Genomic DNA, 144,179 nt, shown 5'->3' on the forward strand with positions numbered 1-144,179 from the left:
ATTTAGTCAAATTCGCGCCGCTTAGAAATATTTCTATGTATCTATATTTAAGATTACGGTAGGGTAAATAGAGTTTAGCGCCACTCATAAAAGTGTCAGACATTTTAACATTTATGCAAGACAATGAAACAGGTATTGAAAGCCACCTAAACACTCCTCTTAGATTTTAAATTCATTTTATTGTATATATTTTTTCAAATGCAAGAGTACAGATTTCTTAGTTTGATTATTATGGCTACAGGCAACTACACAACTTCTTTCAATTTTTTTAAAACAGATATAGCACAAAAAAGTTACATTCCACAAACGCGCCCGACTATGATCCACCATCAGATTGTTCAAGATCGCTTCGCCTTGATTTACATAAACGAAACTAAAAGACGGTTCGGTACGACTTTTCCGGATTTTTAAGGTGTCCATATAGGCATTTAAAAATAGCCAATTGTTTCAAATCCATGCTGATTTGGGTGATGATTATCGTGCTTTTTAATTAGAAATATACACTAGTATATAACTATTTCCAAAAGAGAACGATTTGGTTATATATTCTAAAGTAAAATGGTACATAAAAAGGGCCCATTAAGCATTGCTTAAGTGCACTTGTCCTTTCTGTGAAATGCTTTCAAAATGCTAATTCTCCTACAGTTTTGATCCAATTTCAATATAACTTGGCACACAAGTAGACTACACTAAGATACATGATTCTATGCATTTGTTTTTGATTTCGATGAACGGTGTTGCCTTGGTTACTAAAAATAGAAATTTCTGTAAAATTCGTTCAAAATGCTACTCCTCCTACAGTTTTGGTCCAATTTCAATATAACTTGGCACACAAGTAGACTATAATACTAAGATACATAATTCTATGCATCTGTTTTTATTTTGATTAGCGGCAAGGATCATTTTTATACCCCCTGCTTGAAAAGCGGGAGGGTATATAGTGATCGGGATTTCCGTCCGTCCGTCTGTTACGCTTTTCTATCCGCAATATACTACTGAGTGAAATTTAATGAAACTTTCACAGAATCTTTATTACATATTGCCATCGTGCACCTCCTATTTTACTTTTTTATTCGACACGTATTTTAGGTTTCCCAGAGCAAAACATGGACATTGCCATTTTTTGTTTACCTATGACGTCACATAATAGAAGCTTCTGGATAACATTTCATAGGACGAGTTATTTTTTACACATTACCGTAAAACAATATAAAGCAACACATCGACATTATGGGAGGCCATTTAGTGAGCTCATTGCTCACAGTACCTATAGTTATTGCTGTTTTAAACAGTCCCAACTGCTACTTTTCTCTTCCTTTGTTTTATATAAACCAGTAGAGCTACAGTCTGCAATGCCCATACTTGCGAAGCAAATTAATTGCTAAATTCACATCTTACCATTGGTACAATGCCTTTATTTTGCCAACAATTTCTACGGGTGCTCTTTCACTTATAGTAAACTTTCACTTAAAGTTAAAAGTGAGAATTATGGCCAACATTGTTTTTATTCTTAATTTATAAAATATACAGTCTGGTGAAAATATCTTATACTGTCAAGTTTTGTTGTCTTTTAATGTATTTAAAAATCTTGCAAGATCTGTATTGAAATGTGGAGTGTCTTCTTTTCATCGATATTAGTGAGTACCAGAGGCATTGTGCTTTTGATAAATTGTGAGGTTGGCATTTAAATTCCAAGTATCAAAAATATGCTCCGATTTGAGACGCTGAAATTTCCAGTTTTCATGATGGCGCTGGTTCTGACGTGTTCCTGGCACATGAAATATCATGAATGAGCCTATTTTTGGGACTATTCAGTGAGCCACACAGAGCATAACAAAACCTTGTATTAAAATGGGGATAACTTTCTTCTCAATGTGTTTGTTTGTTTGTTTTTTTTTTGGTTACCATTTATGCTGATTTAACAGTGACAAACATCCATTTTACTAGCTGCACAGATAAAGCAGAGAGCTACAGATCCAAGTATTGTAAAAACCTTCTATATGTGTTGCCACTTTTTTGTTGCTCACTTCGGGTATCATTTTTTGTATATACAAGTTTCCCCCCTGCTTTTATAATGGTATTCTATAATCAAACATGTATTTTACAACTATTCTTGATACTTTATTTTAAAATTCAAGGGTCTCAAACAACCGTTCATGTTTTTGGAATGTTGATATACAAAATTACCATTTTGACGTCCGTGTTGGAGACCATGCATAAGATATCTTCTAAAGAACAAACACTTGTCCAAAAATAAGAGTAAAATATATGGTATATTATCAGAAACCATTTCTAAGGAGGGGAAAATAATACCCGAATTGAGGTACGAAAAACAGCAGCATAAATCAAAGAGTTTTTCAAAATTTGGATCTGTAGCTATCTGCTTTATCTGTCTGAATCTGCTTTATCTGTCTGAATTTTCTCAAGTAGAGACCTACAGTTCTGCAGCTTCCAATTTACTATCTCAGCTTTCAAATTATTTTCTTTTTACAGTTGACAAAGCTACAAAGCAAAATGAAATGAAAGCAAAACTGAAGAAATGGAGAGAGGAAAAAGCATTGAAAAAGAAAATGGAAGCACATGAAAAAGCAAAGAAAAGACCATTTATCATAAAGCATATGGAGTATAGCGATAATCTAGAAGTTTCTAAAGTTAAGAAGGGTGTTGCAGAGACCAGCAAGGTAATGGCTATTTTACAAATTTTCAGCTTCTGTAGACTTACTTTTCATCATGTGGGATTAATTTTTGCATGTACATTCACAAATTTTCCACAGAATATGTCTCACATCATGCTTAGAGCATGAAAGAAATACATGTGCAGTGACAGTCTAAGGTGTCTTGATATTTATCTAATCATGCATTGAATAGAAATCCTGTTCCCATGGAATTACGACCCTTGGGGAAAAAGTACAATTACAGTATTTTAATGTTTGTTGTGATTTTTTATGCAAACCTTCATGTTTCAATTTTATCAGTTGTTTAGAAAGACTCATTTATGTTTATATTTTAGACTAAATCAAGTACAATGCCTCTCCAGGCTAAATCATTTAATAAAGAAACTAAGGTGAACAAATTTGAAACAGTGCAAAAGAGACATGGCAATTCATCTGTAACTAAACAAGATTCAACCAGAAAGAAGGTGAGTTTTATTACACTTATGTCTTTTATTAGGTGGCAGTTGGAGGAAGAGTTGTATTTAAAAAAAAGCAATCTTTTTTGATTTTGGGGATGTAAAATATTACATGCATATATTTTTTTTTTTTGGTTAAACACCCAATTTTATGTTAACGCCCCCTAAATCTACCTGATTTAAGATCAATAATTTACCGCCTGTCAATCATTAAAAAACAATAGCTTCTGACCTGACTGACAGGTCAGCTACCTGTGCTTCTTGATAATCTGAGTTTGCATGTTTTGAAAACAATTACCTGGTAATAGGCAGAAATACATAACGCTTTCAAGTCTTCTAGCAGAGTATACACGCAGCATAAGAAAACGGGCAATGTTTGAATATTTCAAAAATTAATTGAAAGTAGATTATTAAAACATTAACATAATAAAATATTTCTTTTCTATTTTCACTGCTGTTTGTTACTATGAATTGGCAAAGAGAGATATCGTCCATTCAGTTATCTGTATGTCATAAATTAGCTTTCCTCCTGAAGAAAATCCGCGTCCACATTGAGATTAATTAACCCTGTCTGCAAATATATTTGAAGTTAAATAATTGGAATGTGAACACTCTGAAATGTGGATTTAAATATATTTTTTTAAGAAATGGGATATAATCCTAAAAAATATTCAGCACTAATAAACGGCATAACATAGTTATTAAAAGATGTTTTATTTTGTACTATGTATAAAAACAATTCCGCACGAAGTTGTACAGAAATTGATGAGAGAATTAATCCCTTGAAGTTCCTCTAGCGTCAGAAAATTTGTATATATACGTAATGAAAATGTGAAGATAATTTAATAGTGATCGATTTTGAAAAGAAATCTTTCTAACGATAAAATTTTGTTAACACGCAAAGAATAAAAAATTTTAGGTTTTTGAATCATAATTTTGAATACACAACATTTTTCATTCTGTAAGCTGCACCCTTTTAATTCTACCCCATGGCGGGGTAAATGCATGTTCAGTTTTCAAAATTATGCACGACGAATATAATTAATATAATGGCAAAAATTTTTTTTAGCACACATGTTCAATGAGAAAAAAATCAAGTACTTTTCCACAGGCAAGTGATTTCTTAATAGCCCCTAGTAAAAAGTTATTAAAAAATATAAATGGAGAAGAAATTAATCTGAAAAAGTCAGGGTACTGGGGTCTTTCTTTTTAAAATTAAAGTTAAAAGTTCTCACTATCAATATTAATCATGCATAAATTGTTATGAAAAAAAAAATAAATTAATTTAAATGAATTATCTTCCCTTTTTCTTGATCATTGCACTAGCTCATTTAAAATAAAATCAAAATCATTTTGTTTTCATCTTAAATCATTAAATACACTGGAAATATATTTTATGTGAGTCATAAAACACTTATCTTTCAGTTCATTGGATAATCGTAAATAATTTAATGAGATAGCATGTATTTACCATAAATGGAAATTTCATATTAAAATAATTATTTTAAGTAATTAAGTCAGATAGAACTACAAAACAGATAAGATTATCAAGATTTATTGACAATAGGAGCACGTTGTCTGGAAAATTTTCACTGGTTGGGAATTTTATAATAAATACAAGTGAAAATACCAATTGTTCTTGTCATTGTTGCATTGCGTGTGTAGTTATGTTTTTTACTAGCCCGACGTGCTACCTCCTTGCAGAAAACACCTAGCCTGATCCCCAAAAATGGTAGCCCCGGTTGTTTGGATGTGCTAATTGCTCACCCCTAGTACATACAAACAGTTACACGAGCGTCTTGCAAAACTTCACAGTCTGCTAAAAAGTGCAAACAAACACTAAATCCCGCGCTTCTGTTATACAAATTTCCAAGTCTTCTATGCGTTTTGTGTAAAAAGTCGAGAAAAAAATTAAATCGGATATTTTTGGACGCGCGCGCGAAATTTATTTTTTTAATATTATAATTTGGATTTGTTAGAAATAGAAGCGGCGAATCCGACGAACTATATTAGAAATTGGTATGGCCTTAAGTTTAAATGCATCACTAGGATAATACATGTATATTCAAATCACAAATTAAAATATGTGTAATGCTAATATCGTTACTAAATAATTTTTGCTTTTTCCATTTCTATGTAGGGACCAAATAAACCAGTGACAGAAAGAGTAACAAGGACAACCAATCAGAGAGCAGGTATAAAAGCATTTGTTTGAACTACAAATTCTGAAATCAACTTAAAATTTATTAATTATCTATTCAGTTGCTGAATCTTTTTTTTAAGTACACTTAATTGGAAATCCTCCGTATTTCCAATTGTTAAGATAAAAGCATTTTCAGTTTAATATTTCAAAACTCACCGACAGTTATTACTAGGTGAAAAAGAGTTTTCTCTCTAACACTTATCTTTCCTAAACCAATATGGGCATAAAATTTAACATTTAATTGAATTAGGTTAACTAAAAGTAAAAGAAGTCACATTTGAAAGGTTTTCTAGGTACAAAAAGTTTATGTAGCGCTATGCAATTGTTTTCCTTTTTGCCAAAGGGAAAATCAAACAATCATGAAATCGACCTTCCAATCATAGAACAGAGAAGTAGCCTTTGTAAAATTGTAAACATTAAAATGAGGCAATTATTTTTATGTGTGTTATTTGATTACAGGTAAAACAACCCAGCCTGCACAGACCAGTGTTAAGAAAAGTAAAGATAAGAAAGCCCCTGTCAAGAAGAGTGCTCAAGGAGGTGTAGACAAGGCAACAGTTGATCTGACCAAGGTGTCTACAGCCAGAGGAATGTCATTTGCCCCTGAGGAGTTTACTTTCACGGCTCCAAACAACTTGGTCTCTTTTGTCTTCAAACCTCTCAGCCCCACAAGTTCAGAAAACTTTCTGTACTCCAACAATCCAGATGAGACAGCTGTATTTTCTTCTACTGATCCAGGAAGGTTTGTTCTATTAATGTTCATCTCAGAATAAATATATAATTTTGTTTATTTTAGTGCTGTATTTAAGAATTTCAATTAAATGAGAGACCAAGTCCATTTCTAAGGGGAGGTCAACAAAAAAATCAAAAAATGTTGGGGTCATTAAAATCCTATTCTCAATTGAAATAATGTCAAATGTTCATGTTAACTGAGAAACTTGTCGTACTCTGATTCAGGTGACCACTATATTTTATTGACATCTTGTTACATGAAATCTTACATTAGTTTTGCTTTTTCAGATGTTCAACACCAAAGAAAACACGAACTGCAAGTGTGGCACTTTCTGATGAGGAGAAGACAGGTATTTTAGAACTGTAGCACAATCACAGGGTTTGATTTGATTTAATTATATCATGCTTTACTCACTTCTGTTTTATAATTAAACAATAGTTAACTGTAAGGCCATAATAAAAATATTCCTAGATTCTCATCCCCGCCCGCCCCAATTTTATACCCCCGCCTCGATATTTTTTATTTCTGTTTTTCTTCGTCTTAATTCTGATCGGGATCGGTATATTCATGTACCATTCTACTTTCGTTTTAAATTTGATTTTGACAGCTGAAAAGATGGTAATTGCTGTAATACATGCCTGTATATTTTAAACAAGGGTCATTGGTTGAAAAAGGTTGGTGATGCTGTGAAGTAAGAGATAATTGAACCTTTACTATGACTTTTATTCGGGTATTGTAGATAAAATTACACCGATTGACCAGGTCAATAAAAAATCTGCAAAAATGAAAAAATATAAAATAAAAGCCGCCCGCCCGCCTCGATTTTTAAAAAAATTCGGATGAAAATCTAGCAATTTATTTATTATGGCCTAATGGTAAAGTGAAATTTTTTTCCCTCACTTATCATGCTTATAGTTCACAAGTTTTCATATGAAATTTGTGTACTTTGTACATGTCCATTTTAATGTTTTGACAATGTTCATCTGACATGGATAATCCATTTTGGGGGGGAAAATTGTATTTTGTATGAACTTTTTTTTACAGGAAACAAAAGCTCGAAGGATGATAATGTTGCGAATGTCCCCACTGACTCAACTAGAAACAGAAGACAAACACGCTCTCAAACAAAATCTGTGTCACAGAAAAATGAATCTCTGAATTCTGTAGAAAAGTCGTCTGCAATTGAAACAAAACCTACTTCAAGAAAGTCAACTGCCAAAGAGGTAGAAACTCCATCTAAGTCCAGGAAATCAATGGAAAAAACTCCTCGCTCAAGAAAGTCTGTAAGTAATGCGCTGAGTGCTGGTCCTAAGCCAGAATCAAGGAAGAGGTCTTCAAGCAGAGAGCTCCCCTCCCGGTCTCGGTCCAGAAAAAGATCCCACAGTCGGGATGAAGAAAGTACGACAAAAAGGAGAAAGTCACGAAGGTCTGTCAGTGTTAAACCTGGTGGAAACGTTAAAGTGGACGTGATTAATTCACCAGAGCAGCAGCAGAAAGAAACAAGTGATAGCACAGATCAGGTTATGGAAGATACTGAAATGACCAAAGACAATGAGGTGGAATCAGCAGAAACTTGTGATCAACAGGATAATGATGAATTGGGTTCCACTAGGTCTGTAAAACTCACGAATCATAGTCTGACAGTTGAAGTTACAGAGGATATCAATGATAGTTTAAATGAGCCCAAATCATCACCCTCAGTGCCAAAAAGAAAATCAAGACGGTCTATTAAAACACCATGTACACTTTCTGAAGATGTCAAAGAGATTTCAAGTAAGAATACTGAGAAGGAGATAGTTGAGGAAAAACCATCAGTAAAAGCAAGAAGAAAATCTAGAGTTTCAGTTAACTTGGAAAATGGAATTTCTGATAATACAAAAGAACTGGCATCTGAATTGGAAGAGAGCAATGAGGTGTTTGCAGAGGAAAATTCATCTCCAGCGCCAAAGAGAAAATCCAGACGATCCATCAGAATGAGACCAGATTTTGCTGAAATCCCAGAAGATTTGACAGCAGGGAACAAAGAAAACTCTAAACCAAAGCAAGTCACTCGGCGCTCTGTGGCTGTGGTGGACGGCTTCAAGCTCCCGTCAGAGTCCATGTCTGCTAAACGTACCAAGCCAAAGCAGAGAAGGCATACCCTCCATGTGCATAGGAGTCCTGAGGAATGGTCAGTACTTGCAGTATACTGCAGATTATTTCATGATTAAGACAAGTGGGAGATCTTGATTTAATGCTGGTTACAAAGAAAGGAATTTTAAAAGAAATTTTGTTTATTACCTTATATAGGGTGGAGATTCTGAAGAGCAGTCCAATGATTGAAATGACTAGAAAGACTCCCAAACAAAAGTCTCCAGTGTGTAAGTAAACAATTTTAAAATAATAAGAATTACATGATTTTAAAAATACCACTATGATTTAAGAAATTGTAAAGAGCACATGTAAATTGATAGTGTAAATTGTCTTGCAGCAAAAATTCCATCTTTAGACTTGGAGCTTGATCTTGATGACCTTGACCTGCCACCAAAAGAGGACATCAAAAGTGACCTAGATATTTCCAAGGTCATCATGGCAAACCTGAACTCCTCTGTATTGACTGATGAAGATGTTGCAGCAGTTGAAGAGACCTTAGAATCAAGTGCCAAAGAAATGAATACCGAGGAATCAACACTGGAGAAGAAGGGGGTAGAATCTATGGACACAGATGAAATGGCTGCCGATACAGTGGTACCATTACAAGAGTCTACGTCTGGAATTAATAGTACAGGTAAAATTTCTCTTCAATTCTTAATTTTCAAATGAATGATATAACAGTACTGTTTAATAATGGGTATGTTTGTGACTATTCCAAAATTTTATTTGGACTGTTGCACTGTGATGCCTTTTGACAGCAGGACCTTACTTTTCACTTTTTCCAAAATTCAAAAATCCTTTTATTTTGCTTTTCAGAAGGAAAACAAGAACCAGAACATGATGTAAAGTACTTCAGAAATCTTTTGTCATCAGAGACTAACAGGCTTAATGCCTTGAGTGAGAAGTGGGAAGGAATCAACACCCCAGATCTCTCAGAAGAGGGTATTAACTTAATCAGAACAGTTCACTTGTAGAACATAATACTGATGGATAATAATATGTTTCTTTTGATTTTGTTCTTATAATGCTATACTCTTATTTCAGTGCAAGGACAGATCCGCACAGTGATAGGACAAGCCCAGCTGTTGATAGCTCAAAGATTCAAACAGTTCACAGGCTTAGTTGACAACTGTGAATTTAAGACCGGTGAGAAGGAGACAACTTGTACCGACCTACAGGGGTTCTGGGATATGATTTACTTTCAGGTACTTAATCCGCTCATAATTTTTGGCCTGACAAGAATTAATAGATGTTTTCCTTTAGTAAAAACTGCTCTGTTTTCAATGTTTTTGAGCTAAGACTACAAGTTAATATTACAAAACTGATAGAATTTTTTATTATTGGAGATACATGTATAATAATTTATTTGAGTCAATGTTTTTTGTTACTTTTGATCACAGGTAGAAGATGTAGATAAGAAATTTGAAGATTTACAAGAGCGAAAGGAATCAGGATGGGTGAAGAAATCCCCAGAACTAGTCAAAAAAGTTGTCAAAGTATGTCATTTACATTTTAAACTAAATATCATATGCATGTGAAGCTAAAAAGGATACTGTAAGTTGTTTTAATTCCACGGTGTTAAAATTTCACGATTTCTTGAAAACTACTAATCGCGATGGTTTTAATTTCACGCTCCTAGAAATTTATTGTAATTGCGTATACGCATTTAAACGTTTACCAATTACCAATGATAGCATTCACGATGGGTTTAATTTCGCGGAAAAATTACAAATCGCGAACATAGTGAAATTAAAACCATCGTGATTATTTGCCAATCTACAGTATATATACAGGACTCTCACACCACTTTTTGGGACTGGGTCGGGGCCTCTCAAATTGGGAAAATTATCTCATCATTTTGGGAAAATTTGGATGACCTATATTCATTCAAAAAAATCCTCAAATTTTACTTTTCTAGCATTTTGTCATAAATTTAACTCTTGTTTTTAATTAAAACAGTTAAACAAAACAAACATGGGTACATAGGTTATTTATGAAAGTACATTATTTAGCTTTGTCATAACTATCTTTGAGTGTTGATATTGCTATTATTTGTCTTTCTGAGTGATAGTCATGAACTTTTATTTTTAATTATATTTTGTTATAAAATTGGGAAATTTATACCTTTCTTTTGGGAAAAAAGATACCTTTTTTCATTGGGAACGGGGCCGAATATCGGCCCCAGTTTGAGAGAATCGAGAGCCCTGATATATTTGTAATCTATAAATACAGGTAGAATGGTCAATACATTAAACATGTATGTATACATTTACAATCAAAAGTCTTATTTTCGATCTGACAGAAAAAAGTTGTCAACAAGCCAGTGATTAAGAAACCTGTCAAGTCTAAGTTTGCTGCCTTTAAAGCTAGCCTGAAAGCCTCTACCGCTCCTGCTCAAACCATTGAACATGACTGGGGTCTCTTCAAAGTGACCAGTCCTATTAGGAAACCCACCTATCACTGTGAAGGTATGGACACATGTATATACAGCATCCTAGCATCTGCGTCAAGCCTATTTCCTTCATTTATCTATATTTCATAAAAAAACTGATGAAAAGTACTTGTATTACTAGATTGTGTCATCTGCATTATTCCAATAAATCAGGGAAGTGGGGGGGGATTTTCAGCAAGACACAAATTTTATGAATTGTCCATAAAAACTGATTTTACTCAGAAGGATAGCTGTTAGGCAGTGAGCTCTCAGTTGATCAAATATTCAAAAAGGGACCACAAGAATTTCAAGAAAAGAGCCAAAATTGAATCCTGAAGAAAAATTTTATTCATACATAACTTATTTTTACAGCTGGTTCACCCAAGCCAAAGTCAGTTGAGTCACCCAAACCAAAGGAGGAGTTGCCCATGCCCCTTCAGCCAAAATCAGGAGAGGAAATTGAACCAATGGAGGACAGTACATCTCAGCCAGCAGTGGTTCAGGATAAGCCCCCTGCTATCCTGGTGGAGGATGTAGCTATGATTAGAACCCCCAAAAGACAGAGCTATGTCCCTGTTATACCCAGTCCTCTTCTGCAGGATTCTACCCCTCAGCCTCGCTTCACACGGAGCCTTCTGAAGGCCACTCCCTCCGGAAACCAAACAGAGGAAAAAACCGAGACACCAAGACCAAGAAGACAATCACTCAGGTTCTTGTCTTTAATAGTGTTTTATGCTGTTTTTAGAAAGGACTTGATAATTCAGTAAAGTAATTTTTTGAGTCAATTGACAATTATCCGTAAATTTTTAGGAGATCCATCAATATGAAGAGGAAATCAGTGTCCTTTGTTGAAGAGCCAGTGAAGCCTGAGTCTCCCGCTGATGAGAGCTTCTCTAAGTACCTACAGCCCTCTCAGCCCATCCCAGAGGAGACCGAGAGCCCGGTCAGTGTGATGGACAGTTACTTCAGTGTGGAGGAAGATGATCATTCTCGTCTCAGCTCGGGTATAGAATGACACCAAGCAACATTCTCAAAACACAGTATTAAGATAAAAAAGTCTTGATATCAAGATTCTTTTAAAAGATTTTGAAAGAATATGGTACTTTTTATGCCCAAAATTATTGGGTCTGCCTTTGAATTACCTTCAGATATGATGTGTAGAATTTTATTTGAAATACTGTATACAGGGTTAAAATTTTTCAGGGGGCTTTTTAATGTTAAAATATTTTCGCCCTTTTGAACTTGTGAACAATTTTGCTTATTTTCCTTTCCTTTAAATTCGCCCAGTCATAGTTCTGTATTAAGAAATTATGAGGTGTTCTTTTAAAAGATTTTTAATATCTTTTAAAAGATTTTCAAGGAGAGGTACTTTTTATGCCCAAAATTATTGGGTCTGCCTTTGAATTACCTTCAGATTTGATGTGTAGAATTTTATTTGTAAACTAATATCATTAAAATAATGTGAATGTAGCTCCATGCAAGTTTGTGCTCTATGAGTACTGTAGTCAAAACCGAAAATTTTGTGCATTATTGACCTCTTTTACAAAATACATGTATATTGGAAAATCCCAATAGCTTGTGGTGTCACTGAGAGAAAAAATTGCCCTTTATTTGTTTTCAATCCATAAAATATGTCTATTATTAGCTCTACTGGTCAAAGACTAGAAGAGCTTATGTGATAGCAAGGTGTCTGTTGTCCATCCGCCTGTCTAGCTGTCTGTCCGTCCGTCTGTCTGTAAACAATTTTTCAAAATGCTACTCCTACAGTTTTGCTCTGATGTCAATATAACTTGTTAACAAGTAGACTACACTAAGATACATAATTTAGTGCATTGGTTTTTGATTTCGATGAACAGTGTTGCCATGGTTACTAAAAATAGAAATTTCTGTGAAATTCCTTTAATACACTACTCCTCCTACAGTTTTGGTCTGATTTCAATATAACTTGGCACACAAGTAGACTACATTAAGAAACATATTTCTATTTATTGCTGCCTTTTGCAAAGTTTCAAATCCAAGCGCTACTTTTCCTTTGTTATTTGTACAGACCAGTAGACCTACAGTCTCATCAGAGACTTCTGGTTACCTATTACATTTGACTATCATGAGGGCGGGAATATATCTTTACATTATATATTATTTTATGAATAATATAATCATTGATTGACTAGGGTGACAATAGATAAATATGGCATGTAATTGAGACTACCACTGAAATTGTGACAACAAAATTGTGATCCAACATTTCTTGACATGTCAGAATCAAGGTTTTATTTGAAAATATCCTGACTTATTTTATCGTGTAGGTGGGAAAGCTCTGAAGACTACACTGAAACAGTCCAGGAGAAGATCTGCCAGGAGGAGTGTGTCATTTTGTAGTCCACTGCCAGAGAAAGACAAATCCTGTCTAAGACACCCTCCCACCCCTCACAGATCATTAGGTGTGTACCACCTCTCTACAGAGTGTACAAAGGACCGGATTCTTACAACAGTGCTAGTAAACAGTGTTATTTATTTCTGACTTATGTTTTAATGTTTGTTGTAGTTGATGACCCAGATTCAGACTCAGACAGTCAGAGTGACACAGGCTCCAAGTTCTCCAGTCTTAATGTGGCCTTCACTCCAGTAACAAGGTCTACACGATCAGTGAGTGTCTCTTCATTTAACTACGACTTTGTAATTACTACAACCTTTTGGGGTGTCTTACATGTTTGTATAAGAAAGTTCTTGTTTTAAAATGAAGGCAAAAGTAAATGCTATGTATGATGCAAGTAATGAATTATAGGAACAAAAACCAGAAGGGATCAGTTTTGTTGTCTAAGATGAGGCTTAATGAGCTCCCAAATATGATTTAAAAAAAAAATGAATATTTCTATCCTAAATGGATCTCATACAGAATGAATGCTTCTTTTCCTCCTTTAGATTTTTATAGCATTTGTTATGGAAAGATAAAATTTTTAGTCTTTAAATTATGATATAGATATTATACTGTAAAATATTATACTGTAAAAGATAAACTTTGGACCATGTACATTTTTATGTGTATTTTTTTTTTGTCTCTGCATGAATGCTGTATTATATGCTATGATGTAGATAAATCAATGTAAATAAATATTTCTCACTTAATCTCACATGATAGGAAATTCTACATTGGTAATTCATGCAGCATTCGTCTTGTCCAACTGCTAGTAATGGGAGAATATCCTCTAAATGATTATTACTTTTTGTATTTCAGAGACCAAGCTTACTCTACACCCCACCAGATCTGCAGGAGACTCCATCTAAAGGAATGTCATCTGAAGTGGCTACAGGTACCCTGATCTCCTTCACACCCTAATGACATTGATGGACACAACGAATTGAATGGATGATGACATGTAGATGGCAGTAGTGCTGGCAGACATTTTCTGATTTTTTTTCTCCTCTACTTTCATTATCTTCATAACCTTTTTTATAGGACTGTGTGAATGATCAAGTATGATTTTTTTTTGTAATATGTGTGCATGATGAAAGGTGGATTCTGATGTAAGATGTGAGGGTACTATTGTATTTTTGATTTTTAGTTATTTAACCCCTTTTTATGTTAAAATATGTACAAGAAAACATTTTTATTTCATTGTTTGTATCTTTAAATCATTTGTTTATGTAATATAGGATATGAAGAATATTAAAAACCAATCACATGTATGTAATTCAATGCAGATTTTTTTTTTAATTGTAAAATCCTTGGACATTTAATATTGGTTGTCTCCCCATTTTTTTTAGTCCACTGAGTTTGAGATAGAGATGTTTGACTTTAATTTTTATCTAATTTAAATTTGGACTAAATCAAAATTACAAAAAAAAAATCAACTAAGTGTTATTTTTGGTTAATGGTGTTACCATAGTTACCAATTTTTGAACTATCCATTTGAGCTAAAATTCTACTCCCCCTTTTTGTCTGATTGAAAAGAAAATTTGTACAAAAATATGCTTCTTGGAAAGTTGTAATTCTGTTTTTTGATTTTTAATCAAGTAATTTTTTTTTATAAAAAAACATGTAATTGTAGAGTTGAACATACTTGAGAAAAAAAATCACATTCTTGATACAGAAGGAAATTATTAGTATATAGTTACCTTCTTGTCCCATTGTATTAAAGACTTCAAAATATTATACATGTATTAGATAATTGATTAAAAACAGCATTTTTGTGTAATTTCACTAAAATTGAAATGCAGGAAGCATACATTTGATTTTTTGAAGTTTTTTTTTAACATACCTGTATATAAAAGGTTATTTGGGGAGAGCAAATAACATGAATCGAATCTACAATTAAAAAACAAAGTAGATTTTTCCCATGAAAGTGCATAGTATGTTTGGTCTATAATTGTTTCTTTAATATTATCAGTATATTTTGTAATTGAAATCTGATTCCTTTGTTATATGTATACCTGATTATGTCATCTATAAAGTATGCTGTTGTATGTAAGAACCACTTATGACAGGCAATAAAAATAATTTTGACATCTGAATGTAACTTTTGTTGCTTTCAAGGTACGTGTAATAGTTTTCTGTTTATTAGCCACTTGATGTCTTAAGAAATAAAGCTGAACACGACTCGTAAATATGCCATTTTCAATAATACTATCTAAGATATCAGCACCGGTATATGTTCGCATTTGTTGCACCTGACCAGTTCAATGTCATGGGTATCTGTGTGGAATGGCAACATGTGTTCATGCTAGTTATCTGACATTTCCCTTGTTTATAATTACATTTGAATGATTACCATTATTTGTATACTGCACTGACCTATGCAAATGTTGCAAGTTTCTTTATTCTTACTATCCTGCATTAGAAGTACACAGTTATTTTTTTCTCACTACCAAATGCTGTGTAGCATACGTCAGTCCACACCGGTAACTACTGAAAATACTGTTCAAACAGTGACAAAGTGAGCAACTTTACATAGGGGAAATCAGATGTAGTGAGTGAACAATTAAATATGGCAGACAAATTCCTTTCACGAATGGTTCAGCTGTAAAAACACACTGCTACAGCACTGAACCCTGTTTAATCCAACATGCACTGGGAGACGAATTTTGTGTGGAAGCAGACAGTGTGCCGTTTTAAATACTGAAAAAAAACCCATGGTAAATAGTAACATGGGAAAGAAATTTAATGTTGGAATAATTAACATTGTGTCAGGTTGCACAGGTGTTAGAATTGACAGTTTTCACTGTACCACTACTTTTATGAATAATGGCATCACACAAGCACTTGACATCTAATATATATTTTTTTTTAATGAAAGAAAATGAACCCTCTACCTTTGTTGATTATACAGGTTGGAGATATTTAAAAATAATATTAATAAAATAATGTTGGTTGCTTGTGTGTCATCTTTTTCAAACGCTTTTGATTTAGCATACATGTATATGGTTATCTTGATATTGCATATTTCTTGGAGACAGGGAAATTTTCGCCCCGTTTTACTTTCAAAACGGGGCAAAATTGTTTGCAAGTGTGAAAGGGCGAAAATAATACGGGGCGAAAATAACACTGTAAACAGTATTCTGTCAAACGTTTTCAGTTTAAAAACACTGTAGGCCTAGACTTGATTACTTCAGTTGTTATATATAATTCATAATGTTAAAAGCTTCTGTTATAACTGAAAGACATCACAGATCACTTCTAACTTTAAATCATGCTAATAAGCTCCTTTATTTATCTAAAACAAGAAAAGGAATTTTGTTTTTTTATTTTTTGTACTTGTACGGGTAACAAACATTACCTTAAAAAAAGTATTTAATTCTCAGTTATCCTGTAGAGGGCTTCTTCAATATTATCCTCTTTCTATTGTCCTTACTGGTATTTACTAAACACCAATAGGTAATTTTGTCTCCTACCTGTCTCGTTTGCTATATTTACATTAGGATTTCAGAGACTTCAAAGAATCCTAGATCATAATAAGATGCACATCATGAAGATTTTGCACGAAAAAGCCTCAAACTCTATTTTGAGACCTAGTTAGTAGAGCAATAATATAAGGAATTATCCTATTTGATCTTGATTTTTATGTGATTGCGTTAAGGTTAATTGACCCTTTCATAGGAAAGACAACTCTCAATGTGATTAATGGCTGTAATTCTATTTGAAATTGTCAATACTTTAATAGCTAAGGGGGGTTCATATATCGACCTCTCTGTAGATCTATCGGAAGAATGATTTAAATCTTGATCCCAAATTATACGCGTTCAAATCAGTGTCTTTGAACTTTTCGATTTAACTTTTACATAAAAAATTTAAGTAGGTAAAATGCGCACGCAGAGATAAATAAAAGAGATCTACCTTAACACCAGAACCCCTGACCTTGGGACCATGAAATTCATAATTTTTGAAGAGGTACTTTAATATGCTCATCATAACTATGTACTTAGTTTGTTTATTACCCAGTAGTAGAGAAGATTTTCAAAGAAATAATGCACTTTCACCTTTGATCGATAGAGCCCCGCCCTAACAACAGAACCCCTGACCCTGGGGCCATGAATTTCAAAATTTTTGATCAAAGAGGCACTCTTGTTTATCATAACTATGTACTTAGTTGGTTTGTTTATTACTCAGGAGTATATAGAAGAAGATTTCCAAAGAAATAATGCACTTTCACTATATGATCTATATATCCCCGCCCTAACACCAGAACCCTTGATCCTGGGGCCATGGATTTCACAATTTTGGTAGAGGGCTCAATGCACCAACAGTTCGACTACTTGATGTCCAGGAGTAAAGATTTTTAAAGATTGTTTTAGTTTTAGTGGTTTTAGCCCCATCCCTCAGGCCCCAGGGGGGCAGGGACCATGAAATTCAACATTTTTGTTCCCCTTTACCCATAGATGCTATATACCAAAATTGGTTGAAATTGGTTAAGCGGTTTCAGAGAAGGATTTTGAAAATGTTTAAATGTTAACGAACGACGACGGGCAAAAACGGATAGCAATAGGTCACCTGAGTGACACGGGTGACCTAAAAATGAAAAAAAGTTAACAAACGCACGCCTGACAAAATGTGATCAATAAAGCTCACATGAGCTTTTAGCTCAGGTAAATAAAAAAAAAATTAAAGAAGAACAAGATGTGTCTTTGAAACACTGATGTCCCTGTATGGCAGCTTATGGCTATGGTCGAAGTTTCTCAAATGCTAGTCAAATGCCAAAGGTCAAATTCTTGGTATCAAACGGAAGGTCTTGTCGCAAGGAATACACCTTTGAAATATGAAAGCCATAGTGCTGTTCAAAAGTTATGGCCAAAGTTAAAGTTTTTAAAAAGTGGATCAAACTCTTAGGTCAAGGCCAAAAGGAAAAACAATATTTATACCCATTAAGGTTGAAAAGTTTTGGGCAAGGTTAAAGTTTTTGCGGAAAAACAGAAATACAGACAGACGGATGGAGAGGTCAAAATATATACCCCGAATTTTCAATTACGGGGGTATAAAAAAGATCTGTAAATCTGAGATAAATGAGTAAAAATTAGATGCCTCTAATATTAACCATTAAAAAGGACCTCAAACATATTTAACATGCTCCCTTTGTTCGTTACTGGTTCAACGGACGATGACCCTCTACAGCACTAGACTAATTCATTCCATAACGTTTCAGTGACATCCGTCAGAAGAATTTAATTTCAAATCAAAACTCAGCCATTTGTTACGAGGTAAAATCAACTTTATTAATCAGACAACAGGCTGATTCAGAAATATAAGCTCATTTATTACATTTAAAAATAACAAATCCGTAATACCCTGTACTCGCTTGAACAAAGTAAATCGACTTTTAAAAGAATCATTGTAATCCAATTTAAAACATTTCTAAAGATCGTTTAAGGCGGTATTTCATTGTCTATGGACTCTTTTGTGGTTTAAGATAACTTTCTCACGCTGTTACACAAACACAGTCGATCCATTTTACCAATTAAACACTACGTATGTATACTTTGTTAATTTATCGAAATGCCATGGTCTTCCTCTTTTTCCAAGTATGCAACTACACCTATTTGTCTATTTTCTGAGTTTGTAGCATGGAAAACGGGTCGATTTCTCCGAATTTCGTTGTAGACTCAACTTTCTTTAATTCCAATTTTTTACGAAGAACAAAATATTTTTTAGATTCCTTGCTCCCTGAGGTAGTCGCCTACTTTACATATCATGTTATAGCACCCTCCAGGATGTACACCATCTTCATACACACCAATCACTAAAGCGTTTCTACATCGATACACGATACACCCCGACCCTGTGGCGCCCTCACGCCCCACCATCACCACACTGTCCATCCGCGTACACGTGTACGGCTTACCACACAGAAATATCCCATCTAGTCGGAGACTGGATGGTTCCACAAATCCACGCGCGATAGCTTGGATCTCCGCAGAAGATAGTTCTAAAGTGGGCGATGTTGCCCATCGACGCCCATCAGCGCCCACAACAGCAGCCCGAGATACGTATCCACTCTCAATCAAGACATTGGTGATATACTCCGACCAAGCGGGGGGCATCACGATGTTCACTTTATCCCGAGTTTGAGAACATACTTTGAATTCTGAAATGATCGAGTTAAATGGCTGTTAGTTAATGAATGCATTCACTCCGAAAGTAAAAGCTGTTTAAAACGCCTCAACGGGAAAATGCATTCTATTGGACGCAGCGCTGAATGATTTTACTTACCTGTTCAATAAAGGATCGATGGGACTATTTTCCACACGTAATTCAGTGTACCAAAAACTATACTTTATCAATTGTTCAATTCATTTAAGTGACAAATCGAATGTATATTCAGATACGTCTCGATTAACTGAATTAAATCAAAGCTTTATAATATGGTAACAAGATATCATCGCTGAATTTTAAAACAACTTAAATCCCAAATTGTGGATCTAAAGCAAACACGACCCGAACCATGTACATTTATCTTGTTATTGGGTTCGATTTAAATCAGAACTTGAACAATGTGACCCAATAAAATCAATACTTGAATTGATAGAAGTTGTACCTGACCAAGTCTTGACAAAATCATCATTTTTATATACTCAGTATTTACCATAATTCTCGTACGATTTATCAGCAATACACACTAGATTGGTTGGTGTTTATAAAGAGAACTTTGATTCTTTGTGGCTTATCTCGCAAAACCTCTGCATGCCATCATGGGATTGGGGGTTAAGAATAAACTCACTAAAGCTACTTACCGGCATCAAAGGTACTTGTGGACAGGACACCCCTCCCCGATATTCAACCCCGGGGCTTTTTGGACATTTTTTTTCACAAATTATATTTATTACACATATTCATCATGTGTACAATATGAAAAAAATCGTCAAAATCCCCAAATAATCGCTCCACTCCAAGGGCAAGGTCAGAAAGAAAGTCAAAACAAGCAAACTCAAAAAATTATGGTTCCCTGCTTTCGGTATCTTTAGAAGTAGTTGATGGGATGCTAATAATCGCAAATATGACATATTGTGTCAAATATGGATGCCCTATCATATGTCATCCTAAAATAATCTCCAAAGTTAAATCATTTGAAAATTAGGTCAAACATGAAGGTCAACGGTAAAAAAAATCAAGCATGCTCGAAAACATCTTATTACATAACATAACAAGTAATGTACATGTTGAATATGAAAGCCCCATCTCTTCTCAATCAAAAGTTGTAAGGGAAAAATAATATTTTTGAAAAGTACGTAAAACTTCAAGGTCAAGGGACCAAAAATCAGTAAGTATTTGGAAAACTCTCTTCACAGGTAATATACATATACAAGTATAATATGAGAGTCCTATCTTTATGGGAAATCCAGTCAAACCGTTCCCAATGAAAACCGCCCCGGTCAAAGCGTTCCCAGATTTTGGTCAAAGCGTACCATGATTTTGGTCAAAATGTCCCCAGATTTTGGTCAAAGCGCCCCCTGACATATTTTATAGAAATATGATACTACAAAAACCGCCCCCTGATTTTGGTCAAAGCGTCCCCTGATTTTGGTCAAACCGCCCCCTGATTTTGGTCAAAGCGCCCCCTAACATATTTTAATAGGAAAACGTAGTTTCTAAACCGCCCCCTGATTTTGGTCAATGCGCCCCTTGATTTTGGTCAAAGCGCCCCCTGACATATTTTGATAGGAAAACGTATGTATAGTTTCTAAACCACCCCCTGTTTTTGGTCAAAGCGCCCCCTGACATATTTTGATAGAAAAACATAGCTTCTAAACCGCCCCCTGATTTTGGTCAAAGAGCCCCCTGACATATTTTGACATATTTTTATAGGAAAACGTAGTTTCTAAACCGCCCCCTGTTTTTGGTCAAAGCGCCCCCAGTCAAAATTTGTGTGAAAAAAAAATGATGTTATTAAATTGGAAAGGGGGGGGGGGTTCATGCAGTACTTCCGAAGTATTTCAAGGTCAATTAAATATACGTACATTTGCTACTTTAAACTTAAATGTTGTCCTCTAGGTGTCAATAATATCTGAGAACTTTTATGCAGTCTAAAATACGCCTGCCAGGGGAAAATACGCCTGCCGAGAAAATCTATATGCCTGCCTTGTTATTTATTGACTAAAGTTAATTTTATTACATATATTAATTTAATGGACTATTTACTTAATGTATTACCAAACAAAAATAATTTAAAAAGCACATGTCCGATGCTTTATTCGTTTTATAATTTGCTTCCGTCTTAGAGCACGCCTGCCGAGAAAATCTACACGCCCGCGGTGTTGTTTCTTTTATTATGTACTATTTTAAAAAAACAATATATGACTTTAATAAATTATTTGGTTGTCATTTAATTAATTATAAACAAATCAAAAAAAGAAAAAAATTTTGATAATTATTTATAAAAATCTACACACGAGATTTGCAGTAATATTAAAGGAGATATCTCCTACTTTACAATATTTTATATTCCTTATATTTTCTGTTCGTCTAAGAAGACGTAAATACTTACTTTTATAAACATTGAAGCTGATGTATGTAAAACAAATTAATTAAAAAAGAAATGTTTTATGAATTTTAAAACTAGATATGTCCAAGACCCAAATCTTAGACAAGAAAGAAATAACCACGGAAACCATGATTCAGATTGTGCAACCATTATAACAATTTCTACAATACTAACCATTTTAACAATTTCTACAATATTTATCTGAGGAGGAAGAACTGAAAAAAAATTATTTGCAGCTCTGGAGCGTAAATAGTTTGTGTGGTATGTTGTATACATGTAAATTGACGATCTTTTCAATAGTTTGATAAACATGCATTTGTATTAAATTCGGAATTTCCTTCATCCATATTTTCTTAAAATTCATTTATTTAATCAGATATGTAAATATTTACTAATTCTGATTTTGTGGTTCTGGTTCATGATATCCCACCTTGGAGTGTGTATAGCGCACGTGCCAATCTTCTCCCTTGTCATGTACCTAATTATGTAATACCACATAATATTACGCACAGGTAGGGTATACAGGAAGTCCGTGTATACACAGTAAACATGAATTCAGACATTCATATCATTGTAAACAAATTTTAACAATAATGAATTTTGATAGAACAATAATATACCGTATATAGCGAGAATATTTGGAACTTTCGATGGATTATTTTCTCTCTAATTGAAATAAATGAATAAAATAGATTACTTTCATCACTTTTCTTAAATCACCGAGTTCTTGCCTAGACTAAGATATTGTGAAACTTTGAAATGTTAATTAAGATAAAAAAAAAAACTAATGTGTTTTATATGTTGAAAATTAGTAACTTTTTAAAAGTTTTGTTTATTTCCATGACAGCCCAGATCGCTTATACATGTTGCATACATGGTATAAACACATCATGCTTTCAGTAAGTTTTACTCTACAGACTATTCTTTGACGTTATATCTGAAAAAATGATAAAATAAAACCCCATACCGAATTATTAGGTATGGGTTCCAAGTTTGTTTGTTTTTGTTTTGTTTTTTTTTTCGAGATGTGTGGAACATCAAGTGCCTGCATGTGCTATTTGTTTTTTCTTTAGAATTTGATTTACCTTATGAACCTTTTCTTTAAATGAATGAAAAGGAATGATTTTGAACATACAGGTTTAAACGATATTTTGTACACATGTCATTTACATGCTGATTTTCTTACTCATTTCGTTTATTTCCTTCTCTGCTTGATGTATACATGGATGTGTAGGAATAATTTTAATTATACAATTTCTCTTACCTGTAAAATTTTGTATTTATTTTTATAACTTTGTTGCATATAATAAGTTAATATAACATGAAAATCAGAAATAATAATTATTTCATTGATGTTTAAAAAGTTTAACATTAAATATTTCAGATTCTGATTCAAAACAACCGTAAATCGCAAAGTTTTTACTGCATATGTGCTCCTGAGTCATTGTAAATTCTATAAATAAATATGAAACCAATAATATTTTTCTTAGAAAAAGAAAGAAAGAAAAAACATGATGTCCATGGTCTTCACACAGCAGTTCCTGAGTAAGATTTATCTCCTTTAATACTATATACTCTTGTATCAAACACTAAATGAATAAAATATATATTTATTTTTTTTTTGATTAATTTTTTGTCAAATATTAACCAAATACTTTTGCAAAGTAACATTTCAAATATTGTAATGAGAAATTAGAGAAACAACGCCGCAGGCGTTAGATTTTTCGTCAGGCATGCTCCACGCCGTATGCAAACTTTAAAACGATTAAAAACCCAATTCTGTGCTTTTAATATTATTGTTGTTTCCTAAAAAATTAACTACAGGGTCTAAAAAGGTAATATATCTAACAAAAACTCAATTAACTCCATTAATAACACGGCAGGCGTAATCTATACATTTTCTCGGCGGGCGTATTTTCCCCTGGCAGGCGTCGGCAGGCGTATTTTAGTGTTACCCACTTTTATGAGCTTGATTAGAAATTTTTCCTTGATCGTATCCATCGTGTTTATAGATTTATCCTTATATTTATACACTTGTAGTGTAGCTTTGACCAAAATTTGGGGACGCATCGACCAATATTTGGGGGCGCGCTTTGACCAAAATCAGGGGGTGCTTTGACCAATATTTGGGGGCGCTTTGGAAACTTTGTTTTTCTATAAAAATATGTCAGGGGGCGCTTTGACCAGTACTTGGGGGCGCTTTGACCAAACCTCAAACGTTGTTTTTCTTTTAAAAAATATGTCAGGGGGCGCTTTGACCAAAATTTGGGGACGCATTGACCAATATTTGGGGGCAATTTGGAAACTTCGTTTTCTATAAAAATATGTCAGGGGGCGCTTTGACCAAAATTAGGGGGCGCTTTGACCAATATTTGGGGGCGCTTTGGAAACTTCGTTTTTTCTGTCAAAATATGTCAGGGGGCGCTTTGACCAACATCAGGGGGCGCTTTGACCAATATTTGGGGGCGCTTTGGAAACTTCGTTTTTCTATAAAAATATGTCAGGGGGCGCTTTGACCAAAATCAGGGGGCGCATTGACCAAAATTAGGGGGCGGTTTTGTAGTATCATATTTCTATAAAATATGTCAGGGGGCGCTTTGACCAAAATTTGGGGACATTTTGACCAAAATCATGGTACGTTTTGACCAAAATCAGGGCGCGCATTGACCAAAATTAGCGGGCGGTTTTGTACTATCATATTTCTATAAAATATGTCAGGGGGCGCTTTGACCAAAATTTGGGGACATTTTGACCAAAATCATGGTACGCTTTGACCAAAATCAGGGAACGCTTTGACCGGGACGGTTTTAATTGGGAACGCTTTGACTGGCTCCCCTTTATGGCACGCCGATTGGTTCAAAATTATTTTCTGCACAACGATCAAGATTTTATACACGAGCTAGATGAAAAATACACACGAGTAAAATAAAAATGCACGTATAGGTAAAAATTGCACATAGTTTGAAAGATTTTAACACAAACACAACGAAAAATACACGAATCCGAAATTTTTTACACGATTTAGGGGTATAATATGCACAAACAAAAAATCTGAAATGGAAACTAAAAATTACACAAACAATTTTACTGCGCATACAGCTGCGCATATCATTATTATGCACATAGAATATTCATCGTGTTCTTGGTTTTCTGTACTCTTTATCTCTTCAATCATGTATACTTAGCTGGATGTAATCGAGAATGGAAATTAAATGGCGTTGACGATGGCATGTGCTTTACTTTGCTTTTTTATTTCTTTGCTAAACCTCGATCCGATTTCTAGCTAATGTCAACCGAACAAATGAAGTGTTTTCATGTGATCTATATATGTGAGAATACTTCAAAGTTTTTCAAAATATTACGTTTTTCTTGTATTGACCGAGATCCGAACTAATACATATGGAAGTATTATTTGATGACAAAAATTGTGACAAGAAGGAATCGTATAATGCGAGGTAAAAAACAACAACATTGCATATGATGCTCTCGACTCCGAACTAAAAGTACCAAACGATAAACAGTGCGGCTGAATAGGATCTTGATTTTCTAAAAAAAAAAAAAAAATTGTTAGAATTATTATTTTTTTGTTTTTTATTTAAATAAACTCTCTATAGCTTTTGAAAATTTCTAATTTATAGATACAATTTTAACGGAAATTACTTGTATAAATATAAAATTAACACTTGCATAATCAAACGATTAATAAAGTTGATTATTCATGAAATTGGCAGAATTATTGCTGATTATAATCATTAAGCTGTAGAATTAATTTTGGTACTCTTCATTTGTACCTATTTTATTTCCTTTACCACTCGGAATAGGAAATTATATATACCTTTATTCATTTTATTGGATATATATTTTTTAACTTAAAAAAACTTGGTATTACCTTAGATGTACACAGCATGTATTTAGATCTAACGTCAAACATAAAAAAATATTTTATTCTAATAACACATGTATCCATACTTATAAAATATCAGGTCTGAGGATATCAGTTTTGGTTGGAAATCTTCAGCATACTTTGTTATGAATTCCTTCCATGAAATCTCATATTTTCAGTTATAAGCTACTCAATAAAAACAAGACATTTCTTGTAAGCGTTATCCTCATTCGTAATGGCGATTGCATGATAAATGTTTTCATTTTAATAAAAAGGACCAGATGAAAGGAGAATATATATACTCTATGTGCTTTATGTACATGCGCTTTTGTGTTTTGTTACTTTTAAAACATTGTGATTTACTAAGTACATCTATGCTTACAATGTTACAAATAGAAAGCAATAAAAAAATTTAGAATGGATACAGCAGTGTAATAGAACGTGTTTTATCACTCTTGAAAAATGCAAATAATTTATGTTCTTTATGGAGCTCGATGTGTGGCAACTATTTTCCAAGACAACAAATTCTGTTTACATTTCAAATTCGACTTCATGATTTTTAAAATTATTTTCCAAACACTAAGTTTCTTGTAAGATTACTTTTTTTTACCCAAATACATGTAAATGGCCATTATGAAAAAAAGAACATGATTATACACATGTACTTGTATTATTATGAAACGAAATTAATCGTCAATCAGGCCTGTAGACCCCCCCCCCCATCCCCCCTCATTTTCGAGTATAGATTTTGCTATAGTAAATTTTCCTTTACATGCTGGTTGACCCCAACCCCCAATTTTTAACTGTTGTTAGGTCGAGCGCAGGCAAATCCCAGGATATCGTACATGTACCCTTAAATTCTTAAAAATATATTTCAGGTACGTAGCATCAGAAGGGACCTACCCCCCCCCCCACCCCCTTCGTTTTTTTTTTTTTGTTGTTGTTATTTTTGTGCAAACAGAATCTACTTCCATTGTAAAATTTCAACTGAAAAGCCCCCTTTTTGTTGCTGGATTGGAATTGAAGGTGCCTCGATCACTACCTCAACGAAATAGGATTTTCGAGATTGGACGCTTTACCTTTTTTCTGCTTGTTAATTAGAATGTTTAGGAATAATTTGCCCCCCCCCCCCTCCACACTTTAAAAGGCGATACTAAATGTGTATCAGCATAATATAATTTTAAATTGTTTAACTCCTTTATATGCATCTTACCTATTCAAAATAATCTACAGTAGAAAAACAGAAATTCACATAAGTAAAACACTATAATTTTATACTACGAGTTATTTTTTAAAAAAATGATGTATTCGTTTAATATTAAAATTAAAGTTGCGCAATTATTTGCTCGTTTTTTTTTTTTGTTTTTTTTTTACTGTTTACTTCTAAAAATGTATCGGGCAAATTCCACAACCCAGATGGCAGCAACATTGCTAAAAAATCTCTGAATGAATTGCTAGTAACCTTCAATCAAAAGTATTATTGATGCGTCAAATAACTATAAATCGATTAGCGTACAGGTGTCTTTCATTCCAGCACCAGCAGGAATCTCTCGATATGAAAAGGTCACACATCCACAACCTTAATTATTACCAGAGTACACACAGTGGGTGATGGAGGAAAAGAGTTTCATTTGTTGTTAACTCTCCTGTATTACCTCACGCTGTTTTTATTTATTTACCTTTACTATGATATTATCATCGTTTTGAACTTTCAAAAGATATTGCTGTTTAGAGGAATGACATAAAAAATCTAACAATTAAACACGCAACTGATAATATATATGCACCCCCCCTTTTAAGTTTTCTATACCTGACTGTGTAGAATGTTTTTAATAGAGGGGTGTTAATTTATATGCATATTGTGTACCTGTCAATTTTTAAATGTATAAAACACAATGTGCGTATTCTTGAGAGTCTAGCGTAATTCTGAAAGACAATCTTTTTTTACTCATCATCTTTTTATAACGTTTCAAGCATCCAAGCCACACTGAGCTGTTCTCTAATGAATATTAATGAAATGTGCGCAATGAGGATGCGCCGTATATTATGTCGATGTTGTATTCTCACTTGTGCAGTTTTCGTTTTTACGTTTGTGTAATTTTCTCATTATATCGTGTAAATATTTTCTTGATTGTGTAGTTTTTGTATAGTTTGTGTAAATTTCAATAACTTTGTAGGTATTTTCCGCACTTTGTGTAAGTTTTGACTTGCTCGTGTAATTTTTGTTTAAGGTCGTGCAGAAAATGTTTTTGAACCAATCGGCGTGCCATATATCTTTTCTCTTTGAAAAGTTATGACGAATTTAAATTAATGTTAAATTTTTTTGAAAAGTATGTCAAAATTCAAGGTCAAGGTCACAGGATCAAAAACAACAATAGTATATTTGGACAGACCATTTAACAGAAAATGAAATTTGAAAGTTTTATCTCTCATCATTCAAAAGTTATAGCCAAGGGTAAAATTCTTGTGACAGGTGGACAGACATATATTGGAGCTTATACTGATTTGTGATGATCAGGGATGATTCTAGATGGTGATTGAAAACTATGTAGTGCAGAGAAGAATACATTTTGCCTATAGCTAAAGAGAATCAGATATTTTAAAATCGCTGTCTCTTCATTGAAGTTGAGTGGGAAAAGGAGGCAAAAGAAAAAAAAATTAGTGCAGGCCTTTACTTCCCTTTCGTACTTTAAAGTTAACTTTTTAATTTAAAGCAAAGCTTGGAAATAAATAGATGATCTAGCAATTAAGATTAATTGAGACAACTGAATGGAACTTTAATTTAGTCATTCTGAGAAATTTGAGACGAAAGTGATTGAAAGTCATAAAGGATTGAGACAAATATGAAACAGAAACGAATATAACCATAATGCGTGAAGAGATCGTCGAGATAACAAATACGGATCTGGAGTCAGAAGTACTGAGTACCATGGGCTGAACTTGAAAGCGAAATACCGAGGTGGTAGCAACTGGTCATTCTACGCCAAAACTAAGTGACCAGAAAACCACAGATTCAGGGGTTGAGGTGAAGACTCTCGGAATCAAGATCAAGAACTGGAAAGCATTTAATTTCTTTAAATATTTACGAAGAAAATTACAAATGGACAAAAGAAGAATAGAAAGAATACTTGACACCCGCGATGCTATAGGCTCAAGTCAAACGAGCAAAACCAAAGGATGAGATGATTGATTTGAGAACACATTTAGTGAAATACTGAAAACACCTGATCGGCAAGTACAAGACGAGTATTGATATCAATGGAAATGGGTTTTGGTGAATACAAGTCAAATATAACTTAATGGAAGCGACGGATCAATCACAGGTACCTGACGATACTTATTTTTCTTAAATAAAAAAATATACCCCCTACTTACTTAATTAATAAATTTATTATTAGGTATGTGTATATTTTTTGTATAAAAAGAAAAATAACTAACGTCGAGTGCCTGTGAGATCAGTATCAAGGCGCAAATATATGATACAATAGCTCCGACATTTGGGAACGCAGCAGCCCATTTAGTGGAAGAAGACCAGATACATGTATAGAGCTTGCTGCATGCAATGGAAACTGCTCATACCTGAAATATAAATCTCACTTTAATATGTACACTACACAATGCTTTGGAAAATCGGAACAAACTCTAGAAAGAGACATTCTTAGCTTTTTCATTGAGAGGACACGCAAATATATGCTTGGTAATATGTCCTGTGATGCTCTTATTGATTATGATGAACTATCGGAGGAGTAAGGTGAAAGATTTGCACCTCAGAATAACTTTACCGAGCCCAGTTACAAGAACGTGATAGAAAGCATCAGAATCATACCCATCTTTAAAGTTCCAGTATCAAATGAATATGCAGTGGATGACATGTGTCACAGATACAAAAAGAATACGGAGTGATAGCTAAAGTATCAGTCTCATTATCCAGCGATGGGGTATAATGAGACACCGATGCGTTTTTTGATAAAAATGGCGTGATTGCCGGCTGGACACCTATAGTAATCGGACGGCGACTGAGGCCATTCGGCGAATCGTTGGGGGGTCATCGGTAGAAAATAAGTAGTAAAAATCAGTGATGTCTCCACCGATGCCCCACATCGCTCCTCATCGGCAACCCATCATTAACACATCTTTCAAGGATTGGCCGATGTATGGCTGAGCATCGTCGTGTCCGTTGAATCTGAGGTCATCGGGGTGTTGAGTGGTGGGCAACAGATTTCGGCCGATCAATGGTCGATGTTCGACCAAACATTGGCCCATAGTCGACCGACGTACGAACGATGTTCACCAATGTATGAGCGATGTAATACATATCGGTCGATTACCCTGGAACATCGTTTTATGATTATCAATGCATCGCTGGGCCTTTGTAAGTCCGGTCGGCAACCATGCCATTTTTATCAAAAAACGCATTGGTTGCCCATCGTATACCCCATCGCTGGATAATGTGACTGATACTATAAGGACTACTAAGCCGATGTGAACCGATGTTAGGGCATCGCTCACACCACAGAATCCTTGAAAGATGTGTTAATGATGGGTTGCCGATGAGGAGCGATGTGGGACATCGGTGGAGACATCGCTGATTTTTAACTACAACTCATTTTCTACCGATGACCCCCACCGATTCGCCAAATGGCCTCAGTCACCGTCCGACGAATATATTCTTCCTATGATGTTTACTAGCAACAATTCCTGAACTGATGCGTTTGCCTCATCTTCTTCTTTCTTTCATTTAGGATTAAACTAGTTGCAACGTTCACATGGGCGTCGACTTAGAGAATAGATGGCATCTGTTTGGTTTTTTTTAATGGTAAAAGATGTCCATGAAAGTAGTATCTATAGTTCTAAATGAATATTACGATGAGCTCTTTCGTTGTGACAAAGTAATCACCTTCTGACTTTGTCAGTAATGCCTAGGTCACATTTCCCGGCCGGAAGCCGTAGACCGGTGGTAATCGATGTTAATCCGTGGTGTTAATGATGCCCCAACGTCGGTCCACATCGGCCTAGTAGTCCTTAAACTATCAGTCACATTATCCAGCGATGGGTATACGATGGGCAACCAATGCGTTTTTGGATAGAAATGGTGTGGCTGCCGGCCGGACATACAAAGGCCCTGCAATGCATTGCTAATCATAAAACGATGTTCCAGGATAAAGTATAAGTCACATTATCCAGCGATGGGGTATACGATGAGAAACCGATGAGTTTTTTGATGAAAATGGCATGATTGCCGGCCGGGCACCACTAGAGATCGGACGGTGACTGAGGCCATTTTGCGAATCGGTGGGGTCATCGGTAGGAAATAATTCGTAGTTAAAATTCAGCGATGTCTCCAACGATGCCTCACATCGCTCCTCATCGGTAACCCATCATTAACACATCTTTCAAGGATCGGCCGATGTATGGCCGAGCATCGTCCAATATCCGTTGAATTAGAGGTCATCGGGGGGTTGAGTGGTGTTCAACAGATAACTGCCGATCACCGGTCGATTTTCGACCAAACATTGGCCCGCAGTCGACCGATGTACGAACGATGTTCACCAATGTATGAGCGATGTAATATACATCGGCCGATTATCCTGGAACATCGTTTTATGATTAGCAATGCATCGCTGGGCCTTTGTAAGTCCGACCGGCAACCACGCCATTTTTATCATAAAACACATTGGTTGCCCATCGTATACCCATCGCTGGATAATGTGACTGATACTTTAAGGACTACTAGACCGATGTGTACCGATGTTGGGGCATCGCTAACACCACGGATTACCAACGATTACCACCGGTCTACGGCTACCGGCCGGGAAATGTGACCTAGGCATAATCGGCTGATGCATATTATGTCGCTCATATATTAGTGAACATCTTTCATACATCGGTCGACTACGGGCCAATGTTTGGTCGAACATCGACCGGTGATCGGCAGTTGTCTGTTGAACACCACTCAACCCCCTGATGACCTCAGATTCAACGGATATTGGACGATGCTCGGCCATCCATCGGCCAATCCTTGAAAAATGTTTTAATGATGGGTTGCCGATGAGGAGCGATGTGAGGCATCGTTGGAGACATCGCTGAATTTTAACTACGAATTATTTCCTACCGATGACCCCAACGATTCGCAAAATGGCCTCAGTCACCGTCCGATCACTAGTGGTGCCCGGCCGGCAACCACGCCATTTTCATAAAAAAACGCATCGGTTTTTCATCGTATACCCCATCGCTGGATAATGTGACTGATACTTAAGTAACTTACTTTATGCTTTAAGTATCAGTCACATTATCCAGCGATGGGGTATACGATGAGAAACCGATGCGGTTTTTTTTTTATAAAAATGGCGTGGTTGCCGGCCGGACGCCTATAGTAATCACTCAGTGATTTTCAGAAGAATAATAAAGATATTTCAACATATGAACAGACTAGAGGGTAAGAAGAAATAGAGACCAGGAGACCTAAATTCTGGAAGAAGCATGATAATGAATCAGTTAATTATTCTGGAAAAGTTTTAATTCTAAGACTCTCTTTGCCGAAGTAAAAATCATCCTCCGTAGTGGATGGACAGCCTGATTAAATAAAAACTTTGAATCACTCTGAAAATCTGTATAGCGAATGTCATCAGATCGGTGGTGGGAAATGATTACTTAGTACATGCATTTATATCAAAGCAGTCTGAAAAATACATGTAATATCAAAAGAAATACAATGTCTCTTATCAAATCGAAAAGAAAGACAACTTGGAGAAAAGAAAAGAGGTCTCCCCAATGGACACTCTTAATACCCTGGATTTGAAAGAGCTGAAGAGAAACTGCGTGGAATATGTTGACTAAAAAAGGCTTGAAAAGAGATATCGGTGTGATTTATTTAATTTTTCATCGAACACGAATGTTAATCTGATAAGGCATATAAAGAGACATACTAGTATATGAGAAAATAACATCAAGAAATGCTCAGATGATAGAAATTTTGACACTTGTAGTATTCAGACCTTGTCAGAAGACTTTTGCAGTAGTGAATCTCCTTCAGAAGATTTTTATTGCGAAGAAAAAGAGCATGACACTCCCAAAGAACAAAAATGTACGCACTGTGTTAAGGAATCCCAAGGATACCAAGTTGAGATGTCAGAAGAGAAGAACATTGAAAGGCTTGAGAAAACCAAGGGAACCTACTCTTGTTCATGTACCAAAAACGGAGGATGCAGTCAGCATTTAAGAAACCTTTAAGTCGGTACGGCAGATTGTGCTACCACCAAAGGTTCCCAGAACAAACCAGATGGCAAAAAAATTTAACTTTGAAGTCCGTACATTGAGTCATTGAAACAAGAGAGCCTCCATATATGAAAAAAAACGTTAGTGTAAAGACGTTCTTCTCTAGGAAGAAAACTTGCTTGGATCAAAGCAAAATCTAAAGAGGCAGACTAAGATAGATAGAGACTTAGAATAATACAGTATAGGTTTTCAAAGAATATGTAATTAATACTCCCAGGAACATATTTGAGGTAAAGTACATTGGTCAATAAATATTTTTGAATATATTCGATACATGCGTTAGCTTCATATTACAAACGTATATGTACGAGGAACAGTGAAATTTTGCATTGAATTTGAGAAGAATTCCGGAATTTTCTGTTTATAAATGTTTTTTTTTTAATTCAAGTACCATACAAAATCTCCCAAGTTCTGAAAAAAAAGTGTTTTTACACAATTCCTACTCATTTATGTATCATCGTATTCTATCCAAAAAAAAATAAATTCTGAAATCAGAAAAAATGCACATCTTTTTATCTGTTTTCAATGGGATCCGTGTTTTTGTCCTGTTAAGGAAGGGTATTGTTTTAGTATCTGTGATATTACTTGTTTGTCCTTTAAGTTAACTCCTCTTATTATAAGAATACTTTATTTATAACTAATTAAAAATTTGTATATTTATTGTTGAATCTTTGATAAAGCCATAAAGTATTAAGCTCGGAATTGTTTTGCGTTGAAGGGATTATAGTGAGAAATTTATTGATTCCAATGAACATTGTCAACGTATCATTGTTATGACATGCAATGTTTTCTTTCTGCAGGTACAAATTTAATATTGAGATGGGAGAGCAGTGATCATCATTAATCTCAGGGAGCACAATGCCTAGGTGATCTATTGATTTCTGGGAAAATTCCTCAGCAGCATTTCCCCACTTGCATTATGTAAGAAATCTGCAGTAGCAAATGTGAGTAGTTTTTCTCCCCCCAAGATGAGTGACGTTCCCGAAGCCTCGTCATCTTCACTTGACAAAGATGACAAATTTTCACAAGATGGCTGCCCAATACCAGCAGACGACAATCACTTGTTGACGTCTGCGGACAAAGAGTCCATCAAAATCACCCGAAAGTATGTGCCTGTCCTGACCATGCCGAAGAAGACATGCTTTACAGACAGACTGAGAAATGTGTACCTCGTTTTTGGTTGTCTTCTGTTTTTTGTGTCTCTGATCTTAATGGTGGCGGGAACCATCAGAGTCCACCAGTGTAACAAGGAAGGCGAGGTAAGATTGTCAAATGCTTTAATTAATTAATTAATTAACGATCATCAATGATAAAACAATAAAATTGAAGAAATTCAATTCCATTATAACCAACACATATCTTAAACAAATGGAAACTTTTGAAGTGGTGCATTTTGTGAAGAAGTTTCATAAAAAAAAAGTTCATAACAACAAAAATAGACACCGTAGAATTGCTAGCATTCATTGCACAGACATATTATGATATACATTTACTTTGGCAAAAGAAAAATAATATTTTCACAACATTGAAATTCTTGGCATACGATGACTGTAGCTTTTTTTTTTATATACTTATTGATTTCAGATGGCTTGGAGTGAGCGCTTCATAGAGGAAAATGTTGGTAAGTTATCAGTGAACACCTTCCGCTTCTAATGGCGACTAATTGTCACGTCCCGAAGGTAGATTTTTTTGTCTATCGTTTATGGAACGTTGTTTTAGTTATAATTGCCATTTAGTAATATAACCAAAGCAGAAAGGTGATATCACTTATTCGGTGTTCAATTAATGTCACCATATCACCAGCCGTAAACACACCTTTCTCATCAACCGATTCGCGAAATCGTATAACAGTACTGAGTTAAGTACATGTGGAGCAAAACCTGTATAATTGCAAGTTAAGAGCGATGCACTTCGTCAAACTGGCCGCAAAAAAGAAGCATTAAGTGTATTTTCAGGAAGAAAGCAAGTTGTTTCAAAATACCGGTGTAAAAGTCTTGATATTTTTATTTCAAAACTCTATACAAAGCAAAAACAAAAAAAACCCAGAAATAATACATACAACTTTTTTTAAAATAAGAAATTCATTCATAAATTGAAAATCATTGATATATGATATGTATTATCATTATCATTCGAAAAAGGAGACCGTCACTATAGAACAGTTAGTAGAGCAGTCGTTCTGTGATTGGAAGGTCTTGGGTTCGAATCCCGTCTGCGATTGGTCTAAGTCGATAAAAATAGGTCAGTACCTTTCTCTTCCACTATGAAGTGAAAGTTGTAGGATCCTCGGATGGCCTCATGTCACGGTAGGATTGACACGATAAAGATTCTTAACTGGTCAATGGTCCTGAGTACCCATCACAGGCGTATGGTTAATTCTCTATAGGAGTGAAAAATTCTCTATAGGAGTGAAAAAAAGTGAAAAATGGGACATAAAACAATATACAATTAATCAACAATCAGAAAAAGAAATACTCGTAATCTTCAAGTGACCAAAAAAAAAAAAAAAGGTTAAAATTTCTACTTGCCAAAACCCTGATCTTTGTGCTTATGGTGACACCCATAATATCTGATGTCCATGCTGCACATAATTTAACCATTTTTAATTTTTTTTTTCCTTTCACAGTCTTGTTCTGAGAGTATCTCTTGTTACCCCATTTTATAAACTAATGAATATCGAGTAAGAAATGAAAATAAAATTGAAACATGATAACAATACTGAAAATATTAAAGCAAGTATTAATAAATTCACCCATAAAACTATTATTAGGAAATTATTCTATTGGACCAATAAAAAAAATATGACATATCATTTTCCACTGATAAAAAGGCAGCGCGAAATCTACTCAAATATCATTTCTGCTGAAGCAAGTATTTTTTACAACCACTCTGATTGAATTAATATTTTCTCCCTCGATTAAATTTTTTTAAAAAATCGATTATTATGTGTGTATTTTTTTTTTTTACATTTGGTTATTAAGTAATTGTACAAAGCGTATCGGTAAATTGCACACAGAACTTTATTTCATTTAGGTAATTTAAGGTAATAACTGGTTTCTTTTGTTATAAAAGAATTGCCAAGAAGATCTTTATGCCATGCTCTGCAATATTAAGTGATTTACTTAATAAATATATAAATATACAGGCTTATTAGACTGAATTGTTTCCCACTTCTTGAGCAATAAAGAACTTTAAAAGTATATCAATAAGTTTTTATGATTCCTTTGATTGGGATTTTTTCCTTCATGCCGAGCTTTGACTATCTGTAAAGTTTCATCTACAAGATGCAAGCATTTATAAACAGATTCTTGACATTAAAATGATTAAACATCTTATTAATTTATTGGGGGGAAAGGTCCTTAAATATGATTAATGAGGAAAAGAATAACATTAAACTTACCTGCAAATTAAAGGAAATTTTAGTAAGAGTTTATTGAGTTTATATCTGGACTATACTTAACTTAACTATGCAGCCTATTTTTTCTCTTTGGAATCGTTCACGTACTATCATGTAAAGCAAGATGATTTTCTGAATGCAGATCACTTCGTCGCCACGAATAACTTTGCCCTTGAGAAACCAACAAAACAAAGTTCTGACCACGCGTTCGGAACCAGAGGTTACTCGGAGTTTGCCGTGGATGGCGACATCACAACGTGCTCCCAAACAGGTAACGCTGAGAAAATGGCCATCAAAACTCCAGTAAAACAGGTAAAATAGGTAACTTGTCAAAGGATAACAAAGTTAATTTAAAGTACAATGGCCACTGTTAAACTGGTCTTGCAGAATGAAAAAGTAAATATGTAAGGAGTTTTCTAAACATCTCAACACTTTCAGCCCATCATTTCGGGCGGTATCTCTATTGTCTATATCTATTAATTGGAGTTTGGATGTAAAATAAGATTATTTTTATCCCTAATTTTAATATTCTTTAATTAATTGTAGATGAGGAGATATGGCCATGTTGGTGGGTGGATCTAAAGTCCATTAGGCCGATAGAGGCCGTCATTATTAAAGGAAGCGTAGATCAAGGTATCATTATACAATTTTCTTCCAAAATTAATTGTTTTAGCTTTTCGCAAATAAAATCAAACTTGTAATCAACAAATCACAGAAATGCTAATCGGAATCGCTAGCAACATCCAAAGGGTTAATTTGCATGACTCTGAACATGGTTGGAATCCTTGGTTTATTCTCTCCTGGAAAGAGGAACAAATCGTTTTCGACAAGGAGAGATAAACGAAAGTTAATCCACCGTTTTGACAATGGGCTTGAGATGTCTTATATATTTGCAGGACTTGGTACCTTTTGCTCTTGATGTTTTTCATGTTATATCAACCTAACTATGGACTTTAGAAATTTAATTTTCAGGACTTCGAAATATAAGTATAACAATTCAGAACACTGAACCCAATTTTTCTGATTCTAAAACGATCAAACAAGATCCCTGCTTTACCCAGACTGAAAAGGTTTCCCCTTCCATCGTAACATCGTGTGGACGGAATACGGACGGCAGGTTTATATTTCGCTTATCTTTATTAGAACCTGATTGATATTTATTTACATTTACTTATCATATATATATTTATCAAGTTTCAGTTTCGGAAAATATAATTGCAGGATTTTTTAGATTATGAGTTGGTATCAAGATTTTTCATTTTTGATACAGTGTATTTGATTCAATCACATCCATTAGACATACATTGATAATTTTAAATTCACATAAATATTTCTTGTTGCTGCAAACTATTACAAACTCTTAAGACCCAGTGCAATTTATCTCCATTTCTGTAGATATGTGATAATTCGGAGAGGATCAGATGGCCGAAGTCCCCGGTCCTTAGTCTTGTGTGAAGTACTGGTCATTCAAAGGATATAGCGGCCATAAACTCTCGATGTCCTGTCTTTCACCCCTGATAGGTCAACCACCAGATATATACCAATGATTGAGAGACTGTGATATTTAATATAACAGAGTTGTATTTCGTACATATCTATTTATTATCTTGTTTCTTGGAGTATATATTGGGAAACAGGGAAATGGATCAGATAACGTGTGTGGAATAAAGGCTTGCCAAAGGTTAAGCCGGTTTAGAAGCACCTGTCTACTCAATGATAACTATTATTTTTTGAAAATGTCTGAAGGAGTCTTTCTTGAATATGTCAATGACTGTCATTTGTAAATTGTTTTTAAAGATATTAGTGTGCATGTCATAATCGAAATATGTACATAAATGTTAAATATACATTTTTGTCTCAGTTGTGCTGCTGTATTTTCAAACAATTTTTGTTTTACTAGAATAAAAATAAAATTCAGTTTTTAAAAAATCTATATGGTATTACAATGACTAAAGAAATAAGTGTTTCAGAAAGTTCTTTTCATTATCGATGTACACCACTCTGATCAAAATGGTACAAATAATACTAATGAGAATAATGACATTTTTAGAACAATCTTTTTGGATTTACAATCGGTATTTTTATCCAGTTCAGAATAATAACGTTAAGAAATTAATAAATTCATCCCACGACACTGCAGAGAATTATATGCATATCAAGAAATCATACACAGATAAGGTCAACTGGTTTGAAGGTTTGATAAGAAATCCGTTGCCCAAAGCAGGACGCCTGTTGCAATGTTGTGGGTAGTTGCTTTAGGTCTTTTTGGGACACTTTGGCGGGTTGATGCTAGGGTGCTTAGTAAGGACCAAGCTGAAACCCTTCATACTATCCATAAACGTGAGTACATTTATATCTCAAAAGTTATTGTTTACAGGCCTTAGAAACTGAGCTGTATGATGTGGCAAGAGAAATTCATTTTTATCGTTTGTTGATAATAAAATATAATTAATATTTTAAAAAAAGGGAGACTGAATATATACTGTATAAAGTCACTATATTTTTTTCGAAAATAATTGATATGCGTAAAAATTGATTTTTTAGGTTTTAGTGTTTGCTATGACGATCTTGGATGCTACAGTACCGGAAGTCCTTTCTGGAGTATCCATAGGCCTATAAATTTCCTTCCTCAATCTCCTCAGAAGATCAATACGAGATTCTTTCTTTACACAAGATCTAACAAGATCCATTACAATCAACTCATCGCCAACGACTACAACAGCATCACCAATTCTCACTTTGATAGTAGCAAGGACACTAAAATTATATCTCACGGTTTTCTGGAAAATGGTTTCACAAGCTGGATGAGGGTATGGTAACAATGACAGCAAAAACTAGCACATTTTAAATGCATTTAATGCAATGAACTAAAAATAAAACTTCTAAACTATTCACAGGATATGAAAGATGAGTTTCTGAAGTCGGAAGATTTGAACGTGGTGTTGGTTGACTGGGGCGGTGGATCCGCCTTCCCTTACACACAGGCCACGGCGAACACGCAAGTTGTTGGCGCAGAAATTGCCAAGCTTATCTCTGTCTTAAAGGTACAAAGTTCGAATTTTTAAAAAAAAAAAAAACAACACCAAATTTGTTGATTTTTTTTAAACTGCAGTAACGTTTCGATTTGTGAACATATTTTACTTTATACAAAAAATACTACATTGATAATAAAAATGATGACAACATTATTCAGAAAATTTCCAATGCGGATCCAATGAAGGTTCATATTATTGGACACAGTTTGGGAGCTCACATTGCCGGGTACGCCGGAGAGAGGACACCAAACCTCGGGAGAATCACAGGTCCATTGTCTTTGTGATAAACATCGAAATCTTATTGGAAAAAAAAATATGGAGAATAATGACCTTTTCGATTGCAACGTATTTTCCAGGTCTTGATCCCGCGGGTCCTTACTTCGAGAACACAGACAAGGTGGTTCGCTTGGATCCCACTGACGCCATCTTTGTTGACGCTCTCCATACGGACGCAGAGACTTTGGTTCCAAACGTTGGTAAGTGGACAAAATACTGAATTATAAGTTCGGTGAATTGCGTAATGGACTTTTGAGCTCAAATACTGTTCGTTATCCCCACATATTTTACCTACAATCTTATCTTTTTTAACAGGGTTCGGAATGATGGAACCTGTGGGTCACGTAGACTTTTACCCAAATGGAGGCAAAGATCAACCCGGTTGTAATACTGATCCTTTGACACACATTCAAATACAAGGAGGAATCTATGATGGTAAACCCCATTTCTTCAATTCTTTGAAGATAGCAGTATTCATTTTGAAAGATTCCTACAAATCAAGGAAATCAAGTCTAAGGTGCTCTTCAAATGCATTTGAAGACAAAGGGTTTGTTACATCTCAAAAAATTAATTCAGCAGATATTTACAATACATATAAAAGCTTCACATTTTCACTGATGATCTATAAGGTATGAATCATTAAACAAAAAAACCGTTGATTCAGGTACCAAGCAGTTTATTGCTTGCAATCATCTTAGAGCTTATGAGTATTTTACGGAATCCATCAACAGCGCCTGTCCCTTTGAAGCCTACAGTTGTGATTCTTATGATCATTTTAAGGTATGACTTTGTATACTTACCATCCTGATGGAAATACAATGAAGCGCATTGAAGTGGTAAAATTTTCCGTTTGGATGGAACGTTTTCAGCTATCTTAGAAGTTGATTGTCATATGATGACACAGCTATTTCTTTAGAGAGGGAAAACTCGGACAAATGGTTCATAAAAATACCAGTAGAATAGGTGAATAGGTATTCCATAAATATAATACTAGTAGCCAATCAAATTGACAGTCTACATAAACATCGAGTACGCACGTGTTCGACCAATACATGTGTTATGGTAACTCCAATAAACATGATAAATTTATAATAATGTACACATTCGTTTCAATACATGTACAGAAGCGGGAACTCTCTAACTCTCTCTCTTATAACAACTAAAAATCTCCATTTCTTTGTAACTCGTGCTGCTTGTCAAACATTACAATATTTCTTTTTTCGTTTCTAAAGAAATGGGCGTGTCATTTTGTTATAATTGACGTTCAAAACATGACTCAGAACGTTTCATCCAAACGGAAAATTTAACTATTTCAATGCGCTTCATTGTATCTTGTAGATCTTTTTTTGTGATTCCTTGACGAAAATTATAAAGAGCTGAAGAATTAGTTCATAAAATATATGGACCTGTTGGGGTGTCAATATTTGTTGGCAACCAGGCAACCAACACTTTATTGTTTAGGGGATATTTGATAATAAATGGGCAATTTGTATGTTAAAAGTACTCAATGAATAAATGTCTCTACGAATTCATTTGTTTGGAATGTAAATTCACGGGTAAGGATGCTTAAACTATGAAAATTGGTCTCCAAGTGATAGTTCTATACATGACACTTGACATCCGCACAGGATGGAACATGTCACTTGGATTGTTCCGTTGCTGGTAATTGTGGAAAGATGGGATACCATGCTGGCGAGTTAAAATCGGTGAAAAACGCAATTGGTAAAAAGTACTTCTTGAAGACAACAACCCGTGATCCATATTGTGGTAAGTAATTCAAAACTTAGGACACTAGGAAGTGGTGACCATATACGACTATATTTTTGAAAGTACAAGTTGATATATTTTCAAAAACACATTAGAAACTCAGTCAATACAGCGCTCGCTCCGTGTTCGGAAGGTCTTGGGGTCGCTCCTTGTCTGTGATATACATAGATGGATAAAAAACAATGAGGAGCATCTGTTCTTCGGCATTTTGAAGTAAAAGTTGCTGGTGTTTCGGATGAGACCTTAAAATGTAAGGCCTTTAGTCGCAAGGGGTTTAGTAATGCTAAAAGTTCATCATTGCTCAAGGGATCTGAGTGTCAAATAAAAGCCCAGATATTAAGCACCTTTATTTGCCTATTCATTATCTCATTGGAGTCAAATAATCTTGCAAGAGACGTTAAACTACAATGAATTATTCAAAGTCGGGCCTGCATGTGCAACCTTTTAAAAACGATAGTTTATAATGAATAAAAATGTATTGTGTTCAGTAATCATAAGCGCCTATCTCTTGACAACTTTCTTTTTAAAAGATGTAGTATAGAAATCTTTTGGATGTCAGTGGTTGGCTGATTATATGCTGTTTATCGTCCAATTTGAAATTTTTTCACTCATTCGTATAGACTTTCAATGAAGTGTCACAAATCTTGATCTAGATGCATAGCATTGATCTGTCTTTATTTCACTGACGTCTACTGTGACGCGGTCGCTCGGTTTTAAGGTTTCATCCATAAGACCCGTGATTTTTTACTTCTCATTCCTCAGCAGTTAGCAGAGAAACAGAAGCTGTGTGAAACATCTGGAACCGGGTCCTTTCGACTACTAGATTTGGCAAGGATTAACTAGATTATAGTTGTACATGTACAAAAGTCTCTACGCGTCTTGAACGTTGATTTGAAATTTTCCTGTTCAATTATGGTTGAAATACTGTATGTCACCGTGAAATTCTGATAATCTTCGAATACTTGCATAAATGTTCCAGATAATGTTACCTGAGGAGCGATTTTGGTGCAAGCGTCAATGCAAAATCGTTATCGTGCAAAACAAGTAGACCCAATAAGATAAATTTTCTTGCTAGGGATTATTACATTATTCGTGGTTTATTGAATATTGATATAAATTTTAATATTAGTCTGATCAACTAAACCAATATATAAGTTTTCTCTATAATCTATGCATAGAGTACCATTACGTTATCCGGGTTACCTTGGGCCATCCATCTGGATCCCATGAATGGCGTGGGGAACTTAAGGCAAATATACATGGCACACATGGACAACTTGGTCAAAGAACTGTTACCGAAGAGTATGTATAAACTACATGTCTATTGTCAGTAACAACGTCTATTCGACACAAACTCATTATGTGTTATGTCCCTGTTGGAACATAACAAACTGTCTTTACTTATAGCTCATAATTATATAACCAGCAGTGACCGTCAATAAAATTATGCTTTTTTGCTTGCAGTTATGTTTATTTCCAACCTGGCAAGAGTTACTCTTACGTCATCGCAATACCTCATAGCATCGGTGACATCAGAGACGTCTCGCTTCAGTGGGTTCACCACGGGGCGAGCATTAACCCGTTTCAGTGGAATCTATTCAACCTTCGCCATCCAATGCTTTACTTCCAAAGAGTAGAAGTGGTTTCAGGCGGCACCCATCAAAAGTGAGTCTGGTTTTCCATGATTAATTGCAAATCCAGATTTCCGAATAATTTTTTGCTTTGATTTCTTATGCAGTGCGAATTAATGCGTTTATTATCTCGGTTTTTATTTTATACATCTATATATATTTTTTCTTCATTATCTTTTAATTTTTTTTAAAACATTGAATATGTTAAATAATTCAATTTGACTATTCATTTGTGTTCCTTATAATTTTAAATCGTTAATTTTTACAAAAGTTTATAACTTTTCCCCCGAATTTTTTTTTTTTAGATTTTTTTAATACGACTAAAAAGAAACCACCTATCACTTAAGTTGTTTATTAAGTTTTTTTATGCATAAAGATTTGATTATACTTTTTTCAGAGTGGCATTTTGTAGCACTGTAGGTACAGAAAGCGGAACTCAGAGGACCCTTAACACAATATGCTAACTAAATATATATATACATGTATATTTTTTTACTAATATAAAACCGTAACAAGATTGTTTGTATTTTTTTTTTTGTATCAACCTTTGATTTGTTATAGAATTTATCCAAATTCTTATGAGATGAGAACAATTTCCAAAGAAAATATGCTGTTAAAACACAGCACTGGTTTTAAAAAAAAGAATTTTCAATTTTAGATCTATAAGAATATAGCTGTCACGGTTTTTCAGTCGATAGAGCGCTCGCCCCGTGATTGAAAGGTCGTATGTTTGAATCAGGCCACCAATGACATGAGTCGATTAAAAATAACAGGTAGCAACTGTTCCTTCGCCAAGCGCTTGGTACTTTGAAGTGAAAATTGTGGTCCTACGATTGAGACCTTAAAACCAAGGCCCTGTGTCACGGTATTGGCGTTAGCACGATCAAGAACTCTCACTGCTCAATGACCCTAAGTACGAGTACAGATAAAAATTTTGAAGCCCTTCACTGCTATATAATGATGTTTCCAAAGGGAATCAAAGATTCTCAAAAGAGACGTTAAACAACATACAAACAATCAATGTATAAAAAAGCAACAATGTATCACTAGGTGTATATAAAATAAAAATAGAGCCTATTTCTCGCTCTTTCTCTATAGAGTGCGCATGTATTTTGCTATTGGAACGTGTATAATCTATGTTCTCACAGACACCATTATTTTGGTTGTGTTCTATGTTTATACCGGGTATTTAAATAAAATCTAGAGATTCTGCTTTGCAACATTTATTGGCAACAAAATATAACGACGGTTAACAAAAACATGATGACAAAGTTGTAACTTAACAAACTTTCTCAGTCCGTTTTTGTAATGACTCTTGACGTTATCACTATTTTAGTTTTTATTTGTTTAAAAAAAAATTGTAACTGTTTTTATAAAATTATTCAACGTCAAGTGTAATTACGCTCTAATCTGATTACAAATGTTAAGCTAGTTTGAACTGTCCACTTGGATAAATTTACAGAAAGTGGAGACAGATTATCTACACTGAGTTAATTTTTTTTGGTGCAAATAATTCAACGGACTCAGTGATTGGTCAACTTGATATACAATATAAAAGACGTAACTGACGAACACAAAACAAGAGACATAAGCAGAAGCATTGCTACTTTGTCTATCTGAAAGCTAAAGGCGTACAAGACAAAACACCTTACATTCACACCCCAAAACACTGAAGTGCGCCGATTGTATGATAGCCCCGCTCTGTCTCTTGATCACCTGTATTATAGCAAACAGATACTCGTCGTCAAAAGTGAAATTCAATTGATACAACCTATTTCATAATAGTGTATACTAGTATTGATGATAACTGAAAAGATTAAAGACAGGAAATGCGCGCATGAAGCTGTTATTGCCGCTATTTCCTACGCCACGCCCTGACAACGAACACGCCCTATTGTATGCGCTCCCTGCTCCACAGGTTCATTTCCTACAAAGACAATAAACACAAATAAAAACAACAAGCACAAAACAAAAGAACATTGTCCTCTTCCTTTGGATATCATGCGGCATGCCCCCATTATTACACATTTTCTGCCCTGAAGATACACAACTTTTGAAAATTGTGAGTAATAAAAGAGGCATGTGCGGTGATATCCCAATATGAATTTGTTGTTCCTGTTTCCGGTTGTCGATTTGGCCATTTCTTTAACAAGCAAACGTTATCCCAAGGTTCCATACGCCAGCACTGGTCCAATAGTGACGTAGCCGTCTTCAGAAGCGCTACCTTTAGAAACAAGGTCATGTGATTAAACCCCTATTGTTAGTGTGGTTGTGTTCGATTTTTCCTATTGCAATTTCATACAAATTGACGATTAGTCATTTAGATACATAAAGAGAATTTTACCTCTCTGCTGGAAACAAAATATTGAAAATTTGTTATATGAAAAATAAATTTTATATCTTTTCTTCTTCATATTGGTTGTGTTTGCATAAAGCAATTACATTATTCCTTTATTGATTATGCATATAATTTTATAAGAATACTTTTAATTTACATTTCGTTTATTAGAATTTAAAACATAAGAAATTATAAATTTCTAGTTCGCATGCAAACGTTTTAAAGCCCAGTTGCAGTAAGTCATACATGGCAAACAAATACAAGTTTATCTACGCTAAATAGCAATATGCACATTTTTCATCGATGGCTTAAAATTTAAAAGTAGTCTTACGTATTGTTTCATAAACACACTAGATTTCTTTAGTGAGGCTACTACGCGTTAACATTTTATTAGTGTGTTCTTTAAATGATATAGAAATTAAAATATTAAAGATGACTTCTTAAGATCGTTATGCAATGATTTCATTTGATTAAAGGACATATGTATGACAATATAAATAATTATATAAAAATTTACATAATTTATTTATCATGATGTACTTCAGACATTTTAATAGGATTCATGAAACAATGTACTCTTGTATGCCCCATTTAAAAAGGTGCATGCTATCTCAACAGTGACAACGAGTGGAAAACATTGTTAAGATTTTACATTAAAATGAATAACTTAAACATAGTTAAAGGTATGGAATATTTAGAAGATACAAACTCACCGGTGTCTCCTGCGCGAAAAGCGAGAATGGGTAAGTCATCCTTGTATGTTATGTAACCCTCATCTGACCGCCATTGGAGATCGTTACTGTCACAATTACATGGTAAAGATGCATTTGCGCATGATTTAGTGTCACCGCATGCGCAATTTCCACTTCCTGGCTTGGCTCCAGCAAAGTAAGAAGACGGGATTTCGTAGTTACTGAACTCACTACTTCGATTTGTCCAAAACGTTGTCCAAGAATCCATTTGATGAGGATTGTGTATAACAGAGCCTTTGCATTCCCATCTTAGATATTGTTTGCAGTATTCTGAAGCATCAATGATTGCAATCACGTGGTCAATGGATATACTATAGTTCAATTTCGCTATGTACTCTCCTGCACCTTCGAATCCAAATACTCTGGTACGTGATTCTCGGTCATGTCCTACAAGAAAGAAATTTTGTTCACACATACCAGCAAAATCATCGCTTTGAGGAAAGGTGTTTGCTTTGTCATTCAAAAGAATCGAATCGTTTTAAGCAATTCATCATTTCTGTATCTTACCTATCACGGTCAAACCGACTCCACCCTCTGATTCCATATCACAATTCAGCCATACTGGTTGTAGTTCAGGTTTCCCAGACCATTTGTCTTTTCGTTCGGGTTTTAATTGAACCATGCCACTTTCTACCATTCCCCACTCACGTAGTTGACTACATGTGGAAGCTGTAATTAACGAAGATAAGTCACTGGTTTTTACTACTTACTAGGGAAAAAAGTTGGAACAAGCTATATATCGAAATAATAGACAGCTTGTACAAGATGCAATTTATAAATATTTGACATATTTACCAAAAGGCCTGCACGGGAAAATGTTGCAGTCCTCCGTGCCATTGCTTGTTCCTTCGCATGGTGCAGTGAGATCACCATATGAAGTCGTATTGCATTCTCGTGTTCGCCATCTTATTCCTGTGCCACAGGTGGCGCTGCATCTGGACCAACCCGACCAGGACATCCAATCCCCAGGGACTGTTAAATGCAAATTTTTAATTATTCCCTACGTTTAATTTTTCTTTGCAATAGAAAATAATGTATTGCAAAAATTCAGCAATAATATAATAATAAATACAAGATCGAGTAAGTAGGAAAAAAGGAGAAATCGGGGTGGTAGGTTTGCGGTGAAAGCGCACAACGTTAAACAGATAACACAGAAGCTTATTGCAGAGTTCAAAAGACCTATATAAAATGAAAATATAAAATGATGTTATGGATGTCCTTTTTAAAAAAAAAAATAATTTATGCGCAAAGATTTATTATAATTAGATAATCGTTTTTGTCATTTTTTTTTTTAAATTGTTACTTTGAATAATTCAATCTTAGTCATACTTGGACAAGTATTTTTTCCACACTCCTGTTGTTCCTGATCCGCCCCTTCACACTCCGCGCCACCGTATCGTGGTCCGTCACACGTCCTATTTCTATATTGTAAACCACCACCACACGTAACGGAACATTCTCCCCAGACAGACCACGTCAACCAAACGCCGTCCTCTGTAAAAATTAAGAACCAACATTTACCAGGATTTTGTCATACATCCTATAAGCTCTACCATATTGCAAACTCAGTACATGTGGTTACATCGATAACAAACGTAATGGCACACAATGCCTGTAATATTATACATTTATCAACAATTGATAAAGTCTTGCTTTCAATCCACTTATTTATTTTGTTTATTTGTTAAACTTTTCACTTATTATATCTCTTACCACCTACCACCTTTCTAAAACAAATAATAAAGCCACCAACTACCGGCATTCATATTGAAACTGGAAAGTGCATAGAAATTTGATATGATTTTTTTCGACCTCTCATTCCCATCTCGTTTGCATGAATATGTGGGTCTGTCGTATATATATAATATGTGAGCAAGATAAGACAAAATATACAGGAGACCATCACCGAGAATATTATCACAACAAATTTCCTTCACCAGAATCACGTGATACCTGGACGACCAATCAGACGCTTTATATAAGAGCTTGCAGACTGACAGGGATGGGTATTGCAATATTGAATTGAATATTGACTACCAACGCAAGTACCACCAAGACAAGCCCTACTACGCAGTCGCATTCCTCCGCCACAAGGAACACTACATGCGTACCAAGGAAACCATGAACTCCAACCCGTAGCTACATCTGAAGAAAGAATCTGGCATCATATACCATTTATTCGCAAAGTTTTGCAAATGAGGAAGTCCATCTCCAATATCCAAATCCTATTTGTCTATGAGATTCAGTAAGTCATTCTTCATTTTTGTAAACATGGCTTTAATTTTAATATTATTTCCATTATCGAGAAACTTGCGGAGAAAGGATGCATTTAGTGTCTAAGTAAAATAATTGAAAATGATTTGGCTTACCTGGACAACTTTGTGTATTACAATCCTGGGTCTCTGACCATGCCCCAGAGCAATTCTTACCCCCATGAAGGGGACCGTCACATGTACGACTCCGCTGCTGAGACCCACCTCCACAAGTAACATCACAATTCCCCCAAACCGACCACTCCTTAAACACGCCGTCCACTGTAACATTGTCAGCGTTAATATAATGAAGTGAAAAAATATCATTTAAGGTTATTTGTGTTATGTAATGTAATTGCTACAAACAAGATTGAAGAAATATTATCTCAAACTATTTAACAATGTAACATATAATTATTATTCACTTTGAAACATTAAATTTTATCAGCGAATGAATATTTTCTTGTTTAGCAATTTATATGATTTTTCTACTGTAGAATTTTAACAAAATTATCAGATTGTAAGCCACAATCTCAATATATTCTATGTTATTTTCCTTGGAGTGCTGAAAGCAGGAAACACACAGTGAATTGCGGTCAATTCCTGTAAACTCGCGTCGTTTGACACGAATTCAAAGGAATTGGACAAGATGTGAGAAACTATATCTATAACACCAAAACACTGAAACGGTTATAGACACATCATAGATCTCGTCATCTGTAAATGAAAATTATTCTCCTTGGCTTCTGACCAGGACACGGTTGTTGATTGCATTCTTGAGACTCTTCGCCCGGTCCTGTGCAGTTTGAGCCTCCATAAAACGGACCAAGACACTCCCTGGAGCGGAACTGTATCCCAGTACCACAAGACAAACTGCACATTTCCCAGTCATTCCAGTTTTTCCAAACGCCATCCACTGTGAATGATAAAAATATTACCTTTACAACGATATAAATTTGCAAAAATGTATATCTACAAACCCCTTGGAAGCCTGAAGGTTCCCTAAAAACCTTATTCATGTACATACCTGGGCACGGATGTGTATTACATTCCTGGTAGTCATCTATGGAACCTGTACAGTTTGCTCCGCCATGATACGGTCCATCACAGGTCCTGTTCCTCTTCTGAGTTCCTCCTCCACATGTGACATTGCATGAATCCCAGTCGCCCCAGGACATCCACTCTCCATCAACTGAATAATGAGAAAATAATAAGAACTAGTTGACGGAATTCAAATTATGACACCACAATTGCTAGATTTGGATGTAAAAGCAACATACTCGGACATGGGTGTTCATTACAACTGTTTGATTCTTCAAAAGCTCCTGAGCAGTTGTCTCCCCCGTAGAAAGGCCCGATGCAGCTTCTGTTTCTCCACTGAACTCCACCACCACACGTCAGACTACATTCATACCACTCCGACCAGTTGCCAAACAATCCATTTACTAGAAGACAAAGTATTTGCTTAAAATTCTCCAACATTTGTTGGGCATGTAAAAGAAAAAGTATACAGTTCAATATTTAAAAATAAAATGCTTCTTAGAGCTTAACCTTAGACACATACATAAAAAGCACGTAATATTTTCCCTAAAATACGGATAAAAATCGTTTCACCTGGGCAGTGGTGTGTATTGCAGTCCCTGGTGTCCGTACCATTTCCGGAACAATTCCAGCCGCCGTGGTAGGGGCCATCACATGTGCGATATCGAGACTGATTCCCTCCACCACAAATTTCGCTACAGTTATCCCATACGGACCACGGATTCCAAACGCCATCAACTTGAATAATTATTTTCAATTAGCAAATCGATATTATAACAGAATTGTTCAATGATAATTCTACCCGGTATATTATACAAAAAAGATTATCATACTTGGACAGGGAAATGTGTTGCAGCTGCTTGAGTCCTCCTCCTCACCCTCGCATGGTTTACCGCTAAAGAAAGGTCCATCACATGTTCTATTACGTACACGTGTTCCACCTCCACAAGTGACATTACATGAACCCCAATCACCCCAAGAAAGCCAACGGCCATCCACTGCAACAATCACGTAGCAATTTATCATTCCAAACAAAATTATACAGTTTTACAAAACTATTGCGCTCTCTATATACACCAATACTAGTTAAGGTGCCTGCAAAACGATCTTTTATTTTACACATAAAGCAACTACTGCAGACAACGACACGGACAGAACAACAGTCATATGTAGTGTAGTATTTTTCTACAGCATGGCAGCATATTGACTAAGCGACGCTTACGAACGATACTGACTTGTCGGAATCGCAGAATTTCAACCATGTCACAAGCGATCTGAAACAAACCGTGCGATGATGTTACGAAATGAATATGACATGAGAAGAGTGCGATTCATAGCAATTTGTAATTGTTTATTTACCTGGACATGGGAACGTATTACACTCCTGATAATCGATCAAAGAACCGTTACAAGAAGCACCACCATAGAAAGGTCCTAAACACGTGCGCTCACGTGATTGATTCCCTCCTCCACAGGTGACGTCACAATCTTCCCAAGTTCCCCAAGGATTCCAAACTCCATCAACTAGATTGAAGCATAGAAAAATTCAGTTTTTGATAGATGTTCCATTTTACATAGGGTTGAAGTTTGACAAGTGTCACTCTACCTGGACAATTATGATCATTGCAAGTTCTGTTTTCTTGAAAATTCCCCATGCAAGCATTTCCTCCATAGAAAGGTCCAATACAAGAACGTGACCGACTCTGTTCCCCTGATCCACAGGACAGAGAACAATCCGTCCACGCTGACCACTCCATAAATACTCCGTCAACTAAAAAAACAAAAGAAAGAATAGATTCATTATTGTGGACATCCAAAGATTTGGTTTAAAAATATGAAAATTCAAATTGATAATCAAACAAATCTAGAACCTGGGCAGTTATGTGTGTTACATTCTTGAGTCTCACTGAAATTCCCCATACAGTCCTGGCCATTGTGATATGGACCATCACACGTTCGGTTTCTAGATTGTGTCCCCGTGCCACATGTCAAGCTACATTCTGTCCAGTTGGACCATGGATTGAAAACACCGTCAACTAAAAATAACGACATAAAATATTCAGATACTTCATTAAAAACTGTAGCATGATCAAGAAATACATAAAAATCTTCTACTTTCTTACCAGGGCATGGGAAATCGTTACAATCTTTGAGTTGTATGGACTCTCCTGTACAATTTTGTCCACCAAATTTATTCTCTGTACAGTAACGGTATCTTTGAGTTTGCCCTTTTCCACAAGATAATGAACAGATGCCCCAGGATGACCATAGACTCCACTCTCCATCAACTACAGAAATGGTTTGTTTTAGTGAGAGTTTAAAATACATTTTACAATGCCTTATGGTAATATTTAATATTGTTGGAGTTCACCTGGACAAGGAAAGTCTCCACAAGTTTCGCTACTATTCCTCGGTCCAATACAATCCTTGCCACCAAAGAATGGACCTATGCAGATTCGACTCCTGTTTCGCACTGACCCACCACATGAAACGGGACAGTTCGTCCAGGTTGTCCATTCGGTGAAGAGCCCATCCACTAAAAAATTATATTTTAAAATTGTGTTAAAATGGTGTTAAAATGGTGTTAAAACTTATAGTTTAAGTTATGTTGAACGTAATTCTTCAGGTATTCAAAACGGCAAGGTACCTGGGCATTCCTTTGGAAAGCATTCTTGACTTTCTTCATCTGCTCCTGTGCAGTTCTGGCCACCATAGTAAGGTCCGTCACAAGTACGGTTCCTAGACTGTGTACCCAAACCGCAAGATACGTCACATTGTGACCATTCTTGCCAAGTATTCCATATTCCATCCACTATAGAAAACACTTAACTACAACTACTTAGCGAAAAATTGTTCACTCCACAGTAGCACTGACGGAGATCCTTCTTTCTTCTATAAGAAGGAAGGGTAAAGCGTCTGTGCCACAGAAGGAGGAAATACAGCAACAAAAGCAAGTGGCTACATCAGTACAACAGTGACATAATACATATGAAGTTTATACAATATTAAAGGATATGTGTGTATTAATCAGGAATGTACAGAAGGAAGTATACAAAATTTATGATAAAAATTTAGTTTATTTGAGAAAATATTCACCAAGCAGATAACCACTGAAAGCTTAGATCATAGCGTACAAAAGCAGACGATAAGCACGCTGAGTAGTAATATCATACCAGGACAGCTTGATGGATAACACACGGCTGTTTCATTGGATGGACCAATGCACTCTGCACCACCGTGTTGAGGCTCTTCACAAATTCGCGTACGAACCATGAAACCTCGACCACAAGATTGAGAACAATCCGACCAATTTGACCAGTTTTGCCAAAACCCATCAACTAAAATGGGGTAAATGCGAAATACATATATAATAAGGCAGCATTTTTTATTGCGATATTTATATTTGTATTAATAAGTTAGAATGAGTCTTTACCTGGACAAGGAAATGTATTACAATCTTTCACTTGGGCCCATTCACCGGTACAGTTTTGCCCTCCAAAATAAGGACCCTCACACGACCTATTTCTAAACTGTGTGCCATTCCCACATGTCAAGGTACATTCGGACCAATTTGACCAAGTCTTAAAAACACCATCAACTGAAAGACGAAGCCATGGACATTTCACAAACTGTCAAAAAAAAATGATAAAAGATCATGCAAAGAAATACTGGACAACTTATTACCTGGACATGGGAAGGTGTTGCAATTCTGCATTTCTAAAGAAGGCCCAGAACAGTTTTTGCCTCCAAACACAGGTTGCTCGCAACGGCGTCTGCGCCAAATAGATCCACCTCCGCAAGAGACATTACAGGAGGTCCAGTTGGACCACTCGTGCCAGAAACCATCGACTGTTAAACAGCACACAGCAAATACACGACACAGCACAGCACACAAAGCACACAGGAAAACAAATACAGTTATTGAACACTTCAGAGATCAACTTGGTTTAGCTTTTCTTTAGACTGCGTATTTTCAAAAAATACATTTTTTCTTGTTTTGGTCGAATCAATATTTTAGACGGACTAATATATTATTTCTTTGATATATATATATTTTCGTGATTATCTGAAATTGTTCATAACTTTTAAGTTGAAAACGTTGGATATACGAAAAAAGCCACTTCACTGCACTGCAATTCGAAAAAATGTGCGTAACTTACCGAATGAGTATTTACAAGAGAAATAAAAATTCTGTGCCATTACCTGCACAAGAATGAGTGTTGCATAATTTTGTTTGGTTCCAATCTCCTTGACAGTCGGTGCCATTATAAAAAGGACCCGTACAACTCCGGGATCTTGTCTGTTCTCCGGTACCACAACGACGACTGCAATTCGTCCATGTACTCCAAGCTTCCCAAATTCCATCAACTGGTATACAGGACAACAAAGACGGTGAAATACAATACTTATCACTGAACATTCTTTTGAACCTGAGAACTATGAATTGTAATTCTTACTTGGACACTCAAAGTTGTTGCACGTTTGGCGTTCCTCATCGGGTCCTTCGCATGGATCTCCGCCAAAGAGTGGTTCAATACACGTTCTTCTTCTGGCCTTTTCTCCTCCGCCACATGTTACATTGCAATGATCCCATTCTGTCCATGGTTTCCAAACACCATTAACTGAAAAAAAGATTTTCTTTCTTTTTGAGAGTCGAATATGAAGAACACTTGATGATGCGATTTTTTTTTCTTTTAAAACTCGTGTCGGATATGAAGACCAAAATTAATGCATAATACTTTTTATCAATTTATACCTGGACAGGATGCAGTCACGCAGACTCTTTCTTCAGTACTGTTTCCTGTGCAGTTACTACCTCCGTGCAAAGGACCTATACATGTCCTGTTTCGCCACTGTGTACCGTTGGCACAAGTCACGGAACAATCCGACCAAACTGCCCAATCCGTCCACACACCATCAACTATAAATTAAAACAAATCGGTAATATTTTTTTCAATGCATACACACTAAGATGTTCAAAGTTTGCCTTTGATATTTACCTGGACAAGGATCTTCGTTGCACGTTCTTGATTCCTCAGAATGCCCTATACATCCATCTCCACCGTGTTTTGGCATGTTGCATTCTCGCGTTCGATTCTGTATTCCACCTCCGCAAGATACTGAACAAGTATCCCATTCACTCCACATTTTCCACGAACCATCCACTAGGTAAATACATTAAAATTAGCATATACCATCTAATTATTTGTTATAGTTGAAAGTATTTGTATTGCATGGCCATGTTTACCTGGACAAGAGAATGCATTGCACACTTCAATTTCATCCTCTGGTCCAACGCAATCTTTTCCTTTATAGAATGGTCCTATGCATGAGCGAGAACGATTCCTTGTGCCGTAACCACAAGTAACTGTACAATCAGTCCACTTAGCCCATTCCTCCCAAACTCCATCAACTAAAGAAACATAATAAATTGTTAACATTACGCCATCAAATTTTTCGAAGTTTAACATTAAATCTGCAATTACAGGTTAACTTGCCTGGACACTCTTTTGGAAAGCAAGATGTTGTTTCTTTGTAATCGCCTGTGCATTTTTGACCGTCATGGAATGGTCCAATGCAAGAACGAGTTCGATATTTGGTCCCATTGGCACAGGATACGGAACAGTCAGACCAAGTCGACCAGTTCTCCCAAACGCCATCCACTGTCACATTGAATTTTACATGCAGCTTATGAGTTAATGTTATTGACAGTTAGTAAATATATAGAGGGTTCTGAGCACAGAGGAAACATGCTTATAACATGCAGGGTACCGTGTGTTTGGACACAGCAGTAGCAGGCATTTTGTAAAGAAGTCTGATAGTTGTGGTTGAGAAGTTGCGGGAAATACTGAAGCTGGAAAAGGGCTATACACATTTATTTTACCATAGCACGAGACGTTATTGCAAGTCTCGTTTTGATAAGCTCTGCCTAAGCATGACCCTCGAGAAGTGTCGCATTGTCTTTGGCGGGAAGTTGTCCCGCCATCACATGAAGCAGAACAAGCTGACCAAGCTTCCCATGTTAACCAAACGCCATTTCCTACAGAAATCACGTGTTGTCAATCTCTTACTCTAGAGCAAAGAATGACTGAAGACGTTTTCTTCGAAAATGCAAAAATTATAAAACATATACATATGTAGCAATAAAAATATTTTGTTTCCCTTCGTAAACGCTGCCAAACCTTCTCATAAGCAAAATTTGAAATTATTGTGGTCAAACAAGTATTGCGAATTATAAAGCAAAATTTTGCGATACAGTATTATGCGAAAAAATTTTAACAAAGTGCTGTAGTAATTGAATTTTCTTATTAATGCACAATGCAAGTGTGTAGCATTACTGTCAACAAATATTGTTGTGAGATAAAACGTTTTGCCACACATGGAGACGTAATTGTGAAAATGTGAACCCTAGAGAGCTCAGAACAGTGACGCAATATGTAAATGACAGTGAAAAACACATACAACAAGTTTAATATCTCATTTAATAAACAAAGTACTATAAAACGGTGTACGATTTCGTGAGAGATATAACAGTGAATATAATACAAATTAATATTTGTCTTGTGCTTTCAATTTTTTGTTAAAAAAATTACTGCGGAGAAGTTTGCTTATTAGAGAAAAAAGATTTATTAATAAATAATCAACATACCTGGACACATTTTCATCGTGCATGGTTTGAACTCAATGTCATCTCCAGGACACTTTCGACCGCCGAAATTAGGTGGAGGATGGTTACAAACACGAGTGCGCGTGCGCGTTCCATTTTCACAGGTGACGGAACATCCTCCCCAGGAAGTCCATAAACTCCAGGCTCCACGCACTGCAAAAGAACTTTTCATCTTAATTTTACACTTATTGAAAACGAACCAAGAACCTCACTGAATTTACAAACTATTTTCAATTTTCACTATGTAATATATACTGTTTGGATTAAATGTAATATGTTTAGCTCCATTTTGAGACAAGTCTAGTTTAATTTCCTGACTGAAGAGTGGATTGTTTAATAACACCAACATTTTAGATATCTTTTTCGAAACCCTTTGTGTATCTTTTCAGAAAGTCATCAATTTTAACTGAAAGTGTATGGTCAGCTCCCACTCGGCGACCAGTTTCCTGTATTATTACAACATCCAAACACATTAGAGTGCTTCAAAATGATAAGAAAATCAAGAAGACACCCTGTATTGTATGGACATTATGCATTTAATAAAGAAAGGGCAAATGGGATATGCAACAAGAGGCCCAGGGGCCACAGCGCTCACCTGAGCACATCAGCTAGGAAAAAAACACATATCAGATCAGAACTGAAAGTTAATTTAATTTTAATTTCCAAGGGGATCATAACTTGAGTGAACTAGAATTACATTACCTGAGGATGATTCCATAAAACATTAATCCTGGCTTTAGTACTTGAAAAGCTAATAACTATATATTCCTATGTAAAACCCCATTTTGGCCACACTTTACATGATAGAACAAACTTCATCAACTACCTGAGGATGATACCACATGAATCTTTCCTGGCCCAGTGGTTCTTGAGAAGAAGATTTTTAAAGATTTTTCCTATATATTCCTATGTAAAACTTTGATGGGCCATTTTGGCCCCGCCCTACCCCTGGGGGTCATGCTGAACAAACTTTGAATTTATTCTACCTGAGGATAATTTCACATGAGTTTCATCTTTCCTGTTTCAATGAGAAGAAGATTTTTAAAGATTTTCCTATATATTCCTATGTAAAACTTGATACGGCCACTCCAATGTGAACAAACAACATCCAAATCATCGGCTTTGTCATATCTTTCCTGGCCCAGTGGTTTTTGAGGAGAAGATTTTTTAAAAATGCCAATAATTTTTCTCTAAATCATGAAGATCTCCCCTTGGAAAAGGGGACACTCACCCAAGGATACTTTGTAGTTTGTATGGACAAGTGGTTCTTGAGAAGAAGATGAAAATGTGAAAAGAGACAACGACAACGCCAACGCCAACGCCAACAACGACAAGAATACGCAAATTTTTTATACACACTTGAGCCTTCTATTACTTATAAAAAGTAAAGAGAACACTGCTTACCAATTTGAGCTCCAAGAAAGCCCCGTTGTTTGCATGCTATGTCTGCTGCTTTTTGATTCCACTTCTCTCCACATACTTGTAACCATTTCTTGGTATGGCTGTTGAATATATCTACACTTCCTTCTCCAAACTTCACACCGTTCTTCAGACGCACCATTCCTTGTAGACAGAAACAAAAAGTGTGTTCAAATTAATGCAGTTGTTAACATGAAAGGGAACTTGACGTTGAAAAACTTTCCATCTTTTTACTTGAAACTATTATTTAATAATTTCATTGTTAAATAATTTTGTTAAACTGTTTATATTCAGAAAAGACATTTTAAGTGCTAACTATCAGTACCATTGCAGTGAACTCCATCGCATGCCATTGTTTCGTTGACAGGTCCGAGACAATAACGATCAATGCCGGGTTTTCCACCATTTCCACACGACCGTGAGCGTGAACGGGAGCCTGTCCCACAAGTTTTCAGAGTGGAGCAATCTCCCCAGGTGCCCCATTCGTCCCACACTAAAAGATCGGATCACGTCATTTATAAGACTGTGAATGCTTTGACGTGGATTATAAAGATACATATATATGGAAAAAGACATTTTATGATTTTATACAGCTATTTTTTCAACACCTTACTTGGGCATTTCCTGAATTGACATGCTTTGTATTCGATATCACGGCCATAGCACTGAGATGAAGAAAGATCCACGCCACTACCCAGGTTTTTACATTTCCTCTCACGGACATGGTACCCGTTGCCACAAGAAGTAGAGCATTGAGACCACTCAGCCCATGTTGCCCAGCCCAAACTGTCCTCTGAAATAGAGGTAATGAAACTCGCTATCACTTTACTTAATGAGTTCTCAAATTTAGCAAATTTCAAAAAGATATTTTTAGTATTCGAGATCGAAATATTCATTGCTTATAATTTAAGAAAAATAAGTGTTCTTAAAAAATAGTGTTTGAGAAAATACTTGAAAAAATCTGTTTTTAGGTAACAAACTTTGGGGGAACAAATCAAGAGCAGATTTCTAAAGGTTTTTGTCACCTTTCTTAGTATCATGCCAGTAAAATCGGAACTGTGGGGTTAATTAATTACCTTCAATATCACAGACATCTCCTTTCCACCCATTCTGACACAGGCAGAAGTAGGTTCTGTTTCCCGTAACAGCGGATACCGTATCTAAGCAACGTCCGTCGTTCTTACAGGGGTGGTTTCCACAAGGTCCAACAGCATCCTACAATTTTAAACAGAGGTTCATGTTTGTACATTTTATATTAATAAAGAACTGTGTTCTAAATTACTATAAATAACGAATGTTGCGTTCCAGATGATAGAATTTCACTTATTATTAATTTTCTGAACATCTATATTTTTTTCTTCTTCAAAACCAAAAACTTTTACAAGAAAGGCCATTGTTTTATATAAATAAAAGAAAATGGTAGTAGAAATGTATTTGAAACTATTTTAACAGAAATTTCTATATTTCCCTAAGTTTGTATATAGTTTCAAACGCTTAGAGGATTCAAACCTGACTCAGCAGATTTAGGGAAGTATTTAAAGCGGTTCTATTCAAGACACTAGTTTCCGACAGGATTCTTTGATGAAAAGATGACGAGGTAAGATGAGTTTTTTGAATGTCACTCTGATCAAAAGTATAAAAATTTAGCTGCAAAAGATAAATTGGATTTTAAAATTGAAATTGAAATTCTTTGGACAATAGGGGTTTCTTCTAAGCTATAAGGAGTAATATAGCAAAACCACAAATGTTTTGAGATATTGTCGGGCATAAATACAAAAGACAGACAGATGAATGGGCAGGTCCAAATTTTAGAGAAAGTAGGGGATTAAAAAACCCAATCATTCAAGGGGACTGAACAACAAAACCAAAAATTGATCCACGCAGCTTCGTACTAATCGTAATTAACAAAAATTTACAACTATATACATGTCGCTATTTTTGAAAGTTTTACCCGGACACGTCACTATCAATTTTACACGAGAATTTGTCAAATTGATTCAAATAAATACAAACCTAAAATTGAAATATATTAAAATTTGATCGTATCCTTCTTATCAGTAATAGAATATTCCATTTCTTCATATTTGAATAAAAATTATTAATTTCTAAACAAAAGCATCTTAAAAATTGAAATTTGAAAGTTAAAATAATTTTTAGAAATCAAAAGACCTGAATTTATACTATTTTTTTTATTAGGTGCAACCTTACCAATCATTAAAAAGTTCATAAAAGATAAATCTCTTGAAAATGTTTTTGAAAAACAATATTTAATTGAAATTTTAAATTTAAATTTAAAAACACAATATAAGGTGCTTTTTCTCATAAGTGACTTTTTATCCGTCTATGTCATCATTTTTTTTTTCTGTGCGTAATTTTTATAGTCTTCGAACATACATTATTGTAAATAATCAGTAACGTTATATTTTTTATTGTTTCCAGTTTTTCTGTAATTTATGAGAACATTTTGTAAAATGTTGTCTTTAATTTTCATTTTTGTTCAGAAAAAATTACTTTTTGATAAAAAAAAAATTAAAGCCGTACGGTCACTTACCTGACTTATAGTAATTGCGTCTTTCGGGTAATATACAAATCCAGTCGTACTTGAATCATTGGTCAGATCCTGAGGAAACTCGAGATGCGTCGCGTCATTTAGATGACACTGACGAGTCTTTGACGCAAAGTTAAATGATTGACATCGAGGCGTTCTGTGGCATTCCATAGCACACTGGGTGACTTGGAACTTTGTCGAGAAATTAGAAATTCGATGGTTTCGAAATTCATGTCCAATATATGAAAGATTTGAATTCACATTAAATGCAAAAATTTTAGAATGTCTTTGAATTTCTGTGATTTGACCACAAGCGCGTGTAAAAAATAACAAAAATAATAATATCCCAGGCGCAGTGCCCATCTTCCGATGTTCCTTTAGTTCACTAAAAGACGCCGTTCTAAGTTATATCGGAAGATTTCTCCATCACTGATGACGTATCATCTTTAATTATTTATTTAATTAGCGGTCAAGAAAGAAATAAAGAGTATGTATAGATAATTGTAAAAATCGAATGTTAATTAAATTTGGTTCCATGGATCCCCGTAATGACTTCGACTACCTGCACAGTGTTCTCATACCTGGGCCAAAGTCATGCATATTTGATGGAATACCTGGTTGTTAATAGCAGAGAAAGAAAGAAGTCAGGCCATATACCTTGGGTTCTTTTACCTCCTGATGTTTAATGGAAATTCGATAATATTGTTAGCGGAAGTAAATTGTTTATTTCTTGATTTTCATGGTCACCATAAAAGGGAAATAAAAAATCTTTAAAAAGAAAAAATGGCGGTTTTTAAAATAAACCTTAACATTGATCAACATTGAAAACATTACTAAGTTTTGCAATTGTTGCTTCCAAAATCCCCCTAGCTATGAAATTTGTTATTATCAAAAACTCGTGATCTTAGCTCATGAGAAATCGGAGAAAATCGACATTCTTTGACAAGGGTGAATATGGAAATCATCTTAAATCCTTATTGCGCATCAATATGAATGGATCACTGCAAAAAATGAAGAGAAGGTAAGGAAACCAGAATTTGTAGAAAAACGTCTTTTCCCAACTTCCTATCACTCCACAAGTTGAAAATCAAACTTCAAAAAACATCGCTTGAACTTTTTCTACAATGTCATTAGCATAGTTTGGGAAAGGGGCGATTGCAAGAGTTTTTACACCAAGCCATCTCAAATACTAGTATACCAAAATGGCAGGAACTCAGACAACATGATCGTCGAGAAAATAGGCTCAAGAAGAAGTCTACAGTGTTGGTAATCAGTATCTTAGGTTTTTACAATCCACGTGGGTTTGGTTAAGGTGACTGTTCTGTTGATAAGACACAAATGACAAAATGATGTCACTGGTACTAATTTCGTTGGCGTTTATAGGTAAGAGGTACAATAAACTCCATATTGATAATGTTCATGACGTTAAATAAAATGTGTGGGAATAAATTCGTTTTAAAAGATTTTTATTCAAAGTAAAACACATATTCTTTGTTATTTCAAAATAACAATAGATAATTTTTGCAAAGTGTAGCTGAATATGATATAAGCCTTCAAAAACACGCGTGAATTTCAATGTAATATTGAAACGTTGCTGGTGCTTCTCTTTATAGTCGGTGTCCAGTCAACAACGACTACTACAACAACAACCGTAAACCCACTGGCGAATAAAACAGTCTGTTACGATCATGTTGGCTGTTTCAATAACCTCCCTCCGTTTGATAACGCTGCCTTTGATTTGCCACTATCACCAAACCAGATAGGGACACAGTTTCTACTGTTTACTCGAAGAAATAGAAACAATGCAGATATACTGGACTATGTATCTCATGCCACTGTGCACAATTCTCATTTCTCGAGCACCCAGAAGACAAAGTTCATAGTCCATGGATTTGCCAATTCAGTTAAAACTGCATGGTTATATGCTATGAAAGATGCTTTTCTTACAAAGGTAAGAATCCAACCATTTCAAGTTTGAAAAAAAATTGTGAACATTATTTAATTAATGTCTTTATTCTAGTGACTAAATCCAATACCATTATACATAGAGAATCGTTGGTTTGCATGTTATAAACATTTTGAACTTTGAAAAAAATTAAATCTAATGAAGATATATTGCATTGGTCTACATGTATTTTATTTTCAACTATGGTATCTGCCATTCTGCTCCAGGAAGTTCTTGGGCAAAGAAATTACTATTGTATATCTATATGTTGCAAGTACATACCTATTCAATTGCAACACCATGGACAATCATAATGTTAAGAATACTCGATGATTATTTTGCTATTGCAAGTAATTTTACTTGCAGGGGGATTTCAATGTCATCATTGTAGCATGGGGTAAAGGAGCTGTCCCACCACATTATAACCAGGCTGTTTCCAATACCAGAATGGTGGGAACTCAAACTAGACTCGTCATTGAGAAACTGGTTCAAGCAGGAAGCAATTTAGATGATATCCACATCATAGGCCACAGCTTAGGGGCTCATACTGCGGGCTCAGCCGGAAGGCAACTGCACGGCAAAGTTGGCAGAATTACTGGTAAGGCTTATACGTATTTGAAAAGGGTACTGTTTAATGCAAATATCAACAAGCAAGAGTATTCTGAAATTATACGATTACTTATCATGGCCTTCAGGGCTTGATCCAGCTGAGCCAGATTTTGAAAACCATCCAGCTGGTGTACGGATAGATCCAACTGATGCAAAGTTTGTCGACATCATTCACACAAATGGTGCACCCATAAGAAGAGGCGGAGCTGGGTTAATGCAGGTGTCAGGGCATGTGGATTTCTACGTAAACGGGGGAAAATCCCAACCAGGATGTCCAAACTTGGTAGCAGGGGCCTTTCAACAACTTTTTAATCACAACGTCTCTGGTAGGTTTGCGGAATTCCTTCTCTATTTGTAAATGTCCTTTCAAGAAAGAGACAGATACACTTAGTATTATAAACATCATTGAATACATCTGCATTGGCAAAAAGTAATGCATGATCTATATTCCATTTGATTTTTTGAAAAGTACTATTAATGTGTATTTTATAGGCGCTGTAGTGGCTGCATCTTGCAGTCATGGACGTGCCCACGAATATTTCACGGAATCCATATTAGCAAGCTGTCCCTTTACGGCATATCCATGTGACAGCTACGTAGGTTAAAATATTTTGCTGAAGATATTAACTAAGACTGCATGCATTTAAGAAAGATATATAGCAAACAATAGAAGTAAAAGAACTTGTATAATTTAGGAAAGGTTTATTGCCGGTGGATGTAAAACGTGTGGTTCCAGTGGATGCTCGCAGCTTGGTCTAAACGCAGAGAAAAATTCAGGGCGCGGGAAAATGTATCTCAACACTCAAATCAAAACCACCGCACCATTCTGTGGTATACTTGCATTTACATATGCTCTTTTCAAATTCTAGCATTTCATTTACTAATGAATAAATATAATTCAATACAAAGTATACGCAAATTAAATCCATGAGGCAATTAAATTACTTGTATTCTGTTTTAGGCTACCATTATCTTATTAAAACGGTCTATGGAACAGAGGATTCCATTGGTCAAATAATGGTCACAGTGCATAATGCTGATGGTCATATACAACAAATTGCCATTACAAAGTAAATAGGGGTATATATAGGTAAACAGGGGTTGGGTGGTAACTTTTCTGTCAATCAATAGAATCTCAAATTGATACTATTGTCAAACGAATTAATAACTCTGTAAATCAAATACCGGTAAATTAAATATACTTCATATATGTCAATAACTATTGATGTTGTTACAATATAGTCCTGGAGCACACTTGAGAGCTGGAATGCCTCACACTCAGGTTGTTGTTCTGGCAAGTAGATTCACACACATAACATCCATAGATGTACTCTATCAGAAGAAAGACGGCTTCCTGTTCGGAAGGGGAGGAAAGAACCAAATAACGTTAACGTCAGTGTCTGTCGAGGAAATTCAGACCAGTAATAGGTGCGCCCTATTTCTTCTGCTAGTTAGTGATGTATAGCAAAAATCGAAAATCATGAGACATCTTAAACGTATGGTATCACTCTTGATATTGCGATAACTTGTGAATTTCAAATTATTTATTAATACATGTAGTATTAAGAAACCAATGCATTGAATAGAATCATATTTTCAGTGGAATATGTATATTTTACTGTGTATGTCCTGAATCATGTTTTCTCTTTTCAAGGTACACTTTCTGTATGAGAGGAATCAACCTACCAGACGGAGTAGCTGTCAAAACCATGCACATATCCTCTACCACAACGTGTTAGAGCCAAAGTTGTTGATCAAAATCTCAATAAAATATTGCAATAAAGGAGTACTTCTTTAAAAGTTTTGATATCTTCTCACATACACTAGAGACTGCCCCATCCTACTGTTATCATCACTTCAATTTAAAATAAGTTCGATCTATGAAATGTATATTTATTTCAGTCTCCATGATTTGAGACATGAGCTCGATCGTGAGTTCACGTTGTGTAATAACACAGCATCAAATTCAAGGTATACGGAGCTTGGTTGCCACTTCCGAAAGGATACTACGTCTTGGTGATTTCTAGAAATGTACCCTCGACTTGAAAAATTGTGTCACACTGGTTTTACAAGTTGTATATGTATTTAATCTAAACATGTTTGGAATTCTTAAATCTTGAATTTACTTCAAGACAAGTTTGTCGTTACACAAACTGTACAGCTCGTCATGAAAAACAACTACTTTCCAGTTTTAATAGATTTATTTAATAACTATGCGTTTGGTACAAAAGACATTTAGTACTACAGTGTAATATTAAGAACTTTGGTAGTAGTTGTCAATTGTTAAACACATAGGTTTTCCATTGGAAATGAATTTAACAGTGCTTCAACCAACTAAAAATAATCGTTTTGCAAGAAACAATACTTCTTCTGTTGTTGAAAATGACACGAAAATATCGAACACGTCATAATTTTCCAGACACTGTCTGCACGAAAACATACGTGTTCAATGTTTAATCTGCACAGCTGGTTTGTTCAGTGATCTTCGATGACACAATAGCGTTCTATGAATATTGGATCTAAATATGACTCGACCTTCACTTGATTTTGGTCAAAATGTTTTGGTCTGTCTTCCCGGGGGTAATCCGGTGCGTTCTTTATCTCCGCAAGACAGCCTTTAAGCATGGACACGTGGTGGATAATCCTCACAGGGTTGTGTTTCAAGATTTGCGGTAGGTATCTTAATCACTCTAGATTTAAAACCACATTCATCCGGGGAAAGCCATTAGAAAATTATATAGACAGTTTGGTCTCTGCATTCATATTATTCTTTGCTGTAATTCAAAGATGAATGACCGACACCACCGGTACGTGATAAGAGATGTCCTGTAAGATGATATACGCAATTTAGAGTAAAACCATTTTGGAATTGTTTTGGATTGATTTAACAAATAGTTTTGCTGTAAAGGAATACAAGAAAGTAACAAGTACTTTAGCTTGTCATAAGCGAATATGTGCGTCAGTGTAAGATCTATCTTAGTGTTCATTCCCTTTCTTTCAATTCCTCTTCCCTTATGCTCTTTTGTGATGGAGTTTACCTTTATGCGACCCCGGGAATAAAATCTTGTTGTAACCTGAAAACATGACCCAATCCTCCCTTGCTCCTACTCTTGTTTCTCAGGGACAGGGGCCAGGTGTTATTCTTTTTCATATAATTGAATTCTTCGTTGTAGATGGACTTTGTCCAGAAGATAAGTATGCAATTTCTCCATTGGAAGACACATATGCTGTGATTACTGTATTTGTCAGCTTTCATGATTTTTCAGTATACAGAAAGAGCTCTATAATGGTGTTCTTGAAGCATTTGAGGTTGCAATTGATTCTAAGGTATCCATAAACTCCCAAGTGACGCAACACCTACCCTGGATAATGATATGCGGAACAGAACTTGTTTTCAGTTACTATCTGTGTTTATTTTTGATTCCAAAAAGTTAACTCTTGATCGTTTTCTATACTTTTGTTGATTAGCAGATCTGCTTTTTGTGTTTCATATGAAGCAGAATCTATTCAAAAACTTCTATATGAAAAGAAACCTCTTTCTTGCCTTCAACTGGACATTTCGATACATGTATGGACAACGTTGTCAATCAACGATACCGGGGTATTTAATTTCATTTCTACGTTGAGTTTATATATTTTAATTTAATCAATATTTTATTATGTAAAATTTCATAATTGGATTGGACATCAGGCATGGCCTATATAAGTCCTCTCCAAAAGTTTATATATCTCTTATAACTCAAAGTAAAAGTAGAGGTACTGTGAGGACTGAGTTCACGAAATGATACCCCCGCCTCCCATATGATTTTAAGAGCAATGTCCATGTTTTTATGGGAGACCCGATGTGTACAATGGCACTGTGCAATAAAGAACCCGTGAAAATATTATTAAACTTTATTCAGTTGTAAAGGAGGAGTTGCAGAAAAGAGTTTGATACCCCTCAATATTATAGAAAGAATAGCCATTTCCATGTTTTGCTAATGGAAAGCTGAAATATGTATCCAATCAGAAAGTAAAATATGAGGTGCACAGTGACACTGAATGGGATTTGATGAGATGTTCACAGAATCTTTGTTACATGGTGCAATTGTGCACCTCCTATTTTACCTTTTGGTCGGAGACAAATTTCGGGTTTCCCATAGCAAAACATGGAAATTGCAATTCTTTCTGTAATATTGAGGGGTGTCCATCCTTATCCGCAATTCCTCTTATTTAACTTGTTGATCTGACACTTAATTTGGGTCTCCAATAGCAATTATTGCCATTATAATCATATGGGAGGCGTGGGTATCATTTCGTGCCTCAGTGCTCATAGTGCCTCTAGTTATGTTTCTGCTTTGACCATCAAGAGAGTTCCATGTTGCTCTTGGGATGATCTTGTGTATGAATATGGCACTATCACTGTCAAGGCCGTTTGTCTGGCAAAACATTATGTTAAGTCTTTCATCATTGTTGTAACTTTCTCCCGGCCCTTGTTCAGTGTTTTTACTTTCTTTCCTTTCTTTCTTTTTTTTTGGGTGACCCGACTTCATGTCAGAAAACATGCATTTGTGTTTTATCAATCATCGTTTGAAGGTTTTGATAAACAGTCTTTCTCTTCATCCTGAGTAATCTCTGTTAGACCTTTGCAAACAATGAGTTTAAGGTCAAGATCTAGTAAATGAAAGGTGCCTACACATTTATCAAACTTGAGAAATAAATTCCTTTATTGATGCATTACAACTTTAGCTTGATCGAATAATGTGTTTCGGGACATAATTTGTAGATAAACAAGATGAAAAACTGTATTTTAAACTGTCATTTTCAATGAAAAATTAAGAAAACCAGTCATGAATATGGGAGTTTTTCTCATATTCGACAAAGGAAATGTATCCAGATTGCCTACAGTCTCTCAGAAAACGGTAATTAGTATGTTCATGGCCTCTTCTTTTAATCAATATCAAATTTAATATAGGCATCCGGTTTACTTTTCATATGATTTCAACTTGAATGTCATGAAAATACTCTATTTTCTACATAATTCTGCTAAAGCCCTTAAGTACGGGAAAAAGAAAGTTGAAATTGATTATGACGTCATAATGGATCTAGCACCAAAAAGTAGTCTCAAGTTATTTACTAGATCTTGACCTTAAGTTTGTTGTGTATTGTCTTGGTGAATTATTAATCTTTAGCTGGGTTAACATTCTAGTATGTAAAATGCCATCTCTTTACTATGATGGTCATGTGATCTTCCTGAATTGAGGATGTTGCATCCAAATGAAAAGTACACATTAGTACCATTGATTTTTCAATTGGTCTGACTACAATTTCCATTCAGCTTGATTTAAGGAATTTTAGGGCGGTCCCATTCTCTGGTGGAGGATCGGTAGATTCCTACAGTTCAATCCATCTGTTGATTTAGGATGGAATTTGTCTGTTATTGAGCATTTTTTTTTCTGTTGAGTTTGACTGACAACCTTATCATGTACGTAATGCATATATCCTTCTTTCAGATGTTTGTTCTTTGATTAAGATTTCTTTGGCGTTGCTATATTAACATGACAGGGTTCTAACTGTTCTTGCTCATAACCTTCCAAAGCCGGAATTTTGATAATAATTAATTGACGTGAACCAAATTCTATTACTTTCAGCGGGAGATGCCACCCTCAACAAAAGCACAACCCATGGTCACGTAACAACCACACCAACATCTTTAAATTTAACAACCCACAAGCCAAACCCGTATGCAAATAAGACTGAATGTTTTCCATATGTTGGTTGTTTCGATAATTTCCCTCCATTCGATAACACTGATTTAGATTTGCCTCGGTCTCCTCAACAAATCGGTACTGAATTTTTACTCTTCACAAGAAGAAACTGGAATACCTCCCAACATCTGAATTATACATCACTGTCCTCCGTAACAAACTCATTTTACAAAGGCATCCTCAAAACCAAAATTATAATTCATGGATTCACCAATTCCATCAAGACAAAATGGCTGTACGATATGAAAGATGCTCTTCTCAAGAAGGTAAGTCATTCTTTTTATTTAATGTCTTTTAATGAATAAAAGTGAAATTGAATTCAATCAGAGATGACAAGGCTAAAATCACTGCAAAAGGTATATACAGTAAAACTCGGTTATAACGAAGTATATAAATCACTTCGCTATATCCATGGTATGAATTCATCAAATTCATATAGTGCAAAATAATATATATTTTTTGTACTGATTGTACTACATGGTGTAAGTGCATTATATTTTTTGACTGATTTAACGGGGAAAATGTCACTATTCAAAATTCCCTTGTTCAAAATTAAAAGGTTTCCATTTAAAGGATATTTAATATAGATACAATGATAAAAAATATCGTATCGCAATACGATTTTGTAATATCGATATATTGGCAATATGCTTAGATTAAGGAATTATGTCATTAAATATAAAAATGGACTTATGAAAGTTTGTTATTAAGCCAAATAGTAAGACAGAAGTTGTTTTTTGGGAACATTTCCGAGCATAACTTAAATGAAATCAACAAGATTTTTTTCTGTGTTGGTTACTTATCATAGTTATGTACATTCTGCATGTAAATTAGAGTAAATATAGTAAGAAAATGCCATTTAAATTACATTGAAAATATTGCAATACATATCGCAATACAGTTTAAAATATCGCAATATATCGCAATACGAAATCTCGGGCCAATACCCAGCCCTACATTTAAAGGTTAAATAGTGTTCACAATTTCCTCTGACAGGGGGACTTTAATGTTATTATCGTGGCATGGGGTAGAGGAGCCACTGCACCTAACTATAACCAGGCTGCGTCTAATACCCGAATGGTGGGGACCCAGCTTCGCCTGATCATTGACATGTTGGTAAGAGCAGGTGCCAAGGTGAGCGATATGCATCTGATTGGTCACAGTCTTGGCGCCCATACAGCAGGCTACACAGGACGACTTCTGCATGGCAGATTAGGAAGGATAACGGGTAATCTATAAATTCCGTATACATGTAGATATATATCCTGTAAGTCTCCGTAATCATCGCATGCAATAGGTTAATGTCCATTCTTATTCCGACAACCTACCTTCAACTAAGCTGCAACTATATTTATGGAATTAGAATCGAAACTGAATCATGGATTGCGATGATGATAATATGGTTCGTTAAACAGCTAAAGACATCTCTTGGTTTCATACTAGGTATGGATCCTGCAGAACCCGACTTCGAACATCTCTCTGTTGGCATTCGATTGGATCCTGACGATGCTAATTTTGTTGATGTCATACATACAAATGGTGCACCATTTTCTAAGCTTGGTTACGGTCTTATGCAAGTTTCCGGTCACGTGGATTTCTACGTCAATGGAGGTGAAAAGCAAACTGGGTGTCCAAATCAAATAGGTGGACTATTCAACACCATCTTTACCTTTAATACTTCAGGTATACATTTTATACAGAAACGTTTTTTTTAAAATCCTCTTCGGTCTTTCCGCCACATTTTTATTTTTTAAAAATACATTTTTCTAGCTATGTCAAATACGGCATGTTTTGTCAGTTCAGAAAATTCTCTCCATTGTTTTGTTTAAGATACATCAGGGATTTGTGGATTAAACGTGTATATATAATTTAAATATTTTTAGACTTCTTTTTCCTTTAGACTTTTTCATGCGAAAAACTAATTAAAATCCGCACTTCAGCAGGAATCTTTCTTTTTCAGTCATTGGAGAGGCTATTGCTTGTAGTCATGGTCGTTCTCATGTGTATTTCACTGAGTCCATATTGACGGATTGTCCGTTTACAGCTTACCCTTGTGACAATTACGTAGGTTGCAACCATCTGCTCGCTCATTTCCTCTGAGATTTTTTTCAAATGAGTTACCTGCAAATTAAGATAAGTCTAATGTTTTAGGAAAATTTTACTCATGGTGAGTGCATGACGTGCGGAACCAGAGGCTGCTCGGAGTTGGGATATTATGCGGATCAGTACTCGGCGAGGGGCAAAATGTACCTCATGACTGTAGATAGAAATCAGGGGCCATTCTGTGGTAAGTATTGGATGTGATATATATGGTGGTCTCACTGTTTTCCTATCTTTGACCTTTAATAGCAAATGAAAACGGAAAAAGGAATACTAGTATTCACTGATATATTTTTTTGAATGAATATACAATGATGTCCCCAGTCTTGCCTCCTAAAGTTCGTTTGCATTTAAATTAATCTCTCTACTTTTAATAGGTTTTCACTATGTGATTAAATTTGATCTTGGAAGAACCGACACTTATGGCACTCTTTTTATCACACTTCACGGGGATTTTGGTAACAGCCATTCCATCGCCTTTACTGAGTAGGTTCTTTAATATTACACTATGGTAGAGAATAACATTTAAGAAAATGAGGGAAGGATTCATTCGTGGAAAAATGACCTTTTCCCTTTTTTTCAACTTCTTTTTTTTTTTTTAGGAAAGATAGCCATCTTAAAACAAACGGTGTACTTACAAAAGTCGTCGCCGTGCCCACAGAGGTTGGAGAGGTAACGTCTGTGGACTTACTTTACAAGAAGAAGGGAGGCTGGTTGTTTAGCTTTGGAGGTGGTGCTGCTCAAATCGAAGTTGTGTCCATTTCTGTTATGTCAGGAGAACTGGGCACCAGGTAAAATATTAGTTGTTTAAAATATTTTTTCCAGTGGCCATGGATTCTTTCTATAACAATCCCTGGTTTGAAAAGCGGGGATATATAGTGATGGGATTTCTGTCTGTGACACTGGAGAATTCATATCTCATATCCCAACTCCTCCAATACCACTAAATAAAATGTAATGAGACTTTATTACTTACTGTCAATTTGCGTATTCCGATTGGACAGATATTAGGGGTTTCCCACAGAAAAAAGGACACTTTGGGCGAATTCACCATGCATCGGACACCCTCGTACTAACAAGTTCTAAGGCTATCGCTACCACATGTGGGGGCGGGATTTCATTTAATTTGTGCTTCTAGATTAAAATTCATACTGAATGTAAATCTCTACAATAATTTTTATTTAAAATTCTTGGATGGAACATTTAATTTTCTACATTAAAATTTGAAGAGGAGATGCATGCAACGGCTATTTGGAAAAAGTAAACACTGCCATTCAAATTACTGTTTCTATTACCAATTATAGTACTCATGTTGGTATTTTCCAATGAAAAATTTCTTTAGTAAGTTATGGACATATTGGCAAGATCGGAATATATGTGCATTGGAAAGAATATTTCGTGATCTCAATTGGCTGCTGATTTAGATGAAAATAATGATGATTTTTTTTATGTATCTCGACAAAGATTTTTTCCAACTTTATCAGTTCTTTTTTTTTTTTGCAGTTCTTCCTTTTGCGTGCGTAAATCGATACAAGACGGACACTCTGTCAGAATCCCAAAACAAGTCGTCCCCGTATGCTAAGGTTCAAGTGGTCCTCGCATCTCTCCAGTACCCAGTCTAAGGAATGTACAACGTCACGGAAAATAAAAATAAAGGTTTACGGTGTTGTGTTTCAGCATTTTTTTTAAAAGATACCCTCTTCTTTCCTGAACGACAATCTTGAGTAAACAGCTGTTAATGGGAGCTTGAATTACAACTCTCATGGTCCAAAAGCTTTAATTGTGTCTCCTATTCTCCAAAGCGACACCATATACTAGTACCTCCATGTACTCAAGATTGCAAGTCCTCTGCAGAATGACAACTGAAATTATATTTGACGCAAACTTTAAGCTATAAATATTTTCTTATCAAAATGATTTATGAGGGAACCTTTAACCACTATATCACGATATAATAGTAGATTCTAATTCCTCGATCAAGTACTTATGTATACAGAGTACTATACAACATCAAGCTGCAATATGATTAGGCGGTTGAAGGGCTTGGCACTTTAAAGCAGTGTATGAAATTATCTCCTTCAATTTAAGGTTTTATATACGTTAGGAGAGACACGCACCTGTGATTAAATCAGATAAAAAAGCGAAAGAGGAAGTAAAATCATTGCCGAATTCTGCTAGCTCCTGGGAATCATGTGCCGTATCTTCCAGAACGGGATGATATTATGGTGAATACAAATAAAACTTAGTCTTTCCTGTTGGATTTTTGAATAAAATGGTGAGTATCACGGAAGATATATATGAACAATATTGAGTCTGATCTCGAAATGTTATCTCACATGCATGTCTGTATACAAGATATGTGGTAGCCTTAAAACAGTGCTTCACACGTGTAAATGTCTGACGATTCTTAGATGCAATGTAGAAAAATATTTTGTAGACTGTGTATGATCCTTATTTACATGGTTAAAGTGAAAACCAAACATTAATTGTCAGGTCAGATTGTTATAAATCTCTGGCTTTAAATCTGACATACTTCTGTCTATGACAGAGGAACACCTTTTGAATCTAAAAATTACTTAGTCAAGTGCTTACAAATAGCAAGTTTAAGGCATAAGAAAATATATAATTAGCTAGTTTTACAAATCAAAACAAACATGATCTTAGGACCTGAAATTCCCACCCTGAATGATTTGGTCATGGTAGAACGAAGTATGTTGATGTATGTTTTAAAACTGTCTGCGGTAAGGAGACATATTTTGTTTTAATGAGCTCCATACAGCCTGCAGGAAACCATCACTTAGGAAAACACAGAGGATAATTGCTTGTCGCTGTTGTTATATATATATACAATTTACTGTCAATAAATCACGAACATTAATGGCGATGTAGACGGGGTTTTCAGCTAACGAAATAGAAATACCCGTGTTTTGGGAATGAAATGGTAAAAAGGTCACTGAGAACAAAAATCACGGTAATAAAGACAATTCCATTTACTTTGGTAGTTGAACTTATACAGAAAGTCGCAATGTACGCAGGGTAAATATTTGCAAAAGTATCTTATGTTAAAGGACTGGAGTTAACATACCGTAAATCTATCCAGTTAAAAGTTTGTTGGGAAAAGAAACCTGAATTTTCTGCTATGTGCGGTAAAAGATTGGGTGTATAGAACACGATTGAACTTATTCAATACCTGAATATGCTGAAGTTGAAAAGGATTTTTAAAAATATATTATCTTTTAAATCTTCTGTTTGCTTTGTTGTAAGATAGATTTTTAGAAAATGCAAACATTTTCCTTGTGGTGGAAAATATGTCATGTGAATCTCGCTTTCAAGGTGAAAATGATATGCGAGACATTTGCAAAATAAATGATTGAGGGCTTCATTGAATCTTTCGTTTATCAAACAGTAAGCAGCTTGCAACTTTCAGCTTTCGGTTCGCGTTCATCTACCGTATGCCAATGCCAGACATGAGTATTTTTACAAAATATGTGTCGGATCAAAAAGTAAAATAGGAGGCACACTTTTCAAGCGGGGGGTATAATATTGGCTGAATTAATGTCATTGTATCGACCAAGAACTTGCGAAATGATGACTTTAAACGTGGCTGCTGATATTTTTGTTTCATCAACTTGTTTGTCAATAACTTACCTCGTTTTAGATATTGTTCATACGTGCAGCATTCGGATCGAATAAACTGAGAGATATAAACCGCTTATGCAGGTGATAAGGGCATAAGTAAGGGAAGTTGACGACTAAAAAGTTAAAGCCATCACATTTATCATATCTTTGTTGTAAGATTATCATCAAGTATTATTGTGTCAAAACGGGTAACAATCAGTATATGATGAGATTTTTGAGAGACGGGGAACACAAATGACAGATGAAGGAAGGTGTATATGTAGATCTATCTTAGAACTATTTCGCTCATTCGGTATAGTTTGGTTTCCACGTAGCATGATACGTTTTTCTCATTCTTATGTCTTGTGTAACGATGTCCTGTGCAATATTGAGGTCAGCTTCATATATTAAAATGAAGGACTTTTATTTCAACAGAAATTTACAAATATTGAATGATATATTTATCGAATCCTGCTCTGGTCCCGGGTTTGAATCTTTGTCTGGTCCGTTGCATATTATTTTCGTCGGTTAAACTGGTTCAGCGGTTGACAATGTTCAAAAGTTAACGGGCGGCGGACGACGCACAACGACGGACGAAAACAGATACCAAACAGGTCACTTAAATGACTCATGTGCCCTAATTTTTTTATGACCCCGTAGAAGTTTCGGGGGTATATAGTTTTTGTCGTGTCCCTCCGTCTCTCTCTCTGTCTCTCTGTCTGTCCGCAAAAATGTTAACCTTGCCCATAACTTTTGATTTAGTAGAGCTATGACATTCATATTTTACATGTGTATTCCTTATGACAAGACCTTTCTTTCGGTACCACCAAATTTGACTTTTTGGCCTTGACCTTGGAGTTTGACCCACTTTTACACAAAAATTTGAACGTTTACTTTGGCCATATCTTTTGAACAGTAGATAACAGGACATTTATACTTGACATAAGTATTTTTTGTAGAAAGACCTTTCATTGGATACCAACAACCTTGACCTTGGAGAATTCTGTACTTATGAAAAAACTTTCACCTTGGCTATAACTTTTGAACGGTAAGTACTAGGGTTTTCGTACTTCACATATGTAATCCTTGTTAAAAGACGCTTTTTGGATACAAAGAACCTTGACCCTTTGATCTTGACCTTGGAGTTTGACCTCCTTTAAAATGCAACCTTGAACATAATTTTTAAATGGTTAGAACTAGGGCTTTTATACTTCACACATTTAATCCTTGTGACAAGACCTTTCATTTGATATCAAGAATTTTGACCTTGACCTTGAAGTTTGACCCATTTTTACACAAAAATTTCAAACTTTTACTTTGGTCCTAATTTTTAAACGGTAGACACTACGAATTTCGTGTTTCAAATATCAATTCTTTTTGGCAAGACCTTTCATTTGAAACCAACAATTTTGACCTTGACCTTGGAGATTTCCGTACTTACGAAAAAAAACTTTAACCTTAGCCATAACTTTGAACGGTAAGAGCTAGGGCTTTCATACTTCAAATATTTATTATTATATATCATATTCCTTGTGAGAAGACCTTTCATTGGATATCAACAACTCTGACCCTTTGACCTTGCAGTCTTTGCAGTTTGACCTACTTTTTTACAAACTTGGTCATAGCTTTTTGAACAGTAGGAGCTAGAGCTTTCATGTTTCACATATGTAATTGTTGTGACACGACCTTTCATTGAATATCAAGAACCTTGACTCTTTGACATTGACCTTGGAGTTTGACCGACTTTTTACAAACTTTAACCTTGGCCATAACTTTTGAACAGTAAGGGTCAGCGCTTTCATACTTCCCATATGTAATCTTTGAGGCAAGGCCTTTCTTTAGAAACCAGCAATCTTGACCCTTTGACCTTGACCCCAGAGTGTGTCCTACCTTTACAAAATTTAACCTTGGTCATAACTCTTGAACAGGTGGTGCTAGGGTTTTATATTTTACATTTGTATTTATTTTGAAAAGGCCTTACTTTAGGTACCAACATATTTGATCTGCAATTAAGAAAGGTTAACCTTCGCTGTTGCCATACGGGCCAGGGGGCATCAGTGTTTCACAAACACATCTTGTTTTTTTTTTTTTTTGCCTTCTTCCGCCGGACGAGGATATTTTTATGCGCCCGGATCGAAAGATCCGAGGCGTATATTGTTTTTGTCCTGTCTGTCTGTCTGTTTGTCTTCAAACTTTAACCTTCGCCATAGTTTTTGAACCATGAATGATAGAGATGTCATATATTTTTTTAAAGAAAATGTTTATATGCTAAAAATAGAGGGCCAAACTTTAACCTTTGCCATAATTTTTTAACCATAAAAGATAGAGACTTCATGTTTGGTATACATACAACATTTATTAAGCTTTTTTAAAAGACACCATGGTCAATGATCTTGTGACCTTGACTGTGGTCTATATGCTAAATATAGCTTTTTTGACTGCAAACTTTAACCTTCGCCATAACTTTTGAACAAAGAAAGATAGAGACTTAATATTTGGCATGCCTACTCCACTAATGAAGCCCTTTTACATGACACCAAGATCAATGACCTTGTGACCTTGACTGCGTCTTATGTGCTAAAAATAGCTTTTTTGAACCTTCACCATAACTTTTGAACCATGAAAGATAAAGACTTGATATTTGGTATACGTACTTCACTAATCAAGATCTTTCAAATGACACCAAGATCAATGACCTTGTGACCTTCATTGTGACCTATATGCTAAAAATATGTTTTTTAAATTTGTTGCCGCCGGGCGCATAGTGTTTCACAAACACATCTTGTTTTAAAGAAAATATTTAATTGGGTAAATTTTTCTTTATAAATTTAGAATCTCTAAGAGAATCTAATTTTTTTAAAAGGTCGTTTTCTGGACATTTTAAAAAAGTTTTCAGTTGGGACAGTCAATCCGTCGGAAGAAAGCATTTTTGTGAAGATGGTCTGAATTGTCTTTCTTTGGCCATTGCATACTGACTCTTTCTTAAAACTAAGTCATCTAGCTGTGAGTTCGCGGATGACTTACAAGCATCAAAATTTTACTATAAATGATATAGAGCTTAAAACAATTTTTTAATGTTTTCAGAGGAGAGAACTTATACACTGCATTGATGTATTCTTATTGTTCTGTAGACACTTTGTATGCATATTTATAAAAGATGAAGGATCTGTGATATTGCATACTTCCATTTTTGATAGACATTTCGTGTAATGACCAGTGCAAATATATTGGCTGACTGAATTGCTTCTTTTAATAAATCCTGAATCGGTTTATGCACAAATCTAGAGGGGGTGGATGGGATGGGGGTCCAATTCCCTTGTAATTTGCAGAGTTGTTCAATGTGCATATTTAAGATATTTTTTTTTTTACAAATTACCTTGGAACCCCCACCCACCCCGACAACATGGATCTCTGTTAGCTGGCAGGAAAAATTCAGCGGCTAACACCCCACCCCTAAAAGTTTCGGTTTTTTTACATTCGGAAAAGCATTTTTTCCCCTGTCAATAAATTCTTGGTTTGGATTTTTTTTTGTCTGCAGTTAAGGACAGGGTGATCTAAAAGATCATAATATTTGGATGAAGTTTGACAATTATCAGTAAAAGATATTTTTTCCAGATTAATTTAGTGACATCTTTGATTCTGCACTGTGTAAATTTGACTTGGATGCATTTTGAAAGAACATGCTTTTTTTGAACAATTTTGTTTCTGTGGATTGGGCTAATTAGAGAACCATTAAACGTCTAATTTCATTTTTTTTTCTAATTAACTTGCTTTTTGATCGATCGCTTGTGTACATCACACATATTAAAACTCACTGGTACACAAGTATTTGATGAAAAAAAAAAGAATGGGTTTTTTTGCCATTCTTTACATTTGCCTACATATGTTTCCTGCATATAGGTATTGGATTTTTTTGGCCTGTACATTAACAAATATTGAAATTAAGGTTTGCTAAGATGCGTGAATCCTGAAGGTGAAATTTCATATTCTTTGAGTATATGTTTTATCTTCCTCGTACACTTAAATTACATTTTTTTTTCAAGTTAATAAATGTGCTAAAAGGATAAGATAAGGCTTTTATTTCATCTTTGCTTCCTCGTACACTTAAACTGTGGATTAGGAGCAAAACGTGCATGTGCCAATGGAAAAATAAATCACTCACGTTTATCTAAATTGTTATCAACTGAATATATCGAAAAATAAATTTCAGAATCCTAAATCGCAAAGTTTTACTGAAATATATAGGAAATTTCTTTAAAAATTTTCCAAGAACAACAAAGCCATAATTGATCATATTTATTGGAAGCATCCTCAGGTAGTGTAGATTCAAGTTTGTTTAATTTAAAGTTTTACATAGAAATATATAGGAAATTTCTTTAAAAATCTTCTACTCAAGAATAGCAAGGCCATAATTGATCATATTTATATGGAAGCATCCGAGGTAGTGTAACAGTTTGTTAGCCTCAGTGGGCATGCTTTAGAAATATATGAAAATTCTTTCTCTTCTTATCAAGAATAGCAAAATGATGCTTTATACCAAATTTGGTTCAAACTGACCCCCAGGGGTAGAAAAAAGAAAATGTTTACATCGAAAGAGAAATATATAGAAAAGAAAAAATTCACAATTTAAAATTTCTTCAGACAAATGGGAAAGCAAAGCTTAAATAATCTTTATGCCTTGGGTAATCTTGGGTAATCTTTTGATCAGTTGAATTGCCAATTTTTGATATAGCTCTTTTTTAAAGCATATTGAAAATAATTAGAAAGCAAAAGAGAATGTCAAATGTGATCTAATTAATACCCAGAGATACAAAACATGCATTTTAAGGAACGCGTTGCCTGATCCTTAAATTCGAATATTTGTTCAAACATTTTTGATTTAGACTAAGAAGTCTGACAATGGACATCGATCAATATATAAGTTCCATGTAGTTTTGGCCAGATAAAATTAATCTTTAGATTCTCATCCCCGCTCGCCCCTCTCAAAGTGTCCCGCCCCGGTGTTTTTTATTTCGATGTGTGGGTGCCAAAATGGTATTTTCATGTTTTACTCAGCAAGAAATATAAAGGAAAATTCTTGTATTAAAAGTCGCTTATTTTTAGCAAAAGAATGTAAACAAAGCCAATAAGAACAATTTAAATGTGTAATTTTTTTAAGGGAATGATAATTTGTAAGTATTGAGAAGGCAGAGAAGAAAAAGTAGCATAATATAAACACATCTACCATCACTTGCATGACCGAGTTTTAGAGAGATTTGAACTAAGTAAAAATAGACGAGGAAAATGACACCTGGTCAAGTTATAACGATGTCCAGCTGTGTATGATTTTGCTTTGAAAAAAAAAAAACATTGTAGGCAGACTTAGAGAATTTTAAGTGCTCAGACGTTAAATCTTAAAACTGTTCAGGCCTAGGTTTTTCAGTAGAATATTCTATTAGAATATTTTATAGATTTTGCAAATATGACCTATTTTAATGTTAACATGTACCTCAAGAAATATCAAATTTTTAGGAAGGTGAAAATCTATGATATTTTACAAAAAAACAGAGGGATTTGTTGGTAAAACTAAAAGGGTTGGGGAAAGGCCTGAGAAGTCATGCATACACAATTTATTGGTACATGTATCCCCACCTAATTTTGTTTGGCGAGTGCCGACCCGTATAATGTGTACTTGATAATTTGTTAATTAACAATAAATATTTGATTTTTTAAAGTAAGCATCTTCTTTAAATATTTAAAAGAATATGAAAAGAATAAAATATAATATTATACTTTCATGTAAATTACTTGAATCTGATTCGTCGAGAAACATTTGATAAAATACACTACTACCCGCTGAATAAAAACGCCCTCCTGCGTAGCAACAGTCAACATTGCTTGACGACGGGTGGTATTACAAAAAATAGCGACTGCGCGGAATTTATGCGCGCACGGTTCACTGTAATATGTATTTGTATAAAACATTAAATATTTGATTTTTTAAAGTAAGCATCTTCTTTAAATATTTAAAAGAATATGAAAAGAATAAAATATAATATTATACTTTCATGTAAATTACTTGAATCTGCCAATTTTTGATAAAATACACTCTTTAATTAAAGCCACGCCCTCCTGCGTAGCAACAGTACATTGCTTGACGAAAGCAAAAAAAGAGAATGCGGAATTTATGCGCGCACGGTTCACTAATATGTATTTGTATAAAACATTCAGTATAATATAATAAATATTGCATTTTAAGTGTAACATTGAAAATTTTCACCCCAAGAAATCCTTAAATCGGCTCGCCTCGGTTGAATATTTGTTCAAACATTTATATAATTTACAATTTAACATTTATAAAAAATAAAAGATAAAACATCAGCCCCAATTCTTTAGCAAATTAGGATGAGAATCTAAAGATTCCATGTAGTGTTTTTTTAAGATACATAAAATTTTACATTTTTTATTGGCCGGTTTTACCTACAGCTTTCTAAAACACTAGTCCAGATTTTCGACTACGCCTCCATTCATGCGACTTTCCGGTGAGTAAATCGTGTCATATAAACAAGGAAGTTAGGGCCTATCTGTAGTGTTATATCGAGGAAGAAACGGTTACTACAGCGTACGGAATATCTGTGGTAAGAAGAACAATAATTTAGTTTTCTCTCCATCTTCCTACTTTTTAGTTGACATTCTCTAGGTTGTCGCATGTCAGTAGCATAAATATTAGTCGGATGATAGCGTGTAACCTGTACACAAGATGTTCAGTCCGTAACACGGTGTATCGTTGCATCTGATGTTACATGTCATATACCGGTATATAAAAACATGTCATTTCATCAATGTAGATCTAAGTTGTATTCATGGCAAGTAAAAAAAAAATAAATATAATGGTCTAAACTCTAAAGAGTTAAGTGAAAAAAGTAGAATTAAGTCTGCATGGACCATACCAAAAAAAAATGCACATTGTTAAAAAAAATACAGGCTTTTGATATATTTGATCAGAAACCTAAAATTTGATGACACAAACATTGGGTATCTAATGGAGACCTATTGATTATATCCATGCCTCCTAGGGCACTATGTATGAATGTTTATCATTAAGAGATTGACTTGAAACTTCGTGTGCATGTATAATTTTTGTAACCACATTGGACGATTGAAATCAATGCAACTCAATAAATCCATCACTGTCTGATAAACAGATTATTTCCACTTTCTATATAATGTTCATCATTAATTGATATGAATGGGGGAAATGCAAATTAAAGATCTGCAGGTATGGACCCTCAGAGAATATAACAAAAGTTCTGTCCACAAAATAAATTCCTTTACCATGAAGCAAAAAGTTATGCATTCACAGCAGATGATTAAATAAAAAAAAAAGAACCTTAATAGAATCTTAAGTAAGATGAAAAGAATGGAGAAGATATAATTATAATTTCTTCAGAATTTTTCAACATTACCACTGACCTTTAATCAATTTATATATTGATCAGGTTTTTTAATATATTCGATCAGTGCATACTATTAATGCAAGATATATTACTGTATTCAGCGGCGACTCACACAAATCGTTCCGACGAAAATAGTTCCATCATTAATAAGTAGATACAACATAATTGTTCATGATAAGAATAATGTTGTGTATATCATACGTAAAAGAAACCAAAATTAATGTTAATTTTTCCTCCAAAGATAACTTTCCCCCCTAAATGCAAATAAAAAATGTTGATATTCCTACGCTTGCTCCCTCCTCAGCTTTTCTTTTTAACATGTTTGATAACAGAGAATATCTAGGTCATTCTTCGGTTGATATTTTTTCACTGATGAATTGATTATACTATATCAACAACTGTAGTAAAATCATGTTAATTGTTCGTTAAGAGATAAAGTTTCCTTTAAGAGAAAAAAAATAATCATTCTGTGTGTAGAATGTTAAATGGAATGTTTTGAACAGTCCTGCACGTGTGTAGACAAACTACACATAGGGAGAGTACGTATGAAATGTGTAACAAAACCCGAACTGGCCTGGGGATTTCTAAACTGACAGTCGTTTAATTTTTATGAATCAGAATTTGTATTCATGTGATCTAATTATGAAAAAAAGTTCTGTCTGCCATCGTAACTTCTCTGTGAGCGGGAGTCCGTTTGACAACTCCATCACACGTGTGTATAGACCAAGGCTAACTGGTCTTGCGGACATAGGTATGTGTACTGTTTGTTAGCACGGTTAGGAGACTAGGTGACCGTAATGCTACTGACTCACGAAATTTACACAAGTTCTATAACTATAACTAGACAGTGCAGTTTTATTTTTATAAACATCATTAAACACTGTTAAACATATTAAATCTAAAAGTCGAATATCTTTGGATATGGGGTAACCCATATCCATTCTTGTTTACAAAATATTTCATGACAATTAAGGAGCATATAGGTGCTATGACCGGTTGACAGGAGATGCCAAATCCTTCGTGGCACCTGATCCCTCCTCTGATATTTTAGAAGTACCGGTACTTGTTTGTTCTGCTCCTAATCTGTATTGTTTGAATGGATTTTGAGCTTCATTGATGTTTGTTATTGTCATATTCTGTCATTGATTGTCATGGTATATAACCATTTGATTCATCAATCAGGGAACCATAAACTAATGAACAGGAGAGAGAAATCCAGAGGTTATATATTTTTAAAGATGGATGTTTTGAACAGCCAGCAGGGGATGCTTACTCCTCGTAGGCACTTGATCCAAGCTTTGGATTTTACAGGGCTGTGTGTGCATAGACTGTTCACAGTATTGTATTGTTTGTACTTTTCATGAGATTGATCACTGTTCATGCATTATCTTCAGTGTTTTGCTTTGGGATTTTTTATACATGATACTGGAATTATGTACTGTGTTAATCACGTTAAAGCTGAATAATTACCATAATGCTGTTAATAGAGGCATTGGTGCACTGGCTGATTTTGATTTCAAAGTGTTCACAAATTGCCCCTAAAATGTAATTTGTTGCTTTTTTTAGTTATGATCATGGGAAGTCACATATTCCTTGTATGATACTCTGGACACTTTTACATTCTGAAGTGGACAGCTTGACAAGTGTCATTGTTATAAGTTTACCATTGAATGATGTGTACAGACAGGAAGAAAATATCTAATGGATCAGAAGTTTTTAAACCTAAGTCCTCTGAATTTGAGAGAACTGGGTCACTGATAATTGTAAAACTAGAATTAATCACTACTTAAATCTAAGATCATCCCCAGTCATATATTTACGTTTATGAAACTATTACACCATTCTAGTCTTTAAATGTGATGTCGATGAACATTTATCAAAAAAAAAAAATGGATATAATTTCTTTTAAGCAAACTTAAAAGCTATATAGTTTTTTTTTAAAAAAAAACATTTGCTTAATTGATTGAGAATTTTGTGTAATCAAAGGATGTAAAGTTTGGTACTTGTGTAATAGTCCACTTTAAAGACCCCATCACATGTAGATACATACAGTCAGAGACAGGAAGTATTTAACTAGCCACTGAAGGATAAGTATAAAATTTTACTTCCTGTTTGTTTTTTTTAAAAAATTACTGAGATAAAAAAATGTGACTGTCATTTGGCGTAGGATTATAAAGCCTAGAGTGGGAGGTGGGAGGAGAAGCATTATTGTCTAGATGTTAAAGAAAATTTAATTTGGATATTTACATTTAAAATTCAATCATCTTTTTTTAGCTCATTTTCCCCTAAAACTAGGAGTTTAATGTTCACTCGGCAAACAAATGACACTAAGTTAACATTTAATTGATAAAATATCAACAATATATCTCTATATATTCAGTTTCATCATGTTGGTATGTCTGGAAATATATGTGTGTGTTTGTAAAACTTTGCATCTATATAAAAAAAATTGCAGTTCTTAGTGGAATAATTCATATATGGTGATTACATGTACTATTTGGTTCTATAGCATATAATTCTCATCTATCAATAGTTGTCAGAAACATTAACATTTTTCATGCATGCTTACCATAAAAAAAGGAAAATGGAGAAATGTACTTGCATTCTGCTTATAGAGTATTGTAACAGGACATTCATGTTTGAAATACATGTACCTGCAGTGCAAAGAAAACTGTACATGTTATAAATGTGTGTACCCAATATGAACATTTGGTTATTTGAAATCTATAAACTTAAACCAAGATACACATAAGGACATCTTTTTTTGTGTGGACCTCTATTTATTGGTTGTTGATAGCACACTAGGGGGACCTGAAATTTAAGACTTCCTTGAACAGATGATCATAAATATTATATTACATAGATATTGTAATATGCTTTTCAAGTTACTACACTTTTTTGCACTTTTAAGTTTTCAAATTTTCAGATTTACACATATGCACTAGAATTTCATCATCACTTTATTTCATGCTGAGGTTATTGAGAACTGTTTTGCATATTTGTATGCCACTCACTTTACTATTAGTTCTCTCTGAGTTTACATACTTGCTAAAATATTGTCACAAGTTGTACATGTACCTTCAACTCTATCATGTCTATTGCAACAAGAGTAAATTTTGCATATACTTGTTCCTGAATTAGTCATTATCTAGAGAATTATTTAGTACTAAGAGGAGAAATTTCCTTATATATGTCATAATATGAAGTATACATTGTGTTATTAATTTCTTTTTTTAAATTAACAGGATGTAAATAAAGTACAAAGAACAGGGAGTAGATCCGCACTCCAGGAAAAGCCTGAAAGTAATGTAGGCAGAACACAACCAGGAAACCCTTCCAGTAGCAGCAATGCTGCAACAATACACAGTGCAAGCCAGAAACCGGGCATAAACAAGAGAAACAGTAAACTAAACATTCCGGCTGCCTTCTTGGCAGACAAGCAGGAACCAGCAATGAATAGACCTCCGATTCCCAAGAAAGTTGTGACAAATCCTGTGGAGGATACTAAACCTAGTTTTACTCCTAAACCGGCATTAAAACCAGCTAGACTTCCCACAGACAAAGAAGGAAGTGTGGCAACCATTCTCAGGACCATTAAAAATGCAGAGAACAGGGCACATGAAAATGGGGATGTTACAAACTCTGAAGACTCTGAAACTACAAAGTCCAAACCTTTGAATCCATTTTTGGCGAATGACTTGAAAAATAAAAGTGAGATAAATAAGCCAGCTACTCCGCCAAAGGCACCAAAACCAGATTCAGAAAAACCAGTCCCACCTTGGAAAGCTGCAAAAACAGTTGAATCTGAAAAACCTGCACCACCTTGGAAAGCACCAACTAAGGAACTAGATCCTGCAAAACCTGTGCCTGCATGGAAACGTAAACCTTCTACTGACCAGAAGGATGAAGAAAATACTTCTAACAAAAGTGAGAATGTACCACCTTGGAAAGCTCAGCTGGAAAGTAAAAAGTCAGCCATTGAAACCAATAAGGTGACAGAAGAAAAACCAATACCACTGTGGAAACAAAAAAATCTCCAAAACAAGCCAGAGCCTTTGAGCAAACCAGAGCCAAGTAAAACAGATTCAAAGGATGAAAACAAACCTCCTCCTGTAAGTAGACTTAAAAGCAGTCCTTTTTTGGCAAACCAGTCTGAATTAAACAAAGCTATAGGAGGACTGCGGAGGACAAGCAGCAGTAGTGAAAAATCAGACGAACCACCACCTGTGTTAAGGAACTTAAAAACTAAGAAGTCTGTAGTTCGGAAATCTATAACACGGCAATTTGATCAAAAAAAGTTTTATGCTGTAGATATAAAGACAATAGAAGTGGATATAACCCCTCCTCCAAAGCCTACAAAATTACCTGTTGTCACTAATATAGACAGTATTGTAGAGGAATACAAATCCAGGCTAAATACTACTACAGGTAAAGTATATAGCATAGATTTGAAAATTCTCTTACTAATGTGCATATGAAAACTTATTGTGCAAGTGAGGGAAAGAGAGAGAGAATTCCTTATGCTCAGTACACCTAAATCATGTTAATACCTGAATTTATTAGCCGGGCTTATTGCTAACAATGAAATTTTAAAGTTACGTGCAAAAAAATAGTTCTTACTCTCAACCGATTTTGAGATAATACAAACGCTAAATAAAGCAACAAAAATAAAACGAAGTTTTATCGATATAAAGTAATCATTAGTAGTTATGACTTTGAAAACTTCATAAGTCAAAGAACATAGTTCATTAGCGTAAGGATTTTTGATAATCAGTGTTACCGTAGTTCTCTACATATACGAGGTAAAGCAGGAGAGGGAACCAGACTGGCCTGTTTGTTTACATTCATCTGCGGTACCAGATTAATTCTGATTCTGACAAAATCGGACCGTGGTATTAGGATTGAAAAACTCACTGTCAGTGTCTTATCATTTACATTGATAGTTTTAAAATAATTTTTTCATCAGAATATAAACGTGATTCATGTAAGAAATCCATTCTACTCTGTAAATGAGCCCGGCTCTCTGTACTTCTGAGTACTTTGATTTTTAACAATGAAATTTTGATTATCATAGCATGATTATTATAATGATACTGCCTATTGTAAATATGTAGTATATCAGTCTTCCAATGATAGCTAAGAAATCAGGAGTCAATTGTAGATTTTTCAAACTTTTCTAGATATGTACTAGGAACATTTTCAATTGTTTTCTGCAGAGGAGCAAGTCAATTAAATGTTTGAAAAATTTTTATTAAATTCCTGTGTAGCAAACATTCAAATGAAATAAGGTTAGCTGCAGATCTGTAGCATTATGGTTTTATATATTTGTCTTTGACCATAATGCTACAGATCCTGTAATGTAAAAAAGGTGCAATTTATGGCACAATATTTTTTGCGCACTAATAAGGAGAATTTCTCCACTTTCTAGCATTGATCAATCAACTACCTTTCACTCCCTAATTCTAGAAACGTTTTGTAGCCAGTATGTATATTTACCCTCCTCTCAACCATTTATAGTTGTCTTTACAGGCAAAAAACTCCCTTGAAGTGAATTTTCAGCAATCTAAAAAGTATTTTAATCAAGTTTATCACGAGTGGGCAATTATCGATACAATATATTGCAATACAATGACAAAAAATACGTATCGCAATACTATATATAGCAATATGGATTAAGGAATTTTGTCATTAAATATAAAAATGGATTTATAAAAGTTTGTTATTAAACCAAACAGTAACTCAAAAGTTGTTTGTGGGAACATTTCAGAGCATAACTTAAATGAATTCAACAAGATTTTTTTTCTGTGTTGGTTATAATGTGCCCATGTAAATTAAAGGAGAAAATGCCATTTTTATTACATTGGCAATACATAGCAATACAGTTAATTGACTAGTAATGCTTGAAAGTTAAAATAATGTGCCCAGAATTAAGGAGTGACAGGTAGTTAATTGACTAGTAATGCTTGAAAGTAGAGAAATTCTCCCCAAAAGTGCACAAAAAATATTGCACCTTTTTTGCATTATGGGATCTGTAGCGTTATGGTCAAAGACAAATATATAAAACCATAATGCTACAGATCTGCAGCTAAAATAAGGTCTGCAACAGGAGGACAAATTTTACAATATCTTTCAGAACGTTCTTTTATGGAAAAACAAAGCTACAGTTTCTTGTATTTTATAGCAAGCCTTGCATCCTCATTTTGTGCAGGATAAGTTTGTACTAAAAATTTTCATGATGCTGTGGATTCTACATGTACAAATTATTTGATACTCCTTCAAGTGCATAATTACAGTCAAATCTCATTATTCTGAACTGCATAGGACGGAGGGAAAAACTTCAGAGATAATTTGATAGAGTACGGGTTCAAAATATGTAAGGAAAAACATGGCTTTCAGTTTAGACTTAAAAATTATATGTCTTTTATTTCGTAGAAAATATTTGTGTTTGTAATACATTTATCAAGAAACTCATTATACATGTATAATAGACATGTCTAAAAACACTGTAACCTGATAGTCTTTGACTTTAAACATTTCGTGTACAGTTACTTGGGTTTCACTTGATTTGAGGACTTCCCTGTTCATGATGAAACAGTAAATATATACACAATACTTTTTTAATAGTGCCATGCTAAATGTTGACTCATGGTTGTGTGATTTTGTTTTTGTTTTGTTAAACCAACACAGTTCTGTGAATTAATTAAATTACCAGCAATGATCAGTATACATGTATACAATCCTCTTCAGAATAAGGCATTTTATGACTTTCTCTCATTCTGAAAGACCAAAAAATGACACCTGAAACTCACGAAATAACATGCAGTTGAAAAAGAGATTTTTTCTAAAATACTATGTCCTTTCTAATATAATTATCATTCCTTCATTCCTTCAACAGATTTTCAACCATTGTGTTAAATAGGGAATGCATTGCTGAGTTGTTAAAGATAGGTAATTAAGTTAATTTACATACAGGAGTGTTTAAAAAATATTGACATATTTTAAGTATATAAAATCTCTAATTTATGCAGTAAGACATGCACACTTATATAGCAAACACACTTAGTCTTATAATGTATTAGTGTGTACTGTAAAGTAATTTTCATTTCTTAAATTGTGGCTTTAATTATGTTTATAATAAAGCAAAATCATCCGTCCCTGGTACCTAATTATAAGCATGTTTTACGGTACTTTATAAGTTCCTTTGAGATATGCAGCCAAGTTTTTTAATTTCTGATATTATAAAAATGTGAAAAATGCATCAGATGTGTGGAACAATTTTATCAATGCTTTGATATCTTTCTTTTTAATAAATTATACATTATTTCCCTGATGAAACATTGAAGAATTGCTCTCATGCAGAAACATTTTGTTGATCAACCTTGAGTAGTAAAGAACTATAAATGTCACAATATGACCTTATAATGTGTATTAGCTATAGCATATCGTGATAACATGTACTATGTACATGTAAGAAAAAAATCGCGAGTGTAACCTTCTCTATACAAAAAATTAAGGGAAATGTTTAAAATAGCTCATACGCAGAAAAAAATAACTCCCATATTAATTTGAACTCGTTGTGAGGATGACACTCTTTGCATAATATGTTCATAATTAAGTATTTAACTCTGGCATTTTTGGTCCAGGTCACTTGATGGATTTAATTTGTATCTTCATATTAATTAACACTTACCAGGTCTATAAGTGTGAAAGACACACTGAGATCAAAATGAATACGGTACTTGTGTCATTTTTAGTCCATGTTAAAAGCTGTAGGGGGTATATGCCTGTGTGTGCTCAAATTTTGTGAAAACGGAGATGACAGTGCATTTTTTTATATTGTGAACACCTTGGTTCATTAGAAATTTTTAATCAGACTCTTTCAGTCTGTTTATCAATTGTCAATTTTCTGTTCGTTTTTTTTTCAACCAACTTCTCTAGAACATCTGCATGCCTTGCACTTGCATGTTGGCAAATATATTTGGTTCCGACTAGATTACCTGATACTTGCAATATAAGTATAGCAGTATGCACTTTCTGCATTCTTATAAGCATTTTGTAGGTGTTTAAGTACACAGTAAAAGATAATACACATATATTTTTGCCAAAATAAGATTACACAAAAGATGTACAGGTCATAGACATTTTTAAAGAATTCTTTCATTGGGATATTTTTTTTATTGTTGTGAAATTGACAATAACCAATTGTCTTTTGTTTTATTAAGTGGAAAAGAAATATAACTGAGTATTTTAGCATCGCGATCTTTATAACAGAAACTGTAATAAATTCATGATCCTGTCACTACCAACATGTGTACACACTTTGCTGGTATGTACATTGTATATATATTGGTTGTTCCCGTTATCTTCATTGATTTCCATGGGGCATTTAAATGAAGAATTTTAAACCCTTTATTTCATTTAAAGTATTTAAGAAACTAGAGTGTTGACTTCTGATGACTTTTATAAAAAAAACTTGTGTATAAAGTTGGGTGACTTTTTTTCATCTGGGCATCATGTATAATAAAGATGAACTGAAGTTTCCGGCTGTATGGACTATGGATATTGGACTTGGTTAAGCTTAGTGGTTGGAGCACCTGCCTGGTGTAGGGGTCTTAATTAGGTTTATTTCCAGGTCTAGCCCTCAATTCAACCCTTAACTGTTACATTTGGTGCAATTGACCACTTACAGGTGATAGCCATGCCTAGTATTTCATTGTGTTTGTGATATTGTGTATGTATTCAAATGAATGAAAATTTATTTAAACTATAGATACAGTGCAATATTTGAAACATACTACTTTTTGCAGATATACATGTACATGAATATGAGTTATAATAGAAATGACAAATATTGAATTATAATGGAGTTTTTTTCTATTTTTTAAAAACTTAAAACAAGGAATGACTGTACCCAACAAGAAATCTTTGAATGTTCCACCTTTGTCCTTTACGTTTACTTCATGCTTAACTTTGATCTTTTAGAGGACGAACCTGAACCTCCCCCAGAAGCAGAGGAGGAGCTTGAGGTAGATGAACTTTATGAAGAACTCCCTGAGGAACCAGTATCGAGGAGGCCCGGAACCACCACACAGGGGAGGGCCTCAAAGGCTGTCTCCCTTATGTATGTATAAACTGACTTACAGTTGTGCTCATTGCTATTTTGATCATAATTCAAAAATCAGACATTGTACAAATACACGTATATAGATCTATATCTAAAGTGTCGCAATTGAAAAGTCAAGAGGGAAACTTTTACAGACAGAGATATATTTGAAGAATTTGAAACTATAAGGAAGTAAGAACTTTATATATGAAAATATAGATACATGACTAATTCTCTGAATTTTTCCCACCCCCAGACCAGAAATGGCCTCTGATGAAGAGGATGAGGGAGAGGAATATGCTGATACTGCCAATGTCGCTAGCCCCCCACAGGTGGACCTCTCGTCCCTCCCCCCACCACCCCCCTCAATACCAGCCAGGGGGAGACCACCCCCACCCCCACCATCAACACCATCAGTATCTGCTGACAGTAAATCTCATTCTTAAACAAACTATTGTGAAGTTTTTGTTTAGAAATAATTCTTTAGTGGTACATGATTTGAAAACTATTCTTGATCATTGAAGATTTTGCATACAGTTTTAAAAATAAATAAGTAAATAAAATCACTTTGCAACTTGCATAAATTTTTGTTTTTGATTCACAGATGAGATTGAACAAGAAGAATACCAAGATGCTGAAGCTGGTGGGATTGTAAGTTAAAATTTCTTCTGCAAGTTCTTTTTTTCCTTGCACAGCTTTGCAAAATATATAATGGTTCAAGATGTTGTGTAATTTAGAGTCTGTGTGTCAACACCCTAAGTTTTCATCATGTAAAATTGACTTGCTGTTCATGGAGTGATGGTAAACAATAGTGCTTTATTTATAGTCCTGATCTAAACATTGCCCTTGCTTAATATACATGATAGAAGTGTCTGTCTGCACAATTAAGGAAAAGATTTTAAAAAGATATTCCTAATGTAAGTGTTTTCTATGACCTTTGATATGAAAGATGTGGCCATTTTAAAACAATTAATACAAACTAATTCTTAGAAATCTGTGGAGAAAAAGTAATATTCTGCTTGAAATGGGCACTATCCTAAATTATGATGTTAAGCAGGTATGTTAAAAGTGCATATGTCCTCATGTTTTTTTTTTTTGTATGTTTTCATAAGAATGAATTAAGGCCTTAATTTTTTAATTGTATAACACTTCTGGTGTTTCTTGGTCTACTGTGTTGTGTTGTATTGTTTGTTTGTTTATCATTCTTGTCTAGAATTTTTCACTCATATAGGAATGCCACCACTTACTGGTGGAGGGGTGCAAATATAGACCTACATTTGGCACTCTGGGCCTTTGAGCAGTCAGGGGTCTTTATGTGCCAGCAGTTTAGCACCTACTGCAACACAGGACATTTACATTCTCACCTAAAAGATTGGTCTCCATGCCCCACAGTGGGATTCTAACCCTCGATATAAGATGAAATCCTTATTCCGCAAACACTCCTACCATGGTGTAACATGTACCACTATTGTTGTATTCATTAGAAATTTCCTTAAATAGATTCATCTTTGTTTAAATTTAACTTTGTATGCAGTGTCCCAATACTGGAGATAGAAGACAGGATACAAGCTTAAATTTCTTTAAAAGCCTAATTTAGTATTATGATGTTAAGTATTTAGATCTAATCTGTACATTAACTGTCACACAGGAAGAAGAGGGCTTAGAACAGGATGATGTGTACGAACCACTGGATGACATTCAAGAGTAAGTTCAAGCCAGTCTATTTATAGAGTTTTATCAATTACTAAAAGGGTTTTTCCTGAGCGAGTGCTTAAAAACTGGATTGGAATTTTTTAAAAATTCTGTTACATCGGGCAATGTATGGTTGCATGCTTATAATATGTCGATTCTAGACCTCATTTTCTTGACCTTATGATGGTAATTTGAATGAGAAAGTCATTTTCTGAGAAAATGTAGATTATGAGATTTTTTCTATGTTGGTCTTTTCTTTGAATATTGAAAAGAAAACTTGCATTTAATTATACTGGTTGGTGTATTACTTATCCACTACATACATGTTTTATTAAAAGTCACCTTTCATTCAAATAAACATACACTTGACAAGGAAATGCAGCCAGGAAAATTTTGAGAAAAGTTTAACAATTTTCATGCTTCAAAGATATGATAAGCTCATATAAATAAAATTTTATTTTAAATGTGTTTTCATATAAGCTTTCTAAAACATTTACATGTAATTGCAAAATTTCTTAGTGAAGAATATATCAAAATAAGTATTTTCCTCTTTTCACAATAATGGTGTGTCACAGCAATTACCAGAAGCTTTAATAATTATATAAATAAGTGATACACCCACAGATTAGCATTATGGCAGTTGGACCTCTTCTTTACATACTTTGTAATTTAAGTAGAGATACTGCATGAAAATATTATAGAATGGTTTAAGGTTAGATTATACAATCCCCAAATATCTATTTTGTAAATCTTATAATATATGATAAATATACAAAATCTTTATTACTTTCTAAACTGGTTTTTAAAAATTTGAAACACTAAAAATGTAATTTTGGCAAACTAAGTATTTTTTCCCAAAGGATTATATAAGAAATGCCAACCTCTGGTATCTCGCACAAATGCCTGGTAAGGTACCTTGATTTTTTGTGAGTAATCATGTTAAAGTAGTAATTATTCAATGACAAAATCTTGGAAAAAATTATATATATTCCTACACTGCAAGGTACAAATAAGGTCTCTACACAAAATTGTATTATACATGAAACTTGTATTAAACATGAAGCTGCTGTAGAAACTGTATAAGGCTCTTGAAGCTCTTTAGATGATTCAGAATTACCCTTATAGTACATTATGATGTATCATACAGAGAGATGGACAGAAAAGAGGAAGAAGAAAGGAAAAGGCAACAAGAAGAGAAGAGACTGGAGAAAGAGAGAAAGGAGAAGGAAGAAAAAAATAAAAAGGAAGAACAGGTTCATATTAAATACAGTTCAACTGTAATAAGTATCTTAAATATTGCTATCTTAAACACCATGGATATTTCATAGGGAGTTCAAAGTCCCAACCCACTTTTTATTGATGTATTTTAAACTTAATATTCTAAATAATCAAATATCATGAAGTTTTTCCTCAACCCTGTCAAGTGCAAGATAACACAGTTTGACTTAGCTGCAGAACTCTAGCTCCCTGCTTGAGAAAATTTGGACAGAGAGCTACAGATCCATGCATTGTCAAAACATTCCATTTATGCCACCAATTTTTTTGTTGCTCACTTCAGGTAGCATTTATAACATTTTATGTATTTATAGTGTACCTGTATCAATAGTGAAATATATGATTAATTATCGGATACCATTCCAAGAGCATAAAAAGGCATAAACTACAAGAAATATACCTGAAAGGAGGGTCAAAAATTTGGTGGTGTAAATGGAAGGTTTTTACAATGCATGGATCTGTAGCTCTCTGCTTTATCTGTCCGATTTTTATCAAGCAGATCGAGAGCTACAGTTCTGCAGCTATGTTTGACTTTATTAAGATAACCGGAGTTATATATAAGTAATATCATTATTATACAAAACTTCTTTCAGCCTGTATGATGGTTTATCAGATGGAGTTTATATTGGCTAAAACAAAAAAATGAGTGTGTTTCCTGTACCTAGATTGACCCTAATTTTTAACCACATACCCTACTACTTTTTCTTACAGATCTTGACACTAAATTGTATTTTTGTTCTAACATCTACCATAATTTTTACATGTTCTAAAGCGTACTCTTTTTTTATGTCTATGTTTATTTATATGTGTGTGTATAACAAAAAAAGTTTATTGAATAATTAATTGATGCTTTCAAAATTAAAAGCAAAGTTTTAAAAAGTTATCCTCCACCTACCTACTCTTATTATTTTTTTTTTGTGGCCTCTTACAGGAAACACATATATTTTTATTTGGCCTTAGGTGGTGGAGGAGATATTGAATCTATTGCAATAAAGTAATATACCTTTTTGAGAATAATATTGAAGACACTGCTATTATTGTAATGGATAATGACATTGAATTCCCTTTATTGTAGAAAAGAATGAAGGAAGAAAAGAAACGGCAAGAGGAAGAAAAGAAAAAATTCGAGAAAGAAATGAAAGCACTCAAGAAAAAGTTTAATGTAAGTGAAAGCATTATTCTTTTTTATGATACAAGTGCAAAGCATTATTTTGAAAAAAAATTGTTACTGCAAATTAATAAATTTCATTTAATGGTTTCAAAAGATCATATTTTTCAGCTGTTTGTCTAGAAAATAGTTATGTTGCATATATGGGAAAATATTACAAGAAAAAAGACCTTTGCAGGAGCTTTCAAAGACATGATCAAAGAAATTAGAAAGAAATGATTTACTACAATAGTTGCTGCAAGTGAAATGTGTTCCTTTTATCTTGACCTTAGATACAGCGGTCTGACCTTGACAATCCACAAGGTGAAGGTAACATTATGGAGGACGAAAAAGGAAGCAAAAACAGTCTGGAGGTCAAAAAGGGCATGAGAGTTCAGATAATCCGGATAACGGACAACCCTAAGGGAAAATGGCTTGTCAAATTAGCGGCCACAGGAATAGGTATATGTGGACCTAATTTAACTAAGAAATTCATGCTATTTTAAAGTTTGTGTTCTGTAAGAAGTGGGTATTTTTACGAAGTTCTCTTTTTCTTGCTGCATTGTGCTATAGCTATGGGAGTTCCAGAGTAAGTACTCTTGTATGTATGTAATGACATGATTGGTTGTTTTAAATGTTGTACTTTATTTATCATTATGGGGTTCAAAGGTCAGCTTCATTTTGTTTTTCCTGTCAGCTGAAAACTTCTGGTATAAGTAAGAATTTCTCTTCAGTCTGTGTCTGTTTTCAGTTTCTTAAACTTGGAAAATATGATTGATTTTCAAGTGCTACATGTACTAGAATCTTTTTGTGTGACCTTTTCTGTTTATTTTTTATCAAAAATGTTTTGTTGTTTGTAACTCAATACATGTACGATCATATGTTACTGTTGCATATTTTCTGGAATTTGTATTTATTGAGACACTGCTTTTTATCCCCTGGCAACAGAGTTGGAGAGGATATAATAATGCCATTGGGTGTGTGTGTGTGTGTGTGTGTGTGTGTGTGTGTGTGAGAGAGCGTTTGTTTGCGAGTGAGTGAGTTTGTGCTGTGTGAAACGGAAATGAAATAATTTACATTGGGATGGATGTTGAAGCTGCCTTGATTTATAGAAATACTCTTTGTGAGGGGGATGCTCCATTTTGTGGTGCCCTTGTTGTATTTAATTAATGTTGTAAATATAAATTATCATATTAGAAACAGATAGTTGAAAATAAATTGTAAAGAATGCCATCAGAATGTGTTAAAATATCACTTGTATAATTGAGGTTATTTTTCTGGTGTATTTTTACCTTTCTTTGTTTTTTTCGCAGTTGGATATGTGGAGTCCAGTAATGTAATCATGGATAACAATCTCATTAAATCGGTAAGTAGAGCATCCTAAACATTGAATGAGATCAAATGCTTACAATTCAGAGTAAGGACCAGACCTTTTGTACAGTTTCTCTTGCTCTATGTGTTGTGCAAATGGAAACAAAACTAACGGGGGTAGCAAAATTTCACCCTATGCAAGACATCAATGCTTATCTGGAATGACCTATGATATTTTTGCAAGCAACTGTCTGAAAACCAATTTCTTTCTTTGCTATGACAAATGGTGTCAAAAACATTATGATAGAGGATATTCAAAATGTTGTATTTAGCTTTAGGAAATCTTAAATATTAGTTGAATGAATGAGTGAAGAGAATACCCAGAAAGAAGATGCTCATGCAGAGTAAGGGAGCTAGAAACTTAGGATTTTTATAATAGTTTAGTCACATTTCAAATGATGCTTGATGTAAAAAAGAAATTTGAAGCTGTCAGTTGACACTTTGAATTGCAGAACATTTTATTACTCTAATATAATCCAGTACTACCACCTTCATTTGAAACATTTGATTTCAGGAAGAGCTTGATCATAATATGGGACCTGATATAAAATTTGTTAACAGTCAATTATATGTTAGAGTGAGTATAGGAGAAAATAGTTTAATTTTATAGCTTTTAATTACATGTACATCTAACAAGCTACATAATATTGGCATCATACTAAATTAAAAGGAGGAAAGTTTACCATAAGTAATACCTGATATATAATTTTGTACCTAGTTCCTTCCCACAATAATCATGCGGTGTATTCAAAAGTAATATTTGTATTTACAAATGTGGAAAAAATATAGTTTAAAAAATACAATGAACATTGATGATGTCATACTTGATATACCTGTATTGAATACTGTGTATCCAGTACTTACCTATACTAGCAAGTCTGTTTACTTTACCCTGTGAGTACCCGTAGATAAACGGTGAAATAATTAAATGCCATACATATGCAGTGGTATACTTCTTGCATATATGATAAATATTGATCTTGTTATTTTTAAATGATCCTCTTGCTGAAAAATTTCCTTGAATTATTTCTTGCATGCAGTCTACTGTGTTACAGTGTCTTCTGCAAACAAAAGTATTAGGGATCACCATATCCATCTGTCTGTGTGTCTAGCTAGATATTTCACTTTGTGTCCGGGATTTAGATTTTTATAGGAGGAAACAATTGAAGCTTTTAATGAGTACACAAGATGCTTATGACCTTAATGTATAACATGATCCTGAGACAAGGTCATTTATACAAGTTCAAGGTTACAGGGACTTAAAAAAACTTGATTAGGTCTTTAATTGCAATGCAGGGATTGCAGAAGTTCATACATAAAATAGTTGGTGATTGCAACCTTGGGTGTGATTTGACTCTGAGCAAAAGCCATTTATTAATGATTGTAGGAATTTTAAGGTCAAGATCATGGGAATTTGGGTTTTGTGATGTGGACTATTAATTCTTGTTTTGAAGTTTAAAAAATTTGAAAATTAAAGATATTGCTTTAGAAAAGAGAATGTATAAAATTTTAGATTAATTACATTTTATTTACATTAAGGTTATGTGATGTTGCAAGGGTACTAAATTCACTTTGTTAATATATGCAATGTTTTTCTTACCATGCTGAGAGGATGAAGTGTTTTGGGGGGTTAATTGTCCCATTTAAGTCATAGGACAACTTTTTTGTCTTTGCATCAGTGGCAATATGAATGGATATGTTTTTATTTAAAAGCATGAACACACCAGCTAACCGCAAGCATGCAATAATTGATTAAGAAAAATATTAAGATAAATATGTGCTGCAGTTTATTATTTTTAATTCAAAGCATGTACTGTAATAATGTTAATTAATTAATGATAATTCTCTATTTTACCTGCATGTTCTCTGTGACTATAGGAGGTAAGACTCACTGCATGTATCTGTTCTTCTTGACGAATACTTTCTATCTGCTCAAGGGAGCTTATCAGTAAAATGGCTAGCTTCTCTGCCTAAGTGAGCTTAGCAGTAAAGCTGTGAGCTTCTCTACTTAAGTGAGCTTAGCAGTAAAGCTGTGAGCTTCTCTGCTTAAGTGAGCTTAGCAGTAAAGCTGCGAGCTTCTCTACTTAAGTGAGCTTAGCAGTAAAGCTGTGAGCTTCTCTGCTTAAGTGAGCTTAGCAGTAAAGCTGTGAGCTTCTCTGCTTAAGTGAGCTTGGCGGTAAAGCTGCATATACATGTATCTCTTTGGAATTTGCATTTTCGCTTTTACTTTTTCTGTCTTAAATTTAGGTTGTTATACCCCTTTTTAATTAGTCGCTTCTTTTCTGTGGCTGTAACTCTATAGAACTTAAATACTAAGTTATATATTATTCTGTTTTAAGTAAAAGCAGAAATACAATCTAATTATGCTCTTTACTCTAAATTCTTGTATACACTGTATTTATTTTGAAGCTTTTTTGACTCACATGTGCATAAAGAAGAATGAACAATTCTGTGAATTATGATATCATACTTCACTCAATCTTAATGGAAATAGAGAACCTGTAAAATTTTTGAAATGTTTTTAAGCTTGGCCAGTGTTTAGCTGATTTGATTGAAGAATTTTGGGTAGTTTCAATTGAAAATGAACAGTCCGAAAATAGAAATATAGTTCTGTAACCAACAAACATTTGTAGCTTTGGGATCTCAAGCACCTATATCTCAAATCCCCTGGATATGTCAATGTGATTTTAATGTATCTTTAGTATTTCTTAGGTATTTTATCTTAGATATCTCGAATCCTTCGATATCTCAAAGTTTTTTCATGGTCTCAATGAGTTTGAGACAGCAAGATTTGACTATATATACTTTTGCCTTTGGGAACATATAGAAATATATTCTTTCTTTCAACATTTCTATATTCAAACCCATCCTTTACTTCAAAATATTTATTAGTGTGTTTGTTTGTGGTGTTAACATTTTCTATCTTCTTGTCCTGGAAAAAAATGTGCAAATTAGTAATATGCAAAAGAAAGTTGATTTTTAAAAATACTAAATACTGTAAGTCACTTTTTTTTCACGAGAACTTTATTTTCGCGTAATTAAGTGAGCCGGTATGCTCGCGAAAATTTCATTCTCGGGTATACTAGAATTCCTTAAGATTATATAGAGCATTTACCACAATTCGTGAAAATTTTGTCTCGCTAATAAAGCGTCATTGACTTTCTCGCGAAAATAAGGTTTCGCAAAAATTAAGTGATCTACAGTATCTAAAGTCATCCAATTAAAATATAAATTAATCTTCAAATAAGTACACACTGTATATTTAATTAAATGCTTTCAGTAGACAGACCTATTTATTCAAAGTACATAAACATGTTTATACCAGTATTCAAGACAACTCATGGAAATATGATACTCTCTATATGGAGTAAATTCTAGACCATGTAAATTTATAATATAATTTTGAATTTTGGAACTACTGACTGTTACTGTTAGTTCAAATTATTTGCTAACTACTATGGTCCATTCTACAAAGTTAATGAACTATTATTATGGCAAACTAAAAGATACCTGACTGTAATCAAAGGGGCAAAAATCCCTCTGTATGGTTGACTTCATGTTGTGTATACTTTTTAAGCATGGATCTGAGATCTGTTGCAGGGTATTTTTCATATTTTTTTTTTTGGTTTAATTGGTATGGGAAATGCACCTGCTTTTAGGATATGCATATTGCCTTGATTTTCAAATATTCATATTTATAGACATAAATTTATTAAAATAAAACATTTCATTTATAAGTAAAGTAGCTGCATAGTACTGTAAAGTATTGAGTGTACCTTGATTTCTTCTTGATTGCTCTGCAAGTCAATGTCATCATAGAAGTTAATATACAGATTTTTTAAAAGGTCTTTAATGTTTTGTACTTTCAGGTAATGGCTGGTGATTATATGAACAGTATGTCTCTTCCTCCCCCTCCTCCTGAGTAAGTACTTCCCTATTCAGACATTTATTGATGGTTTGTAGAAATTTTAACACTTTAATAATTTTTGTTGCCTTTGTAGAGTAGATTTCAATGAAAAATATAATTACTGGTACGTTACAAGTCTGTATGATTTACACATCAGTAGCCCACACAAAACTTAAAAACATTCTTAAATATATTTACATTTTAAAATCTTTGAAAGCACCATAAATTGTTACATTTTCATTTACGTCTCTGTAGCCTCACTGTGACATCACTTTAGTGCAAGTTTCTCTGTTTATATTTCTATGCGTGAGTATACATGAAAATGGTATTCAAATCAATTCCAATTTGGCTTAGTAATAAAATATAGCAATTGTAAATATGGAGAGTTAAGAGTTATTTTTCCCGGCTGAAATGTCACTTTTATGTGCCTCCTTGAACCCATTTTTTCCCCCAAAGCACACATTCACCAATGTGGACATGCACACATTTATTTTCCTGCTACTTTTTCCTAGCTTTATAAAATAGGAGAGTTCAATTTACAAAATTTTCCTGTACAAAGTTATTCAATTGCACTTTTACACTTCTTTTGTTTTTGTCTTTCAAAAGAAACCATATATAAAAAATGAAGACTACATGTACATATATACATGTAATTGAAGATCATAGTTAAAAATCTAGTAGAAGTGATAAGTATCCAAGCTGTACACATTTCCACACACAAATTCAGGTCCAGCCTGTAGTTGGATTTATAAAGCTACATTACTGTATCAATGGTCTGTTGTAGGTTACTAATGGATGACCAGGAGGAGTACGCTGATGCAGAGATTGGGGAACCAGATGGTACGTCTCTAATTTTAATTTCACATTTACTGATTTTTATTAAGTTTTTAGCTCACCTGAGCTGAAAGCTCAAGTGAGCTTTTCTGATCAACTGTTGTCCGTCGTCCGTCTGTAGACTTTTCACATTTTCAACTTCTTCTCAAGAACCACTGGGCCAATTTCAACCAAGGTAAGCACAATGCATCCTTGGGTGAAGGGAAGTTTAAATTCTTAAATTGAAGGTCCAAGTCCCCTTAAAAGAGGAGATAATCAAGAAAAGACAAAAATAGGGTGGGGTCATTAAAAAATCTTTTTCTTTAGAACCACTTGGAAAGAAAAGTTAAATGTTATGTGGAAGCATCCTGGGGTAGTGTAGATTCAAAGTTATGTGGAATTATTCTGGGGTAGTGTAGATTTTTTAATTATTCAATTCACGACCCCTGAGGGTTGGACAGGGCCACTACAGGGAATTCAAATTTTACATTGCAATATATAAAAAAATTCATTTTAAAAAACTTGTTCTTAAGAACAACTGGGCCAGAAAAGCTGATCTTTATGAGGAAGCATCCTGGGGTAGTGTAGATCAAATCAATCTGCCATTCTCTGGATCCTTTACAGTATTGTAACATATGATAGCTAGGTGACTGCTAAGACCCTTGGGCCTCCTGTTGACTAACTGACTCTTAATTGTGTATTTGTAATCCTCCTTTTTAAATTTATTTTACAGAGTTGTATGAGGCAGTGTAAAGTGAACTCATCATGGACAAGCTGCTACAAAAATTGACTGTGATTATTTTTTTTGTACATTTTTCTCCAAAGAAAGGGAAATGTCAATATATTAAAACAGAAAATTCTCAAGCAGAGAAGACATAGAATTTTTTTCTCTGCAGCCTGCCAAGCTGGTACATTTAACTTAACAGAAATCTCCTGTCTCTAATTGGTGCAATGTAAAGTCTCCATAAATCAAGGTTGATGTATACCAGATATTTAGACACTGGGGAAGGTGGAGACTGGCTCTTGACCCATTCTCCATTTGTCTTGTACTTAACACTATACATGTATACCTATATAAAACTTACATTCACTCATTAATGTAAACATGTATATCAACTGATATTTATTGTATGCATTATATCCCTATACTATGTTTCACAGTTGTTTTTGTAAGTAAAAGTCATGAGACGGTTGATGCATTTATAAAGACAAATGAATTATTGCTGTATATTTATGTTTAACATCTTTAAAACATGTTCAGATATTGGGAGTCAGTATTTGTTAAGAGGAAATCTTACAGTGACAATCTAATTAGACATGTCTCCCCATGCAGTTGTATTACTTCTAAAAAAGAAATCCATTCTAGAATTTGTTCTTGCTACTACATTAATCAGAGTGATCAAACATAGAAATCTGTTGGCGTTTAACGTCCAAAGATATTTTTAATATTGTCACTTTTTATTCTCTAGTCACGCATTATACAAGTGCTTTGTTTAGCATCTTTTTTTTCCCCATTTGATTTTAATACACATATAGTTTATATAATTGTAACACATATTTCATTGTTTTAATCAAAATTCTTATACTATGTGTACAAGTATACATGTATCGTACATCATGTACTAGCAAAGAACAATGACAGACTTATTGAAAACACTTTCACAATCATGTATATGCATTGATTTAATAAGATTTAAGTGCAATGTTAAAGAAATGTGAACAAGGTTTTTCATATTTTATGCATAATGCTGTACTTAAATTATGATTTTATGTTATCTTTTCTTTAAATCATTTTTTTTTTTATATTTGAGTGATGAATACATTAGTGTAATAGAAACAGCTCAGCACCACCAGTGGTTTTATCTCTTAACTTGCTGTGATTATAGCTCAATTTGTATTTTCAAACATTTCATATACATATTTTATGTACAGTTTACAATTGTTAAATTTTTGTGCAATGTAGATGCCTCTTCCTCAATCAATTTTCATTCCCCAAGTACCTTTAAATATTCTGTATAGCATGGATTGAACCGAAAATAATTTATTTCAAATGTATAATTGCTCAGAGAAAAAAAAATTGTGAGCTGCTTTAATTCTCTGTGTTCAGATATGGTACATACTGCCCCACTTCCATGCTCCAATTATTTCAACTGTAAATGTCAATGCATTCCACCTTTTAAACAGATTATTTTTTTATTAGCTTTTGTTACAAATAAGAAATAAAGCTAGAAATACAATATTAATATTTTATTGTTTATTTATTTACAATATTCTGACCCTTCCCGGATCAAATAGTACACTGTACAACGTATTTTTACATCATCTCTCAGTATCACAGATTACAAGAAGTACAGATACTTTATCTACAAGATTAGTCTCAGAACAGTACTGTATTAGCCGAGACTATACAAGGGTACTACAATCTGGCTCCTATTTCTTGATTCTAGACCAGTTCTCTAAAAGTTCATTCCTTTAACAGTGTGGAGTAAATCATGATAAATACTACTTAATTTCTTTGTCATAGATGTAAATTAAAATCATTTACCAGGCAAGAGTAGCAGGAAAAAAAGTTTTAAAAATATGTATTTTGTGGTTGTCAAAGAAGAGAAAGTTTAATTCCTTTACTGCAATGTTGTGCATTACAGTGTTTTAAGACAACAATGATACATTGTATGCATAACAAAAAAAAAATAATTTTAAAAAAATTAAGCAATACAGTATGTTGAAGAATATACACACAAATGAACATGTTCAAAGAGCAATCTTACCATTCTCAAACTTTTCTAATGATAAATATAGCCCAATATAATGAAAAGCACTCCAGGAATTTCATGCACAAGATTTACTTGTTAAGAGAAGCATAATTTTAATGATGAGTTTCAAACACAAAAACTGTTCAAAGTTAATACATGTACATGTATATTCATACTGTTCCAGATATTTAAATGGTCAAAGTGACCATGAAGAACAGTGCAAGCCATTAAAATTCTCACTTCTTGTCATAGTTATGGATAAGACAAAATGGAAGAAAAAACATCAGATCTGTTTAAAACAACACACAATGTTTAAAAACTCACATAGGCACAACTCTCATGTAATGGGGAAAAGAAGTAATTTTACTACAGCATTTCTTGTGTACTGATATTGTGGTCCATTGAAGATTTTTTCAGAATTTATTAGTTAAAATACAAGTGCTTGACTTAAAGAATAAACATACTATAAGAGTAAAGTATAGAGAACATTTATATTGGTGATGTAGTATGGATGTATTCAAGTGCTTTACAGCACACAAGTTGACAGAAAAAAAAGACCAAGCATACTTAAATTCCAATAGCCCACAGCGATACATGTTTACTGAATGAAAGAACTTACAGAAAACACTGAACAAAAGCCTTGTTTTCTACCACTTTTCAAAGCATAACTTAGATTTCCATCTTATTTTTGAAAGAATCACAAAAAACAGAGTATGAAAATTTTTTAAAATCCTAGTATTACAAGTTTATATTTTCAAAATTTAAGTAAATCAAATAACATTTTTTTTGCTGGAATTCTTACCTACATCTATGATCTATTTTTACATTTGTTCACACATTGAAAATCAACATTTTCCAATGAATTTCACCATTACCTTTTCCATTTACTGTTTATCACTAAATATGACAATGAACAGTAGTATACTTAACAAAAAAAAAATTCTCCTGGTTAATGGAAACAGTAACAAGCATGCCTGTTTTGGAGAATATGATAACAAGGGCCTACTGTCACACTGGCAATATTGTTTATTTCCTTTGCGTTTTGATTTTCTCTTTCAGTGGTCATGAAGGATGCGATTAAAGGCATTGTAGGCAGCCTCCAAATCAAACAGAATCTGTCGGACCTGGTTGTCATCAAGTTCTTCAGACGCTGACATCTCATCAAATATATCTAACCTAAAACAGGAATAGTATCGAAAAAAATCTGAAATCTGCTAAAACTTTCATGAAGTTTAACCCTGTTACTTTGAAAGTTTCATGGTTCTAAATACTCTCACTTTATACTTTACTTTAAATGATGTTTGTGAAACACTTATCCCCATCTCTGGACATACATGCAAAGAAAATGAACAGAAACTGCAAATAATTGGAATTTTTTCCAAGTTCAAGGGGCTTAACTCTGTCAAATATTGCTCAATTGTGTCCAAAACAGAACTTGACCTCAATAACAATCAGTTGGTTTAAAGACAAACTCACCATTTCTTAACTTTCTGAGTTCCCTCAAAGTCTTTGGGTAAAATACTTAATCTGTTCATTGTTTCCATTAGTTCTTTGAGATCTGGTTGAATCTATCAATAAAGAATAAATATTAAAGATTTTTTAAGAGCACAAAACTATTTAAAGATTGATTGATTGATTGTATATTGTTTAACATCCCTCTCGAGGATTTTTCACTCATATGGAGACGTCACCGTATGCCGGTGAAGGGCTTCAAATTTTGACCTTTATTCGGCACTCAGGGCCATTGAGCAGTGAGGGATCTTTATCGTGCCAACGCCTGCCGCTGACATGGGGCCTTGATTTTAAGGTCTCATCTGAAGGACCCGCAACTTTCACTTCAAAGTGCCGAGCGCATGGCGAAGGAACAGTCACTACCCATTTTATCGACTGGGTCAGTCACAGCCGAGATACGAACTCACGACCTCCTGATCACGGAGCGAGCGCTCCACCGACTGAGCTACCATGAATCAAAACTATCTAAAGAAGAGAGCCACGAAGAGCATTCCAAATATGCCCCTCAGGAACTCAAAGTAATTATACCAATGAAAAATAAAATTCTTACCCTATCCATAGCTCTTATCTCTAATCTTAAGGTGTCCATTACAGTAATAAATAGCTGAAAAAAGAAAAATGTAATATGTAAAGTTGTCCCCCTTGAGGTCTGAACAAGAGATAGAAGATTTTAACATGGCACAAAATTTTGTTTATTTTTTTTTAAATATACATGTAGTATTTTTTTAAGACACTTACAGATACAATGTCTGCAATTGCTTTACTAGTGTTTCCTTGACTAATACCATCCTTGATTGTGATTGGTCGATCCTCCTTAATTCTCTCGAGAGCAGCTGGACAATCCAACTGGAAATCAACAATTGCATTTATTAGACATTGTAATTCTTCTCTTTATCAAATTCTCCATTCTTAATATTCATGTCTTTGAAGTGACCTTTTCATGATGTGCATTACCCTGTATTTCTTCATGAACTGTTCCACTGTTTGGAAGTCCCCCTGAACAAGTTTGAATGCAGCCTTAAATTGCACCAGCAGTTTTGAGCAAGCAGCTGTATATCTAAAATTAAAACAGTTTTATACATTTTTAAATTATATTGACATCAAAAAAAACTAGAACTGTCCAAACGGGACAAAATACCCCACGCTGGGTTTTTCAGAGGTAAGTTTTTTGATAATAAAGATATGCATCAAACATGGATCATACAATTTTTCTTTCAGCCACCCTGAACTTGCACAGATGACCTTGGGTCAAGGTCATGACACACCCTTGGGTCATGGGCAATCTTTGTGTGAAATGAGAACCTACGAAGTTTATCCATAAGAAAGATATGGACCTGACACAAATTATGAAATTTTTCCTCAAGTGACCTTGAACTTCCCCAAATGACCTTGGGTCAAGATCATGACACACCCTTAGGTCATTGGCAATCTTTGTGTGAAATGAGAACCTACCAAGTTTATTCATAAGAAAGATATGGACCGGACACAAATTATGAAATTTTTCTTCCAGTGACCTTGAACTTCCCAAAATTGACCTTGGGTCAAGATCATGACACACCCTTTGGTCATTGGCAATCTTTGTGTGAAATGAGAACCTACCAAGTTTATCCATAAGAAAGATATGGACCGGACACAAATTATGAAATTTTTCTTCCAGTGACCTTGAACTTCCCCAAATGACCTTGGTTCAAGGTCAGGACATACCCTTATGTCATGGGCAATCTTTGTGTGAAATGAGAACCTACCAAGTTTATCCATAAGAAAGATATGGACCGGACACGAATTATGAAATTTTTCTTCCAATGACCTTGAACTTCCCCAAATGACCTTGGGTCAAGGTCATGACACACCCTTGGGTCATGGGCAATCTTTGTGTGAAATGAGAACCTACCAAGTTTATCCATAAGAAAGATATGGACCAGACAGGAATTATGAAATTTTTCTTCTAGTGACCTTAAACTTCCCCAAATGACCTTGGGTCAAGGTCATGATACACCCTTGCGTCATAGGCAATCTTTGTGTGGAGTAGTAGATTCTAATGTTCCTCCGTAAGAAAGATATGGACTGGACATGTTTGCATAGACAGACGGACAGAGAGACAGATAGACAGGCGGACAGACGGACAAGGTGATTCCTATATACCCCCCCAAACTTCGTTTGCGGGGGGTATAATAATGGTTTTGCATTCACTTTGATGGCATCAAGTACAGGGTACTGACTTTAAATCTTTCCTGCAACCTCTTTTTTAATTTTGTACATATGCTTTTATGATAAATCATCTATTACTCACTCTTGATAAAAAAGCAGTTAAATCTTGCATGATTTTCAAACTCTTTTTTAATTTTGTACATATGCTTTTATGATAAATCATCTATTACTCACTCTTGATAAAAAAGCAGTTAAATCTTGCATGGTTTTCAAAGTTTTCAAAGGAGCTACCATACTAGAGATATTGTCCACATTACATACAAGTTATAACTCCAGTGCAATCTATGTAAAATGCTTTGTAATTTTTGCAACAGCCATCTTGTATTCTACATGAATATTCATGTTTCTTTGGAAATACTGAAGCCTTTTGTTCAGTTATAGAATGTGATCCTGATACACATTATCAGAATGCAGAGTTTTGATATGAATTTTTTATGTCTGCGAGTGTTTACTTACTCTTTGGGTTGAACGGCATCTTTAATGTAAGCCTTCTCTAAACTCTGCAGTGTGTTAATGACTGCATAAAGCTCTGCCATGTTATCATACCTGAAACACATTTTAAAATTTTACACTGAGATTTAAGCATTTTCCTGTAAAACAAATCCCCATGACACCTCTCCTCTTTTCTTTTCTCCCTTTGTTATCGAAATCACATAATTTACTGAATGAACATTTGAACTTCAAACAAACGGTGAAACTTACTTTTCTCTTTCCCTGGCTGACTTGGACAGTTTTACTTCCTGTAAAATCAATAATATTTACATACATCCTAATTCATGTATGTTTTAATAAAACATTGGACAATTTCATAACAAAGGAATTTTATAAAATTCACATTAAATTGTTTTAAAAAATCAAAGAAAAAGAAATTCTTAAAGTAGTTTAAATCATTAGAAACTATTTCATTAAATAGGGCTGGGCAATAATACCGATATTTCAATATATTGCAATACAATGACAAAAAATATCGTATCGCAATACAATTTTGTAATATCGATATATTGGCAATATGCTTAGATTAAGGAATTTTGTCATTAAATATAAAAATGGACTTATGAATGTTTGTTATTAAGCCAAACATTAAGACAGAAGTTGTTTTGTGGGAACATTTCAGAGCATAACTTAAATAAAAATCAACAAGATTTTTTTCCGTGTTTGTTATTTATCTTAGTTATGTGCATTCTGCGTGTAAATTAAAGTAAATATAGTGATAAAATGCCACTTTTATTACGTTGAAAATATTGCAATACATATCGCAATACAGTTCAAGATATCGCAATATATCGCAATACGAAATCTCGGGCCAATACCCAGCCCTATCATTAAATTCATTATTAAAGAGTGATCATGATTATGAAGGGCTGGCCTAACTGTTATTTTAAAAATTATAACCATAATACAAGGTTTTCACAATCGATCTTACCTCATACAGAACTGGATTATTGGAATCTAGAGAAAAAGAACAAAAGAAAGAAAAATTATCTCTGTACATCTAAATTTAAAGTCAATAAACAGTCACCCTATACCAGTGAGTGAGGGAAGACTTTTTTGTTTGTCTTATTATATCTTCATAATAGTGTAACAGGAAAGGAGAAAATGCATGGCTGGTTCGGAAATTGAGCCTGGGACCCCTGCATCACTAGTCATGTGCTCTATCGACTGATCTACCAAGGACAATACCCATGGCCCAAACCATTACAATAGGAATACTAGTGCAGTAGAACTGAAGCAACAAAATGTAGGAGAACTGTTGTCTACATTTTAACAGCATTCACCCCTCAATCTACTCTCTTTAGAGAAATGGACATGCAGGCTTTAGCCTATAGATGTAAGCGAAAACCTGTCCATTTCTCGACTAAAAAGAATATCCTCAATTGTATTATGCGGTTTGAAAAAGAAAACAAAAATGATTGTTCAGAAAACATATTCTATCAATGAACAAGACTCCTGTCATTGTGCAATAAAAATAAAATAATAATATTGTTTCAGAGGTAACCAGGAAAATAAATTATGTATGCTTTTTAAACTATCTTTGAGAGAATCAAAATGATTTTTTTTTTCAAAATGACTTATATTCTTACTAGGACCCTCATCATCATTTTAACACATAATGAAAGTTAACCGTCAGTGGACTGGTCATCATGCCATTGTCACTGGTCATACTCGCCCAATAGACAATTTGGCTATTTGTTCTGAGAAAACAATTGGCTACAAAAATGTGTGGTAATAAAACTAGCAGAAGATTTACCTGTTTGTCCCTGTGAAATCTGTGCAAACATTTTGTGTTTTCTTCACTCCTTTCTGACTAAACGTCATGTAAATATTAAATGATGCGTTCAGTTCAGCTCGCTTTTAGTTTCGTATATTTTTGGTGATTTAATTTGAACCATAATGGTATCAATTTGAGCCCAGTTGTAAATTAGAAATAAAGATTTAGACGACGAATTTCAAAAAAATTCCATTTTCTTAGTTTTTAACTATCTATCTTAAAAATAAGTTTAGGCGTATCCGTATATTTGTAATCAAGTTCACCTTAAGTTTTTCCATCGGGCTCGGGTACACATTTAACATTCCATCGAAACAGGAAGCAAAACAGAACAAAACAGAACTGCTGTTGTTTTTGTGTGAATTTTGATATATAATATGGGAGGATCACAGAGTGTCTTCACTGAACAAGAACTTACTGACTATCAGGTATTCTATTGATTTTACTAATGTGCAATTTGAATATTTCTTTAAGATCCTAAATGATCGGAAAATATAAATACTTCTGAAAATGAAAAAAACTCATGATGTGCTTGACCTTCTGATTCTATTTTTAGAACTTTTCCCTTACAAATTTACAATTGACTTGAAAGAACATTGTAAGCTTTATGCCATTTATGATATTTTACTTATTTTGTTGCTTTTTTTACCCAATTTGAAAAAATGAATTTGACATTATTCTCTTTAGAGACGATTATGTTTATATTATAAAGGAAATTTTGCAATATAATTTGATAGCACTTCCTTCATTTAAGTCTTTTAAAAGCATTTTTTAAAAATTGGGAAATACTTGAAAAGATATATGTTTATGTGACTTTTTATTTAAAAGATATGAATATAAGGTTTTTTAACATTTCTAGCATATATTTTCAAAATTCCTGTACTACTACTGTAGCATTATATGATTAAACATATGTATGTATATGCAAAGTATTAAATATTTTCATTATTATTCATTTTACAGGAGCTGACATACTTTACAAAGAAAGAAATATTGCAGTATGTAAACTGATTAAAGTTTATTCATATTCATCAAATTGAAAGACATAGGATAAAAATTGTTAAAATACCAGGAATATACATAAGGATGTGGGGAAAAATGAAATTAACAAGGTATTTTAATTAATACATGTGATTTTCTTGTACTTGTAGTGTATTCAAAAGATTCCAGGACCTTGATCAAACCAGAGTAAGCAGTAATAAAAATGCCAAGCTTTCCAGGGAAACCATCCTTAACCTTCCAGAATTAATGGTATTAAATCTATATTGGTACATGAGAAGAAAAAAACTTATTGTATAGCATCAATATCTGGCCTTGGGTTCATGAAGTATCTTTATTAAATTAAATCAAAATCTTAATGTGGTAATAAAATATTGCAGAAGTCAAGCAGACAAAACATGAAATTTATTTCAGAATTAATTGCTTCACAAAATTGTTATATGCAAATTTAGAAACAAATTCATTGATAATTAATCATTTTGAAGGCAACTGTATTGCGATTCTGGAGTCAGAACTGTTGAAAGACATAAAATTTGATTAGAGGGGAAAGGGCTTTTCAGTTTAGTATCAGACCAACTTAATTATTAAATAAAATGTTACATATTGATGTACATGTATATGTGAGTTGTGGTATTATGATACTAGTTTCTACGTAAATTCTCTGTTTGCAGGTTAACCCATTTAATGACAGAATTACCACTGTCTTTTCATCCTCGGGAGATGGAAGTATGACTTTTGAGGATTTCCTTGACATGATGTCAGTGTTCAGTGATAATGCACCCAAAAATGTCAAAGTGGAATATGCTTTCAGGATATATGGTGGGAACACCTTTGTTTGTGTTTGAAATTTTATGAAATAATTACATCATTTAATTTTAAAATAAAATTTGCTACATCTGTTCAGTTGGAAATTATCTCAGAATCACAGTGCTCTCCCTTCCTTAATCCATTTTCAACATTTTCTGTTCTAATAACTCTCTCTTTTTTTAAAGACTTTGATGAAGATGAGGTCATCAGTGGCAAAGACTTAAGGGAGGTAATTAACAGACTAACAGGAGAGCAGAAATTGACTGATGAAGAAATGGAACAACTTATCCAAAATGCAAGTCCCCCCCTTTTCTTTTTTGCTTTTGACTAAACACCTGCTGTCTGTAGATTATTTGAGTTACAGTTTGAGATGAAATTTGTTTTCTTCTTCAGATTTTGGAGGAGGCTGATTTGGATGATGACGATTCCCTCTCGTTTGCTGAATTTGAACATGTCATCTCAAAGGCTCCTGATTTCATTAAGTAAGATTTATTTGTGTCTATGATTATGAGAAGTCTCTTTCCATTTGAGTAAATTAAATTTGAACATTCATGTCAAACGTTCATTTGACATAAATAAATTTACATGCATGTATATAAGAGGTTTGAAAAATTGGCAAGTTGGATAATAATTTGTTGTATCTCAATTTTCTGTCTTACAGTTCATTTAGAATCAGGTTGTGAAAAAATAACAGACAAACAAACAATCCAGCTGCTGACTGTGATACACCAAAAACACCCACTGTCTGAAAGACTTTGTTTAGTCCATACATGGTTGTGAACATTGTTAAAATTTAAATCCCTTAAAATTGTTATTATTTTTATTATTTCTCATCATGTCAGATCTTTTATAGTAATTCATTTTTATTGTAGATTGTATATTTACTATCTACTCCTAATATTTTTATGTCATGTTTGTCTGTGTCCTAAGATTAAATCTTTCTTATCTCAGTGCAATGCATATTATTACCTGTTTCATTATATCATATTTTTAAACTGACCAATATGAAGGGGCACAATGCATAAATCAGCATTATACTTTATATGTTTAAAGAATAATTGTTTTCTGTTGATCATTTTTTAACCTACTTTTGTATGAACATGTTTATTCTTTCTTATTGTCAGCTCTGTCAATCTGTGTAAAATGTATTATTCAGTTTTATTGCTAATACTTTAAACTCAGTACGTATAGATCTTAAAGATAAAAAAGATAACACCTTTTTGTAGAATACTGCCATATAATTGTGTGAATTATTTTTTTTAAATACAACTTCAAAACTACAGAACATATTTGTTGACTTTTAAAGATAGGTTATAGAAGAGGTTTTGCAAGGGTAAAAGACATTTTTTTGATTTTGAAATTCCATTCATATAGCTGTGTTCATATTTTATTTTATACATTTCCCTTCTTGTTTTTCATTTTCTCTTTACCTTTAGTGGTGCTGGGTTTGTCAAGTTACTCAGATAATTGAAAAAAATATGACTTTCTTGAATGCACATTCTTTCCTTTGAATGTTATTGTTCAGACAAATAAATTGATTGCCTCATAAAGAAGTGATTTATTTTTACACAAGCAGAATAGAGCAAGAGAGTTCTTTGTAATATGGTTCTATTAAGTGTATGCTAACCCTTTACCGATATTTAGAATGAATTTATTTCACCCAGTCTCATAAAACATTATGATTCAGTGCCATAATGTGAAGTAGAGATGAGGATAAATATGGAAGTGAATATATACCCCCCCCCCTCCAAACACACCTCTAGATAGTAATTTGACAGTTTATGGTAATGACTGAACAGTTCACAGCCTTCACTAACCAGGGTTTTTAAATTTTCATAAGTATAGCAATTTAACAGCCAAAGATTGAATGTTTTCATTGTATGTGTAAATGAGAAGACTGATAATAGCCTCCACAGTTCATGTGGCCAAAAAATACTACATTCATCCCTCCGTATATAACCATTGCTTTAGCTTTTGAAAACACACAGCCCTGATTCTGAAGCCTCTGGCAGGAATTCAAAAACAACTTGATCAAGACAACAACATCAAATGAAATGGGAAAGGAGAAACTATTTGGAATAAAACAGGCCCCTGCATGACTTGTCATGCAGATCTGTTATTCTCTGGGCTACTGAGGCTGCATGGTAACTCCATGCAAGGTCCAGCAAAGTAATTTAACAATTGATATTTTGACAGATGGGTGTAAAATTTATATTATTTTTTTCCCCTTTTATCAGAGCTTATATTTATTGTTGTGCTATGTAAAAAATACTGACTTTAAATAAAAGAGGTCGGTTCACTTTATGCATACATTGGCCCTGTAGATACGAGGGGCGTTCAATAAATAATGTCATGAGCTCTATGACATACAACATAGAAATCATATGACATTAAGCTTGGCTTTCTCTCATTATTTAATCTTTGATAAATTGATTACAGTTTATTTGACCACTTTTCTTCACATAGTTCCATTGTGAGAAGCTGGAGAACAGGGGCTATTCGAGACACTACATGATCATAAATGTATGGTAAAGAATCAGTATACTAGAGTAAAATTTAACGCCTCATGAAAGCTGCTGTAAAACACGTTAAGAATCTCAGAGAAATAGTCACAGAAATATGTGAAATTTACAGCAATCAATGTATGTTTTATAGACACATGAGCATGTGGATTTCAATGAACAAAAATAATATAATGGGCATCAAAAATAGGTACTGTCCTTGGGGACAAAGATTGACATCAACTAATTTACTGTTTGCCAAAATTCAACAAATTATCACTGATCATGTTTGATTGACTTCAAGACACATAGCAAAATTGATAGACATTATTTTGGGGTAGTTTATACTGTTTTAAAGAAATATTAGACAGAAAAAAGGCTTAGTACTCAATGGTCACCCTGTGTTTTGAAAAATGAGTGAAAACGACAGCGAGTAAGAATATCTAAACAATTACATGTATTTAAACAAATCAAAAACTGTAGTTATCAACGTTCGTCTGAAATTCAAATAGATAGTGAAACTTGAATCCATTGCTTTAAACCCTCGAAACAAATTACAAGAAGATGCACTTGACAAAAACAGCAAAGGTTTGAGAAAAACTATGAATTGCAAAAGCACAAAAACAGTTTCATATGTCATTTTCTTAAGTATTAGTGATATTATTGTTCAAATTCTTATTTGGGGAGAAATTTCAATTTCTGGAGAAGTCTAAATAGCTATTTTTTGCAAAAAAAAAAAAAAAATCGAAAGGTTTACGAGAGGTAGAAACTATATCAGGAATCCACTACAATAAATTTCTTCATGACAGCGTCCAAACCAACACGCCATGAAGAATTAAGGAGTTTTGAGGATAAACGCAAAGCTCATGTTTTGTCACACCAACAATATTTGCCAGATCTTTCACCCTTTGACTCGTTTCATTTTCCAAACTTTAGTAAAATACCTTTTAAAAAGAATTAAGAAACAAGTCCAGGAAATCATAGGATCTGCCATATTCCAGTATACGATCAGTCATACCCAAAATGTGTTCTAAAAAGAATCAGGAATTGGATAAAAATGTTACGGACATGTGTTTTTAATTAAAAGAGAATATTTAAATGAAACCATTAAGTCTAAATCATTGAAAAGCGTTTTGCTTCTTTCGGAGCACCGATGACATATTATTTATTGAACGCCCCTCGTATACCAACTGATTGATTAAGACTTGATTTTCCATTTGAAGCATTAAAATAAAATAGAGACTTGGTGCTTTCATATCCTATTAAAAAAATTCTCCTAAAAGTCCAGGTCTGGGAGATTTGGCTTTATGAAATTGCAATGTTCTTGAATTTTTAGGTAAACATGCAGGTATACATTTAGTGAAGAAAAATAATATGAGTGCACTCTCTGATCTAAAAAATAAAACATGTCTCTTAATCCTCAGAAACAGTTCTATCATTTACTAGTTGCATAATTTAGATCAGAGGTTGCGCTCTATATTAGATATCGAAAAATAGCTTTAAAAATTGGCCGTTTTTGTAGACTTTTTCAGAATATGAGGAAATTGATGCATTTTGTGATGTCATAATGCATTGACTAGCCAGAAAATTACATCATTTTTGATAGATACGCAGTCACTGAAGATCTAAGTGGTATTCAATGCATTGTTAACTAAAACTATGAAGAAATTCACAGGGCCAAATAAGGCAAACGTGAACCTTGTTCTTTACTTACTTATCAGAATGTAAGATTTAGGAAGGTATATCGATCTCATTATGACAAGAAGAGAAACAAATTCAGTATAATCGTAATTAAATCGCAATTTAAAATAAAAAATGGGATCAAATAAAAGTCTTAATTGAGTGAAAAGCTAGAATGTTTATTGAGTTTGTTTAACTTAAAAACAAACAAGTGCCTGTGTCAAGAACCCAGGAATAGGTGGGGCATGATTAGTTGCTATTATGAAGCCCTCTCATATTTTTCTGAATAACAGAGAAAAAACAATCCTTTTACAAGGCTTCTGTATGTTTTTTTTTTCATTAAAAGTATTCGAAAAATCCCGCGCTCTGCAGAAGGAAGTACAAAAGAGTTCCACTATTGCAAAGTTACTTAGTTACGATTATATTCGTGCGCTGGATTTTACCTCTAATTTAAACGCGTAAAAATATACTTTAGTTGGGTATTTACTTCTTATACATCAAAGAATTATAAAATATAGCAATTGAAGGATTCGGAAAATGTTATGTTAATTTCAGTTTCAATTATTTTGTAGAACTATCTTATGCGCGCAATTGATTGCACTGTGTGTTCTAAGGCATGTAAACAACATCACATTGTGCACTGTTAGGTGTAAAAATATCCATCATGTCTCGGGCGTCTGGTACCCTAATTACAACAAACAATGCCACCTTTATCCCTCCAAGGTTTATGCCGGGGTATGTATGCCGAAAATTAAAGGAGGTCTCTGTTCATTCATTTGCAAACAGCTGATTCATTCACCATTGTAATATAAATTTGCTATTTCATTGTAAACTGTGTTGGTAATTTTGATGCAAGGACAATATTTCCCCTCGTTTAAGAAAGGAGATAATAATTTCGTCTTTTTCTGTGATTTGATATAAAGACATTTAGTAGCACGCCCATATGAAGCAGCTTAATTCGGATGGGGATATGGGGGTATTTAATCATAGGCAGCTCTAGAAAAGCGAAAGAAAATAAATTTTAATTGTCATCGTTTTAAAGGGACACAATTCACACAAATGTATATTTTATTTTTTCTATTGCATATAACATATATGATATATTTCCCATTTATACTTGTGTGGCGGTCAGCCGGGTTAGATCGCCGGTGGCCAGATAGTTCAGTTGGTAGAGCACCTGACCGGAGTTTCAGGGGGCCGGGTTCGAATCCCGGTCTGGTCCGCTGCATTTTCTCCTCTCCCGTTACATTTGGTGCCGTGCCATGCCCTGGAATTGACAGGTGAAAGACCTGCCAGGGATGAGCCTGGGTTGGGGTCTTTGGAGGTCCGAAGACCTTTAAGGAAGGAGGAATGTGGCGGTTAGCCAGGTTAGATCACCGGTGGCCAGATAGCTCAGTTGGTAGAGCACCTAACCGGAGTTTCAGGGGGCCCGGATTCGAATCCCGGTCTGGTCTGCTGCATTTTCTCCTCTCCTGTTACACTTGCAAAATTATTGTGTGGACAGACCGACACACCTGAAATTAGTTTTTTTTTTAACCCAATCTCCCCTACAAAATTGTTATCGTAGCTCTAAAATTAAATATATATACTTAACTTATGCATTATTTTTTTTTAGATATAGAGGACATTGTCCAACAACAAAATATGATTATGGAGAGACATATGGCAATGCCACTGCAAAATATTTCCAGGACTACCGTTCACATGTCCTTTCATCCTCTGCTGATCCATACTGTAAGGGAGGGGATTTCCCCACCTATTATACCCACAAACCCGAGACTGTGATCAGTAACAGAACAAGGACAAGAGACAGATGGCTGCACACACCAAAGTATTCTCTAACAAATATAGACTTTGATAGGAAAGAAGAACTCAAGTCTTTTGATAAGGTTTGGAGAAATGTACATGTTTAATTATCCAAATTAACATCTTCATTATTCAACTCCATTTAAACATAAAAAATCATATCATGTACACTGTACACACTGCATTATATAATTTAGTTTGGTTTCCAGGTATAAATTCAGATTTTGCATACTAAAATTAATGTTTGCAACTCATATTAAATAAATACATGTACCGATACTTCGGTACTATTAATATACGTACATGCTGTGTGTAAAAAATGAGTGTTGATAACAAAATTTTATTAAATAAAAAAAGGAAGTTAACAATTTAGTCTTTGACAAATGCTGAACAGTTAGCATTTATCAAAAGTTCTAAAGATTTAATATTTATACATGTAGTGACATAAAATTTATAATACATGTTGTGACACTAACAGATAACTTTTTTTTGGTTCCATAAATCGATACTAAAAATAATATTACAACCATTTTTCAGAATGCCCAGTAGCATAGAGAGTTTTATGTTGATAAATCTGGAACATTAAAGAAAGTCAATTATTTCATGATCCCAACAAAAGCTGAGGATCAAATTAAGCGCAATGTGCCATTGTAAGTATGGGTGTACACTCCAAACTAACAGTGACCTACTAACTTCATATTAATATTCATTTTGTTGCAAAGCTTTTTTAGCATCACTTTCTTTGTAAATAATATCTGTCTACCTCAGCAAGTTTAATCACAGATTCATGCTTTGTGGACATGCATAAATCACATAATATTCCTATTTCATACAAAATTTAAAATACCTGGTAATATACACTCTGATTTAACTTGCTGAAGTAAAAATCCTTCTTTATGCTACAGTGTGAAATCTGTTTGAATAGACTTGAATGATCATGCACAGCTTTTATTTTACAAAACTGGGAAAGGATTAAGCTCAATAGCATTTGTAAACATCGATTTTCATATACTGGTAATTTTTTACACGTTAATTTCTATATCAATGACACAAATCATCAGAAAACTAACTTAAGATCATTGAGAAAAGAAGAAAAGAAAATAATCATTACATTGACAAAATTCTACAGTATAGTAATACATTAACTCTAACTGAAGTAAATGTGTTTGCTTTTTCTTCTGATTCTGCATGTTTTGCATGAGTGTTTGACAATTTGACTGCATGTCTTTCAATATTATCAAGACTAGAGTTGTTTTCTGGTGATATATTCCCTAAATTTATAAATATTCTATCAAAATCAGTAGAACTTACCCAGTACAATACTATCCTACCTACTATAGTGCTTGCAAATTCCATATATTTTTAAAAAAACCTGAATTGATTTTATTTTAAAATTTAGAATCAAATTTAGTCTATTTCTTTAGAACTTAGTTTGAGTCAAATATATATAACATACATAGATGTAGTGTAAAGTAATTACTGTCTAAATCACTGCTAAACCTTGGTAAAAGTAATACATATATCCTTATTTAAATTGCATGCTTTTAAATTACATCCATCTTCATTAACACCTCCAGTAATTTACCAGCTAGTTATTATATTCCCTTTCTGCATGTAGTTAACTGTTCAAATGGGCATGTTTAGAAACAAATTGTACACCCATACATGAAACAATTAAAAATGAAATTAGAAATATGAAGATTGAATCATCACCACACTAAATAAGATGGTATCTGGCAAAAGTTCCATTTAATGCACTTGGAGTGACTGTTCTGTCATGTGTGGCTTGTTGTTTGACCGTGTGGGTTATGTGCTGTGGCACTGTGTGCTCTGTGCTGTGGCACTGCGTGCTCTCTGTGCTATGTGTTTGACACGGTTTGGAGGTATGTATTCTTTAAGCACTCTGTCTACATGCACTCCTTTCTTGTCCCTCTCTCTCTATCCTTTCTGACTCAAACAAATGAACAAACATTTTTTTTTTTACTGAGAATAACTGTCAGAGTGATCATAACAAGGATTGTGGGGGAGCGTGTATTCATTGGATATTCACAATATTTATACTGTACATATGTACCTACCTAAGTATCCCAAAAATGAAATGAGTTCAACTCATTTCAACTTATTTCAATGATTTATTGAATTTACAGATTTTTTTTTTAAATTTTGAATCAAGATAATTTAATCTGGTAATTTTACTAATTTATGTGATGGGTATCATAATATAAGCCAGCAAAGTTACAGCAAATTTTTTACATTTTGAGGTAACTGTAACTATAAACTTTTAAAAACATTGTAATACAAACAATATGAAATAAAACAAACTAATTCATGAATCAAAAAGAAAATATACATTGTAGATGTATTTATATGCAACTTTAAATATGTCATTATGATAACCACCCAGTTAAATTAATGTACTAAATATTCATTAGTAAAGAACAAGGTTCACTTTTGCCTTATTTGGCCCTGTGGATTTCTGAAAAACTGAAACTACATAGTTTTAGTTAACAATGCATTGAATATCACATCTTTGGTGACTGCGTATCTATAAAAATGACGTAATTTTCTGGCTAGTCAATGCATTATGACGTCACAAAATGTGTCAATTTCCTCATATTCTGAAAAAGTCTACAAAAACGGCCAATTTTTAAAGCAATTTACGATATTTGATATAGAGTGCAACCTCTGATCTAAAATATGCAACTAGTAAATGATAGAACTATTTCTGAGGATTAAAAGACATGTTTTATTTTTTAGATCAGAGAGTGCATTCATATTTTTCTTCACGGAAAGTACTCAATTATACCTGTTTACTTAAAAATTCCTGAACATTGCAATTTCATAAAGCCAGTTCTCCAAGAAGTGGACTTCTAGGAGGAATTTTTTAATAGGATATAAAAGCACTAAGTTTCTATTTTATTTTAATGCTTCAAATGGAAAATAAAGTGTTGATCAATCAGTTGGTATTTCTACAGGGCCATCTTATGCATAAAGTGAACCGACCTCTTTACCCCCAAATAATGTTTCCCTGCCATTCTTCAAAATCGTCATCATTTTAAGCTTTGCATAAGTAAAATTCACCCAATACTACTTTTTTCAAACAGTATCCAAATTCTTTTTATGGAACATAAGTGCTGTGTTAAAAGTGCACAGCTATCCATTGACTATTACAACTGCACTTGACTCCAGTCTTTGAAATGCTATATGAAGTATGTTTTGAGTTTCCCAACAAAATTAATATGCAAGACATAAATTATGACATATGTTGCCTTTTGACAGTCAGTGATAACCCTTTATTAAAAAGGTTACCAGAACACAGTACTGTAACTATTTGAAAATATGTTTTCAAATCCACTTTACCAGGGACCTATATTTATATAATTTACATCTGAATACATGTATTGTTTAAGACATCCTTGCATTGGACCGAAGTTACACTCTGTAACTGGGTTTCCCTTCAAAAATATCTTCAAATTATGCAAAATTCAAGAGCAATCTCACTTGGATTGGTATGTTTTTGACATCAAAATGGTATCTTGATAATGACATTTGTTAAAGTATGTGTATAACAATGCATAATTATCAATAATTGACAATGTGTAAGAGCATTGCCATTGATCACATACAATGTGATTTGTGTGTGTTGTCACTTTCAAACAGTGATAATAATAGTACAATGTAGTAAGTTTAGTAATAAAGCACAAGCACAAAATGACAATGTGCCAGCACAATATTAACTTTTTATTGCGATGGTACTATCAATTATACTATTACACTTTTGCAAATGGCCCTATCATGACACCATACTTCAAATGAATTGTGCGACAAAGTTCATAGGATATAAACTAATTTTTCTTACCAGGTATGCCAATCACAGGGCATGATACAACCAAAATAAAATTAATTACATGTACTGTACAGTTTTGTATTTACTTTTGAACAGATTGTAATACATGTATTGACATATTGTTTATCAATTGTATCAGATTGTAATATTGACTTATTATTAATTATTCAGCATGATCCTCTCCACACGTCACACTGATGACATCAACTTGCCTCAGCTGGACCATGCCGCAAGGCGACCTCCACTTATACGTCACTTTACTACTCTTTCATCTCAACGAGATAGGGAAATGCGTGATGTTTACTTTGAGAAGCGATAAGAATTTAATTGACTTTCAACTGGGGCCTTTAACATTTTAGGTCCATCAAACTAAAATAAAAACTTTTTCATATTTAAATGCTTAACTTACTTTTATGCACTGCAAAGCTTCCACATATTCAGAGTATTATTTATTATACATTACATAGGGGGGTTTAAGGTTTATATGCTGCTGAAACTCATACCTCTATCTTAAGTAGAATGTTTTAGAAAGCTTATTAAGCACTTTGTTGTTCTAATTTGTTGGGATTTTTTGTTCATTAAATGTATAATATTTGTTGAAGAATAAATATATAAGTACATCCTATGATGGTTTTTGTCATAATGTAGTACACATGAAAACAGTGGCATTTTCAGATTTAATAGGTATAGGATACATGTATTCCAGTATTTAAAATTTATCAATTAAAAATAAGCATAACTAAAGGTTATAGTCAACTATTGCTTGGCACTGCCATGCAATCAAACAGACCCATATTACGTATTAAAACTTATATGACAGGAAATGTAAAACCAAATATTCCTACATGAAGCACTTCCTTTTATGTTCTATCATCATTTGTTAACTACCATTCAATAGATTTGTGTCATCAGTTTCTACAGTTTCCTCTGAATGTCCTTTATCCTGATATTGCACATCCCCTGGATTATCCGGTAACAATGTCTCGGATGCCTTGATTTTCTCAATCAGTTTTGTCCGATCCTTTGGTTTAGTGGAGAAATAAAGAATCTGTTCCTGGGAGTACCTCTGTTTGACAGGAATAAGGTCCCTAAATGTCCAGTCCTGCCAGTGAAAATTGAATCTATTCAGGAGATTCACTCTCATCTCTTGACTTGGGACAACATCTTGGGGTAAAGTCTGTTCCAGACTAGGACACTGAATGTCTTTGAAAATTAGTACGCCTCGTAAACCAAACCATCCTCCATAGGTTGGATGATAGCACACTCCACATATTTTCTGAAAAGAATAAAATATTTCTTGCCAATGCAATTTCAAGTTAAACTAGAAACGATCTCGTTGCGAGCAACGAGAGGTCTTATTTGATGCTACACCTATTTTCTGGAAAATATCCGAACGCGCTATCCATTATGCTATTGAGGTCTCTGCTCTAAATGCACTTGTATATACCCTGAAAGAACTTGCATTGCCTACATTTCTAACACATCACATATCGTATATAGGCAAGTGACACTAAAGCAGTGAAACGGCCCCCTCACGAAGACACTTGGATTATAAATGAGGGGTGCCAGCAGTTTTTGAAAAGTTAAAAATGTAAAAAGTTAGATGACAATAGTCAACAGAAAGAAAATACCGGTAACCAAAAGTTTGATCAGAAGAAGCTTTCAGCCCTTTGTTAGAAATCTGGAAACTTGTTGACTTTGGAGCAAAATTAGATGTACAGAAAAATAATAATAAGAAACGGACAATGCCAGCAGTTTTTGAAAAGTTAAAAATGTAAAAAGTTAAATGACAATAGTCAACAGAAAGAAAATAACCAAAAGTTTGATCAGAAGAAGCTTTCAGGGAAATGATGTCGCGGGAAATGATTTTCAAATGTCAAGTACATGAAAAGTTAATGAGCTGCTCTCACCTTCTCTGGTGGCCAGGGTGGATTTGTGACGTCTGACTTTTGATAGTAATAAGCTGCTCCTGAGACATATCCTACTGTCTGCACTAAAATTTTTGGTCTTCTGTTGTGGTGCATCTCAAAGTCGTAGAGTGACTCAATGTCATAATCAGTAAAAACCTAAAATTAATAATAGAAATTATAGTTAAAAGGAAATACTCCAGCTTTCATAAAATTACAAATTCTTTATGCCCTCATAAACGAAGTTTCGGGAATATATAGTTTTTGTCGTGTCCATCCATCTGTCTGTCTCTCTGTCTGTCCAGCTGTCTGTTTGTCTGCAAAAACTTTAACCTTGCCCATAACTTTTGATTTAGTAGAGCTATGACTTTCATATTTCACAATTGCATTCCTTGTGACAAGACCTTTCTTTGGGTACCACCGAATTTGACATTTTGACCTTGACCTTGGAGTTTGACCCACTTTTACAAAAAATTCCAAACTTTAACTTTGGCCATATCTTTTGAACAGTTGATACCAGGACTTTTATACTTCATATACCTATGTATTCTTTGTGGCAAAACCTTTCATTGGATACCAACATCTTTGACCTTTTGACCTTGACCTTGGAGATTTCCGTACTTATGAAAAAACTGTAACCTTGGCAATAACTTTTGAACGCTAAGGGTTAGTGCTTTCATATTTCACATATGTAATCCTTGTGAGAAGACCCTTCATTGGCTACCAAGAACTTTGACCCTTTGACCTTGACCTTGGAGTTTGACCTACTTTTAAAAAACAAACCTTGACCATAACTTTTGAAGGGTTAGGGCTAATGCTTTCATACTTTATTTATTTAATCCTTGTGACAAGACCTTTCATCTGATATCAAGAACTTTGACCATTTGACCATGACCTTGGAGGCTGACCTAATTTAAAAAAAAATTTAACCTTGGCCATAACTTTTGAAGGGTTAGGGCTAGGGCTTCTGTACTTCAAATGGCAATACCTTTCATTGGATACCATTTACTTTGACCTTTTGAACTTGACCTTGGAGATTTCCGTACATATGAAAAAAATTTAACCCTGGCCTACTTTCATATTTTTTCACAATTGTATTTCCAGTGAGAATACCCTACTTTGGGTACCGATATATTAAATTTGCATTTAAGAAATGTTTAATCCTTGCTATGTTGCCATACAGGGGATCAGTGTTTCACAAACACATCTTGTTTTTTATGACGTACCTGTACAATCAAGTCAGACCTTACAAGTAAACCATATAAGATTGACATTCAAATACTGAAATACGAGAAAAGAAATTTTCCTACCTGTTTGACTTTGTTGAAGTAATGCATTACACACTGATCTATAGGATCTCGTATTCCACCACACTCCCCCTGCTGTCTGACAAATGGTATAAAGGCCTTCTCAAACATTTCTGGTGTACTGATGACCAGAAGTCCCAGTGTATCTGGAGGGTAGGGGAGCCTAAACACATCCTTTACGTGCTCATTGTACCAACCAATCTACAATATTTAAATATATCACATGTAGCAAGTATGCAGAGTGCTTCAAATACAGATCTGATCAAGGCCCGTTTTACAAAAGAACTTATGACTTAGATCAACAACTTTAATTGATTGTAGAGATTTTAAAAATTATTGATCCTGAATGAAAATACTAGCATAAAATCATCTTGTAAAATTCTTTTTTCAGGTGAACAACTCTCCGTGGCTAGGGGTAATTTGCCAAAAGAGCTAGACTAGTGCACTTCTAAAAAAAATTGTCTTATTCTTTAAACAATGTGTATTCTTAAGTTACAATATCATGTACAACATGTATATTGTTCATTTTTAATGTTAGAGATGTTGGGGTCACCTAATTCATTTTACCACAGTGACAGGAATTTGCTATTTTATCAATAAAATCAATTCATATAAAAAACTCGATTGACCAAACCATGAGCTATATGCATGAGTGAGTGAGTTCAATTGACTTTATTGATAAAATTCTCCTGTGGTTTTACAGAGATTTTGTATAACTTTTATCAATAATATAACTTTTGTTTTCTAAGCAAACATAATATAATAAAAATCATTTGTCTGCATTTTAAAAATCTTTTTATTGAGAGTATATATAAAGTACATGTTTACTGTCTTGAAATACAAGTCATATATTTGGGCCAGAGTAAGAAAACGTGATAGAGGGCAAGGCTTGCCGAGCCCACCATCACATTTTCAACCCAATTTAAGCCCAAATATCAGTTAAATTTCAAGCAGTAACCAAGTTACGGAAGCGTATTAGGGCCGCAAAAGTATCTTTTATTAATTTGTCATAACAAATTATTACTTTGTTATATCAAATTATCAATTTGTTATAATAAATTAGTAGTGTTGGCAAGTCGGACGATTTTTAGTAACCGGTTACTCGCTTCATCTTCCGATCGAGTACCCGGTTACTCGGATGATTTTTGGTAAAAGTATCAATATCTATTATTCATCTTATTCTATACCTATCGGTAATAGTAATGCACAAATATACTTGTAGGGACACTATATTTACAATACAATGAATACACACATACGGTATCGTCAACGATTTACGATTTTAAAATAAAGATAATTAATAGGGAATTTGACAAACAAAGACAAATAAATACGTCATCGTCAATCACCATTTTACACTTTCTTTCTCAGCCCACGAAATATGTCGCAATCAAGGAGAATGATTATTTATATACTCCATGATTAATAGTTACAGTAATATGTAAAGTGTCCAGTGAATCGCTGGTTTCTGAATAATTTAAGCGTAGGTGATTTAACAGATTTTAAATCAGCCGCTCTTTTGTTACAACTCCAAGCTAATTATGTCTGCGGCGGCATCTCGTTAAATTATCAAATGAGGTAATTATAACCCAGGCCTTCAAAATACGTATACCCCAAGCAATCAATTATACAAACTGTGAGAACTAATCAAAACAATTTGATTCACTTCAATCATGCACTAGATCAAGTCTAACGGTACCTAAAATTAGGGAAATTTGTAGTTAGTATACATTTATAAATTATAAAACATTCATTTTCTATGCCTTTACTATGTAAAATTTATTTTATCCGAGTAACCGAATAGCAATTTTACTAACCGATACTCGCTATGTTCGACGGTTAACCGGTGTAACCGTGAAAACTGTCGCTAGTGCTCAGTGTCGCTCTTAATAGAATATATAGGGAAAAGAGCGACACTGAGCACTGGCTTCTGCGCATGCCTAGGGATTTCGGTCGCTTCAAATCGAAGCGGTGTCTCACTGATTTTAATTCCATGGTAATAGTATCCAAAGTCGCTGATTTTTATGTTTTCTTTGTTTATTTTAATCTTAAAAGAAGGCAAGACAAATAAAATTTTAGAATTTTAGAACTTTTCATTTTTTTTACCTCGTATAGAATTATTAAATGATCTTTTAAATTTCTATATTATAGAGAATAAACGGCTACACATTTAATCGCGGTAAATTGAACAGATACTTGTATTTAAAAAAAAAAAGAAAAAACATGCCACAGTCCCTCAGTCATTTCTTAATAGATGTGAACCACGCCGTGGGCGTTATCTCAGACAGGTGTCAAAAATTACCTGTATGTTAATAACTAACAAACACAGCTCCCCATGGTCGATTGATAATTTGATACCAATTAAAGGTGTGAACGGAGGTGAACCGAGAACTGAAGACTAGTAACGAACCTTAAATATCTGTAATTTATCAAAATATAAGTTGAAAAAATTATATATAAGTTCTATCAACCAGTTTTTATTTAACAGATAAATAACGAGAAACACGCATAATTATGAAGAATGAGCATCAGTGCTGAGTGTCGCTCTTCAAAATGGCACTTTCATATTTTCTCAGACCTGGCTGATATATCCTCTATAAAACAATTATACAGTAAAATTTCTCGCCGGTTTCAGTTGATATAGATGATTTAGGTATAACTTAAGAATTCTAGAAGAAAAAAATGTAGAAAATAATTATTTTGAAATAGTTATGAGCGTCAGTGCTGAGTGTCGCTCTTCAAAATGACAGTTTCATATTTTCTCAGACCTGACTTATATATCCTCTATAAAACAATTATTCAGTAAAATTTCTCGCCGGTTTCAGTTGATATAGATGATTTAGGTATAATTTAAGAATTCTAGAAGGAAAAAATGTATAAAATAATTATTTTGAAATAGTTATGAGCGTCAGTGCTGAGTGTCGCTCTTCAAAATGGCAGTTTCCTATTTTCTCACACCTGACTTATATATCGTCTATAAAACAGGTATACAGTAAAATTTTAAGCCGGTTTTAGTTGATATAGATGGTTATGGTATGATTTCATAATTCTAGAGGAAAAAATCGTAGAAAATAATTATTTTGAATTAGTTACGAGCATCAGGGAAAACTGTCGCTCTCTAAAATGGCAGTTTCCTATTTTCTCACAAGTGACTTATATATCGTCTATAAAACAGGTATACAGTAAAATTTTAAGCCGGTTTCAGTTGATATAGATGATTTAGGTAGGATTTAATAATTCTAGAGGAAAAAATCGTAAAAAATAATTATTTTGAATTAGTTACGAGCATCAGGGAAAACTGCCGCTCCCTAAAATGGCAGTTTCCTACTTTCTCACACCTGACTTATATATATCGTCTATAAAACAGGTATACAGTAAAATTTTAAGCCGGTTTCAATTGATATAGATGATTAAGGTATGATTCAAAAATTCTAGAGGAAAAAATCGTAAAAAATAATTATTTTGAATTAGTTACGAGCATCAGGGAAAACTGTCGCTCTCTAAAATGGCAGTTTCCTACTTTCTCACACCTGACTTATATATCGTCTATAAAACAGGTAAACAGTAAAATTTTAAGCCGGTTTCAGTTGATATAGATGATTTAGGTATGATTTAATAATTCTAGAGGGAAAAATCGTAAAAAATAATTATTTTGAATTAGTTACGAGCATCAGGGAAAACTGTCGCTCCCTAAAATGGCAGTTTCCTATTTTCTCACACCTGTCTTGTATATCGTCTATAAAACAGGTATACAGTAAAATTTCAAGCCAGTTTTACTTGATATAGATGGTTTAGGTATAAGTCAATAATTCTAAAGGAAAAAATCGTAAAAAATAATTATTTTGAATTAGTTACGAGCATCAGGGAAAACTGTCGCTCTCTAAAATGGCAGTTTCCTACTTTCTCACACCTGACTTATATATCGTCTATAAAACAGGTAAACAGTAAAATTTTTAAGCCGGTTTCAGTTGATATAGATGATTTAGGTATGATTTAAGAATTCAATTCTAGAGGGAAAAATCGTAAAAAATAATTATTTTGAATTAGTTACGAGCATCAGGGAAAACTGTCGCTCCCTAAAATGGCAGTTTCCTATTTTCTCACACCTGTCTTGTATATCGTCTATAAAAAAGGTATACAGTAAAATTTCAAGCCAGTTTTACTTGATATAGATGGTTTAGGTATAAGTCAATAATTCTAAAGGAAAAAATCGTAAAAAATAATTATTTTGAATTAGTTACGAGCATCAGGGAAAACTGTCGCTCTCTAAAATGACAGTTTCCTATTTTCTCACAAGTGACTTATATATCGTCTATAAAACAGGTATACAGTAAAATTTCTCGCCGGTTTCAGTTGATATAGATGATTAAGGTAGGATTTAATAATTCTAGAGGGAAAAATCGTAAAAAATAATTATTTTGAATTAGTTACGAGCATCAGGGAAAACTGTCGCTCCCTAAAATGGCAGTTTCCTATTTTCTCTCACCTGACTTATATATCGTCTATAAAACAGGTATACAGTAAAAATTCAAGCCAGTCTTACTTGATATAGATGGTTTAGGTATAATTTAAGAATTCTAGAAGGAAAAATTGTCAAAAATAATTATTTTGAAATAGTTATGAGCATCAGTGCTGAGTGTCGCTCTTCAAAATGGCAGTTTCCTATTTTCTCAGACCTGACTTATATATCCTCTATAAAACAATTATTCAGTAAAATTTCTCGCCGGTTTCAGTTGATATAGATGATTTAGGTATAATTTAAGAATTCTAGAAGGAAAAAATGTATAAAATAATTATTTTGAATTAGTTACGAGCATCAGGGAAAACTGTCGCTCCCTAAAATGGCAGTTTCCTATTTTCTCACACCTGACTTATATATCGTCTGTAAAACAGGTATACAGTAAAATTTTAAGGCAGTCTTACTTGATATAGATGGTTTAGGTATAAGTCAATAATTCTAGAGGAAAAAATCGTAGGAAATAATTATTCTGAATTAGTTATGAGCATCAGGGATAAGTGTCGCTCTTCAAAATGGCAGTTTCATATTTAGGGGAATTTCAGACTTTGCACACCAGCGTTATAATACACAAAATAATTCAGCTGATCATCTTGATAAATTACATTTCCCAAGCTTTCTTGGAAGGAAAGATATATTCCTTATCAACAGATTTGAGTTCCAGTTCAGTAAATCTGCACAATTTTTAAGCAAATCTGCAAATTAGGGAACTTGTAATTTTTCTGCACTACTTTCTTCTCCTACCGATTCTAAAAATAATAAGTGGGATATAGTACACAACATACTGGTATTCCTAGGCATGTGAATTATTGATACTTGTATTATATAATTTAATGTTATATCATTTCAAAACCGGTATTCTTCCCGTTTCATTTATTGAGTTGCGTTCCTGATATATATCTTACTATATTGATATCGATTATTTTTATTGAATATGGTATAAATTTAATACCTTGTAAAATGAACGATGTATACTAGTAGTCTGCAGCGTGTTGTAGGATTTTTATTCTCTAAGCACGAGTTCTTTAGTAAAGCATATTAATTCTGGCGAATTGTGAATCTTTTTCGACATTGTTTCCACTATACATAAATTAAGCAGTGTTGAGACTGGACACCCTTGTGTCATTTTGCATTTCTGCCCATCTGTTACACTTTCTTTCGAGCTTGTGCTGACATTTTACATAGCAATTCCCTATTTTTAGATAGATATACAATGTAATGCATTCCAGTAAAATGCATTATTTTTATTTTGAATCTGTGTTCCTCTAAAAATTGACGCTTTCTAAATATGCTGCATCTGAATCTTGCACACTAGTAGCATAAGAAGAAAAATGGGCGACCGGTAAAGCAGGTGTACCCCAGTCTTCAATTGCAAGAGGTTTTAATGTTACGCACAGCACCATATGTTACGCACAGCAACTATAAAATATAAAAATGCAACACCAAATTAAATGTTCGCAAAAATACGAGATACCACATGTAATATCAGCAGCAAAGAATCACTTCAGACATTTACTAGTACGTAAAAGTGAATGTAAACAGTGACGTCATCTACAGCATGAATTATCCCTAAACTGCAAAAACCATCTAACAATACCCTTTTCAACTGACTAAGATTTATTTCAAAAGAATTATCCATGCCAGTGTTCTGGTCCCACAGCACCCCATGCAAATATCTACTTCAAAGATATCAGATCAATGGAGTATGACCACAGCATCACCATTGAACATTTTGGTGTAGCTAGTCCCAGTATGTTTATCAGAGAGCCTGTTATTGAAGTGCTAGGGTTTCGTAATGAACATTAGACAGAAAACTGCCTCCAGGACGTTAAAAAAGTTGGTGGTGGTAGTTTAGTGGAATGAAAAACGGTATTACACAAGAGTAAGACTGATTTGGTTCGTATTTAAAGGTCTTTGATGGTAAAAGGTACTCTAACTATGTTCTACCTGAACACGCCTATTCAATTTTGCAATGACAACCTCATTCTTGCAAAACAACAGAAACCTGATTCTGCAATTGTCACCTCGAGATTTAAACCTAACTAAGCAGCATTAGACAAAACGGATTGACATGATCCATTTGCCAAAGACAATCACATCCCTAGACGCTGCAACAGCTGACTAAAGCTCTACATTTGGAATGGGAGAGTATTCCTATAGAGTTTTTATGACACACATTACCCTTTGACTGTAGATTTCAACTTGCCTGTGAACTACCCCCTGACTTCAGACTCCACTTTGACTATAAAGAACCCCCCTGACTGTAGACTCCACCTTGACTATGAACTATCCCTTGACTGTGAACTACCCCCTGATCGTGAACTTCCCCCTGACTGTAGACTCCAACTTGACTATAAACAACTCCAACCTGTAGACTCCACCTTAATTGTGAACTTCCCCTGACCGTAGACTCCATAGATGCCACCTTGACTATGAACTACTCCCTTGAACCTTGACTGTAGACTCCACCTTGACTATGAACTTCCCCTGACTGTATACTCCACCTTGACTATGAACTACCCCTTGAACATTTAGTGTAAATTCCAGCTGTATTGTGAACTACCCACTGACTATAGACTCCACCTTGACTATGAACTACCCCTTGAACCTTGACTGTAGACTCCACCTTGACTATGAACTTCCCCTGACTGTAGACTCCACCTTGACTATGAACTACCCCTTGAACCTTTAGTGTAAATTCCACCTGTATTGTGAACTACCCACTGACTGTAGACTCCACCTTGACTATGAACTACCCCTTGAACTTTGACTGTAGACTCCGGCTTGACTATGAACTACCCCATCAACCTTGACTGTAGACTCCACCTTAATTATGAACTTCCCCTGACCGTAGACTCCATAGATGCCACCTTGACTATGAACTACTCCCTTGAACCTTGACTGTACACTCCACCTTGACTATGAACTACCCCTGACTGTAGACTCCACCTTGACTATGAATAACCCCTGACTGTACACTCCAAACTGTAGACTTCCTTAATTGTGAACTATCCCTTGACTATGAACTACCCTTTGACTATAGACTCCACCTTGACTATGAACTACCCCTTGAACCTTTGACTGTAGACTCCACCTTGACTATGAACTTCCCCTGACTGTAGACTCCACCTTGACTAAGAACTACCCTTTGAACCTTTACTGTAAATTCCACCTTTATTGTGAACTACCCGCTGACTGTAGACTCCACCTTGACTATGAACTACCCCTTGAACCTTGACTGTAGACTCCAACCTGACTATGAACTACCCCTTGAACCTTGACTGTAGACTCCACCTTGATTATGAACTTCCCCTGACTGTAGACTCCATAGACTCCACCTTGACTATGAACTACCCCTTGAACCTTGACTGTACACTCCACCTAGACTATGAACTACCCCTTGAACCTTTTCTGTAAATCCCACCTTTATTGTGAACTACCTGTTGACTGTAGACTCCACCTTGACTATGAACTATTCCATGAACATTGACTGTAGACTCCACCTTGACTATGAACTTCCCCTGACTGTAGACTCCACCTTGACTATGAACTACCCCTTGAACCTTGACTGTAGAATCCACCTTGACTATGAACTACCCCTTGAACCTTGACTGTAGACTCCACCTTGACTATGAACTACCCCATGAACATTGACTGTAGACTCCACCTTGATTATGAACTTCCCCTGACTGTAGACTTCATAGACTCCACCTTGATTATGAACTACCCCTTGAACCTTGACTGTACACTCCACCTTGACTATGAACTACCCCTTGAACCTTTTCTGTAAATCCCACCTTTATTGTGAACTACCTGTTGACTGTAGACTCCACCTTGTCTATGAACTACCCCATGAACATTGACTGTAGACTCCACCTTGACTATGAACTTCCCCTGACTGTAGACTCCACCTTGACTATGAACTACCCCTTGAACCTTGACTGTAGAATCCACCTTGACTATGAACTACCCCTTGAACCTTGACTGTAGACTCCACCTTGACTATGAACTACCCCATGAACATTGACTGTAGACTCCACCTTGATTATGAACTTCCCCTGACTGTAGACTTCATAGACTCCACCTTGATTATGAACTACCCCTTGAACCTTGACTGTACACTCCACCTTGACTATGAACTACCCTGACTGTACACTCCAAAATGTAGACTTCCTTAATTGTGAACTATCCCTTGACTATGAACTACCCTTTGACTATAGACTCCACCTTGACTATGAACTACCCCTTGAACATTGACTGTACACTCCACCTTGACTATGAACTACCCCTGACTGTAGACTCCACCTTGACTATGAACTTCCCCTGACTGTAGACTCCACCTTGACTATTAACTACTCCTTGAAGCTTGACTGTAGACTCCACCTTGACTATGAACTTCCCCTGACTGTAGACTCCACCTTGACTATGAACTACCCTTTGAACCTTGACTGTAGACTCCACCTTGACTATGAACTTCCCCTGACTGTAGACTCCACCTTGACTATGAACTACCCTTGAACCTTGACTGTAGACTCCACCTTGACTATGAACTTCCCCTGACTGTAGACTCCACCTTGACTATGAACTACCCTTTGAACCTTTACTGTAAATTCCACCTTTATTGTGAACTACCCACTGACTGTAGACTCCACCTTGACTATGATCTACCCCTTGAACCTTGACTGTAGACTCCACCTTGACATTGAACTACCCCATGAACCTTGACTGTAGACTCCACCTTGACTATGAACTTCCCCTGACTGTAGACTCCATAGACTCCACCTTGACTATGAACTACCACTTGAACCTTGACTGTACACTCCACCTAGACTATGAACTACCCCTTGAACCTTGACTGTAGACTCCACCTTGACTATGAACTTCCCCTGACTGTAGAATCCGCCTTGACTATGAATAACCCCCTTTGTATGAGGGGTCTTTTTTGTCCCAACACCTATTGCAACACAAAACCTCAATGCATGCTGTCTCATCCAAAGGAGCAGTCTCCATGTCCAACAGTGCGATTTGAAACCACAACATAAGAACTAACCCCTTACTTGGCAACTCTAGAAAATTTTAACCACTGCACCATGCATGCGACAGGACAGCAATTTAGAAGATCCATAAACTGACTCAAAAAAACTTAAATTGTTGCCCAAAAGCAAGAAGTCGCCCGCATGGCGCAGTGGTTAGAGCGTCTGCTCTAGAGTCGCGAAGTAAGGAGTCAATCCTTACGTCGCGGGCTCGAATCCCACTGCGGCCCATGGAGGCCGGTCCTTCGGATGAGACCGTATAAACCGAGGCCCCGTGTCACCGTAGGTGCTGGCACGAAAAAGATCCCTCCCTGCTCAATGGCCCTAAGTGCCGAGTAAAGGACAAAATTTGCAGCTCTCCACCGGCAAATGGTGGCGTCTCCATATGAGTGAAAAATTCATGAGAGGGACGTTAAACAATATACAATCAATCAATCAATCAAAAGCAAGAAAAATGGTATCACTAGGATCATCAAAATAATTGGTCTAGTATCTGTCTATTTATCATAATTATCATGAAACTATTAACAATAAAATATACTTTACATGCATTTCATACTCTATACTATACCTCTCATACTGGCCTATCTTGGCCTTTGAAGAACATTAAAAAAGGTATTTTTTGCTCATTTTTAATCACTTATTATTTACAAGTCTACCTATCATTAAATCACTGAAAGTTCTATTTGTGTAATAAAAAAGTGTTCTTGTGCAGTTCTCTTATTCTATAAACTTTTCAAATACATGTATATTATTGTCCCTGCCTTTGCAAAAGTGGGGGGGGGGGCAATATAAATCTCATCCATCTGTACTTCTGTCAATCTGTAGTTCTGTCCATCACAAAAACTTTAAATTTGGTCATAATAGTAAGATTCTCAGCCAACCTTGGTCTTTCAGTCAGTTGATGTACCTAATTAGCGTCTGAAACTTACACAGCTTTTCATTCATGGCTGAAATATAGATTTCGGCAAACATCAACAAGTTTAGAGATAATACAATGAAAGTTTGTTGTACGGCAAGTGGTGGGGCTTAGTCACATTTGGTGATGTGCCATATACCCTGGAACTAAAAGTGAGAGCCTGCCAGGGATGATCCTGGGTTGGGGTCTTTAAACCAAGACCTTTAAGAAGGGAGGAATGTGGCAGTCAGCCCAGTTCGATCGCCAGTGACCGGATAGCTCAGTTGGTTATTTGAGACCTGACCGGAGATTCAGGGTGCCACGATTTGAATCTCAGTCTGGTCTGCATTGTTTTTCTCCTCTCCCATAAAAGGAAAAGATTTGAAGGGGACATTAGATCATTAGAGCGAAATTACTCCTACTCTCAGCATAGCTCTATCAACAATACTCATTTTCTTATACTTGTATTGTCTTCACTTTTTTATAGAATAATGTTTAGCAAAAAGTATAATAAATGTTAGTAAAGTAAGAAAAAATGTATGTTAAGAGAAATTTTATTTGATCAAGCCATTCAATTGAATTTCAGGTTAAAATGTAATTTCTTGAATATCTTAAACAATTGTCAATCTGTCATTAAACACCTACAACATGTGTACAAACTAATGAATTATTTGGATTTTATAGTACATGTACCAGGTAATTTAAAATGGATTTCAAATTTAATTTAAAGTGTAAAAAAAATAGATAGGTCAATTTTTCCCCAAATTCATTTTCTCTGATACTTTGATCTTTTGCTCTAGCTAGGATACAAAATCTCTTCTTTATATGATATGAAAGAAATTCAATCACACATTTTTGTCAACATAGTTTGAAATATGGCCTTTAAGAAAGTTGTGAAATCAGACATTCAACGTTTTTCAACATTATCAATTAATTTATTGAAAACTTGCATGATGCTGTTTATAAAGGCAATATTTATGTTACTGGTACTTGAATTCAATAAGTTTAGTTATAATGATACTGGTAAATTTGAATATTAAGATATTATGTAAAAATAGAGCATATATATAAGTGTCAGAATTGAAAATAATTCACAAGTAACTATGCTACACATAAAGTTATATCACGAGAAATTGTATAATTCAATTTTCACAAAAAAAATCAACAGAATGATTCCAATGGGTCCCAGAATAAATTGTGTCAAATTATGGAAAACTGAACTTATAGTGTTAGATATTTCATCACAATATTTTATCTTTAATACTTTTTATCTTTAACCTCTTGATATGACATTGACCTTTACAGTACATTAAACATCTCGTAATATAGGTGTCCAAATATCAGCCCTCTACTATATATCGAACCTAAGTTACACGGCATTTTGTAACAGACTTACAGTCTGTACTGCATTTAAACAGCATTAAGCCATTCTAAAATGTAAGCTACCAAGTGACCAATACATGTATATAGAATTCTCTGATTTTTCCCCCACAAAATATGTCAATTTTTGCTTAAGTAGCGCATAAAATATCTATTAAAACTAAGTGATTTTGTCGTCAAATACTGGGCAAGTTCTTTTAATTGAGAGTTGTCTTACTGGTATCTTGTCTATCCCAACATTGACAATATTTCAGTGACATTGCATCTTACTGAACGGTGTGTTGATTTACCCAAATGGAGCCAAAGATGACTCAAATGGACTTCTGTAGACTTTATATCAAAACTAAAATGCATCTATGTATATATAAAAATAATTATTTATTTTTGCATTTAGATATTTATATTGTTGAATATTCAGAATAATGGCTATTGAAATAAATGTGTTTTATGCTTATGACAAACATTCAAATTATTGTATTAAAAAAAACTTATTTTATTCATTACAATTAAGCAAATTATTTTAAAATATATGAGTTTACCAATCAGAAAATTTCACAAAGTTATATTCTTTTTTAGTAAATCAGTCACGTAGCAACAGGGGGCCGGGGGCTTGCTCCACCGCTATTTTCCAGACATAACTTTTAGTTTTACTGTATTAAAAATGTTCATTGAAAGCCCCCCTCCACCACACACACTTTCAAAAAAAAGATGCTATATCACTATAAATGATATTACTATTTTATCATAATTAAGTCCCTTTGCTTAAATCGACGGAATTTACTGAATGTCACCTATCATGGATCATCATTGAACATATAATGAATCAATGTGAACAGAACTCATCTAACCAAAAACTATATGATGAAAAATGATTGAAAACTGCTCAGTTTTTAATTTATGACAGAGAATATTAACACCTAAACATTCATAGGGAAAATCCACATTAGTCTTTGTGTACAAGAAAAAAAAAACTTTTCAGCATTATAGACACATTAAAACCACAATAAATAGAGGAAATTCGCGTCACAACTTTATTTGAAGTATTTTATACTGGTTGCAAGTGGCGAGACCATAATTTAACCTTACTTGTGTCTAACATTACATTTATCGGCAAAACAAACGATAATTATTTTAATTTTATCTTGTTAAAATACTGTCTTACTTACAATAGATCGGTTTTGATTGCGAGTTGACTAATCATAATTTGTTCTCTCGAGTGCAAACAGCTGATTAAGTTGGATGCCGATCTCGATGTTTAAAAACATTAAACAGTTTATAGTACACTTCTGCTGTCGCTTTCTATTCCCAAATAGTTTTTTTTTCAGTCAATTAATAAATATCTAATTAAATTAGTCATATATTGCACTTCTTCTTATGTAATTTTAGAGATGAGGTATCACATGAAAGCCCAGATCAGATGCCGATCGCGATGCAATAGCGTCGAATGTCAAACACTTATTTTCCAAGATTTTGCTGAAAATAGTCTTGGAACTTTATTACTTCGATTTTACTTCATTTTAAACACTAATTGCGCCTATATGAGGCGATAACAACTTTCTCTGGGTCAAATTATACGAGTGTCGAATTGCACGGCTACCGCTTTTTTCAGAGCGACACTGAGCACTAGCGACAGTTTTCACTGGTACACCGGTTAACCGGGTACTCGTTGCCAACACTATAAATTAGTAATTTGTTATAACAAATTAATAATTTGTTTTAACAAATAAGTAATTTGTTATAACAAATTATTAATTTGTTATAACAAATTACTAATTTGTTATAACAAATTATTAATTTGTTTTATTAAATCAAATTATTTTGTTATAGCAAGTTGATAATTTTTATAACAAATTGATAATTTGTTAAAACAAATTAATAAAAGATAATAATTTAATTCTGTTTGTATTATCGCCTCTCATTGGTTGATTTCCAAAAAGGAACGCAAATTATTTTGTATAATCTGGTTTGGTATGGAGACACACCCCCTTGATGACCAGCTTAATCATCTTATCCATGCAATCCCCTAATTTCCTGTGCTCGGAATCCATGGAAAATTCCATATTTAATAAATGTACCTTTAACTTCAAACAGTTAATCGATCTTACATACCTCATGTAAACACAACATCATGGCTGCTAGATCTATGTATCAGTTATTGCCTCCCCTCGCTTTCTCATCACTTCTGTTACTACGGTTGTATTATTGCGCAGTAAATTTGAACTCATAAAAAGCAACATAATTTTATATCCAACATGTCCAAAGTTGTTTAATTATTTTAAAATTAAATTATAAGGAATGTCTCAAATTCTTGGCCAAATTATCGAGTAGTATTATCGCAAAGCGGATTATAAAAAAGCGTAAACACCCAAACCAGATTATACTCTGTCAATAATTTGGCCAAGAATTAGAGTCATTCCTTAACTATTGCAGCCCTAATATGCTTGCGTACCAAGTATTCTGTTTATCCTGCAACTTTTTTACATTTTGAACTTCAAAACAAGCTATTTTCGACCCGATTTAGGCACATCTCTTCTGTTGAAACTAAAATTCTATGGCATAAACATTGCAATATACATGATGTCACAATGCTTTTAGAACATCGGAATACATGCACAAGGCTTCATCATTGTTCATTAGGACATTGACTGAATAAATCTTTGGTCTATTAGATTGTACTTCTAGGTCAATGCAAGGGGAAGTTGCAGGATAGATTAGCTTTATAGATGAATCCAGGGAAATTATAAAGGGGGTGGAGGTTAGGGCTGTATCAATATATCGATACGTATCAATATTCAAGGAGCATATCGTATCGAAAAATAACTTCCAATACATATCGGGCAGACATTTTTCTTCTAATTCTGTGAAAAAGATGGGAATTTTAATCACTAAACATTAAATTTAACTTTTTAAAATTGAAACTGACCAAAAAATTATAATCATTAAGGACATAGCACAAGTTATATGATTATTAAAAAATACATAGATAATTTTATTTCAATATGCTGATTTTTCAGTCATTTAAAGTTTTAATTTGAAGTGTTATTTGTAGTAGCATTGATGCTAGAACTTGGAAATAGATTATAAAACATTTAGTTTTTATGAAATTCATGCATTAAATGACTTTATAAGACTATTTTGATGGACTTGTTTAAGAATCCAATATATCACATATCGCTTTAAAAAATATTGTATCGTATTGTATCGAAATTTTTTGCTCAATACACAGCCCTAGTGGAGGTTCAGCACATTTTCATAGGGTGTTGCTAAAACGCGGAACGGAAAACGGAACGGAAAGCGGAACGGAACGGAAAACGGAAATTTTTTTGTCAAACAAATAACATAGATTCAATATAAATCAGATGAAAGAGCAATATTCTTGTTGTTAAAGTCATTTTTACTAAAAATTTATTGTAAACTATTATATATTCATGAGTCATACACAACATCCGTGGAAAAAATGCCATTGAAAGAAATCCCCCCCACACAAAATTATAGGATTTTCGTGTTTGGGCAGAGGACATATCCCCCTTTTTTTTGCTTGTCAAATTTGTTGTATGTTGGAAATTTTTTCTGACTCCCTCGGCCCACCCCCTCTTTCAATTTGTTTCCAATGTCAATGTCTGAAAAGACAAAAATAACAAGAAATCTGTGAGCCAATGGTCACTAGTAATACCCCCGCTCTGATGTAAATAAACACTATCATGTTAATATACACAAGTTCAATTACAGGCAGATAAACAGATAAATTTGAAGTTGACATCAGTTTCATATCAAAATTAATCCCCCCATATGACATGCTTCAACAAAGAGTGTACTAAAATTAAGCATCTGCTATGAATAGTTAATGAGAAAACTGCGACGAAAATGTTTTATGTATGAAACGGGCAGACGCACAGACAAACAGGAAGTTGACATTGGATTTAAACAAAAATGTATCCCACAGTATGGCATGCCTTAGGGAAGATTGTAATAAAATTTCAAGCATCTGCGATGAGTAGTTGCTGAGAAAACTGCGACAAAAATTTGTTATGTATGAAACGGACAGACGCACAGACAAACAGGAAGTTGGATTTGAACAAAAATGTATCCCAACTTATGGCATGCCTCAGAGAAGATTGTGTTTAAATTTCATGCATCTGTGATGAGTAGTTGCTGAGATAACTGCAACGAAAAATTATTATGTATGAAACGGACAGAGACGATTGTGAAGATTGTGTTAAAATTTCAAGCATCTACAATAAGTAGTTGCTGAGAAAACTGTGACGAAAATTTGTTATGGACAGACACACAGCTACACGGACACACGGACAGACAGACATACAAGGGTAAAACAGTATACCCTACTCTCCTTCGGAGCGGAGGTATATCTAGTTATGCTATTCAGATTATGCACGCAGTGTCGAATTCGCGAGTCAAGAAAGGGGGTGGCAGTTTCGGGTCTGTGTAGGGGCCCACGGCCACATTAAAAATTGATTTATTAAACCTTGTGTACATTTTGGACACAAAAAGGGGGGGGGTGGATCTATTACAACTTCTAAGACCTTTCCGATGAGCGGGAAAACACACTAATTTTTTACGGGGTCATTCATATACGCCACCCCCCCCCCCCTCACAAACATGCACACATATGTGCCGCAAACAAACAAAATTTAACTTCAATAAATGCAAAGATTCTACAATCTGCATTATATCTACCACAACTTTGGCTATCCAGAAAAGTACTCTATTTTGAATAAAATTTTAACAAACAGTGTGTATAAGAGATGTTTATTCGAGCTTGCCGTAAAGGTTTGCCCTAAACGTAATCTTAATATTTTTTTAAACATTTTTTTTCTCTTTCCATGGTTCATTTAGATATCAAATATTTGCTCCCCCCCCCCCCCCCCCCCCCCCCCGCCCAGTCATAACCTTTTTACTACGGAAATGTTCGTTCAAGTTCACATTCTCACCCTTTTTGTGAATATAAGAAATGTAGTAAGTTAGTGTAAAAAAAATAGTACTGAAAGATGTTGGGAGTTGGAACTTATCCCCCCTCTCGAATCAAACAATTGTTTTCTTTTTGTGTTTTATCTCCCCTTCCGAATCAAACAATTGTCTCCTTTTTGTGTTTTTTGCTTGTCAAATACTTTTCAAGTTCGTTTACCCCCAACCCCCTTTTCAAATTCGATTCTATGTGACTGTATGTCTATGTAAGCGAGTTTTTGTAAAGAAGAGACTGAGCATGACAAAATCAAAACTTGTATTTAATAGTTGGGGAATTGAATGTGTACATGATATATCGTTTATGATAAAATTTGTGTATTTTAAGTGATTTAATCCAAAATAATATATTCCGTTTTCCGTTCCGTTCCGCTTTCCGTTCCGTTTTCCGTTCCGCGTTTTAGCAACACCCATTTTCATAATCCCCTCCATACAACTTCACATCCCTAACCATGCTAACTTCGTTGCTTGTGTTATAAAGTACTATTCTTTAGCATACTGGAAAGAAATTTAGAACTTCTTATACAATAATATTTTTATCATTGATTTCTCTTGTTTGTTGTTTTTTTCCCGCAAATACTTAGAGAGGGGCGGAACCCCCTTTGTTGCATATCAAATACGTTTAAGGACACTACATGCCATTACAAACCGACAAATACCTTAAATGGGTGTATTTCAAATCCAAAGAGGTTTAACGATTCTTGTGCCCTATTAATAAGCGCTTCTTGTTGTTCTTTACTTAATTCCATTATGTTAGTATCATGACATGCAGCCTTTCAACAATCAACATAAGATGATGATCAAAACTACACTAAAGGAAATTCTAACTGGAATATAATTTTGTGTCTTCCAAACCCGATCTTAAATGGAGGCCACTTGGGCAGCTTTTTTCAACTGAAGCCTTATAGTTGTCCTATTACACTCACATGTTTCTATAATATTTTTTTTAACCCATATAGTATAAGAATAACACATTACTATGGATTTAACAAGTTATTACCGAAACACCTTATAAATATATTCTTGATTTTCAAATTGATATAATTTCAAAACTTTTAAATGGCTGATCGGTCAAAAAACTGCTGATTTTTTTTTTTTTTTTTTTTTTTTGCCTTTACCCCCTTTTAAAAATAGAACTGTCCAAACGGGACGAAAAACCCCCCGCTGGGTTTATCAGAAGTAAGTTTTTCCATAAGAAAGATACGGACCGGACACAAATTATGAAATTTTTCTTCCAGTGACCTTGAACTTCCCCAAATGACCTTGGGTCAAGGTCATGACACACCCTTGGGTCATGGGCAATCTTTGTGTGAAATGACAACCTACCAAGTTTATCTATAGAAAAGATATGGATTGGACACGAATTATGAATTTTTCTTCCAGTGACCTTGAACTTCCCCAAATGACCTTGGGTCAAGGTCATGACACACCCTTGGGTCATGGGCAATCTTTGTGCGAAATGACAACCTACCAAGTTTATCCATAAGAAAGATATGGACGGGACATGAATTATGAAATTTTTCTTCCAGTGACCTTGAACTTCCCCAAATGACCTTGGGTCAAGGTCCTGACACTACCTTAGGTCATGGGCAATCTTTGTGTGAAATGACAACCTACCAAGTTTATCCATAAGAAAGATATGGACTGGACACGAATTATGAAATTTTTCTTCCAGTGACCTTGAACTTCCCCAAATGACCTTGGGTCAAAGTCATGACACACCCTTGGGTCATGGGCAATCTTTGTGTGAAATGAAAACCTACCAAGTTTATTCATAAGAAAGATATGGACCGGACATGAATTATGAAATTTTTCTTCCAGTGACCTTGAACTTCCCCAAATGACCTTGGGTCAAGGTCATGACACTACCGTAGGTCATGGGCAATCTTTGTATGAAATGACAACCTACCAAGTTTATCCATAAGAAAGATATGGACCGGACACGAATTATGAAATTCTTCTTCCAATGACCTTGAACTTCCCCAAATGACCTTGGGTCAAGGTCATGACACACCCTTGGGTCATGGGCAATCATTGTGTGAAATGAGAACCTACCAAGTTTATTCATAAGAAAGATATGGACCGGAGAGGAATTTTGAATTTTTTCTTCCAGTGACCTTTAACTTCCCCAAATGACCTTAGGTCAAGGTCATGACACACCCTTAGGTCATGGGCAATCTTTGTGTGGAGTAGTAGATTCTAATGTCCCTCTGTAAGAAAGATATGGACCAGACACGATTGCACAGACAGACGGACAAGGGGATTCCTATGTACCCCCCCCCCCCCCCCCCCCCAAACTTCGTTTGCGGGGGGTATAAAAATTTGAAATCCCTACAAAAATCTGCTTGCATATTCTATGGATGTACTTCAGGGGAGTTCATAATTTTGAGTTGCTTCCTTTCTATTAATTCATGTACACTCTAAAATACAATACAACGAAAATGTATTGAAGCTTATGCACTTTTTCATGTTTGTGCTAATCAGTTGCTCAGGGCAGGTGCACTAAATTTTGAGTGTGCTCATTTTTGAACATTTACTGCAATATACTACAGAAAAAAAGCAATCATATCTCACATTTTTTATAATTACAAGGTAGATTGTCATAATTTTATAAAAATCCAGAACTATATTCAATTTGAAAGAAAACTCATAAAATATACTTTTTCAAATATGCTTTCTCTAGATAATAATGCCACTGTAAAAATCTTGATGCATGCTAATCCCACATTTTTGTCAACAGTCTGAGAAATGGTTCTGTCCAGAAATTTATTGCTTGAAAATGCTGTGAATGAATCAACAAAGATGATTTTTCCAGTTTTATTGAACTTCAACTTAAAAAGGAAGATATTATAATACATTGCCTTACACATTAAATCTCATAAGACAACATTACTTTGCTTTCCATCATGAGCTTTTAGTTGAGATATTGCACTACATTGAATTTTTTTTTTTATTCTATCACTTTGTTAGGTATGGTTTTTCATCATTAAAAAAACAGTTAAATGCTGTTACTAATACATGTACTACCTTAAGACATTCTACAATCATTTTGGTATAAAGCCTCATTTTTTAGAATTTTTTAAGGCACATTTATTTACTTTTTTTTTATACTGCTTTTAAATTCAGAGTAATTTATAT

The 144,179-nt window shown here is 34.3% G+C and overlaps 12 protein-coding genes across 15 annotated transcripts in view; 7 read left to right on the forward strand and 5 right to left on the reverse strand.

Annotated features, from left to right (window-relative positions):
- Window positions 1-14,348, forward strand: part of LOC134263639 (neurofilament heavy polypeptide-like) — a 17,512-nt gene extending 3,164 nt beyond the window's left edge. Inside the window, exons 2-18 of the mRNA XM_062746013.1 lie at window positions 2,494-2,681; window positions 3,011-3,139; window positions 5,271-5,325; window positions 5,793-6,075; window positions 6,354-6,415; window positions 7,111-8,236; window positions 8,356-8,426; window positions 8,537-8,833; window positions 9,016-9,141; window positions 9,244-9,404; window positions 9,600-9,695; window positions 10,502-10,667; window positions 11,003-11,339; window positions 11,441-11,634; window positions 12,937-13,071; window positions 13,176-13,276; window positions 13,866-14,348. Of these exons, the coding sequence (XP_062601997.1) occupies window positions 2,494-2,681; window positions 3,011-3,139; window positions 5,271-5,325; window positions 5,793-6,075; window positions 6,354-6,415; window positions 7,111-8,236; window positions 8,356-8,426; window positions 8,537-8,833; window positions 9,016-9,141; window positions 9,244-9,404; window positions 9,600-9,695; window positions 10,502-10,667; window positions 11,003-11,339; window positions 11,441-11,634; window positions 12,937-13,071; window positions 13,176-13,276; window positions 13,866-13,967 (3,629 nt within the window). The 3' untranslated portion in view covers window positions 13,968-14,348. The remainder of the gene's footprint in view (window positions 1-2,493; window positions 2,682-3,010; window positions 3,140-5,270; window positions 5,326-5,792; window positions 6,076-6,353; window positions 6,416-7,110; window positions 8,237-8,355; window positions 8,427-8,536; window positions 8,834-9,015; window positions 9,142-9,243; window positions 9,405-9,599; window positions 9,696-10,501; window positions 10,668-11,002; window positions 11,340-11,440; window positions 11,635-12,936; window positions 13,072-13,175; window positions 13,277-13,865) is intronic.
- Window positions 14,349-18,324: 3,976 nt separating this feature from the next.
- On the reverse strand, window positions 18,325-19,576 carry LOC134263632 (profilin-2-like). 2 transcript variants are annotated; one of them, XM_062746003.1, is made up of 2 exons: window positions 19,329-19,576; window positions 18,325-19,203 (listed from the first exon to the last, which is right to left on the reverse strand). In XM_062746003.1, the coding sequence occupies exon 2, from the start codon at window positions 19,157-19,159 to the stop codon at window positions 18,767-18,769; it is 393 nt and encodes a 130-aa protein (XP_062601987.1). In that variant the 5' UTR covers window positions 19,160-19,203; window positions 19,329-19,576; the 3' UTR covers window positions 18,325-18,766. The 2 variants fall into 2 exon arrangements, with proteins under 2 accessions (XP_062601987.1, XP_062601988.1); XM_062746004.1 differs by lacking the exon at window positions 19,329-19,576 and having other exon boundaries at window positions 18,325-19,322.
- Window positions 19,577-32,854: 13,278 nt separating this feature from the next.
- On the forward strand, window positions 32,855-37,999 carry LOC134263641 (uncharacterized). 2 transcript variants are annotated; one of them, XM_062746016.1, is made up of 7 exons: window positions 32,855-32,985; window positions 33,556-34,014; window positions 34,340-34,376; window positions 36,295-36,423; window positions 36,699-36,785; window positions 37,125-37,265; window positions 37,548-37,999. In XM_062746016.1, exons 2-7 carry the CDS (start codon window positions 33,724-33,726, stop codon window positions 37,553-37,555), a joined length of 693 nt encoding a protein of 230 aa, XP_062602000.1. In that variant the 5' UTR covers window positions 32,855-32,985; window positions 33,556-33,723; the 3' UTR covers window positions 37,556-37,999. The 2 variants fall into 2 exon arrangements, with proteins under 2 accessions (XP_062602000.1, XP_062601999.1); XM_062746015.1 differs by having other exon boundaries at window positions 32,863-32,985; window positions 37,125-37,269.
- Window positions 38,000-38,329: 330 nt separating this feature from the next.
- On the forward strand, window positions 38,330-43,378 carry LOC134263640 (pancreatic lipase-related protein 2-like). The gene is made up of 11 exons (XM_062746014.1): window positions 38,330-38,492; window positions 38,697-38,962; window positions 39,050-39,196; window positions 39,346-39,454; window positions 39,544-39,663; window positions 39,779-39,898; window positions 40,128-40,243; window positions 41,092-41,230; window positions 42,409-42,532; window positions 42,695-42,895; window positions 43,259-43,378. The coding sequence occupies exons 1-11, from the start codon at window positions 38,390-38,392 to the stop codon at window positions 43,323-43,325; spliced, it is 1,512 nt and encodes a 503-aa protein (XP_062601998.1). The 5' UTR covers window positions 38,330-38,389; the 3' UTR covers window positions 43,326-43,378.
- Window positions 43,379-44,068: 690 nt separating this feature from the next.
- On the reverse strand, window positions 44,069-60,241 carry LOC134263628 (SCO-spondin-like). The gene is made up of 32 exons (XM_062745998.1): window positions 59,882-60,241; window positions 58,407-58,545; window positions 57,944-58,123; window positions 57,656-57,823; window positions 57,316-57,474; window positions 55,894-56,064; window positions 54,743-54,907; window positions 54,493-54,657; window positions 54,245-54,409; window positions 54,001-54,165; window positions 53,702-53,866; window positions 53,448-53,612; window positions 52,929-53,093; window positions 52,678-52,842; window positions 52,418-52,582; window positions 51,892-52,056; window positions 51,616-51,780; window positions 51,368-51,532; window positions 51,116-51,280; window positions 50,851-51,015; window positions 50,604-50,768; window positions 50,078-50,242; window positions 49,818-49,982; window positions 49,484-49,648; window positions 49,231-49,395; window positions 48,955-49,119; window positions 48,321-48,485; window positions 47,281-47,445; window positions 46,747-46,923; window positions 46,459-46,620; window positions 45,913-46,338; window positions 44,069-44,788 (listed from the first exon to the last, which is right to left on the reverse strand). Exons 1-32 carry the CDS (start codon window positions 60,239-60,241, stop codon window positions 44,724-44,726), a joined length of 5,637 nt encoding a protein of 1,878 aa, XP_062601982.1. The 3' UTR covers window positions 44,069-44,723.
- Window positions 60,242-61,170: 929 nt separating this feature from the next.
- Window positions 61,171-71,931, forward strand: LOC134263629 (uncharacterized). Its single transcript, XM_062745999.1, has 18 exons — window positions 61,171-61,261; window positions 61,492-61,829; window positions 62,190-62,421; window positions 62,519-62,758; window positions 62,925-63,028; window positions 63,128-63,263; window positions 63,394-63,502; window positions 63,675-63,860; window positions 64,087-64,168; window positions 65,023-65,104; window positions 68,063-68,445; window positions 69,176-69,407; window positions 69,623-69,862; window positions 70,140-70,243; window positions 70,331-70,466; window positions 70,657-70,765; window positions 70,882-71,070; window positions 71,783-71,931. The coding sequence occupies exons 1-18, from the start codon at window positions 61,225-61,227 to the stop codon at window positions 71,859-71,861; spliced, it is 3,018 nt and encodes a 1,005-aa protein (XP_062601983.1). The 5' UTR covers window positions 61,171-61,224; the 3' UTR covers window positions 71,862-71,931.
- Window positions 71,932-72,325: 394 nt separating this feature from the next.
- Window positions 72,326-102,884, forward strand: LOC134263642 (FYN-binding protein 1-like). Of its 2 annotated transcripts, XM_062746017.1 has the most exons (13): window positions 72,330-72,554; window positions 84,579-85,761; window positions 90,316-90,454; window positions 90,693-90,865; window positions 91,041-91,087; window positions 92,085-92,140; window positions 93,276-93,381; window positions 94,479-94,565; window positions 94,844-95,012; window positions 95,864-95,916; window positions 99,791-99,843; window positions 100,613-100,668; window positions 101,375-102,884. In XM_062746017.1, exons 1-13 carry the CDS (start codon window positions 72,552-72,554, stop codon window positions 101,392-101,394), a joined length of 2,145 nt encoding a protein of 714 aa, XP_062602001.1. In that variant the 5' UTR covers window positions 72,330-72,551; the 3' UTR covers window positions 101,395-102,884. The 2 variants fall into 2 exon arrangements, with proteins under 2 accessions (XP_062602002.1, XP_062602001.1); XM_062746018.1 differs by lacking the exons at window positions 99,791-99,843; window positions 100,613-100,668; window positions 101,375-102,884 and adding an exon at window positions 96,436-96,546 and having other exon boundaries at window positions 72,326-72,554.
- On the reverse strand, window positions 102,874-109,499 carry LOC134263643 (vacuolar protein sorting-associated protein 28 homolog). Its single transcript, XM_062746019.1, has 9 exons — window positions 109,363-109,499; window positions 108,538-108,563; window positions 107,817-107,854; window positions 107,571-107,660; window positions 105,861-105,963; window positions 105,645-105,752; window positions 105,457-105,510; window positions 104,871-104,962; window positions 102,874-104,570 (listed from the first exon to the last, which is right to left on the reverse strand). Exons 1-9 carry the CDS (start codon window positions 109,391-109,393, stop codon window positions 104,450-104,452), a joined length of 663 nt encoding a protein of 220 aa, XP_062602003.1. The 5' UTR covers window positions 109,394-109,499; the 3' UTR covers window positions 102,874-104,449.
- Window positions 109,500-109,661: 162 nt separating this feature from the next.
- LOC134263644 (calcium and integrin-binding protein 1-like) lies at window positions 109,662-112,739 on the forward strand. The gene is made up of 7 exons (XM_062746022.1): window positions 109,662-109,808; window positions 110,344-110,378; window positions 110,532-110,631; window positions 111,051-111,198; window positions 111,372-111,481; window positions 111,580-111,668; window positions 111,848-112,739. The coding sequence occupies exons 1-7, from the start codon at window positions 109,758-109,760 to the stop codon at window positions 111,867-111,869; spliced, it is 555 nt and encodes a 184-aa protein (XP_062602006.1). The 5' UTR covers window positions 109,662-109,757; the 3' UTR covers window positions 111,870-112,739.
- Window positions 112,740-115,959: 3,220 nt separating this feature from the next.
- Window positions 115,960-121,643, forward strand: LOC134263646 (ciliary microtubule inner protein 2C-like). Its single transcript, XM_062746024.1, has 4 exons — window positions 115,960-116,102; window positions 116,983-117,256; window positions 117,711-117,823; window positions 121,192-121,643. Exons 1-3 carry the CDS (start codon window positions 116,032-116,034, stop codon window positions 117,720-117,722), a joined length of 357 nt encoding a protein of 118 aa, XP_062602008.1. The 5' UTR covers window positions 115,960-116,031; the 3' UTR covers window positions 117,723-117,823; window positions 121,192-121,643.
- Window positions 121,644-121,683: 40 nt separating this feature from the next.
- LOC134263645 (cyanocobalamin reductase / alkylcobalamin dealkylase-like) lies at window positions 121,684-141,842 on the reverse strand. Its single transcript, XM_062746023.1, has 4 exons — window positions 141,701-141,842; window positions 124,238-124,435; window positions 122,931-123,086; window positions 121,684-122,296 (listed from the first exon to the last, which is right to left on the reverse strand). Exons 1-4 carry the CDS (start codon window positions 141,788-141,790, stop codon window positions 121,901-121,903), a joined length of 840 nt encoding a protein of 279 aa, XP_062602007.1. The 5' UTR covers window positions 141,791-141,842; the 3' UTR covers window positions 121,684-121,900.
- A 2,002-nt stretch (window positions 141,843-143,844) lies between these two features.
- The window catches only part of LOC134263630 (polyadenylate-binding protein-interacting protein 1-like), a 9,946-nt gene continuing 9,611 nt past the window's right edge, over window positions 143,845-144,179 (reverse strand). Inside the window, exon 10 of the mRNA XM_062746001.1 lies at window positions 143,845-144,179. This exon is cut by the window's right edge and continues 295 nt beyond it. The gene's annotated coding sequence lies outside the window, so the exon portion shown is untranslated.

Source organism: Saccostrea cucullata, unplaced genomic scaffold, assembly GCF_032062105.1.
Source record: "Saccostrea cucullata isolate Sc308-1 unplaced genomic scaffold, CSIRO_AGI_Scuc_v1 ctg325, whole genome shotgun sequence".
NCBI classification, from domain to species: domain Eukaryota; kingdom Metazoa; phylum Mollusca; class Bivalvia; order Ostreida; family Ostreidae; genus Saccostrea; species Saccostrea cuccullata.

What these genes read in the sequence shown, in the direction of transcription:
- LOC134263632 (XM_062746003.1), bottom strand. Translation starts at nt 19,159, where the DNA reads ATGCCCCCCGCTTGGTCGGAGTATATCACCAATGTCTTGATTGAGAGT.
- LOC134263641 (XM_062746015.1), top strand. Translation starts at nt 33,724, where the DNA reads ATGAGTGACGTTCCCGAAGCCTCGTCATCTTCACTTGACAAAGATGAC. An exon ending in CTTCATAGAGGAAAATGTTG is followed by an intron (nt 34,377 to 36,294) that starts GTAAGTTATCAG and finishes TTCTGAATGCAG; the next exon opens with ATCACTTCGTCGCCACGAAT. An exon ending in TAAAGGAAGCGTAGATCAAG is followed by an intron (nt 36,786 to 37,124) that starts GTATCATTATAC and finishes TTTAATTTTCAG; the next exon opens with GACTTCGAAATATAAGTATA.
- LOC134263640 (XM_062746014.1), top strand. Translation starts at nt 38,390, where the DNA reads ATGTTGTGGGTAGTTGCTTTAGGTCTTTTTGGGACACTTTGGCGGGTT. An exon ending in AGCTTATCTCTGTCTTAAAG is followed by an intron (nt 39,197 to 39,345) that starts GTACAAAGTTCG and finishes AACATTATTCAG; the next exon opens with AAAATTTCCAATGCGGATCC. An exon ending in ACAAGGAGGAATCTATGATG is followed by an intron (nt 39,899 to 40,127) that starts GTAAACCCCATT and finishes CCGTTGATTCAG; the next exon opens with GTACCAAGCAGTTTATTGCT.
- LOC134263628 (XM_062745998.1), bottom strand. Translation starts at nt 60,241, where the DNA reads ATGGGCACTGCGCCTGGGATATTATTATTTTTGTTATTTTTTACACGC. An exon ending in CAACACCTTCCCATGTCCAG is followed by an intron (nt 52,843 to 52,928) that starts GTAATAAGTTGT and finishes TTCGTCTTTCAG; the next exon opens with TTGATGGTGTTTTTAAGACT. An exon ending in CAATGATCATAATTGTCCAG is followed by an intron (nt 50,769 to 50,850) that starts GTAGAGTGACAC and finishes GCTTCAATCTAG; the next exon opens with TTGATGGAGTTTGGAATCCT.
- LOC134263629 (XM_062745999.1), top strand. Translation starts at nt 61,225, where the DNA reads ATGATGTCACTGGTACTAATTTCGTTGGCGTTTATAG. An exon ending in CAACAAATTGCCATTACAAA is followed by an intron (nt 63,503 to 63,674) that starts GTAAATAGGGGT and finishes GTTACAATATAG; the next exon opens with TCCTGGAGCACACTTGAGAG. An exon ending in CTTTACCTTTAATACTTCAG is followed by an intron (nt 69,863 to 70,139) that starts GTATACATTTTA and finishes TTTCTTTTTCAG; the next exon opens with TCATTGGAGAGGCTATTGCT.
- LOC134263642 (XM_062746017.1), top strand. An exon ending in ACCATCAGTATCTGCTGACA is followed by an intron (nt 90,866 to 91,040) that starts GTAAATCTCATT and finishes TTTGATTCACAG; the next exon opens with ATGAGATTGAACAAGAAGAA. An exon ending in ATAACAATCTCATTAAATCG is followed by an intron (nt 95,917 to 99,790) that starts GTAAGTAGAGCA and finishes TTGTACTTTCAG; the next exon opens with GTAATGGCTGGTGATTATAT.
- LOC134263643 (XM_062746019.1), bottom strand. Translation starts at nt 109,393, where the DNA reads ATGTTTGCACAGATTTCACAGGGACAAACAG. An exon ending in ATAATCCAGTTCTGTATGAG is followed by an intron (nt 107,855 to 108,537) that starts GTAAGATCGATT and finishes TTGATTTTACAG; the next exon opens with GAAGTAAAACTGTCCAAGTC. An exon ending in CAATTGCAGACATTGTATCT is followed by an intron (nt 105,511 to 105,644) that starts GTAAGTGTCTTA and finishes TTCTTTTTTCAG; the next exon opens with CTATTTATTACTGTAATGGA.
- LOC134263644 (XM_062746022.1), top strand. Translation starts at nt 109,758, where the DNA reads ATGGGAGGATCACAGAGTGTCTTCACTGAACAAGAACTTACTGACTAT. An exon ending in AAGAACTTACTGACTATCAG is followed by an intron (nt 109,809 to 110,343) that starts GTATTCTATTGA and finishes TTCATTTTACAG; the next exon opens with GAGCTGACATACTTTACAAA. An exon ending in ACAAAGAAAGAAATATTGCA is followed by an intron (nt 110,379 to 110,531) that starts GTATGTAAACTG and finishes TTGTACTTGTAG; the next exon opens with TGTATTCAAAAGATTCCAGG.
- LOC134263646 (XM_062746024.1), top strand. Translation starts at nt 116,032, where the DNA reads ATGTCTCGGGCGTCTGGTACCCTAATTACAACAAACAATGCCACCTTT. An exon ending in CCTCCAAGGTTTATGCCGGG is followed by an intron (nt 116,103 to 116,982) that starts GTATGTATGCCG and finishes ATTTTTTTTTAG; the next exon opens with ATATAGAGGACATTGTCCAA.
- LOC134263645 (XM_062746023.1), bottom strand. Translation starts at nt 141,790, where the DNA reads ATGGAATTAAGTAAAGAACAACAAGAAGCGCTTATTAATAGGGCACAA. An exon ending in TTGAAATACACCCATTTAAG is followed by an intron (nt 124,436 to 141,700) that starts GTATTTGTCGGT and finishes TAAATATTGTAG; the next exon opens with ATTGGTTGGTACAATGAGCA. An exon ending in ACTTCAACAAAGTCAAACAG is followed by an intron (nt 123,087 to 124,237) that starts GTAGGAAAATTT and finishes TATTAATTTTAG; the next exon opens with GTTTTTACTGATTATGACAT.